The sequence below is a fragment of the Pleurodeles waltl genome, chromosome 8 (genome assembly GCF_031143425.1).
Source record: "Pleurodeles waltl isolate 20211129_DDA chromosome 8, aPleWal1.hap1.20221129, whole genome shotgun sequence".
Classification (NCBI taxonomy): Eukaryota; Metazoa; Chordata; class Amphibia; order Caudata; family Salamandridae; genus Pleurodeles; species Pleurodeles waltl.
In genome coordinates this window covers 1,513,473,549-1,513,617,727 of record NC_090447.1, presented here as the reverse complement: position 1 = coordinate 1,513,617,727, position 144,179 = coordinate 1,513,473,549, and the positions used below count along the sequence as shown (strand labels likewise).

At 45.9% G+C, this 144,179-nt stretch overlaps 1 protein-coding gene across 1 annotated transcript; it reads right to left on the bottom strand.

Moving 5' to 3' along the window:
* Window positions 1-36,358: 36,358 nt before the first annotated feature.
* Window positions 36,359-135,172, bottom strand: LOC138248852 (immunoglobulin superfamily member 3-like). Its single transcript, XM_069202805.1, has 10 exons — window positions 135,030-135,172; window positions 132,155-132,532; window positions 118,232-118,639; window positions 105,100-105,489; window positions 100,490-100,888; window positions 94,144-94,536; window positions 92,659-93,063; window positions 83,118-83,510; window positions 78,922-79,341; window positions 36,359-38,292 (listed from the first exon to the last, which is right to left on the bottom strand). Exons 1-10 carry the CDS (start codon window positions 135,070-135,072, stop codon window positions 38,030-38,032), a joined length of 3,492 nt encoding a protein of 1,163 aa, XP_069058906.1. The 5' UTR covers window positions 135,073-135,172; the 3' UTR covers window positions 36,359-38,029.
* Between the last annotated feature and the right edge of the window lie 9,007 nt (window positions 135,173-144,179).

The window sequence follows — 144,179 nt, the reverse complement described above, 5'->3', positions numbered from 1 at the left end:
TGAAGTGGTGCAATCTGTTCTCAACCTACCAGGTGTCCCAGATAAACCACTTTCCCCTGCCCTATCTGGCACTTTGAAGCCTTGATAGTGAGGCCTGCTTTTTGCAGGGCCTCCAAAACTTTCCATAGGTGGACCAGGTGATCATCCCAGCTGGAGCTAAAGACAGCTATATCATCTAGATATGCTGCACTAAAAGCCTCCAGCCCTTGCAGGACTGTATTCACCAACCTCTGAAAAGTGGCAGGTGCATTTTTCAAACCAAAGGGCATTACTGTGAATTGGTAGTGCCCTCCAATTGTAGAAAATGCAGTTTTTGCTTTAGCATCCTCTGATAATTTGATCTGCCAATACCCTGCAGTCAAATCAAAGGTGCTTAGATACTTGGCAGATGCCAGTGTATCTATTAGCTCATCTGCCCTGGGTATAGGGTGAGCATCAGTTTTAGTTACCTGGTTGAGACCTCTGTAGTCAACACAAAATCTAATTTCCCTTTTCCCATCTTTGGAATGAGGCTTTGGTACAAGTACCACAGGAGAGGCCCATGGACTTTCAGAGTGCTCAACCACTCCCAGTTCAAGCATTTTCTGAACTTCTTGTTTTATGCAGTCTCTGACATGGTCAGGCTGCCTATATATCTTACTTTTGACAGGCAAGCTGTCTCCAGTATCTATAGTGTGCTCACACCAAGAAGTGGTGCCTGGCACAGTAGAAAAGAGTTCAGAAAACTGACCCAGGAGATTTATGCAGTGGTCTTTCTGCTCAACAGTAAGACAATCTGCCAGAACTACACCTTCCACTAGAGCATCTTGTTCTGTGGAAGAGAAGAGATCAGGGAGAGGGTCACTCTCTTCTTCCTGTCCTTCATCTGTTGCCATGAGCAGGGTGAGATCAGCCCTGTCATAGTAGGGTTTCAGGCGATTGACATGGAGCACCCTAAGGGGACTCCTGGCAGTGCCCAAGTCAACTAAGTAGGTGACTTCTCCCTTTTTCTCAACAATAATGTGGGGACCACTCCATTTGTCTTGGAGTGCTCTTGGGGCCACAGGCTCCAAGACCCACACTTTCTGCCCTGGTTGGTACTGAATCAGAACAGCCTTCTGGTCATGCTATTGCTTTTGGAGCTCTTGGCTGGCCTGAAGGTTTTTACTGGCCTTTTTCATGTACTCAGCCATCCTAGATCTTAGGCCAAGTACATAGTCCACTATGTCTTGCTTAGGAGCTTTTAAAGGTTGTTCCCAACCCTCCTTCACAAGTGTTAGAGGACCTCTTACAGGGTGTCCAAATAGGAGTTCAAAGGGGCTGAAGCCCACTCCTTTTTGGGGTACCTCCCTGTAAGCAAAAAGGAGACAAGGTAACAGGACATCCCATCTCCTCCGGAGTTTTTCAGGGAGTCCCATTATCATTCCTTTGAGAGTTTTATTAAACCTCTCAACCAGTCCATTTGTTTGTGGATGATAGGGTGTGGTGAACTTTTATGTCACACCACATTCCTTCCACATGGCCTTTAAGTAAGCAGACATGAAATTGCTTCCCCTGTCTGATACCACCTCCTTTGGGAAGCCCACCCTGGAAAAGATTCCCAGGAGGGCCTTTGCCACTGCAGGAGCTGTAGTGGTCCTTAGAGGAATTGCTTCAGGATATCTGGTGGCATGGTCCACAACCACCAAGATAAACGTATTGCCTGAAGCAGTAGGAGGTTCAAGGGGGCCAACTATGTCAACCCCTACCATTTCAAAGGGAACCCCAACCACAGGCAGTGGAATAAGGGGTGCCTTTGGGGTGCCACCTGTTTTGCCACTGGCTTGACAGGTGACACAGGACTTACAAAATTCTTTTGTGTCCTCTGACATTCTTGCCCAATGAAACAAGGGAACAAGCCTGTCCCAAGTTTTCATTTGTCCCAAATGTCCAGCCAAGGGAATGTCGTGGGCTAGAGTTAGGATGAACTCTCTGTATTGCAAGGGAATGACCAATCTCCTGGCTGTTCCAGGTTTAGGGTCCCTTGCTTCAGTATACAAGAGGTTGTCCTCCCAGTAAACTCTGTGAGAGTCACTGACATCCCCATTTTGTTGTTTGACAGCTTGCTGTCTTAGACCCTCTAGTGTGGGACAGGTCTGCTGTGCCACACTCAGCTCCTCCCTGGCAGGCCCCCCTCCACCCAAAAGCTCAGCAGTGTCTGCTTCCAGCTCCTCTGGTTTAGGTTCTGCACAGGGTGGAAATTCTTCTTCCTCAGACGTTGAATCCACTGTAGAGGGAGGGATAGTAGGTAGTGTTTTACCTTTACTAACCCTAGCTTTAGGGAGCACTTGGTCCATTGTTCCAGGATCCAAGTCACCCTGTCCTTTTTTGCTTTTTGGCCTGAGCCCTTGTCAAAGCAAAAATATGCCCAGGAATGCCCAGCATTGGTGCATGAGCCTCCAACTCCACTTCTGCCCAAGCTGATGTCTCTAAATCGTTCCCTAGTAGATAGTCTACAGGTAAATCGGAGGCAACCACAACTTTCTTTGGACCAGTAACCCCCCCCCCAGTTGAGATTCACAACAGCCATGGGGTGGCTAAGAGTGTTGTTATGAGCATCAGTCACTTGGTACTGGTGACCAAGTAGGTGTTGTTCAGGGTGGACCAGTTTCTCTATTACCATGGTAACACAGGCACCTGTGTCCCTGTAGGCCTGAACCTCAACACCATTTATTAGGGGAAGTTGCTTGTACTTATCCATGTTAAGGGAGCAAGCAACCAAGGTGGCCAAATCAATGGCACCTTCAGAGACTAACACAGCCTCTATGGTCTCCCTAACAAGACCAACCCCAACTAAATTACCAAAAGTGAGCCCAGCCACTCCCTTGGATTGGCTATTAGTAGGTTTGCTCCCACCACCACTGCTTTTACTAGGGGCACTAGGTGTAGCAGCAGGGGTTGTAGTGGTAGGAGGCTTGGTGCTTTTCTTTGGACAACTGGGATCAGTTGCCCAATGGCCTTGTACTTTACATAAATAGCACCATGGTTTCTTTACTTGATTTGAAGAGGATTTGGGCCCACCACCCCCACCAGAGTATTTTTGTGGGCCTGATGAAGACTCATTTTTAGATTTGTCCCTACATTCTTGTCTGAAGACTTACCATCCTTCTTCTTGCCATCCTTGACACCCCCTGTATGAACTTTTCTGTTCACCCTTGTTCTGACCCATTTGTCTGCCTTCTTTCCCAATTCTTGGGGAGAGGTCAGATCTGAGTCCACTAGGTACTGGTGCAACAAATCAGACACACAATTATTAAGAATATGCTCTCTCAGGATTAAGTTATAGAGGCTTTCATAGTCAGAAACTTTACTGCCATGTAACCACCCCTCCAAGGCCTTCACTGAATGGTCAACAAAGTCTACCCAGTCTTGTGAAGACTCCTTTTTGGTTTCTTTGAACTTGATCCTGTCCTGTTCAGTGGTTAAGCCATAACCATCTAGGAGTGCATTCTTAAGAACTGTAAAATTATTGGCATCACTTTCCGTAACAGTAAGGAGCCTATCCCTACCCTTTCCACTGAAAGATAGGCCCACTGCCTTTGAGGGACCCCCTGTACAACATAGGCCCTCTCAAGTGCAGCAAACCACTTGTTAATGTCACCCCCCTCCTTGTAAGGGGGAACTATCTTACACAGATTCCTAGAATCATACTCTTTCACAGGATTACTATCTGTAATACTGCTGCTGCCACCATGGGGTCCAAACCCCAACCTCTGTCTTTCTTTTTCTAAGTCAAATGCTTCCCTGTCTAGATCCAGCTGTTGCTTTTTCAGCTTCAGCCTGGACTCTTCCACTCTCAATCTATTGAGTTCCCTTTCTAACATTTTGTCTTCAGGGAGGGTGGGTTGGGCATGCCTTGACACAGAAGAATGGTGTGAATGAACAGAGGGAGACCTGTCCCTAACAGATGGCACTCTAACAACCTGGCCTAAAGGAGTAACCTCTATACTATGATGAGAACTCACATCAGTACCAGCCCTGCTAGGTGGCCTGCTAAGGGGCAGGTTGGGAAGATTCCCTTCTAATCCTTTTACTGGGGGTGCCCCTGAATCAGAGTGTGAACCATCAGCTAATTTCTCACCAGATGTGCCAACTATGGTCTTGTCTTGTTCAATGAGCATATTAACTAATAATTCTCTTGAGGGATTCTTCCTTACCCCTAAACAACTTTTCAGTGCAGAGACTCCTTGCTCCTTTCCAGCTAAGGTGGTCATAAGCAGTTCTGGACAGATCCAGAGTTTGACCTGTACCAGACATGATAGAAAAGGTTTAAGGGACAGAAAAAGAAAGAAAACGTTTCAGAACTTTTTAAGGAACAGAAAAAAAACTTTTAAAACTTTTAAAGAACTTTTTGAAAGTTTTAGAGGTACTTTTCAGCACTTAGCAATAGAGTAAGAGAAGAAAAGCAAAACTTTTTGGTTAGGTGTACATACACTGAACTTGTTTTGTATATTTTTCTCTTATGAAAAGTACAAAATGACAAAGTGGTAAGTAGTTGCAAGTACTTATCCCACCGCTGCACAACCAATGTAGGAGGCTGGCCTGGTTTGTAGTGGGTACCAAGGGGTAATTACACTCTGCACCAGGTCCAGGTATCCCTTATTAGTGTAGAAGAGGTGTCTAGCAGCTTAGGGTGATAGAAAAGGTAGCTTAGCAGAGCAGCTTAGGCTCAACTAGGAGACGTGTGAAGCTCCTACTGTACCACTGGTGTCATATGCACAATATCATAAGAAAACACAATACACAGATATACTAAAGATAAAGGTACCTTTTTTTTATGACAATATGCCAAAAAGTATCTCAGTGAGTACCCTCAGTATGAGGATAGCAAATATACACAAGATATATGTACACAATTCCAAAATATGCAGTAATAGCAATAGAGAACAGTGCAAGCAATGTATAGTCACAATAGATTACAATGGGAGCACATAGGTATAGGGGCAACACAAACCATATACTCTAGAAGTGGAATGCGAACCACGAATGGACCCCAAACCTATGTGAGCTTGTAGAGGGTTGCTGGGACTGTAAGAAAACAGTGAGGGTTAGAGAAATAGCCGACCCCAAGACCCTGAAAAGTGGGTGCAAAGTGCACCTAAGTTCCCCAGAGAGCACAGAAGTCGTGATAGAGGAATTCTGCAAGGAAGACCAACACCAGCAATGCAACAACGATGGATTTCCTGACGAGAGTACCTGTGGAACAAGGGGACCAAGTCCAAGAGTCACGATCAAGTCGGGAGTGGGCAGATGCCCAGGAAATGCCAGCTGTTGGTGCAAAGAAGGTGCCACCGGATGGTAGAAGCTGTGGATTCTGCAAGAACGAAGAGGGCTAGAAACTTCCCCTTTGGAGGACGGATGTCCCACGTCGTGAAGAAGCTTGCAGAGGTGTTTCCGTGCAGAAAGACCAGAAACAAGCCTTGCTAGCTGCAAGGGTTGCAGTTAGGGTTTTTGGATGCTGCTGTGGCCCAGGAGGGACCAGGATGTCGCCAATTGTGTGAGGAGACAGAGGGGGTGTCCGGCAAGACAAAGAGCCCACTCAAAAGCAAGCAGCACCCGCAGAAGTGCCGGAATAGGCACTACGAAGAAGAGTGAACTGGAGCTCACCTGAAGTCACAAAGGAAGGTCCCACGACGCCGGAGGACAACTCAGGAGGTCGTGCACTGCAGGTTAGAGTGTCGGGGACCCAGGCTTGGCTGTGCACAAAGGAAATCCTGGAAGAGTGCACAGGAGCCGGAGCAGCTGCAAATCACGCGGTACCCAGCAATGCAGTCTAGCATGGGGAGGCAAGGACTTACCTCCACCAAACTTGGACTGAAGAGTAACTGGACTGTGGGAGTCACTTGGACAGAGTTGCTGAGTTCAAGGGACCTCGCTCGTCATGCTGAGAGGAGACCCAGAGGACCGGTGATGCAATCTTTTGGTGCCTGCGGTTGCAGGGGGAAGATTCCGTCGACCCACGGGAGATTTCTTTGGAGCTTCTAGTGCAGAGAGGAGGCAGACTACCCCCACAGCATGCACACCAGGAAAACAGTCGAGAAGGCGGCCGGATCAGCGTTACAAGGTCGCAGTAGTCGTCTTTGCTACTTTGTTGCAGTTTTGCAGGCTTTCAGAGCAGTCAGCGGTCGATTCCTTGGCAGACGGTGAAGAGAGAGATGCAGAGGAACTGAACTCTGATGAGCTCTTGCATTCGTTATCTAAAGAATTCCCCAAAGCAGAGACCCTAAATAGCCAGAAAAGGAGGTTTGGCTACTTAGGAAGGAGGATAGGCTAGCAACACAGGTAAGAGCCTATCAGAAGGAGTCTCTGACGTCACCTGCTGGCCCTGGCCACTCAGAGCAGTCCAGTGTGCCAGCAGCACCTCTGTTTCCAAGAGGGCAGAGGTCTGGAGCACACTGGAGGAGCTCTGGGCGTGCAGGTCAGGGGAGTGGTCACTCCCCTTTCCTTTGTCCAGTTTCGCACCAGAGCAGGGCTGGAGATCCCTGAACCAGTGTAGACTGGCTTATGCAGAGATGGGCGCCATCTGTGCCCATCAAAGCATTTCCAGAGGCTGGGGGAGGCTACTCCTCCCCAGCCCTGACACCTTTTTCCAAAGGGAGAGGGTGTAACACCCTCTCTCTGAGGAAGTCCTTTGTTCTGCCTTCCTGGGCCAAGCCTGGCTGGACCCCAGGAGGGCAGAAACCTGTCTGAAGGGTTGGCAGCAGCAGCAACTGCAGTGAAACCCCAGGAAAGGTAGTTTGGCAGTACCCAGGTCTGTGCTAGAGACTCGGGGGATCATGGAATTGTCTCCTCAATGCCAGAATGGCATTGGGGTGACAATTCCATGATCTTAGACATGTTACATGGCCATGTTCGGAGTTACCATCGTGACGCTATACATATGTCGTGACATATGTATAGTGCACGTGTGTAATGGTGTCCCCGCACTCACAAAGTCCGGGGAATTTGCCCTGAACAATGTGGGGACACCTTGGCTAGTGCCAGGGTGCCCACACACTAAGTAACTTAGCACCCAACCTTTACCAGGTAAAGGTTAGACAGATAGGTGACTTATAAGTTACTTAAGTGCAGTGGTAAATGGCTGTGAAATAACGTGGACGTTATTTCACTCAGGCTGCAATGACAGGCCTGTGTAAGAATTGTCAGAGCTCCCTATGGGTGGCAAAAGAAATGCTGCAGCCCATAGGGATCTCCTGGAACCCCAATACCCTGGGTACCTCAGTACCATATACTAGGGAATTATAAGGGTGTTCCAGTATGCCAATGTAAATTGGTGAAATTGGTCACTAGCCTGTTAGTAACAATTTGGAAAGAAATGAGAGAGCATAACCACTGAGGTTCTGGTTAGCAGAGCCTCAGTGAGACAGTTAGTCATAACACAGGTAACACATACAGGGCACACTTATGAGCACTGGCGCCCTGGCTGGCAGGGTCCCAGTGACACATACAACTAAACAACATATATACAGTGAAATATGGGGGTAACATGCCAGGCAAGATGGTACTTTCCTACAGTGGTTAACGAGGAAACTGTCCTGCTTAGTAACACCTGGCTCACCTGGGCAAATCTAGCATTTACCTGGCACACACCTCCAAAGCATCTTTCAGCTGTGCTGGTCGTCAGATGGGAATAGCTAGAAACTATTTAGTGGAAAGGGTCCCTGATTTTGATGGCTGGAATGAGGACACGGTAGCGGTTAAGTGATTCGGCTCCAAGAACATGGGTGTGAAAATAAGTTTTATTATTTTTGTAAATATTTGGGCCCTGGTCACCGAATGGTAAAAGGGCAGCTCAGGATTTGGAGAATAAAAGGTAGGAATGGTGTGCTTGCATGGTCTCAGACCCTCAAGTAATATCAGGACAGATAGTATTTCATGTGATCAGGGAAGATAACTAACATGAGGTTGATGGTACAGACAATGGAGTCTCCCAGTAAGTGAAGGAGCTTGAATTACAATAAAGACACAATCTCTGCTCCAATCATGAAATGATAATCAGAGGCCCTGGGATGCGCTCTTGGGGATATAAGGTGGGCATGAGGGTGAAAAAAGAAGGAACAAGTCTTAGGTCACCTTTGACAATCCATTTATTGTCCCTTCGCCTTACACTTGTAGAGGAGTCAAGACTTTACAAGTCAATGCTCAAACCTTACTATCCATGGAAGGAACTCTTCAGAGTTCATGAAGAAACCTGCAACTAGCAGCCACCTATTCAACAGCTCGGCCAGCAGAGCCTCCTTGAATCAACTCTGACCACCTTTTTTCACTTACAATGTAACTAAAATTAGGAGCAGAACCATACTCTTGCAGGAACCATCAGAGGTTTCTCTTTCTAGCTTCTTTCAGAAAACCACAATGACTCTTTTTCAATCCATGGTCTCTGCAATGGCACATTGATTATTTCCTTGCCCCTCAAAACCACCACAGATCTACTTCTGCTCTGAGCATACAGCACAGATCAACACCTCCTGACTGCTACCCCAAAAGCTACGGGTACACTCCTATGGAAAGATGGTTAGAGATCCTTCCAGCATTCACACTATTTGTGATCTCCATGGTACAAGAACATGCTAGAGAGAGGAGTCAACAGACACAGAGAACTCCTCTGAAGAACAGAACTTTCCAAACCACCTCTACACTGGGCTAAGGCTGGCCAGAGTCATGGATTCCCGCTGCTTCCATCCCGCTTGGTTTCTGATTTGAAATCAATGAAGATGACTTTGATGACTCTATGAAGTTGAGCGTGTTGCTGGCATCAACACGGTTGATCATGCTGTACATACGTGTTGAGCAGACGTAAGAGGTAATGTACTGGACTCAAGAGCATCCTTCTCAAATGGCTGAAGCCAAGCTAGTTGTCTCCTGCATGTCATTACCAGTTCTTTTGAATTGTAGGGTCTTGTAGGGTCCTTCTTGTCACCCATTAAGTTCAACACCAATCTCTGCAAGCCGACTGACTTATTCTAACCTTCAGCATCAGTTTCTGTACTGGTGCCGACAAGTCTGGAATGATGCTGACATTGCATGGAGATCAGAGGTCTGTGTCTATCAGATGAAGCACTTGCCTTATTGCAGTCAGCAGTTGGAGCTGCAAGAATGAGACAAAATCGAATATCAGAAAAAAGAGTTAATAGTAGTGGGAGGAGCGATGCACCTCAAGGCATCCAATTCATCGCCCACTGACTCGGTCACGCCCTCTTGAAGCAAAAGAAGGGCTTCCAGTTTATGACTGGTTCTGACCTTTCTAGAGCTCACCGGGCCAACAGAATGTTAATCATGTTCTGCGATTGGCACACCTCTTCTGTCCTATCCAGAAAAATTTATTATCTCTGAAGTAGTTGCTTTAAGGACAATCTATGGCAACATGGCTTCTTAGAAGGCTTCACCTCGGCCACCCACATACCATCTGGACTTCACAAGAAGGACCGCTCTCTCGTGTGGTAAGCAACTCCACGGGCTAAGTACTGAGAGGAGACAACAACTCATGGCTCGAGGCACTGGGCTCCAATCTCTGCATGGGATCTAACAAGCATTACTCATCTCCAGGATTCAGACCTACCCTCTCAACAGAATTTAAGATGGAAAACTCAGACACCCTGGTGGTCCTAAGATTGTATTAGGTATGCACTGAAGGCATAGGGGGAGGGATGGGTAGGGGCCACGCTCTGCCCCTAGAAGATACTGGAGAGATCGGTCTGGAGGGAGATGGAAGGACTGCATCAGCAGTGCTCAGGGCATGTCTAAAGGCCACTCCTGGGGCTAGCGTGCAATGGTGGTGGGATGACAGGGCACAGGGCATGGCTAAAGGCCACTCCTGTGGCTAGCGTGCAATGGTGGTGGGATGACAGGGTGCAGGGCATGGCTAAAGGCCACTCCTGTGGCTAGCGTGCAATGGTGGCGGGATGGCAGGATGCAGGGCATGGCTAAAGGCCACTTCTAGGGCTAGAGTGCAATGGTGGTGGGATGGCAGGATGCAGGGCATGGCTAAAGGCCACTCCTGTGGCTAGCGGGCAATGGTGGTGGGATGACAGGGTGCAGGGCATGACTAAAGGCCACTCCTAGGGCTAGTGAGCAATGGTGGTGGGATGACAGGATGCAGGGCATGGCTAAAGGCCACTCCTAGGGCTAGTGTGCAATGGTGGTGGGATGACAGGGTGCAGGGCATGGCTAAATGCCACTCCTGGGGCTATTGTGTAGTGGGAGTGGGGTGGTTGGGTTCAGGGCATGTCTAAAGGCCACTCCTGTGGCTAGCATGCAATGGTGGTGGGATGACAGGGTGCAGGGCATGCCTAAAAGCCTCTCCTGAGAATAGCGTGCAATGGTGGTGGGATGACAGGGGAAGTGCATGGCTAAGGGCCACTCATAGGGCTAGCGAGCAATGGTGGTGGGATGACAGGGCGCAGGGCATGACTAAAGGCCACTCCTAGGGCTAGCGTGCAATGGTGGTGGGATGACAGGATGCAGGGCATGGCTAAAGGCCACTCCTGTGGCTAGCTGCAATGGTGTTGGGATGACAGGGTGCAGGGCATGGCTAAATGCCACTCCTGGGGCTATTGTGTAGTGGGAGTGGGATGGTTGGGTTCAGGACATGTCTAAAGGCCACTCCTGTGGCTAGCGAGCAATGGTGGTGGGATGACAGGGTGCAGGGCATGACTAAAGGCCACTCCTAGGGCTAGCGTGCAATGGTGGTGGGATGACAGGGTGCAGGGCATGTCTAAAGGCCACTCATGGGGCTAGCGAGCAATGGTGGTGGGATGACAGGGTGCAGGGCATGACTAAAAGCCACTCCTGAGAATAGCGTGCAATGGTGGTGGGATGACAGGGAAAGGGCATGGCTAAGGGTCACTCATGGGGCTAGCATGCAATGGTGGTGGTATGACACAGTGCAGGGCACGGCTAGAAGACACTCCTTGGGTTGGCACGCAGTGGAGGTGGAGTGGTTGGGTGCAGGTCATGTCTAAAGGCCACTCCTGGGGCTTGAGTGCAGTGGGGGTGATGAATGGGTGCAGGTCATGGTAAGAAGCCTCACCCGGGGCTAGTGTGAAACAAGGGTGGAATGATTGGATATAGGTCATGGCTAAAGGCCACTGCGGGGCTAGCATACAGTAGGGGTCTCGATGATTGGGTGCAGGGCATGGCTAAAGACCACTCCGGAGCTAGCATACAGTACGGGTTTGGATGATTGGGGCAGGGCATGTCTGAAGGCCACTCCTGCAGCTAGTGCTCGGTGCAGGGCGTGGCCAAAGGGACTTAGGGCCTAATGTCCGAAGCATTTTTCCAGTTGCAAAAAGCCCATTGGGCCGTTTGCGACTGAAAAAGGCAATTTTCTATGTACCAAAGCAAAATTCCACTTGGTAACTTATTTACAGAATCAAATTTTGCTTTTGTGATTCGATATTAGGAATGGGTGTGATTAGGGCATCTCTTCCTAATACCGAATCGCACTGGCATGTAGGAATGTTTTGCAACCGTGAATGCTGTTGCAAAACATTCGCTGTTACCAGAAACTTCAAGTAGGTGGTAACCCATTTGCAAACGGCAAGGGGTCCACAGGTAGCATTTCCCCTTTGTGAATGGAAGTGTAAATATTTTTTCAGAGCAGGTAGTGGTCCCAGGGACCACTGCCTATTCTAAAACAAGCATTTGCAATGCAACGGGTCTCGCATTTGCTCGAGTTAGAACTATTAGAGTTGTAAACTCCTAACTGGACTTCTCTTTCCATATAAATTGAAAGAAAAAAACGAGCGTGATCACGCTATGTAAAACCCAGCGCGACCACGCTGAAATTGAAAACTAAAAAAACGAGCGCGATCGCGCTATGTAAAACCCAGGGAAATTGTGCTGCATGGAAAATAAAAAGATAAAGTAGTGCAGAAACCAGGCTGAAAACATGGAGCCTGGTACGTTTTCAGCAGTTGGCCGGTGCGCTCGAGGATGGCTAAACACCGGAAAAGGCAAGACGTATGCATGCCTTTCACTAATGAAATTAAGCAGATTTTAAAAGGCAAGCCCATGAACCAATGAAAGTGACAGGCATGACATGGGCGTGGTTAAAAGCCCTAAGAGAGATTACAACAGGGACAGAGCGCTTCTGCGCTCGTGCTAAAAATGAAAAGAAAACTTTTCATTTTTTTTATTTGAAAAAAAACTGCTTTATTTTTAAGCAGTCACAGACATGGTGGTCTGCTGTCCTCAGCAGGCCCCCATCCCTATGAGAGCGGCCATCCCCAATGGGGTCGGAAATTGCAACCTACCTCATGAATATTGATGAGGTAGGTCTTTGAAATCCCATTGTATCTGAGACACATTTGTACATTTCATTTTGCGAGTCTCTAATTGCGACTCGTAAAACTTCGCAATTAGAGACTCGCAAAATGAAATGGACATAAATCTGGCCCTCAGTGCTGCATTATTTTGCATGCAATACTTTATTCTCGTGTGTGTTAATGCTTTAGTTTGCTTAGTGAATGCAAAGCACTGCATGCAAGAAACATTGTTTAAAATCAACCCCTGATGTAAGTTTTTAGGCATCTCCAACTAGACAGCACAATCTGTTAGCAAAAAGGCCTCCAGTCTGCTTTCAGTGTACTTACACTACTTCCATTGCTTACCATTTGTCACTCTCATTTGCTTGCTTTTTATTTATTAGCTTGTGTTGACTTTTCTTCCTCTTTTTATGTTTGTCCCTTCCCCGGAGCATGGATTCATTACTTGTGTCATTCCACTGTTTGCTTTTCAAGCACCTCTTTCTTTTGGTTTAAGCATGGCATGAGAGTGCAGGTGTTTTCCAGCTGTCTCCTTCTTGTACTTCTTGCCCCGGCTCCACTATGTTTTGCTCTCTGTCACCCATGTGTTTCTCTCCCTCCCATCTACAGAGCTCTCTCTCGCTCTTTGCTTCTCCCTCCAACCCTTGGATTCTGTGTTCTTTCCAATCCCCCCTGTGTGTTCCTTTCCATCACTTGCACTATCTTTGTTGTTCCCCCTTCTGCATCTTTTGCAATGCTTTCCCCAACTGCAAGTAAAAAAAAAAGTGCTTTCATGCTTTTTTTTTATTTACCGATTCAACTCTGTAAATAAATAAAAATGCTGATGTCATTGTGTATATATGTGTATGCATGGTGTGCATGCTACAAAGTGACACACCTGATGCGTCATAGTGCTCTTTTTGTTTGTTTTATTTAGCCATGCTGTACATCTAGGATGCTGTACAGCTTAGCTAAAAACCAATGGCAAAGCCAGTAGGCTCCAAAGGCAGGACCTTTTGGCTTTGCCAATGCTTGTTATAATATTGTATTTGTACAGCAGTGGGCAGACTAACTTGTGGCACACAACCCTACGAAAGGTATACAAATAGGTTCTTGGGGCCTTGTTACTTTAGTTGTAGTTGGACTCTAAAACGTGGATAAATTAAAGAAAAAAATACCTCCTTAGCAATATTGTAATACATTTATGGAACAGTCGTATGAATCTAAAATATTTTTGGGATACACAAAGCAATCCTATATATTTTTTTCTTTTTGATCATTTATATGGTTTCAAAAACAGTATTTCAGTAGGGTGTTAATTACAAGTCATCAAATTGTGTTTAGCCATGTAAATGGAGGTGACCTGTCACCTGTGAGAAGACAGTGAGCACTCAGTGAGGTTAGCTAACAGCAGTGCTTAATTTGAGCCAGTGGTTTCCGCTGCTGGGCACCAACACTTAATTGTCAGCACTGGCACTTATGACAGTCCCCATATGGTGGCACTGTCTCTCTAATTTTGAAATGAGTACAACAATGGCTGTTTAATAATTCTATTATATAAAAAACGACTAATACCAATTTCTCAAGCCATTCTAATTTCTATGGGTGCCTGGAATAGTTGTCAAACTTGTAGAAGAGTGATGGCTAGTAGTTGCGTTGGTACAGTTATTAGCAGACCTGGCAGGGGCAATGGGTGGTACAAGTTGCAGCAGCCTCCTCACAAGAGCCCTGGCACTTCTATTTTTTTTACAAATTAAGCACTGGCTAATAGCATATTTGGATGTCTATAACACATCCTAAAAACATAATCGCATCCCAGAATTATGTGTGTTGTGTTGGATTCCAATAAGGGAACACAATTATTTACTTAAGTTATATTGTTCCAATAAGTTTTGATGGGTCCCTGTGGGTGAAAGAGAAGTCCTTGGGGACAGGGACAGGTCTTCCTAGATGTTGAATCTGCCCCACTGGGTTTATAGAGCATTTCCTGGACACCCGTGTGGAAGTGTCAACACGTTTCGACCCTTGTTGTTTCAAAGGCCTGCTTGGCGAGCCCTAAATGATGTTCATGGCTGGGCCCAAAACAAAGGCTGAATTTAAGGGGCCATCAGCCTTCCTTTGTTAAAGAATCCTTGCTGGGAGATAATAGGAGTGTCATATCTAGATGCAAATGCAGTGGGGGAGAAACAAAGGCACACAGCGTGTTCTCATTTCACAAGTACTTAAGAGAGGTATGCTTTTGATTTTATTCAGTTTCAGTAAATAATGTATATGCATGCACTGTAAGAATGTCGGATGTGTTGTTCTATCACAGTACTTACACAGATAACATTTTAAATACCACTATTTTATTTCTTTTATAGCACCACTCATCCCGATGCAGGGTGTCAGAGTGCTTTACATCACACATACACATAATAGATTCATAAAAAATTGTATAAGTGTCTAAATTAATGTACAGGATCTTTTACATAAAACAGGCAAAGTTTGTGTAGCAGCGTAAAGCGGAACTACACTGAGTCGAGAAAAAACTCTGTTGCACTACGCGGAGTTCCACTAGCGAGTGGAGTTTCTTGCCACACCTGTTCGCGTGACGTTTAACGTCACTGGCAACGCGAAGTTGTTCCTGCATTGGAATTCTCACATGAATGCCACCACACGGTTCGCATGGGTGCGACCATCTTGTTTTTTTTTGCTTGTGGTGCTGGGGCCTACTTTTCCATCCATCTATATCTCTCCCATCCCTCTGTTTTAAAACCTACTTTCCCCTAGTTTACTTTTATTATATTACCTTTTCTCTTTTTTTTTTATATTTTAACTTTTCTCCTAATTTTTTGTTTTTTGTTTTTTCCCCTTCCTTTTTCCTAATCCTTCCTTCCTTATCTCTTCTCCCCCACCCCCAAGTCCCCAGTGTCATGGCACAGCAGGGGAGTGGCAGCGCCAGGCCCCCATCCATCAGCCACCTTCCTTGCGGGCGGTGGCGACGACAAGTGATGCAGCCCCGCGCCATATTTTCTGAGGCAGAGGTGGCTGCCTTTGTGTTCTATGTGCAGCGCCATCTCTCCTCCACCTTGACAGGAGGCGGCAGGCCCAGGTCTGGGTAGTGCCTTCGGGAGAGGGAAATATAACGAGGCCACAAATGCAGGCCACCCACCAAATATAACGAGGCCACAAATGCAGGCCGCCCATCAAAATAAATCAAAAAATGTGAATAAAAGTACAGATAAATCCTGGGGCATGCCAGGATTTATCTGTACTTTTATTCAAATTACAGACAAACAAGTTGTACAACACCCTTATACAGGTGTGTTTTTTAACTTACTTTTGAAAACTCAAATACAACAGTCCTTTAATCCAATGATATATCCAGGAGACAAAAAAAAGTGATCCTTCCAAGTGAAAGTGACCAGGAGATGGACAAAGCAGCGGAGGAGCCTACTGGACAGGGACAGGATGTTGGAGCCTCTGGGGCACTTCCTGTTGTTTGGGGGGAAAAAAGTACTACTCTCACAACAATATCAATGCGAACGGTCAATTAGGGAAGACTTTTCACTAGAAGTTGTAGATTTTAGCTGATTCAGCTCCGCCAGGTTGCGGCAGCAGTCGATCACGCTCGCCTATGTCAAAAAAGACGCTCCGGAAGGCGCTGGCATGGCGCTATCTCTTGTGAGCTGGTAAAAAATCTTGTTTGTGATCGCGAGAGAGCAGAAGTCTTTCGTCTCACATCTCGCACCTGCGAAATGACAGAAAGCGCACACCAACAGGGGGAAAAACAGAAAAAAACACAGATACATTGCGGAGTCTATCGGTAACTCTGTGTTCTCTGTGGAGTGTGCAGTTGCCGAATTCTGCAAACTCTGCCAGCGAGTAGAGTTTTTCGCCCAGGCCCAGTGAGGGTAGGGTGTAGGAGGCACATGTAGAGGCAGACGAGCTACTGAACGTTTGAGCCACGTTTGAGCCTGAACTTAGGCTCTGTCTCAGCTCGAGGTCCTGTTGAAACCACGAGCCCATAACAAGCCAAGATTTCATGTGGCTTCTGTGTGCGCCCCTCCTTCTATACCGGTTGTAGCATTACCGATTAAGCTGCTGACTTTTGAACTGGAGAACCAGGTTAGAGTCTCCGCGTTGGCTCAACAGCCTGTGAATCTGGGCAAATCACATAGGGCCAGATGTAGGTAAGTCACAAATTGCGACTTGCAATTTGCGAGTCATAGCGACTCGCAAATTGCAACTTGCAATTCGCAATGCAGAAAGGTGACTCAGACACCTTCTGCGACTCACTATGGGGTCACAAAGACCCACCTCATAAATATTTATGAGGTGGGTCGCAGTTTGCGACCCCATAGCGAGTCTAGGCACTCACGGGGATGGTGGCCTGCTGAAGACAGCAGACCACCATGTCCGTGACTGCTTTTCAATAAAGCAGTTTTTTTTTTCTCTTTGCAGCCCGTTTTCCTTAAAGGGAAACGAGCTGCAAATAGAAAAAATACCGAAACCTTTTTGTTTCGTTTTTTTTCAGAGTAGGCAGTGGTCCATAGGACCACTGCCTGTTCTGAAAAAATATTTTTGTTTGCATTCACAAAAGGGAAGGGGTCCCATGGGGACCCCTTCCCGTTTGCGAATGAGTTACCATCCACTTCAAGTGGATGGTAACTGCGAGTTGATTTGTGACCGCTTTCGCGGTCACAAATCAACTCTACATCGCGCTGCGAATCGCAAATAGGAAGGGAACACCCCTTCATATCTGCGAGTCGGAAACACATTTTGCGAGTCGGTACCGACTCGCAAAATGTGTTTCTGCATCACGTGAGGCCTTTTGCACCTCGCAAACGGTGTTTTTCACCGTTTGCGAGGCACAAAAGGCTACCTACATCTGGCCCTTAATCCCCCGTGCCCATAAAAACGGAACCTGGCCGGGTGCTTGTGTAAAGTTCTCCAATAAGTTCAGGTCAAGTTTGCATTACATAAAAGCTGCAGAAAAACTCACAAAGAGGTAAAAATAAAGCTTTAACATAAAGAAAGACAACTAAATCCCCATTTAGTGGCTGATTTGTACAAAGTGAAACCAGAAAACCTAAATAAATCACAGCTTCTCTGCTTAAATTGTGTGACCTTAGGCAAATAGTTTATACCCATCCGCAAAATTCCATGTTCTTCTGTATCATGTATGAAAGCACTTTCAAATATGTGAATATTAATGTCAAAGCTTCTTCCACCTGATGAGTAAATACACTTTTTCAATTTTGAAGAGACTTTATAATATTTCACATGATTGTTGTTGTATAATTTACATAACAGACATTGTCTGGACTCGGTTCGTGAAAGCGCAGCCAGACCCCTGGCCGGCTCCGGCTCAGCCCTCCCTGTTAATTTGTTGGCTCGCCACCCCTAGTCACTTCCTTCATAGCTCACTGTGCTATATTAGAAGGAATATTTATGAACTGCAAGGACCAGAAAGATACCTGGGTTAGAAGCAGTGACACACCGAGCTATCCACATGAAATAAACATCTGTCATCTGCGTGTTACGTGATGTGCTTTGCAGGAGACATTTTAACCCTTTAGGTTACTTTGATTCAAATCTGGGACCAGACAAAACACAGATCTCTGCAGCAAGTGTGTTAACCACCAGAGCTATCTGACCATTATTGTTGTTCTGTGGCATTTACTGGGCACACAAAGATCTCTGCAGCAGGTGCCTTAACCCCATAAGGTATTTTAAAATGCAGACTCTGCAATTAAGGTGAACAGATTCACTTGCAGGTGTCTCCTTGTTGCCAATTTCCTTGTGACAGAGTTTAAGAAACATAAATGTATAGATTGAGGCCCACATTGTGCATCAGGGTCTTGTTAGGTTTTTTTGCAACATCCCAGACACAAAATCTTGTTAAATATTGTAATGCGCTCAAATGTACTCATGACAGAGCTGCTAAACATGTGCGTGAGGTCTTAGACTGTGATGTCACTTCCTGTAAGGTGATAGGCTGTGATGTCACTTCCTGTGAGGTGATAGACTGTGATGTCATTTCCTGTGATACCGCGTGCCATGATTTCACTTAAAATCAGTTCTCTTTTTTAGGGGCTGGGCACGTGGGTAAGGCAGGGGTGTCCAACGCTGGTACATGACAGCTGGGTCCATGCCACATGCTAAGCCTGTACAGATGCGTTAATTTGCATTGCATAGATTGGGGATCCCCGCCCTCGTTTCAGCGCACCCCCATCTGCGGATTCTTTCAATCACAGCGTAAGACATTTAGCCGGGGGAAGCGCCTTGATTAATGCCGCTTTGATGAGCTGTTTCCAGATATGATCACGGCGCGAGGAGATGTGATTGAATGCCAGGACTGCGCGTTCCGCCAGAGCCCGGGGCGACCGAGGGGCTGCTTCTGTCAGGGACGGGGGTGCTGGGAATGTACCGAATAAATGAGCATGTGTCTGTCTATCGAAACCACTGCAGCGAGGCGCTGGACGGGGAGATGTCTGTAATGCACGGAGCCTGCAGTCCCTTTATTACAAGATGCCGGGGACTCTCTTATTACAGCCGAAATGTGACGCCACTTCTTGTCTGGAACAAGGTCACATGGCTACTCCACTGTAATGACTTATTACAGTGGAGTGATGACATCACAATACCTGCGGCCACACTCAACAGAGAGAATTCCTAGCTGCCACTTAAACAATTACATGTAAAAATAGATTATTTGTATGTTCTGCTATGAACAAGCACAGTTAGCGGTTAAAGCACAAATATGAATTTCTTGCACTGCCGGGGTTCAATACAACAGGAATCTGTAGGGGTGTCACCCACACATTCCAAAGCACACAAGTAACCTTCATATTCGATTCATTAAACTGATTAAAAGCAAGAGCTTGTTTATTTTAAGGGTGCAGAATCCACAATTATGACACAATATCTACACCCAGAGAATCTCTTTGATTAGAAAGAGCTCTGGACCAATAATTTAAAGGGCTCGTGTGTGAGGGTAATGCCTTGACCACAAGCACCCCCAACCCTACCCATGGTACTTAAAACGAGTACTGCAAAGCACTTTGGAGTTCTGTGATGTATTCAAAACTCATATTTCAGCCTGGTTTCTTTATTTGGTCCCAGGACTCTGCTGATTTGTAATTTTCTTACAAAGATGCGGTAATCAGAGTATGGTTTTGCATCCATTTTGTATCTTAAATATTGCTTTAAAAAATACTGCTCCTACTGGAGTTAATATTAAAAAAATGTACACCCAATGTGACGATATTTTTAAACTAATGTATAGAGCATAACATTTATATCAGCCGATACTCTGACATACAACCCTTAAAGATAGAATAGAAGGCCCTTTACTCGTTTACAGTGTCCTAAAGAGGCAAAGGGATGGGTCCAGGATGACACATCTGGTCAAGTGTCCGAGCTGGGAATCGATCCGACAGATTTTCACCCTGAAGTAGCACATCTTGCCCTCTGTGGTGTATGAATTTCTTTGGGAGTACACAGAATTGACCGCCTCCGCCCCTGATTTGAGCATCCATCAGCGCTTAGGGCCTGAATCACACCGCCCACTGTTTAAAAGTTGGAAACTTGGGCCTGTGTGAGCCATCCTATGGCTGATGAACATGTTTCACTTTTGAGTCACAAAGGACGGGATGAATGAAATCTGCAGCTGTGATCGGTGACCTGAGTTGTCCAGCTCAGAACAATATACTTCTGCAGATTTTTTGCCAGTATAACATTTCACTGCACAAATGTGACGTAAATGTCCAGTTACGTATGTTTGTTTAACTCGTAATGGTGAAACTGATTCCCATACACCCCTAATGCACAGAAGAATTCCATCATCATTGCTGTACATGGTTAAACATCAGTTTTCAGTGCTCTCAGGTTACCTGTGACAGGGTCGTAACACAGGTAGGGGTGGGCAGAACCTGCGGAGTTTTGCTGGAGAGTTTCGCAGAGTTACATTAAAACTCTGCGAGATTCCACGAGCGGGTGGAAATCGGCACATAGCGCTAGCCATGCTGATTTTTAGCACCGGGAGCTTGTTCTGCACTGAGATATCAGCCCAAACGGCACCACTTGGCGAGCTGAGGGCCCAGCTGCTCAAGTTGGTTTTGTGCGACTCAAGTACGTTTTCTATTTGAGCTGCAGCTTTCTCAACATGAACGGTCGCGACCACCCGCAATGGGAAAATCTCACTGGATGCCCTCCTAGCACCTGAAAATTGCGCTAGGGGATGCCAATTATATCTCACACACGCCAACTTACTGTTGAGAGTCGCAGGTGAGAAAAAACTCTGCCAAGCAGCAGTCAGTGGATTTTGCCAGTAACGCGGGGTGGCCAAAACTCTGCGAAGTCCGCCAGAGTAAAAGTTATCACCAACCTCTAATCACACGCCTCTACAGCCTCCACAGGGGCAGGGGAGATGCGAAGGCCTCTGAATTCTGTAAGATATGACAGTCTCAGGGGCCCTCCTCACCACATTCAGGGCCCCCATTATTGACTTACAACATGGCGGAGGCCTGAGAGGGAAACCACTGGTCCCCACTGACCACTTAGTATTCACATTTTATGTTTTTGTCACTTTCATACTTGCAGTTATTACTCAAACACTACTCACTAAGGGCCAGATGTAGGAACAGAACATTTTGCGAGTTGCGAAATTGCGAGTCATACCGACTCGCAATTTGCAACTCGCAAAATTGTATGCAGAAAGGTGTCTCAGACACCTTCTGCGACTCGCTATGGGGTCGCAAAGACCCACCTATGAATATTAATGAGGTGGGTCGCAAATTGCTACCCCCATAGCGAGTCCCTGCACTCACAGAGATGGTGGCCTGCTGGAGACAGCAGACCTCCATGTCTGTGACTGCTTTTTGAATAAAGAAGTTTTTTGTTTTTTTGAATTGCAGCCCGTTTTCCTTAAAGGAAAACGAGTTGCAATTCAAAAAAATAATGAAACCATTTGGTTTCATTTTTTCAGAGTAGGCAGTGGCCATTGGTCCCTAAGTTGTCTGTATGTGATGCTCTTAGGAAGAGAGAGGAGAGCATAGGGTAACGCCTGAAGAGAGAAAGGGGATTGAGACAGAGAGAAGTTAGGGAAACTGCAAGGGGGAAAGGTCAAGCATGTTGGGTAAGGGCATCCTTTGGGATAAAAAAAGAGGGTTGCTCCATCAGAAACGATAGGTGACCCTGTAAGAAGAGGGAGTGGTATCCTGCCCTGCCCTTTTTCTCTGCTTCCCACAAACCCGCCCATTTCCCGCCTCACCTGCCCCGCTGCCCGCTCTCCTGATCTCTGCTTCTGTAAGGGCAGTAATCCAAGGCTCTCGGCCACGGCAGGCCCAGCCTCTCTCTTGTTCCTTTGCCCTCTCCAAAGTCATCTATTGCCATTGTTTCCCCCTGCATCCCACCCACACTCTGCCACAGAGCATCAGTGGTGCATGTGACTATCTCACGTGCCACGAAGGGCATCCTTTGTTTACACAGGCCCTATGCTCGGATCCTGTTTCTTCCTCAAAGAACAGACTGCTGTATAACTGTATGGCCAGGAGCTTGAGCCACTGGTCAACTTGCAGGAGCTGTAGTGTGCCTGGAAGCCCAGACAACAGCGCTGAAATAATTTTCAAGGGAGCAGGGGTGGGGAAGGGGGTTTGCTGCCATCAGTGCAGCCCTACCAAGTTTCCTAGGTCCATGCGTGATGTGCTGCACCAGTCTAGGTTTTTCCTTTGAATTCTGGGACTTGTAGTTTTACTTATTCCATTATAAACCAGATTCCAGCAAAATTATGAAGGCCTTACTATCCCAACCTGGTCTGCTCAATTCCCTCCCTTCACAAGGGCCTATCCACAACATGTTACTTGCCACGTTTCTTGTAATGGACAGCTGTGAGCTAGAGATGTAAAACTCTCCTCCCGGCTAGAACACACTTTTTAGGAGAAGGGGTAGCCTGGAATAATAAAGTCACGATGGATGTTAATTTAAACTTTCTGTGCTTGGGTCACCTTCTCTAACAGTAAGTATGGCCTGGCTTACTGATTTGTAATCCCCCCAGCCCCAAATGTCAGATATAATTTATTCACTAATTAACAGGCAAATGTTTAACATCTAAGCACTTTATAGACCTCCCACATCTTTTCTCCCTGAAGGAATACAATTAATTAACATCCTAGTAGCCATATTCTGTGTTTATCTTGTGTAATGTATAGAAAGGAATCATGTATTTCTGCACCCAGGCTTCTTCTGGATGCAAACGTCACGAGCTTAGGAAGTTCCCCCACAGAGGTTGATTATTGCTAAGGTGGCCCTGGGAGGCACCAGGAAGTTATCAATTTGTAGTAATTGTCTCTGCACATCTTGGGACTGAGTTCCACATGAAGCGCTCTCTAGCTTGGAATGTTTTTTATCTTCTGCGCAGTGCTTGATGAAACCAAGATCTCTTACTGCAATTTCAGTCCTCATCTCCATCCTACCCCAGCCAGGGCAGGTAAGCAAGTTTCAGTCAATCTGGGATTTTCAGCTGCAAACTCCCATCATCTCCTGCTTGTAGCAGGGGATTTAATGTAACAGTGGCACCACCTGCACCCTCAAAATGGAAAAATTATTTTATTTCTTTTATGGATCAGAAATTACACTAGGAAGGTTTGTAAGCAGGGCTTACGCTATATTTCTTTGCCTGATTACCTAATTTACCATGCGTATTTCCCAGCTGCAGCTTCACGCAGATGATAGGCGTAGGCCGCATGTTACAAGCTGACAGGGACGGCTCCTCCATTAGAGTCATTTTATTACCATTTTATTTTTCATCAACCCATCCGGAACAGTGGCAGAACGGGACGGGGCATGCTGACTGGCAGCAGCAGGGAGAAGGGTGGGCTGCCTGTGCACTTAAGTTTAAAGTGCGCATGTCCCTTTGGCCGGCCGTCTTGCGACGGCCTGTCAGGCGTGCACTTTAAACCTCTCAACCCAGCTCCTTTAGCCAGCAGGGTTGAGAGCAAGCAGAGAACTCCAGTGCCCTCGGAGCGCTGAGAGAGGCCGCTCCCTCCAATCCTGGTGCTGCTCTCATTCTGCTTAACAGCGTGGAAGCAGCACCAGGATTGGATCAATGGAGTTCGATTGGGCCTACCCTGGCGGTTGGAGAGAAGAAAACCAGAGTGAGGAGGACGTGTCGGTCAGCAACTTCCAAGTTAAGTTATTTTTTATTTGATTTATTTTATGTATCCTTTACATGGAGAGTGCGCGTGTGCATGTTCCCACTCTCTACCCATTCTCTTGCCCCACCACTCTCTGTAGTCGCCAGCCGCCCCTACAGGCTGACACATCTAAATTCGAGGATTGAACCCCTTTATTCTCCTCTTAACCATCTGCTCCTGTGGAGAAGGGAAGGCGGCCCCTTGAAAATGCAACAATACGTGTTCGCGTTGTCCATTTTCACAGCAGCTGAAAAGGCTGCCAGCATGAACGTCAATCCACCGGAAGGCCAGGGGTGGTGGAAGTGACGTCACACGTCATTTGAACTTTACGTTCAATCACACGCACATGCTTGCACATACACACAATCACACACACCCTATCCATCACATAAACATACTCACCAGCACACATCTACACAAAATACATTGAAGAGCACTTGTTTACTTACCTGTTAGGGAGGCGCATATTTCAACTAGTTGTACTCCATTTGTATTACACTGATAGTGAATACTCGGTTATTACTCACTATCAGTGTAATAAAAATGTAACTCAGTGAATGATGTGTTATTATTGACTATTAGTGTAATATTAATCGAATTAATAGTTACTATTACGTTATTATTCACTGCTAGTGTAATCAAATGAATACAAAACAAGGAGGTTGGGGCCCCAACCGATGTCGATTAGGACGAGCTGCCTCTGTGTACCAGGCACAGATGTTACCACCTCTGAGGCCAGGGGTCGCCGCTGCGACCCCTGGTGCTGATGACGCAGAAAAGAGGGTCCAACATATATTCATATATGTCACGTAATCAAAATCGTATAATGTAGTGTGATTTTAGTAAAGAAAATAATGTACGAGGGAAATTGTGCCCTCGGGGTAGTTCGCCATCATTATAAACGAGCTTTATTAATCATGAAGAATTGAAAATTGTGGTAATCCGTCATAATTGCAAATGTATGCCATGATTTCTTAGTTGAAACTGTTTTTGCTTTGCTTAAATTTAGTAGAGGCTTTGGCCTAGTTGCCTGGTCTCAAATTCTAACTGCGTGGCTTTTCCTTGAACTAATGAAACATATATTCTTGCTTGAAGTTGTATTTTTCCAGTAGAGATGACTAATACACTTATCTCCAAGGTTTCGTACTAGGCCGGTTTCATCCCCTTTGATACAAGGTCAGTCTCTGCAGGTGCGAACAATGAAGGTACAGATAGTAAAATAATTGGCAAACCGTGTTTCAACTTGTGTTCCAAGGCTCCAAGGACAGTGTATGCATAAATGAGCGCTAGTAAAAAGAAAATTTTCATTGGACAATTTGAAGCCAACCTATGAACCCTCCAATGGAAGACCCTGCAGAATTTGGAATGTTTCTTACTTAAACCCACTGGAAAAAGAGAAGTCAGACATTTTCCTTGATGCCAATTGGAAGCCAGATGCCAGACTCCATTTTGGACGACACCCTGATGCCCTTTTCTCTATTCGAGAGAAAGAGACTTTAAGAATTCTCACCCTAGAGACTTTAACTTTAATTTGCCCCGTCCTTGCCCATGTAGTAATTTTGCCCCATTCTCCTTGCTGCTGCAAGGAAACTTGCCCTTAACTCTGCCCCTTTGAAATCTGCCCCATGCTGATCGAACCGGTACCTGAAGGACGAAGACTTTCTTGAATGCTGATTGTATTTGGTAAATATGAAAGGATAATTGTATTATGCATTGTATTTTTCCTCTTAGGTACCAACTGCTATTTTGATATGGTCCTAGCTAGAAGTTTTCCAAATTTGTGTTGACTAAATTCGTTTTGCATGAAGCCCCACATGCCAATGCTAATTAGAGGTTAGTCGAGGTATGAACTTGATGCCCCATGTTGAATTGAAATCTTGTCATGCTGACCGATGTATGAAATTAGTCAAATTCAGTTGCTTATATTAGTGATTTGTATTGCCATAACTGAATGTACTATCATTCAGATATTTTGTAGATTGCGTTTCTTCCGCCGCTATGGACAGCTAGCAATGTTCGTATACATATATAATTTGGTTTTGAGACTTATATACATTGTATTAGCTTTGTTAATATAGAGAAATAAATTCACTAACTTTGAATAAACCAGTGTGGTTATTCATGACTGAAAGGTCATGGTACGTCGAAATATCAACTGTCATTGATCCCTGATGTGTTATTTTGATCCACTAATCGAGTATTGGCTATCACGTACAACAGTTATTGATTATTGATTTAAATAACCCGACTATTCAAGGATGAGGAGAGCCCAACTTGGCTAAAAGGTTCACCAACCTCCAACGTGTCCAGGTACAGGTAATTTATAAGGGCTGGACGCGTTATCAGTAGATGGTAGCAGAGATTGATGGTTTTGCCCTTTGGGACCCCATCCGAGCAATAGACGGAGTTAGGTTCGAATTTTCTTTGATAAAACAAGTTGGAGAGATGATGATGCCCTAAGTCCCCAGTGACTTTCCCGGGATCTCGGAGCTTGCAAATGGAGGACATGGAGGTGTGAGAATATTTTTGGCGTATCTAGTGACGGTATAAGTGAAGTTAGGGTTTTTGCGCTTGCATAGCTTATTGCCGCAGATGAATTGAGAAGTTTGTGAGGATTTTAGCGGGGTTACGAACTCCAGTTGAAGTATTAGAGGAGTGTGACTCCAAAGTGTGAGAGTAGGGAAGTCGTCAAACTTCATATGTGTGTAGCGCTTTGTGCAGGAAAATTGCCCACGTGGTTGTTGTTGTTGAGACGGGCCCTGCGAGGTCAAGAGACTCCGGAGTATGTTGAAAAGTATATGAGACACTTGATTGATGTTGTAATCTGTTCGGTTTAGTAGGTTGATCGGGCGTGGTCAACAAGTCGGTATGAATATTGCGGCATGAGAGAAAGTTTTCAACTTTGAGATTTGACGAATTCTAAAGCGCGCTAGAATGGTTCATTGATCAGTTGAGGGTAAAGTTTGCGGGTCAAATTTTACTTGCGAAAGTGGGAGACTGAGAAAGATGGAATAACTGGCGAGGCTAGTAAAAAATCCCTAAGGTTTCTGAAGCGATTGTGTTACCCTTCCTGTAGTAAACCGACAGATTTGTCTTCTTCTTTTGGTTAGTGCTCGCGATATTGCGGAAATTAGTTTTGAGTGAAGCTGAATGAAAGAGGACAAGCCGCGGGACTTTGTCAGCCGCAGTGTGTGAGTGTGACGCCACTAGGAGCCGCGCTGGGATAGGTTGGTTGGTGAGAAGGGTCGCGCACGGATTGGACGCAGTCCGTGAAAGCACAATTGGAGGGGAAGGGCAAGCGAAGAGTATTCCGGGAATTAAAGTCACTTATTGATTACATATTTTTGAAAAATAAAAGACTGAAAAATGAAATTTTTCAAAGCATTTAAGAGTGCCATGAGGGGAGACGTTTATATTAAAGCAAATGTAGGAGAAGAAACACCGCCTGAGGGCACACCAGCTTACATCGTGATTGAGGAAAGGGGTGTAGCACCATGTCTTTGGCTAAAACAATGGTGCAAATTAACAGAGAAGCATGGAAGTGTAGCGTTCCCTATCCATGGGTCGTTTAACCTAAGGGTTTTGGAGAATTTAAGATTTGCGCTATACGACATGAAAGTACCTCCAAGACCAGCACAGTTTGAGGCACTAGCAATTTGGGAGTTGATAGCTAGAAACCAACAAGAAAAGAAATTTGAGACAAGAATAAGAAAAGTAGAAAAGACACTAGCGGATGCTAGATGGGATAGCACACAAAAGGTTTGGAGATCAGATGTATTGCAGGGGATTAAATTGTTTCCAGCGATTACTGATGAAGCGGAGACGGAAGGAAGGAAAGCCACCCATAAGACAAACAGGAGTCAGTCCAGAGATAGAGAGAACAATAGAGACTCGAAAAGGGCAGACGAGTCAGACGATGAGGAATTCATTATACAATTGCTGAATGATCGCCCGCCACCATATGTGGAAAGCAAAAAAGGCTCAAGCATTAGTACTGCCCCTCCAGAACCAACACAGGGTAATGTATCACCGAATTTGAGAATATCACAAAGGCAGACCGGTTCCGATATGCCTTTTTCACCACAAATACCACAAGTTCAGAGAATATATCCTGACGTGCCTTTATTGAAACCTGTCGATAATCATCAGTCGCAGATTCAAAGACACTGCTGCGATGAGCATAACTTGGGAACAACTTCTGGCTTAGGGGCTCAGGGAGGACAGAGTTACCAAAGACCGACATTGATCCAAGCCGAATCAACACAATTCTTGATGCCTCAAAAGCAGGCACAAGAAGTGCCGAGGCACACTCGAGTAATAGAGGGTCAGTTAGGTTTGCCAGCAATGATGAATCATAATGTGGGGATTAACATGCCACAGAATTCAGGGAACAGAAAGAATACAGATGCAATATCTCTGCCTATTACTGTGGGTCCGCCAGTACTACTGTATATACAGGCAAACTCAAACACATGTGACCAAGGGATAATGACACAAAGTGAGACGGGGAGAAGATGCATAGAAATTACTCCAGAAACCACTCCGATAGCAACACTGCCAAATGGATCTGGGTCGTTGTCGGAATTTAGTCCAATTCCAATTTGTGCTCCGTCGACAGTGGTACGGTCAAATCCACCACTATTAATACCGTTAACCTCAAAGACTGAAACGTTACCGCAACCATCAGTAGCAGTTGATGTAAGTGCTACATTGATGGGACTGAACGCGCAACAGCTAGCACAATGGTTCAACAGTCTGAACTCCCCACAGAGTACATCCAGTGGGAAGGGAGAAGAATACCTGAATGGGATAAGATTGGGCATGGAAGCAGATGAACTAGTAGAGGGAACAATGGGTCTGAACAGGTTAGAGTCATACACAGAAGAAGAGCTGAGATACATGTGCCCTAGGATTACAAGAGAAGTGAGCAACATACATAAGAAGTTACAAGAAATTGCAGACAGAAACGAGATCGATATATGTAAAACTAAACACTTGAGCAGAAGTTACAGGCTAGACTTTGAGACAAAAGATTTTGAACACATGAGATCGGCAGGGATGAAAACGCACCTCAAGGAGATACTGCAGAGCGCGCAGGCCTGGAGATGCCTAGATAAGTGGGAAAGCAGATGGGTTAAGAAAAAGGACAAAAAGAAGGAGAGTACCCCAGATCGGAATGAAAAGGCACAACAGAATGACGATCTGATAACCATGTTGCCAATGAGAGAGACAGCAGGGGGAAAACTTGTACATGTACCATGGCACAGGTGCGATATTCAATCCTTTACAGATGATTTCCCCAAATTGAGGGAGAAACCGATTGAATGGTATCAACAGACAGATAGATTTGTGAAACTCGCGAAATGTCTCTGGGAAGACCTGAATACCTTGTTTGAAATAGTGGTTCCGGCAGATTTATGGGAAGACTGTAAAAGAGCTGTAGGTTGGCCGATGAGTGAACCAGAGAGAGATAGGGATACAGGTGCACCATCACCTACGGTAATGAGCTTCTACCATAAGGTGATTGAGCACTTGAAAACCAAGGTTGCGTCGAAAAATGTGGATTGGCAGAGGATCGACAGAACAGCACAAGAGGCTAAAGAATCGATACATGCGTACCATGAGAGATTCTTGAAAGCGTTTAAAAATTACAGTGGCACGGAGACGATTGAGGCAAAGGACATGCTCCATTTCGTGTTCAGATTTGTGGAAGGGTTGAGACCCGAGGTCAATCAGATGTTTAAAATGCATTTGATTTGTTGGCAGTCAAAGTCAATCGATGAAGTGTTGAACTATGCAAAGTACTGCAGTGATGAGATTGAGACAAAACAGAAGAAGTTGAAAGAAAAGGTGATGCAGCTTAGAGCAGCTCAGACAGGTTTGCAAGGTTTGCAAGGGTTTCAACAACAGATGCCGCAGCAGCAACAGCAGGGAAATGCTATGTTTCAGCCGCAGATGAGAGGCAGAGGTCGAGGAGGTTTTGTGAATAATGGTCCTGACATAAATACTGTTATGATTCCAAATGGTATACAGGCAATGAAGAAGGTGATGCCATGTCACACATGCGGAATCGTCGAGCATTGGAAACGGGATTGCCCAATGATGGTGCAGGAAGGTGTAGGTCAGCAAAACAATGATGTCAATGCATTTCAGAATATGAGAGGACCGAAATTGAGGGGTCCAAACCCAAATTTTCAGAACAATATGAATCAGATGCAGGGTTTACAACCCATACAACCGCAACAGGTGCAAATGCCCCGTGCGCAGATGGCGCAGTTGCAGCCAATGCAACAGCAGTTTCCCATGGTACCTAATCAGCAAATGCAAACACCCTTAGCACCGATGAATCAGCAACAGGTAATGCTTCCTCAACAGGTCACGGGTCAAGTGATGAACCAAAATGACACGGTACACCAATTCCCTTTACACAGTGAGGATGGAATAAACGATGTGTGGGAGAGTGAAAGCTCAGATGAAGAGGGAAATTGTATGCTTGCAGCATCTTTGGAAGTTGATCAAAAGGGTCCGTATGTGGAAGGAAGAGTTATGGGTCATCGAGTTTCATTTTTGGTTGACACGGGAGCTACCCGCTCTACTGTTAGGAGTATCGAAGTACCAAATTTGCCACTTTCAGGGAGAACGGTTCAAGTAGTGGGAGTAGCAAATAGGTACCTGACAAACCCAATCACTGACCCAGTGCAAGTCAGAATTGGTAACTATCAAGGGTCACATAAATTTGTGGTGTGTGACTCAAGCCCGATATCACTGTTAGGGAGAGACCTATTGTGCAAATTGGGATGTTCGATTATGTGTTCAAATGATGGAATTAAAATCCAGACAAACAGTGATCGGGAAGAAGAGGACAGTGTAGGAGGGGACGAAGTGGAAACTGTCGATGAAGAGTATCCCCTGATTACTCTTTACCCAATGCTCACTGAAGCAGACATTCCTGCTGAGTTACAGGAAACAGTCGGAAAGGAAGTGTGGGATATGACAGGGAAGGAAGTAGGATTGGTCAAAGGAGTAGAACCAGTGAAAGTGACTGTAAAACCCAATGTAACTTTCCCTCAGACCCCACAATACCATATGGCACAAGACACTCTCATGAAAGTCGCCCAACTCATTGATGAGTTCGTAAAACAGGGAGTACTAAAGGAAGTGTTAAGCAGTCCATGTAATTCACCAATTATGGGACTAATAAAACCGAGTGGAAAGGTCCGGATTGTTCAGGATTTGAGGAAGATAAATGACATAATAGTCAAATGCTGTCCCATAGTACCAAATCCAGCTGTGATAATGTTTCAAGTTCCCTGTGATGCTGAGTGGTTCTCAGTCATCGACTTGTCACAAGCATTCTTTTCTGTGCCTCTTCATGAGGACAGCCAATTTCTCTTTTGTTTCAAATTCCTAGACAGGGTCTACAGTTGGTGTCGAATTCCTCAATTGTTTTCGGAATCACCATCAATTTTCAATCAGATTCTAAAGAAAGATTTGGAATCGTTGGAGTTACCATTTGAATCAACATTGGTGCAGTACATTGACGACTTGCTAATCGCATCTAAGACAGAAAGTGACTGTACAGCAGATACCATTGCCCTATTGAACTATTTGGGAAGGAACGGACACAAAGTGTCCCCTTCAAAATTACAATTCTGCCAGAAGAAAGTGAAATATTTGGGCCACCAAATAGACAAAGGGTCACGAAGAATTATGAAAGAAAGGATAACAAGTGTACTTCAGATGAGTTCACCGAAGACGAGAAGAGAAGTGAGAAAGTTTTTGGGGATGGTGAGCTACTGTCGCCAATGGATTCCCAATTTCTCAACTCTAGCAAAACCTTTACTGAAACTGACCCAGAAGGATGCATTGGATGAAATAGAGTCGAAAGGAGATGAGATGAATGCTTTTATTGAATTAAAGGAATGCATGTGCAGGGCTCCAGCTTTAGGTATGCCTGATTACACAAAGCCTTTCACATTGTTTTGTCATGAACGTGATGCATGTTCCTTGTCTGTCTTGACCCAAGCCCATGGCGGCGTAAACAGACCAGTAGCATATTTTTCAGCTACTTTGGATCCGGTCGCAGCAGCACTGCCAGGGTGCTTGCGCGCCATAGCAGCAGTTGGTATCAGCCTCACTCAGAGTGAAGGAATAGTGATGGGACACCCTTTAACAGTCATGGTCCCTCACTCAGTCGAGATACTGTTGACACGTTCTCGAACACAACACATGACTGGTGCTAGACTCACAAGGTTTGAAACAATAATTCTGGGATCACCTAATGTGCAGCTGAAAAGGTGCACTACGTTGAATCCAGCAACCTTGTTTCCCAGTGAAAATGTCTAAATTGAGAACGCTGAAGACGTCGAGCACGACTGTCTCCAGGTGACTGAATTTTGTACAAAACCAAGACCTGACATCAAGGACACCCGATTGGAAGACAACGATCAAGCCCTTTTTGTTGATGGTTCATGTTTAAGAGATGCGCTGGGAATATTGAAAGCAGGATATGCTGTATGTACGATAACAGATGTTCTGGAAGCATCCTGGCTTCAGGGAGTTTACTCTGCACAAGTAGCGGAATTGGTAGCACTTACCAGAGCTTGCCAACTTTCCGAAATTGATGAAAGTTACTATTTATACTGACAGTCAGTACGGATTTGGAATAGTGCATGACTTTGGACAGTTGTGGTCACAAAGAGGCTTCATGACTTCTTCAGGATCACCAGTGAAAAATGGTGAAAGAATAAGAGAGTTGTTACATGCCATTCAGTTGCCAGGAGAAGTTGCGGTGGTAAAGTGCAGTGCACACTCAAAGTCACAAGACTAAGTTTCTTTGGGAAATGGATATGTGGATCAAGTCGCAAGGTTTTGCGCATTGAACTGTATATTGCTCAGAGATGAATGGAACTTGATAAAGGAACCAGAACTTGAACCAAGCGAAGCCTTTGCTCTAAAAGTCGTAGATACAATAGATGAATTGAAGTCCTTACAGAACGATGTTAGTGAGGATGAGAAACTCTCATGGAGTAAATTGCAATGTGAAAAGAAACCAGATGATTTGTGGGTCTCAAGTGAAGGGAAATTGGTTCTACCTAACAGCCTGTTGACACAATTGGCCAGGTTCTACCATGGACAGGCTCATCTTGGAAGGGACGCCATGGTCAGACTATTCAAAACTGATTGGTTTAACCCCAAATTCCGCCAAGTTGCTGAAGCAGTTTGCCATTGTTGCGTCATTAGTCAACAAATGAACGCAGGGAAAGGAACAGTAGTAAATTTGAGCCACATTGGGAGAGCTGGTGGTCCATTCAGCAGGATGCAAATGGATTTTATTGAAATGCCTGTGCATGGAGGCTTGAAGTATGTGCTGGTGACTGTGTGGATTTTTAGTCACTGGATTGAAGCATACCCCACACGTAGAAATGACAGTCTCACAGTTGCCAAATTACTCTTGAGGGAACTAATACCACGTTTCGGATTCCTGATCTCTTTAGAATCAGATAGGAGAAGTCACTTCAATAACGAAGTAATAAAATTACTGTGTGCAGCGCTGAACATTGAGCAAAAATTGCATTGTAGCTACTGCCCTGAAGCCTCAGGTCTAGTGGAGCAAATGAACGGCACATTGAAGTCAAGGATGGCGAAAATATGTGCATCAACAAACTTGAAATGGCCTGATGCACTGCCTTTGGTGTTAATGTCTATGAGACTTCCAGCAGTCCCTGCAAATGCTCTTTTGAATATTACAGATGATATGGTATTGGACTACTGCAAAGGTCTAGCTGATGTGGTACGCTCTTTTTCTCACCAGGTGGAGGCAACCACCTTGCCACCGATCCAATGTCCAGGACACGCCCTGAAAGCAGGCGGCTGGGTCATGATAAAGAAGCACGTGAGGAAGTCGTGTCTGGAACCTCGTTGGAAAGGGCCTTTCCAAGTGATTCTGATGACTACTACCGCTGTAAAGTGTGCGGGAGTTCCCAACTGGGTTCACGCCAGTCACACGAAAAGGGTGACGTGCCCCACAGAAGAGGAAGTTGAAGCACTGAAATCACCAGTGACTAACAAGAAAGTACCAGGCACCGAGACAAAGCAACGAGAACCTGGAGCTGAACAAGCAGAATTAGAGGAGGGAGAAATACTCTCTGAGGAAGAAACAGCCGATCCATTTGAAGAGAACTGAGGATAGACATCGGAAAGTGACGGAGACCCCGAGGGTGACAAAGAGCCTGCAACAAGTGAAGAAGCAGGAGAGCCTGAACAGAGGAGGGCTTTCTCAGAAACAGACGATACAGAAAAGGAAAAGGAAAACCTGATTGATCTCCTAGAGAGAGGAGACAAGACAGGACAGAGTCAAAGTGTCCAAACCCTTCCAGAAGTGGTTGCAGGTCCCTCAGGTGAAAACAGTGCGAAACGGAGGCAAAGTATATCACCAGTGAAACTAAGGATTAAAGAAATACCAAATGAGAACGAAGATTTTATGGTCAGCAGTACATTCATTATTTTTACTCTAATTATAATGTTACATTTGCATATGTCCCCATAATCGAGTACCTGAGCAAAGTGGCCAGAGATTATTATATAAAATTGATGAGGGACTTCTTTGAGCCGTTGTCACCTTTTCACACAGCTCACGCACATAGAGAGAACCTTACATGCTTGCTTTCACCAGTGGAGATAAACTTCTTAGACCGCACTGACGATAGGAGGAAGGAAATGAAGGAGGAGTTAGAAAGGGAATTACACAAAAGGACATCTGTAGATAACTATGCTTTTGCCGCAATAAAGACACAAGCAAAAATAGCTTTAGATACATTGCACGTAGGGAGATTTTGTATACATAGACATAAATCATATTATGACACAGTTTTTGTGGGAACGAGTGAATGCAAACATATGTTTTTGTTTCAACCTAAGTGGACGTTCATGCTGAATGGACAAGACCCAGTTATTCCTGGGATATATTATATTTGTGGACTTAACACCTATTATCGTCTTCCTAAAGGATGGTATGGGAGATGTTATTTGGGAATAGTGTTCCCAAAGATTTATCAACTAGACGACTTAAAGAAATGTCCAAAGCTGTCTGAATCACATCGTGTTCAGAAAAGGGAGACTGCTTCTGGTGTGGTAGGAGATATATCTGGAGCTTTGATTCCTTCAGTGGGAGTCATATTGAATTCAAACAAAATACGAAAGTTGTCTACTATTGTGGATAACATGCTGACAAAGTTTTCAGGAGCTATAATCAGTCTCTGCAGGTGCGGACAATGAAGGTACAGATAGTCAAATAATTGGCAACCCATGTTGCAACTTGTGTTCCAAGGCCCCAAGGACAATGTATGCATAAATGAGCGCTAGTAAAAAGACAATTTTCATTGGACAATTTGAAGCCAACCTATGAACCCTCCAATGGAAAACCCTGCAGAATTTGGAATGTTTCTTACTTAAACCCACTGGACAAAGAGAAGTCAGCCATTTTCCTTGATGACAGTTTGAAGCCTGATGCCAGACTCCATTTTGGACGACACCCTGATGCCCTCTTCTCTATCTGAGAGAAAGAGACTTTAAGAATTCTCACCCTAGAGACTTTAACTTTAATTTGCCCTGTCTTGCCCATGCAGTAATTTTGCCCTACTTACCTTGCTGCCCTCAACTTTGCCCTTTTGAAACTCTGCCCCATGCTGATCAAACCGGTACCTGAAGGACGAAGACTTTTCTTGAATGCTGATTGTATTTGGTAAATATGAAAGGATAATTGTATTATGCATTGTGTTTTTCCTTTTAGGTACCAACTGCTATTTTGATAGGGCCCAAGCTAGAAGTTTTCCAAATTTGTGTTGACTAAATTCGTTTTGCATGAAGCCCCACATGCCAATGCTAATTAGAGGTTAGTCGAGGTATGAACTTGATGCCCCATGTTGAATTGAAATCTTGTCATGCTGACCGATGTATGAAATTAGTCAAATTCAGTTGCTTATATTAGTGATTTGTATTGCCATACCTGAATGTACTATCATTCAGATATTTCGTAGATTGCGTTTCTTCCGCCGCTATGGACAGCTAGTAATGTTCGTATACATATATCATTTGGTTTTGAGACTTATATACATTGTATTAGCTTTGTTAATATAGAGAAATAAATTTACTAACTTTGAATAAACCGGTGTGGTTATTCTTGACTGAAAGGTCATGGTACGTCGAAATATCAACTGTCATTGATCCCTGAAGTGTTATTTTGATCCACTAATCGAGTATTGGCTATCGCGTACAACAGTTATTGATTATTGATTTAAATAACCCGACTATTCAAGGATGAGGAGAGCCCAACTTGGCTAAAAGGTTCACCGACCTCCAACGTGTCCAGGTACAGGTAATTTATAAGGGCTGGACGCGTTATCAGTGCCCCCTAAATGACGTCCATGCCGCACAAGCGCTCTGGTTGGGTCTGACAAAGTGAGTTTTAACACTTTATGAGATTCCAAAAGATGGAGGTAGTAAACACTGAACAGGGGACAGGCATTCCACAAACCAGGATCTGCTTGGGATTATGTCCACCCGGAAGGAGTATTGGAAGACAGCCTAGAGTTACCCCACGTTGTCCTGATGCCACCAGCAGTCCAGTGTCTCTGAGCTATCATCTGGCCTACTCAGGGCTAGCGGGAGGAAAACAAACCCTGAACAGGAGCATTTAAGAGAAGCCAGTGGAGAGATTAGAGACCTTTCAGTACCCATCACCAAAGAAACTGTGGCATGAAATAAACATTTTAAAGCCGTAAGACTAAGATCTGGAATATCCGGGAGACTGACAAAAACTGTTTTTCCATTGTCCACCCTCGAAAAGAGAAGAACTTGGAAGTTAAAATGAGTATCAATTATAGAATTGAAAGATAGTTAATTTGACAAAGTGAATGTATCTAAGAGAAGTAATACTTTATTTGTTAACAAATGGTACCCCTTAATCCCGTTCTCCCTCCTGTATTCCTTTACATAATTCTAAACTGCTTCCTGTCCCAGGTAGTTCACCTCCCATTGTGAGAAAAAGTGCTGCAGGATCTGGGGGTAATAGCTACACCAGAAGCTATCCCTCCTAGGTACTTCCGGGGTCTGTGATCAGGTTTGGACATAACTATTCGTTGTTTCCTACTGACTCCAGTCTTCTTCCTAGCCAATCATCTGAGTTTCTTACAGGTGGATCAGCACAGGATATCACCATTAAAGCCACAGGAGATGTCTGTGCTGGGGTCTCGGATCATATAGTAGGGACCTAAAACATATCAGAACATTTACAGACATGAACCACCAAGAAATCCGACGTGGTCTGGCATTTAAAACAGTGCCCTGTAGGGAAAATCACATGCAGAACTGGCTTTTGTTTCTTGGAACATTCAGGAATATTCTTAAGAAACTGAAAAGTGACATTATGAATCCAAGAATACAAACTGGTGTTGACTAAAAAGCTAGTACTGGCTGAAGGAGTCACACGTGACAAGGGCACCTGTAAGTAGGTTCCAATACATATCAGGCCTGGGTGTATTAGCTTGTGAAGACTCCAGTGTCAGGAGTTGGGTTCACTGGCAGAGGTATTCAGCCTTGGTGTTGCCAAAACTCATATATCAGACTTCATTCACCTCCATATTTACCTACTCAGAGTTTAAAACCTAAAACTAATGCTTGCCAAAATGTTTATTTGAGAGAAAAGAATATAGTGCAAATTAATTAAGCTAAACTATTCAGTCCTGAAAATGTAATATTTCTGGTTTTGCTTCTGAATTATCTTGCTTAAGTATGCACTTTGTGGTGAAAAATATCTAATGGATACCAGAACTGTGGGAACAACAAATTAAAAGGAGGAATTTTATTACTTTAACAATATTTTTCTTTTTTCAAATTTGGAATAGTTTGGCTGTGTGTTTGGCTTTGGCAGATCACTTAGCCAACTATGGGCCTGATTTAGATTTTGGCGACGAGTTACTCTGTCACAACGGAGACGGATATCCTGTCTGCGGGGTAATAAATCCCATACGATACATAGTTACCGGGAACCAGATAGATCCAAAAATGAGATTGGTACACACATTTTATGTTAATAAAACTTGTGCTCTCCTGGACACAGTTAAGTGAGTGGGCACTACCGTGGACTCCAGTTGTGTACACCAACATGACCAATATGTGCCATAACGTGCAGGAGCCCAGTGCCCTTGTGGGTCTGTTTGTACCCAGGCACCCTCCCATCTCATATTCTCCCTTACACCTTGTCGTATTAAGCATCCCTAAAAGCCGATACATGTCTAGGCCAGGGGCTGTGTCGAAAAAGAACCAGAACAAAGATGGGTTTGTCATTAAAAGAGCCAACAGACTTGAGGTAGATAGGACACATACTTTTCTAACTGTGAGTGCATCCCACATGAACCACTGGACTCAGTACTGCCAACATTTTGAAAATGCATCTATAGCAAGTGTAACATGGGAAAGTGTCCCTGGCTAAGGTCTTGCTTTGGCTCTGAACAGGCTCCACAGTGGATTCCTCTGGTGTGCCCACTACTAAAAGTTTTCAAACAAGCTGCCAACACATGAGGTTGATCAGAAGACACTTTTTCCTTCTTCTTCTTCTCCTCCATCATCGTCACTCTTCGACCGGACACCGATGGACCGGACCGGCTCACCCGGAGCCATCCACAGATTCTTTCCTTTCAGATTAAAACGCTGATGGTCAGATCGCCTTAATTTCATCCACAGGACCACGGTGATGATGACCAGAAGGACCACTATGATGATGGCGAAGATCAGGATGTAGGTGACTGGGAAGGCTGAGGAGCAGACTGAGGAGGAGGAGATGGTCGTCTCTGTAGGAACAAAAAGGAAATTGAATTGCATGAAAATTCTGATCTGATCAACTCTGTACTTTTCAAAAACAGTCTGACAATACCCTAACTGATAATTCCTAAAATCTAACACTGACCATGTGGTTCATGAATTATCCTTATGGAGCTGTCGCTGCTACAATTAGCATCTGGACAGAGTCTTAAACCTGGTCTGGTTGTAATATGTTGTCAGCATTATATCTGAGGGAGCAGCTACTTAGAGGAGGGGTGCCGCCCGGACTCCAGGAGTCACAATGAAGTGTGCGTATGGACAGGTACCAGGGAACTGGCACGTTGAATTAGTGCACAGAATATTGATGGAGTCAACGGAAGGGCGTCAGCTGCAGTTCAACATAATGGGGTCTATTCAAAAAGGTAAATTTACATGTGTAAATGTACTCATGCTTATATCTACTCCTGCACCTGGGTGTAAATCTACACTTTTTCACTAATTGTCATGTCCAAGCACAGGTTTACACTAAGGGCCTGATTTAGAGTTTGGCGGATGGAGTTACTCTGTCACAAACGCGACGGATATATCCGTCCGCCGTATTGCGATTCCATCATATCCTATGGGAATCGTAATACGGTGGACGGGATATCCATCACGTTTGTGACAGGATAACCCGTCCGACAAACTCTAAATCAGGCCCCAAGTGTAGACTTACATGTCTCCACTACCTCGGTTCCGATGGCAACATCTAGGGATTGATTCACAAAATGCATTTTGTGGTACATAAAGTAATACTAGAGTAGTACTACTTAACTACTACAAAGTGCAATTCATAAATCCATGGGAGCCATTCACAAACTGACTTTAATAGTATGTTACTGAAGACCTGCCCAAGAGAGTAGCAGAGAACATCTCTTTAGAGGAGATCTTCAAGAGGTCCAGATCTCTTTAGTTGGGGGCCAGGACGGTACAGGAGATATTTAGGTGGCTCATATCAGTCTACTCAGTGGCAAAGGAGCTTTAAGAGGTCCATATCTGTTCGCAGTGCTGCTAGGAGAGTAGTGGGGAGCGTTAAGAGGTTCCCATCTATTCACAGTACTGCTAGGAGAGTGGTGGGGAGCTTTAAGAGGCCCCCATCTGTGTGCAGTTCTGCTAGGAGAGTGGTGGAGAGCTTTAAGAGGTCACCATATGTTCAAAGTACTGCTAGGAGGGAGGTGGAGAGCTTTAATAGCTCCCTATCTATTCACAGTACTGCTAGGAGGGACGTGGAAAGCTTTAAGAGGTCCTCTTCTATGTGCAGTGCTGCTAGGAGAGTGGTGGGGAGGTTTAAGAGGTCCCCATTTGTTCGCAGTACTGATAGGAGAGAGGTTGGGACCTTTAGGAGTTCCCCATATATCCACAGTAGTGCTAGGAGAGTGGTGAAGAAGTTTAGGGGGCCCCTATCTGTTCACAGTGATGCTAGGAGAGTGATGGGAAGAATTAAGAGGTCCCCATTTCTTCACTCACAGTGCTGCTATGAGAGAGGTGGGAAACTTTAACAGGTCCACATCTGTTCACAGTGCTGCTAGGAGAGTGGTGGGGAGCTTTAAGAGGCCCCACCTGTTTGCAATTCTGCTAGGAGAGTGTTGGGGAGCCTTAAGAGGTCCCCATCTGCTTGCAGTCCTGCTGTGAGAGTGATGCAGAGCTTTCAAAGGTTCCCATCTCTTGACCGTACTGCTAGGAGAGTGTTGGAGAGGTTTAGGAACCCACATAAACGAGAGAATTCTGCAGCTAAGGAGGTCTGCAGAGACAGTACAGAGAGCTTCCAGACGCTACATTAGTGATATGCAGCTGACTTGCTTTCACCACAGAACAGAGACAACACATCACCTAATCATGCAATCCTTGGACCTGCAGACAAATAATGGAGAACCAGGGTCGGCCGGAGCAGTTTCACTCGCACAGTCTGGTAACATTGCGTGGTGAAGTCTGGTGGAGCACAGTAGGGCTTGCACATGCGCTGTTCGGTCGTGAGCTGATTGACAGCAGTGCGTGGCCCTACAACGGAGGCCTGTGGGAGCGGGGCTTGATGCATAAGAAGGGATTCCCACCTCTTGCAGCACTGAGCTCCCCAACATTATTGTGGGTCTTTTACTTAAAATAACTCTGCTCTCCAACAATACGGCATTTAGCAGCTGGTTCCCTTTTGATGGCCCTCTGACAGGAAGGACTTCAAATGTTCCTTGTGTTTCTTCGTCTATCAAGTGGTGGTGTTATTAAGGGATCTCTTTTGATGTACTCTATGTCAAGAAAGACCTCAATAGTTACTGTGTGTCTTTGCCACTCACAAGGTGGTGTCACTAACGGATCACTTTTGAGGTACCCAATGCCAGGAGACACCCAATTGTTGCTTGTGAGTCTTCAGCTCTCACGTGGTGGTGTCACAAATGGATCTCTTCTGATGTGCTCCATAACTGGCAGCATCCAAACGTTACTTCAATGACTTCATCTCTCAGGTTGTGATGTCATGGATCTCTTTTGATGTTCCATATGCCACGAAGGACCGCAAGTCTTCTTTGTATTACTTCGACCCGTACGTGGTGGCGTGACTAATGGATCTCGTTTCACATGGCGTATGCCAAGAAGGAGCTCAAACTTTGTTTGTGTGTCTTCGTCCTTCTCAAGGCAGTTCTCTACCTTGGCTAGGTACACACTGTAGAAATACCATATACCATGTGCATACTGTGACGTTTCCACTGGATCTCTTTTCAGGTGGCCCATGCCTGGAGAGATCTCAAGATTTCCCTGTGTTTCTTCGTCTCCCATGGGGTGGTGTCACTAATGGATCTCTTTTCACAAGCCCTATGCCAGGAAGCACCTCAAGCTTTGCTTGTGTTTCTTTGTCTCCCTCATGGTGGTGTCACCAGTGGATTTCTTTTGATGTGCTCTATGCTGTGAAGATTCACACTTTACTTGGGTGTCGTCCTTTTATGTGGTGGCTTCACTAGTGGAGCACTTATCATGTGTACATTCAACAAACGAGATGCACAGTTTGGAAAGATGAGGTTCCACGCTACCTACTAGGGCAGGAGTCTCATGGTCCCTGCAAGCATTTGATTACTAGGAACAGTAGCCCTCACTCACCATCAGGTGACATGCTTCATAACTGGGCAATGCTTCGCGTCAGGCCAGCGCTGCAATGCCTGACAGGCCCTGCTAGAGGGCTATTTTCCAGAGATCTTTTTGATAAATTTGCTGGGAGTGAGTTCAAGAGTGAGGGATTGGACAAAAAGGTGCATTAAAATTGACACCGTATTATGATCCTATTATATCCAATGCGGATCGTAATACGTCGGGCGGGATATTCGTCATGTTTGTGATGCAGTATTCCCTCTGCCGAGATCTAAATCAGGCCCTTTATCTGAACCCAGATCTCTGGGCCCAATGAGACTTTATATGACAGGAGAGCACCAGGAAGAACACTGAGACTGGAAACCCTCTGTCCTCATAGACTGACGTGTGTCGTGGCTCTGGGGAGGATTCAAGGGAGCGCTAGGAAGAACGACGATACCAAGAGCCCTTGTTTCCTCATAGACAGATACTCAGCTGGCAGTCTCCTCTGGCATATGTGCCAGAGCCTCAGAACCGATTCAAGGGTGCATGGCTTTCTAGAGACCCCATGAGTTTGCTGTCTCTCAGGTAGGTGCTGGGCCAAGTGAAGGGAATTTACAAGCTACGGAGCCTCACTTGGCGCTTCTAGTTAGGCACCAGAATATCTAGGTGCTGTTGCTATCTGGAAAATAAGTACATGACTGGAGGTTGTGGAAAACACCTTGAGACAAACAAGGAGAGAACGAGATTCTTTTGTCACTTAGGACAAAACAAAGATTTGCCCACACTATTGATCTATGTCTATCTACGTGTCATTTGTAGAGCGCATAGCTACCTGTAGTCATCCAAGCTCTAGTGGTGCGACACAGGCTGGCCGACGAGCTCTAGATAGGGAAACTGTCAAAAAGCTAAGTTTTTTGTCGTTTTTGGAATGGAAGTTCCAAGTTGGCTGTTGGCAAAGTGAAAGGGAGGGAATTCCAGAGTTTGGCCACGTTGTATCTGAAGGACCAACATCCACTTATCACTCTTAATGTAGGAAACCACAGCCCAAAGGGTGTTGGTAGATCACAAGGTTATATTTGGGGATCTAAGCTCAACAAGTGGATCTCAAAGGGTCCATAAAACAAAGTACAAAATGGGAACTGTGTGGCTGTGGTCCAAGGAAGAGTGCTACCTTTGTGAAAAACTCTTAAATTCAGTAGAACAGGAGTCGTGGTTGGTTGTTTTAAGTGAAGGACAAAGGGACAGAAACAGAATTTCTCTCTAGAAACTGTGACTGGAGATCCCACGCCATGCTCTTGCAAGTTTACGAGTAATTATTTTATCCAACCAAAATCTTGAAAGAGTGACGACTAATTATCATGAGTCATGACCAGGAGCCGATGGGCAGATGAGCCTGCCTTCTCATGGCAGCCGGTAGCTGTAGGAGGCTGGCCTGGCTTGTAGTGGGTACCAAGGGGTACTTACACTCTGTACCAGGTCCAGTTATCCCTTATTAGTGTAGAAGAGGTGTTTCTAGCAGCTTAGGCTGATAGAAGGTAGCTATAGCAGAGCACCTTAGGCTGAACTAGGAGACATGCAAAGCTCCTACTATACCACTGGTGTCATATGCACAATATCATAAGAAAACACAATACACAGATATACTAAAAATAAAGGTACTTTATTTTTATGACAATATGCCAAAAGTATCTCAGTGAGTACCCTCAGTATGAGGATGCCAAATATACACAAGATATATGTACACAATACCAAAATATGCAGTAATAGCAAAAGGAAGTAATGCAAGCAATGTAAAGTTACAGTAGATTGCAATAGGAGCACATAGGTATAGAGGCAACACAAACCATATACTCCAAAAGTGGAATGCGAATAACGTATGGACCCCAAACCTATGTGAGCTTGTAGAGGGTCGCTGGGACTGTAAGAAAACAGTGAGGGTTAGAAAAATAGCCCACCCCAAGACCCTGAAAAGTAGGTGTAAAGTGCACCTATATTCCCCAGAGAGCACAGAAGTTGTGATAGGGGAATTCTGCAAGGAAGACCAACACCAGCAAAGCAACCAAAGTGGATTTCCGGATGAGAGTACCTGTGGAACACGGGGACCAAGTCCAAGAGTTGCGATAAAGTCGAGATTGGGCAGATGCCCAGGAAATGCCAGCTGAGGGTGCAAAAAAGCTGCCACTGGATGGTAGAAGCTGTGGATTCTGCAAGAACGAAGAGGACTAGGAACTTCCCCTTTGGAGGATGGATGTCACACGCCGTGAAAAAGCTTACAGAGGTGTTCCCACGCAGAAAGACCACAAACAAGCCTTGCTAGCTGCAAGGGTGGCGAGTAGGGTTTTTGGATACTGCTGTGGCCCAGGAGGGACCAGAATGTCGCCACATGGAAGAGGAGACAGAGGGGGCGCCCAGCAAGTCAGGGAGCTCTCATAGAAGCAGGCAGCACCCGCAGAAGTACTGGAACAGACACTTAAAAGAGGAGTGAACCAGAGTCCACCCGAAGTCAGAAAAGGGAGTCCCACGACGCTGGAGGACAACTCAGAAGGTTGTGCAATGCCGGTTAGAGTGTTGGGGACCCAGGCTTGGTTGTGCACAAAGGAAATCCTGGAAGAGTGCACAGGAGCCGGAGTAGCTGCAAATCACGCGGTACCCAACAATGCAGTCTAGTGTGGGGAGGCAAGGACTTCCCTCCACCAAACTTGGACTGAAGAGTCACTGGACTGTGGGAGTCACTTGGACAGAGTTGCTGAGTTCCAGGGACCACGCTCGTCGTGCTGAGAGGGGACCCAGAGGACTGGTGATGCAGTCTTTTGTTGCCTGCGGTTACAGGGGGAAGATTCCGTCGACCCACGGGAGATTTCTTCAGAGCTCCTGGTGCAAGAAGGAGGCAGGCTGCCCCCAGAGCATGCACCACCAGGAAACAGGTGAGAAAGCCGGCAGGATGAAGCAATACAAGGTTGCAGTAGTCGTCTTTGCTACTTTATTGCGGTTTTGAAGGTGTCCAGAGCAGTCAGTGGTCGATCCTTTGGCAGAAGATGAAGAGGGAAATGCAGAGGAACTCTGGTGAACTCTTGCATTCGGTATCTGAAGAATTCCCCAAAGCAGAGACCCTAAATAGCCAGAAAAGGAGGTTTGGCTACCTAGGAAGGAGGATAGGCTAGTAAGAAAGGTAAGAGCCTGTCAGAAGGAGTCTCTGACGTCACCTGCTTGCCCTGGCCACTCAGAGCAGTCCAGTGTGCCAGCACACCTCTGAATTCAAGATGGCAGAGGTCTGGGGCATGGTGGAGGAGCTCTGGGCACCTCCCCTGGGAGGTGCAGGTCAGGGGAGTGGTCACTCCCCTTTCCTTTGTCCAGTTTCGCGCCAGAGCAGGGCTGGGGGATCCTGAACTGGTGTAGACTGGCTTATGCAGAAATGGGCACCATCCATGCCTATGAAAGCATTTCCAGAGGCTGGGGGAGGCTACTCCTCCCCAGCCCTGACACCTATTTCCAAAGGGAGAGGGTGTAACACCCTCTCTCAGAGGAAATCCTTTGTTCTGCCTTCCGGGGCCAGGCCTGGCGGGACCCCAGGAGGGCAGAAACCTGTCTGAGGGGTTGGCAGCAGCAGCAGCTGCAGTGAAACCCCGGGAAAGGCAGTTTGGCAGTACCCGGGTTCTGTGCTAGAGACCCGGGGGATCATGGAATTGTCCCCGAATGCCAGAATGGCATTGGGGGAACAATTCCATGATCTTAGACATGTTACATGGCCATGTTCGGAGTTACCATTGTGACGCTACACATAGGTAGTGACCTATGTATAGTGCACGCGTGTAATGGTGTCCCCGCACTCACAAAGTCCGGGTAATTTGCCCTGAACGATGTGGGGACACCTTGGCAAGTGCCAGGGTGCCCACACACTAAGTAACTTTGCACCCAACCTTCACCAGGTGAAGGCTAGACATATAGGTGACTTATAAGTTACTTAAGTGCAGTGGTAAATGGCTGAGAAATAATGCAGGCGTTATTTCACGCAGGCTGCACTGGCAGGACTGTGTAAGAATTGTCAGAGCTCCCTATGGGTGGCAAAAGAAATGCTGCAGCCCATAGGGATCTCCTGGAACCCCAATATCCTGAGTACCTCAGTACCATATACTAGGGAATTATATGGGTGTACCAGTGTGCCAATGTGAATTGGTAAATTTAGTCACTAGCCTGTTAGTGACAAATTTTAAAGTAAAGAGAGAACATAACCACTGAGGTTCTGGTTAGCAGAGCCTCAGTGAGACAGTTACGCATCACATAGGGAACACATGCAGGGCACATACTTATGAGCACTGGGGCCCTGCCTGGCAGGGTCCCAGTGACACATAGACTAAAACAACATATATACAGTGAAATATGGGGGTAACATGCCAGGCAAGATGGTACTTTCCTACAACTGTGCTTTGCTGGGTTGGCCTGCAGTAGCTGCTTCTGCCTGAGAGAGGACAAAGACTGACTTTTGTGTGACTTCCCACTGGTGAAGAATCTCCAAGGGCTTGAAATGAGCTTGCCTCCTGTTGTTGAAGTCTCAGGGATAACAAAGACTTCTCTCTGCCAGCACTTGGGCTTTCTGCTGAGAGTTCTGCCTGCCAAGTGATGCCCTAGCCTGTCTCTGGGCCCTTGAAAGGTGCAACTAGACAAAAAAGGACAGAATCCACGCAGAGACCGCCGTGTGGGGGAACTTTCGACGCACCACCCGCATTGCGGCTGAAAAATGACGCGCCGCCGGCCTCACGTCTAAAATTGATGCTTCACCTGCAACGGGGCTGGGAGATCGACGCAACGTGGCTGGAGAAACGACGTGCAATACCTGCAGCAGCTGCTAACGACGCAAGCCCCCACGCAGTGCGGTTTCTTGACACTGTGCAACCGGATTTTGACACAACATCTCTGGGCGCAGAAAATCAACACAAAGCCTGCCCGGACCCGAGGTGCCCATCCGGATTGATACATCGCTCTCTTGAGGGAGAGAAGAAATGACGCACGCCAACCTGACCGGAGGAGGAACGACTCACGCTCTTGCTTGCGAGTGAGATATCGACGCATCACTGGCCTCTGCCAACGCACACTCACCTGTGCTGCTTTATTTTGACGATACCCAGGTACTTTTGCACGCTAACAATGTTTTCTAAAGGATTTAAGACTCTTTTGCTTTTTAAATTCATAACTTGACTTGTGTATGTTGGATTTTTGTCATTTTGGTCTTGTTTTGTTGAGATAAAATATCTATTTTTCTAAACCTGCGTTGTGTCATTTTCTAGTGTTTTCACTGAGTTACTGTGTGTGTTGGTACAAATACTTTACACCTTGCTTCTGAAGTTAAGCCTGCCTGCTCATACAAAGCTACCAAGGGGGTGGGTGGAGGTTAACTGAGGGTGATTCTCCGTTACCCTGACTAGAATGAGGGTCCTTGCTTGGACAGGGGGTAACCTGACTGCCAACCAAAGACCTCATTTCTAACGCTGAGTTTGCTGATTTTGTGCCATAGCTTTTAAAGGTAAGCTCGGATATTCTGTTTGAAAATAAATTTACCTAGCAAGGCACTGGATTATTATGATGGTGGGAGCCTCTCTTCTTAAGAACTTATCTGATTTCTTAAAGGGACTAAGGCGGTCATTCTGACCTTGGCGGACGGCGGAGGCCGTCCGCCAAGGTACCGCCGTCAGAACACCGCACCGCGGTCGAAAGACCGCGGCGGTGATTCTGACATTTGCCCTGGGCTGGCGGGTGGCCGCCAAAAGACCGCCCGCCAGCCCAGGGCAAATCAACCTTCCCACTAGGATGCCGGCTCAGAATTGAGCCGGCGGAGTGGGAAGGTGCGACGGGTGCAGTTGCACCCGTCGCGTATTTCAGTGTCTGCTAGGCAGACACTGAAATACTTTTTGGGGCCCTTTTACGGGGGCCCCTGCCGTGCCCATGCCATAGGCATGGGCACGGCAGGGGCCCCCAGGGGCCCCGCGGCACCCCCTACCGCCATCCTGTTCATGGCGGGCGAACCGCCATGAACAGGATGGCGGTAGGGGGTGTCAGAATCCCCATGGCGGCGGAGCGCGCTCCGCCGCCATGGAGGACTCTGACGGGCAGCGGAAAGTCGGCGGTACACTGCCGACTTTCCACTTCTGACCGCGGCTGAACCGCCGCGGTCAGAATGCCCAGCGGTGCACCGCCAGCCTGTTGGCGGTGCAACCGCGGTCAGTCGCCCTGGCGGTTTTTACCGCCAGGGTTAGAATGACCACCTAAGTGTGAATGCACCTACAGGTGACCATGAGCAAGAAGGGGTTAACAGAGAACCAGAGCAGTGTTTACCAAAGAGACAAACAATGATACCTCAGGCTACACATGAATGGTGTTGTACTTTTAAATCAGGGATGAAGAGCCTGCAACGTGCTTGAGGTAGAGAACAGTGATCTGAGCTGATCTATGTTAAGAGAGGTAGCATGTTAAGAGCTGCATCTGGGTGCATTCTGTACAAGGCGAGAATCAGTCCTGACAGATCTACAGGGACAGTGAAACTGGACATCTTGTGATTACCAACTACAGGACAGGAAAGTCTCCTTCCACCAGGAACATGAAAATGGACATCTGGCACCAGAGTTATGAAGGCCTTCTTCTAAGACAGAGAATAATATGTCCCTTTTACACATTTACTAACCAAGCATCTCCTCACATGGTAGATGCAGCACTGGATCCTCAAATAGAGACAGCTAGCACCTGATGCTCACACAGAACACCTGCACTTGATCTCTGGTCCTCAAATAGAGAGCGCTTGCACCTGATGCTCACACACTTGATCTCTGATCCTCAAATAGAGAGCGCTAGCACCTGATGCTCACGGAACACTTGCACTTGATCTCTGGTCCTCAAATGGAGAGCGCTAGCACCTGATGCTCACACGGAACATTTGCACTTGATCTCTTGTCCTCAAATAGAGAGTGCTAGCACCTGATGCTCACACAGAACACATGCACTTGATCTCTGGTCCTCAAATAGAGAGCGCAAGCACCTGATTCTCACACACTTGATATCTGATCCTCAAATAGAGAGCGCTAGCACCTGATGCTCACGGAACACTTGCACTTGATCTCTGGTCCTCAAATGGAGAGCGCTAGCACCTGATGCTCACACAGAACACTTGCACTTGATCTCTGGTCCTCAAATAGAGAGCGCTAGCACCTGATGCTCACACACTTGATCTCTGATCCTCAAATAGAGATCGCTAGCGCCTGATGCTCAGACAGACCACTTGCAATTGATCTCTGGTCCTCAAATAGAGCGCTAGCACCTGATGCTCACACAGAACACTTGCACTTGATCTCTGGTCCTCAAATAGAGACAGCTAGAGCCTGATGCTCAAGGAACACTTGCACTTGATCTTTGGTCCTCAAATAGAGAGCGCTAGCACCTGATGCTCACAGAACACATGCACTTGATCTCTGATCCTCAAATATAGACCGCTAGTACCAGATGCTCAAAAGAAAACTTGCATTTCATCTCTGGTCCTCAAATAGAGAGCGCTAGCACCTGATGCTTACACAGAACACTTGCACTTGACCTCTGATCCTCAAATAGAGACCGCTCGCACCTGATGCTCACACGGAAAACACTTGCACTTGATCTCTGGTCCTCAAATAGAGAGTGCTAGCACCTGATGCTCACACAGAACACTTGCATTTGATCTCTGGTCCTCAAATAGAGAGCGCTAGCACCTGATGCTCACATGGAACACTTGCACTTGATCTCTGGTCCTCAAATAGAGAGCGCTAGCACCTGATGCTCACACAGATCACTTGCACTTGATCTCTGGTCCTCAAATAGAGAGCGCTAGTACCTGACGCTCACGGAACACTTGGACTTGATCTCTGGTGCTCAAATAGAGAGCGCTAGCACCTGATTCTCACACAGAACACTTGCACTTGATCTCTGGTCCTCAAATAGAGAGCGCTAGCACCTGATGCTCACATGGAACACTTGCACTTGATCTCTGGTCCTCAAATAGAGAGCGCTAGCACCTGATGCTCACACAGATCACTTGCACTTGATCTCTGGTCCTCAAATAGAGAGCGCTAGTACCTGATGCTCACGGAACACTTGCACATGATCTCTGGTCCTCAAATAGAGACCACTAGCACCTGATGCTCCCGGAACACTTGCACTTGATCTCTGGTCCTCAAATAGAGAGCGCTAGCACCTGATGCTCATATGGAACACTTGCACTTGATCTCTGGTCCTCAAATAGAGAGCACTAGCACCTGATGCTCACACAGATCACTTGCACTTGATCTCTGGTCCTCAAATAGAGAGCGCTAGTACCTGATGCTCACGGAACACTTGGACTTGATCTCTGGTGCTCAAATAGAGAGCGCTAGCACCTGATGCTCACACAGAACACTTGCACTTGATCTCTGGTCCTCAAATAGAGAGCGCTAGCACCTGATGCTCACAGAACACTTGCACTTGATCTCTGGTCCTCAAAAGAGACCGCTAGCACCTGATGCTCACGGAACACGTACACTTGATCTCTGATCCTCAAATAGAGATCGCTAGCACCTGATGCTCACACGGAACATTTGCACTTGATCTCTGGTCCTCAAATAGAGAGTGCTAGCACCTGATGCTCACACAGAACACTTGCACTTGATCTCTGGTCCTCAAATAGAGAGCGCTAGCACCTGATGCTCACACACTTGATCTCTGATCCTCTAATAGAGAGCGCTAGCACCTGATGCTCACGGAACACTTGCACTTGATCTCTGGTCCTCAAATGGAGAGCGCTAGCACCTGATGCTCACACAGAACACTTGCACTTGATCTCTGGTCCTCAAATAGAGAGTGCTAGCACCTGATGCTGACACACTTGATCTCTGATCCGCAAATAGAGATCGCTAGCGCCTGATGCTCACACGGACCACTTGCACTTGATCTCTGTCCCTCAAATAGAGCGCTAGCACCTGATGCTCACACAGAACACTTGCACTTGATCTCTGGTCCTCAAATAGAGAGCGCTAGCACCTGATGCTCACACACTTGATCTCTGATCCTCAAATAGAGATTGCTAGCCCCTGATGCTCACACGGACCACTTGCACTTGATCTCTGGTCCTCAAATAGAGTGCTAGCACCTGATGCTCACACAGAACACTTGCACTTGATCTCTGGTCCTCAAATAGAGAGTGCTAGCCCCTGATTCTCACACAGAACACTTGCACTTGATCTCTGGTCCTCAAATAGAGAGCGCTAGCACCTGATGCTCACATGGAACACTTGCACTTGATCTCTGGTCCTCAAATAGAGAGCGCTAGCACCTGATGCTTACACGGATCACTTTCACTTGAACTCTGGTCCTCAAATAGAGAGCGCTAGTACCTGACGCTCACGGAACACTTGGACTTGATCTCTGGTCCTCAAATAGAGAGCGCTAGCACCTGATGCTCACATGGAACACTTGCACTTGATCCCTGGTCCTCAAATAGAGAGCGCTAGCACCTGATGCTCACACAGATCACTTGCACTTGATCTCTGGTCCTCAAATAGAGAGCGCTAGTACCTGATGCTCACGGAACACTTGGACTTGATCTCTGGTGCTCAAATAGAGAGCGCTAGCACCTGATGCTCACACAGAACACTTGCACTTGATCTCTGGTCCTCAAATAGAGAGCGCTAGCACCTGATGCTCACAGAACACTTGCACTTGATCTCTGGTCCTCAAAAAGAGACCGCTAGCACCTGATGCTCACGGAACACGTACACTTGATCTCTGATCCTCAAATAGAGACCACTAGCACCTGATGCTCACGGAACACTTGCACTTGATCTCTGATCCTCAAATAGAGAGCGCTAGTACCTGATGCTCACGGAACACTTGGACTTGATCTCTGGTGCTCAAATAGAGAGCGCTAGCACCTGATGCTCACACAGAACACTTGCACTTGATCTCTGGTCCTCAAATAGAGAGCGCTAGCACCTGATGCTCACAGAACACTTGCACTTGATCTCTGGTCCTCAAAAAGAAACCGCTAGCACCTGATGCTCACGGAACACGTACACTTGATCTCTGATCCTCAAATAGAGATCGCTAGCACCTGATGCTCACACGGAACATTTGCACTTGATCTCTGGTCCTCAAATAGAGAGTGCTAGCACCTGATGCTCATACAGAACACTTGCACTTGATCTCTGGTCCTCAAATAGAGAGCGCTAGCACCTGATGCTCACACACTTGATCTCTGATCCTCAAATAGAGAGCGCTAGCACCTGATGCTCACGGAACACTTGCACTTGATCTCTGGTCCTCAAATGGAGAGCGCTAGCACCTGATGCTCACACAGAACACTTGCACTTGATCTCTGGTCCTCAAATAGAGAGTGCTAGCACCTGATGCTCACACACTTGATCTCTGATCCGCAAATAGAGATCGCTAGCGCCTGATGCTCACACGGACCACTTGCACTTGATCTCTGGCCCTCAAATAGAGCGCTAGCACCTGATGCTCACACAGAACACTTGCACTTGATCTCTGGTCCTCAAATAGAGAGCGCTAGCACCTGATGCTCACCCACTTGATCTCTGATCCTCAAATAGAGATCGCTAGCGCCTGATGCTCACACGGACCACTTGCACTTGATCTCTGGTCCTCAAATAGAGTGCTAGCACCTGATGCTCACACAGAACACTTGCACTTGATCTCTGGTCCTCAAATAGAGACACCTAGAGCCTGATGCTCAAGGAACACTTGCACTTGATCTCTGGTCCTCAAATAGAGAGCGCTAGCACCTGATGCTCACAGAACACTTACACTTGATCTCTGCTCCTCAAATATAGACCGCTAGCACCTGATGCTTAACAGAAAACTTGCATTTGATCTCTGGTCCTCAAATAGAAAGCGCTAGCACCTGATGCTCACACAGAACACTTGCACTTGACCTCTGGTCCTCAAATAGAGACCACTCGCACCTGATGCTCACACGGAAAACACTTGCACTTGATCTCTGGTCCTCAAATAGAGAGCGCTAGCACCTGATGCTCACAGAACACTTGCACTTGATCTCTGGTCCTCAAAAAGAGACCGCTAGCACCTGATGCTCACGGAACACGTACACTTGATCTCTGATCCTCAAATAGAGACCACTAGCACCTGATGCTCACGGAACACTTGCACTTGATCTCTGGTCCTCAAATAGAGAGCGCTAGTACCTGATGCTCACGGAACACTTGGACTTGATCTCTGGTCCTCAAATAGAGAGCGCTAGCACCTGATGCTCACACAGAACACTTGCACTTGATCTCTGGTCCTCAAATAGAGAGTGCTAGCACCTGATGCTCACACACTTGATCTCTGATCCGCAAATAGAGATCGCTAGCGCCTGATGCTCACACGGACCACTTGCACTTGATCTCTGGCCATCAAATAGAGCGCTAGCACCTGATGCTCACACAGAACACTTGCACTTGATCTCTGGTCCTCAAATAGAGAGCGCTAGCACCTGATGCTCACACACTTGATCTCTGATCCTCAAATAGAGATCGCTAGCGCCTGATGCTCACACGGACCACTTGCACTTGATCTCTGGTCCTCAAATAGAGTGCTAGCACCTGATGCTCACGGAACACTTGCACTTGATCTCTGGTCCTCAAATGGAGAGCGCTAGCACCTGATGCTCACACAGAACACTTGCACTTGATCTCTGGTCCTCAAATAGAGAGTGCTAGCACCTGATGCTCACACACTTGATCTCTGATCCTCAAATAGAGATCGCTAGCGCCTGATGCTCACACGGACCACTTGCACTTGATCTCTGGCCCTCAAATAGAGCGCTAGCACCTGATGCTCACACAGAACACTTGCACTTGATCTCTGGTCCTCAAATAGAGAGCGCTAGCACCTGATGCTCACACACTTGATCTCTGATCCTCAAATAGAGATCGCTAGCGCCTGATGCTCACACGGACCACTTGCACTTGATCTTTGGTCCTCAAATAGAGCGCTAGCACCTGATGCTCACACAGAACACTTGCACTTGATCTCTAGTCCTCAAATAGAGACAGCTAGAGCCTGATGCTCAAGGAACACTTGCACTTGATCTCTGGTCCTCAAATAGAGAGCGCTAGCACCTGATGCTCACAGAACACTTGCACTTGATCTCTGGTCCTCAAAAAGAGACCGCTAGCACCTGATGCTCACGGAACACGTACACTTGATCTCTGATCCTCAAATAGAGATCGCTAGCACCTGATGCTCACACGGAACATTTGCACTTGATCTCTGGTCCTCAAATAGAGAGCGCTAGCACCTGATGCTCACAGAACACTTGCACTTGATCTCTGGTCCTCAAAAAGAGACCGCTAGCACCTGATGCTCACGGAACACGTACACTTGATCTCTGATCCTCAAATAGAGATCGCTAGCACCTGATGCTCACACGGAACATTTGCACTTGATCTCTGGTCCTCAAATAGAGAGTGCTAGCACCTGATGCTCACACAGAACACTTGCACTTGATCTCTGGTCCTCAAATAGAGAGCGCTAGCACCTGATGCTCACACACTTGATCTCTGATCCTCAAATAGAGAGCGCTAGCACCTGATGCTCACGGAACACTTGCACTTGATCTCTGGTCCTCAAATGGAGAGCGCTAGCACCTGATGCTCACACAGAACACTTGCACTTGATCTCTGGTCCTCAAATAGAGAGTGCTAGCACCTGATGCTCACACACTTGATCTCTGATCCGCAAATAGAGATCGCTAGCGCCTGATGCTCACACGGACCACTTGCACTTGATCTCTGGCCCTCAAATAGAGCGCTAGCACCTGATGCTCACACAGAACACTTGCACTTGATCTCTGGTCCTCAAATAGAGAGCGCTAGCACCTGATGCTCACCCACTTGATCTCTGATCCTCAAATAGAGATCGCTAGCGCCTGATGCTCACACGGACCACTTGCACTTGATCTCTGGTCCTCAAATAGAGTGCTAGCACCTGATGCTCACACAGAACACTTGCACTTGATCTCTGGTCATCAAATAGAGACACCTAGAGCCTGATGCTCAAGGAACACTTGCACTTGATCTCTGGTCCTCAAATAGAGAGCGCTAGCACCTGATGCTCACAGAACACTTGCACTTGATCTCTGCTCCTCAAATATAGACCGCTAGCACCTGATGCTCAACAGAAAACTTGCATTTGATCTCTGGTCCTCAAATAGAAAGCGCTAGCACCTGATGCTCACACAGAACACATGCACTTGACCTCTGGTCCTCAAATAGAGACCGCTCGCACCTGATGCTCACACGGAAAACACTTACACTTGATCTCTGGTCCTCAAATAGAGAGTGCTAGCCCCTGATGCTCACACAGAACACTTGCACTTGATCTCTGGTCCTCAAATAGAGAGCGCTAGCACCTGATGCTCACATGGAACACTTGCACTTGATCTCTGGTCCTCAAATAGAGAGCGCTAGCACCTGATGCTTACACAGATCACTTGCACTTGATCTCTGGTCCTCAAATAGAGAGCGCTAGTACCTGACGCTCACGGAACACTTGGACTTGATCTCTGGTGCTCAATAGAAAGCGCTAGCACCTGATTCTCACACAGAACACTTGCACTTGATCTCTGGTCCTCAAATAGAGAGCGCTAGCACCTGATGCTCACATGGAACACTTGCACTTGATCTCTGGTCCTCAAATAGAGAGCGCTAGCACCTGATGCTCACACAGATCACTTGCACTTGATCTCTGGTCCTCAAATAGAGAGCGCTAGTACCTGATGCTCACGGAACACTTGGACTTGATCTCTGGTGCTCAAATAGAGAGCGCTAGCACCTGATGCTCACACAGAACACTTGCATTTGATCTCTGGTCCTCAAATAGAGAGCGCTAGCACCTGATGCTCACAGAACACTTGCACTTGATCTCTGGTCCTCAAAAAGAGACCGCTAGCACCTGATGCTCACGGAACACGTACACTTGATCTCTGATCCTCAAATAGAGACCACTAGCACCTGATGCTCACGGAACACTTGCACTTGATCTCTGGTCCTCAAATAGAGAGCGCTAGTACCTGATGCTCACGGAACACTTGGACTTGATCTCTGGTGCTCAAATGGAGAGCCCTAGCACCTGATGCTCACACAGAACACTTGCACTTGATCTCTGGTCCTCAAATAGAGAGCGCTTGCACCTGATGCTCACACACTTGATCTCTGATCCTCAAATAGAGAGCGCTAGCACCTGATGCTCACGGAACACTTGCACTTGATCTCTGGTCCTCAAATGGAGAGCGCTAGCACCTGATGCTCTCACGGAACATTTGCACTTGATCTCTGGTCCTCAAATAGAGAGTGCTAGCACCTGATGCTCACACAGATCACATGCACTTGATCTCTGGTCCTCAAATAGAGAGCGCAAGCACCTGATTCTCACACACTTGATATCTGATCCTCAAATAGAGAGCGCTAGCACCTGATGCTCACGGAACACTTGCACTTGATCTCTGGTCCTCAAATGGAGAGCGCTAGCACCTGATGCTCACACAGAACACTTGCACTTGATCTCTGGTCCTCAAATAGAGAGCGCTAGCACCTGATGCTCACACACTTGATCTCTGATCCTCAAATAGAGATCGCTAGCGCCTGATGCTCAGACAGACCACTTGCAATTGATCTCTGGTCCTCAAATAGAGCGCTAGCACCTGATGCTCACACAGAACACTTGCACTTGATCTCTGGTCCTCAAATAGAGACAGCTAGAGCCTGATGCTCAAGGAACACTTGCACTTGATCTTTGGTCCTCAAATAGAGAGCGCTAGCACCTGATGCTCACAGAACACATGCACTTGATCTCTGATCCTCAAATATAGACCGCTAGTACCAGATGCTCAAAAGAAAACTTGCATTTCATCTCTGGTCCTCAAATAGAGAGCGCTAGCACCTGATGCTTACACAGAACACTTGCACTTGACCTCTGATCCTCAAATAGAGACCGCTCGCACCTGATGCTCACACGGAAAACACTTGCACTTGATCTCTGGTCCTCAAATAGAGAGTGCTAGCACCTGATGCTCACACAGAACACTTGCACTTGATCTCTGGTCCTCAAATAGAGAGCGCTAGCACCTGATGCTCACATGGAACACTTGCACTTGATCTCTGGTCCTCAAATAGAGAGCGCTAGCACCTGATGCTCACACAGATCACTTGCACTTGATCTCTGGTCCTCAAATAGAGAGCGCTAGTACCTGACGCTCACGGAACACTTGGACTTGATCTCTGGTGCTCAAATAGAGAGCGCTAGCACCTGATTCTCACACAGAACACTTGCACTTGATCTCTGGTCCTCAAATAGAGAGCGCTAGCACCTGATGCTCACATGGAACACTTGCACTTGATCTCTGGTCCTCAAATAGAGAGCGCTAGTACCTGATGCTCACGGAACACTTGCACATGATCTCTGGTCCTCAAATAGAGACCACTAGCACCTGATGCTCCCGGAACACTTGCACTTGATCTCTGGTCCTCAAATAGAGAGCGCTAGCACCTGATGCTCATATGGAACACTTGCACTTGATCTCTGGTCCTCAAATAGAGAGCACTAGCACCTGATGCTCACACAGATCACTTGCACTTGATCTCTGGTCCTCAAATAGAGAGCGCTAGTACCTGATGCTCACGGAACACTTGGACTTGATCTCTGGTGCTCAAATAGAGAGCGCTAGCACCTGATGCTCACACAGAACACTTGCACTTGATCTCTGGTCCTCAAATAGAGAGCGCTAGCACCTGATGCTCACAGAACACTTGCACTTGATCTCTGGTCCTCAAAAAGAGACCGCTAGCACCTGATGCTCACGGAACACGTACACTTGATCTCTGATCCTCAAATAGAGATCGCTAGCACCTGATGCTCACACGGAACATTTGCACTTGATCTCTGGTCCTCAAATAGAGAGTGCTAGCACCTGATGCTCACACAGAACACTTGCACTTGATCTCTGGTCCTCAAATAGAGAGCGCTAGCACCTGATGCTCACACACTTGATCTGTGATCCTCTAATAGAGAGCGCTAGCACCTGATGCTCACGGAACACTTGCACTTGATCTCTGGTCCTCAAATGGAGAGCGCTAGCACCTGATGCTCACACAGAACACTTGCACTTGATCTCTGGTCCTCAAATAGAGAGTGCTAGCACCTGATGCTCACACACTTGATCTCTGATCCGCAAATAGAGATCGCTAGCGCCTGATGCTCACACGGACCACTTGCACTTGATCTCTGTCCCTCAAATAGAGCGCTAGCACCTGATGCTCACACAGAACACTTGCACTTGATCTCTGGTCCTCAAATAGAGAGCGCTAGCACCTGATGCTCACACACTTGATCTCTGATCCTCAAATAGAGATCGCTAGCCCCTGATGCTCACACGGACCACTTGCACTTGATCTCTGGTCCTCAAATAGAGTGCTAGCACCTGATGCTCACACAGAACACTTGCACTTGATCTCTGGTCCTCAAATAGAGACACCTAGAGCCTGATGCTCAAGGAACACTTGCACTTGATCTCTGGTCCTCAAATAGAGAGCGCTAGCACCTGATGCTCACAGAACACTTGCACTTGATCTCTGCTCCTCAAATATAGACCGCTAGCACCTGATGCTCAACAGAAAACTTGCATTTGATCTCTGGTCCTCAAATAGAAAGCGCTAGCACCTGATGCTCACACAGAACACTTGCACTTGACCTCTGGTCCTCAAATAGAGACCGCTCGCACCTGATGCTCACACGGAAAACACTTGCACTTGATCTCTGGTCCTCAAATAGAGAGTGCTAGCCCCTGATGCTCACACAGAACACTTGCACTTGATAAATGGACTGGAAGTGTGCCGCGGTCATTGACCGCGCTAGCCTCGGCCATCGCGGAGGGGGCTTGCCTTGTGCGATTACGCCAATAACGAGCGCCTCACCCACCGTGGGCCATTCACGACCAATTCCGGGTCTTGGCACCTTCGAAGGGACCACAAGCCAGTCCGGTGCAAAAAAACGTTCACAGCTCGTATTACTTCCGGCCCCCGGGCCGCGACGGTGATTACTTACAGCTGCAGGCAATTTATCCCCATTACGAGTACTATATAAACTAACCACTTTCAGGTCACTTTACCCAAGCGGTCCTGACAGAGAGGTCGGTATAGGTGCACAGCGAGCGCCCACCTTTGATGCAGTGAGTCTACCATCGATGGATACACAGATAAGAATTCCTTCTCTTTTCTTCTTTTCTGTTCTTCTGCCTCTTTGCCCTCCTTTCTTTGTCAAAAACTATCTCCCCTTGTCTTCTTTCTTCTTCCTTTTTCTTCCTTTTTCTTTTTCTTTTTTCTTTTTCTCTTTCTTTCTCTTTATTTTCCTTTCCACGGTTGCTTTACAGCCCTCTTATTCTTTTGCCCACTACCCCCTGTTGCTCCCTCCCTCTCTTTCCCTCCCCGTTTTTTTTTCCCTTTTGTTCCCCCTTCTCTTTCTTTCCCTTTTTTCCTTTATTCTTCTTTTGCTTCATCTTGTTCTTCTTCTTCTTCTTTCTTTTTCTTTTTCTTTTTCTTTTCTTTTCTCTCTTTGTCTCCCCTTTTTCCCTTTTTTCCCTTTTTTCCCTTTTTTTCCCTTTCTTATCCCTATTCTCTCATATATAATTTCTCTTCTTTACTCCTCTTCTGCTCTCTCCCTTTATAACTCTAGAGTCTGACTATAAGGGGACGCTCCCTCTCCAGGATACCAGAGGCTAGTAGCCTTTTTTGTTAGGGTAAGGAATACTTGGAATTGATCTCTGGTCCTCAAATAGAGAGCGCTAGCACCTGATGCTCACACACTTGATCTCTGATCCTCAAATAGAGAGCGCTAGCACCTGATGCTCACGGAACACTTGCACTTGATCTCTGGTCCTCAAATGGAGAGCGCTAGCACCTGATGCTCACACAGAACACTTGCACTTGATCTCTGGTCCTCAAATAGAGAGTGCTAGCACCTGATGCTCACACACTTAATCTCTGATCCGCAAATAGAGATCGCTAGCGCCTGATGCTCACACGGACCACTTGCACTTGATCTCTGGCCCTCAAATAGAGCGCTAGCACCTGATGCTCACACAGAACACTTGCACTTGATCTCTGGTCCTCAAATAGAGAGCGCTAGCACCTGATGCTCACACACTTGATCTCTGATCCTCAAATAGAGATCGCTAGCGCCTGATGCTCACACGGACCACTTGCACTTGATCTCTGGTCCTCAAATAGAGTGCTAGCACCTGATGCTCACGGAACACTTGCACTTGATCTCTGGTCCTCAAATGGAGAGCGCTAGCACCTGATGCTCACACAGAACACTTGCACTTGATCTCTGGTCCTCAAATAGAGAGTGCTAGCACCTGATGCTCACACACTTGATCTCTGATCCTCAAATAGAGATCGCTAGCGCCTGATGCTCACACGGACCACTTGCACTTGATCTCTGGCCCTCAAATAGAGCGCTAGCACCTGATGCTCACACAGAACACTTGCACTTGATCTCTGGTCCTCAAATAGAGAGCGCTAGCACCTGATGCTCACACACTTGATCTCTGATCCTCAAATAGAGATCGCTAGCGCCTGATGCTCACACGGACCACTTGCACTTGATCTTTGGTCCTCAAATAGAGCGCTAGCACCTGATGCTCACACAGAACACTTGCACTTGATCTCTAGTCCTCAAATAGAGACAGCTAGAGCCTGATGCTCAAGGAACACTTGCACTTGATCTCTGGTCCTCAAATAGAGAGCGCTAGCACCTGATGCTCACAGAACACTTGCACTTGATCTCTGGTCCTCAAAAAGAGACCGCTAGCACCTGATGCTCACGGAACACGTACACTTGATCTCTGATCCTCAAATAGAGATCGCTAGCACCTGATGCTCACACGGAACATTTGCACTTGATCTCTGGTCCTCAAATAGAGAGCGCTAGCACCTGATGCTCACAGAACACTTGCACTTGATCTCTGGTCCTCAAAAAGAGACCGCTAGCACCTGATGCTCACGGAACACGTACACTTGATCTCTGATCCTCAAATAGAGATCGCTAGCACCTGATGCTCTCACGGAACATTTGCACTTGATCTCTGGTCCTCAAATAGAGAGTGCTAGCACCTGATGCTCACACAGAACACTTGCACTTGATCTCTGGTCCTCAAATAGAGAGCGCTAGCACCTGATGCTCACACACTTGATCTCTGATCCTCAAATAGAGAGCGCTAGCACCTGATGCTCACGGAACACTTGCACTTGATCTCTGGTCCTCAAATGGAGAGCGCTAGCACCTGATGCTCACACAGAACACTTGCACTTGATCTCTGGTCCTCAAATAGAGAGTGCTAGCACCTGATGCTCACACACTTGATCTCTGATCCGCAAATAGAGATCGCTAGCGCCTGATGCTCACACGGACCACTTGCACTTGATCTCTGGCCCTCAAATAGAGCGCTAGCACCTGATGCTCACACAGAACACTTGCACTTGATCTCTGGTCCTCAAATAGAGAGCGCTAGCACCTGATGCTCACACACTTGATCTCTGATCCTCAAATAGAGATCGCTAGCGCCTGATGCTCACACGGACCACTTGCACTTGATCTCTGGTCCTCAAATAGAGTGCTAGCACCTGATGCTCACACAGAACACTTGCACTTGATCTCTGGTCATCAAATAGAGACACCTAGAGCCTGATGCTCAAGGAACACTTGCACTTGATCTCTGGTCCTCAAATAGAGAGCGCTAGCACCTGATGCTCACAGAACACTTGCACTTGATCTCTGCTCCTCAAATATAGACCGCTAGCACTTGATGCTCAACAGAAAACTTGCATTTGATCTCTGGTCCTCAAATAGAAAGCGCTAGCACCTGATGCTCACACAGAACACTTGCACTTGACCTCTGGTCCTCAAATAGAGACCGCTCGCACCTGATGCTCACACGGAAAACACTTACACTTGATCTCTGGTCCTCAAATAGAGAGTGCTGGCCCCTGATGCTCACACAGAACACTTGCACTTGATCTCTGGTCCTCAAATAGAGAGCGCTAGCACCTGATGCTCACATGGAACACTTGCACTTGATCTCTGGTCCTCAAATAGAGAGCGCTAGCACCTGATGCTTACACAGATCACTTGCACTTGATCTCTGGTCCTCAAATAGAGAGCGCTAGTACCTGACGCTCACGGAACACTTGGACTTGATCTCTGGTGCTCAAATAGAGAGCGCTAGCACCTGATTCTCACACAGAACACTTGCACTTGATCTCTGGTCCTCAAATAGAGAGCGCTAGCACCTGATGCTCACATGGAACACTTGCACTTGATCTCTGGTCCTCAAATAGAGAGCGCTAGCACCTGATGCTCACACAGATCACTTGCACTTGATCTCTGGTCCTCAAATAGAGAGCACTAGTACCTGATGCTCACGGAACACTTGGACTTGATCTCTGGTGCTCAAATAGAGAGCGCTAGCACCTGATGCTCACACAGAACACTTGCATTTGATCTCTGGTCCTCAAATAGAGAGCGCTAGCACCTGATGCTCACAGAACACTTGCACTTGATCTCTGGTCCTCAAAAAGAGACCGCTAGCACCTGATGCTCACGGAACACGTACACTTGATCTCTGATCCTCAAATAGAGACCACTAGCACCTGATGCTCACGGAACACTTGCACTTGATCTCTGGTCCTCAAATAGAGAGCGCTAGTACCTGATGCTCACGGAACACTTGGACTTGATCTCTGGTGCTCAAATGGAGAGCGCTAGCACCTGATGCTCACACAGAACACTTGCACTTGATCTCTGGTCCTCAAATAGAGAGCGCTAGCACCTGATGCTCACAGAACACTTGCACTTGATCTCTGGTCCTCAAAAAGAGACCGCTAGCACCTGATGCTCACGGAACACGTACACTAGATGTCTGATCCTCAAATAGAGATCGCTAGCACCTGATGCTCACACAGAACATTTGCACTTGATCTCTGGTCCTCAAATAGAGAGTGCTAGCACCTGATGCTCACACAGAACACTTGCACTTGATCTCTGGTCCTCAAATAGAGAGCGCTAGCACCTGATGCTCACACACTTGATCTCTGATCCTCAAATAGAGAGCGCTAGCACCTGATGCTCACGGAACACTTGCACTTGATCTCTGGTCCTCAAATGGAGAGCGCTAGCACCTGATGCTCACACAGAACACTTGCACTTGATCTCTGGTCCTCAAGTAGAGAGAACTAGCACCTGATGCTCACACACTTGATCTCTGATCCGCAAATAGAGATAGCTAGCGCCTGATGCTCACACGGACCACTTGCACTTGATCTCTGGCCCTCAAATAGAGCGCTAGCACCTGATGCTCACACAGAACACTTGCACTTGATCTCTGGTCCTCAAATAGAGAGCGCTAGCACCTGATGCTCACACACTTGATCTCTGATCCTCAAATAGAGATCGCTAGCGCCTGATGCTCACACGGACCACTTGCACTTGATCTCTGGTCCTCAAATAGAGTGCTAGCACCTGATGCTCACACAGAACACTTGCACTTGATCTCTGGTCCTTAAATAGAGACACCTAGAGCCTGATGCTCAAGGAACACTTGCACTTGATCTCTGGTCCTCAAATAGAGAGTGCTAGCACCTGATGCTCACAGAACCCTTGCACTTGATCTCTGCTCCTCAAATATAGACTGCTAGCACCTGATGCTCAACAGAAAACTTGCATTTGATCTCTGGTCCTCAAATAGAAAGCGCTAGCACCTGATGCTCACACAGAACACTTGCACTTGACCTCTGGTCCTCAAATAGAGACCGCTCGCACCTGATGCTCACACGGAAAACACTTGCACTTGATCTCTGGTCCTCAAATAGAGAGTGCTAGCCCCTGATGCTCACACAGAACACTTGCACTTTATCTCTGGTCCTCAAATAGAGAGCGCTAGCACCTGATGCTCACATGGAACACTTGCACTTGATCTCTGGTCCTCAAATAGAGAGCGCTAGCACCTGATGCTTACACAGATCACTTGCACTTGATCTCTGGTCCTCAAATAGAGAGCGCTAGTACCTGACGCTCACGGAACACTTGGACTTGATCTCTGGTGCTCAAATAGAGAGCGCTAGCACCTGATTCTCACACAGAACACTTGCACTTGATCTCTGGTCCTCAAATAGAGAGCGATAGCACCTGATGCTCACATGGAACACTTGCACTTGATCTCTGGTCCTCAAATAGAGAGCGCTAGCACCTGATGCTCACACAGATCACTTGCACTTGATCTCTGGTCCTCAAATAGAGAGCGCTAGTACCTGATGCTCACGGAACACTTGGACTTGATCTCTGGTGCTCAAATAGAGAGCGCTAGCACCTGATGCTCACACAGAACACTTGCACTTGATCTCTTGTCTTCAAATAGAGAGCGCTAGCACCTGATGCTCACAGAACACTTGCACTTGATCTCTGGTCCTCAAAAAGAGACCGCTAGCACCTGATGCTCACGGAACACGTACACTTGATCTCTGATCCTCAAATAGAGACCACTAGCACCTGATGCTCACGGAACACTTGCACTTGATCTCTGGTCCTCAAATAGAGAGCGCTAGCACCTGATGCTCACATGGAACACTTGCACTTGATCTCTGGTCCTCAAATAGAGAGCACTAGCACCTGATGCTCACACAGATCACTTGCACTTGATCTCTGGTCCTCAAATAGAGAGCGCTAGTACCTGATGCTCACGGAACACTTGGACTTGATCTCTGGTCCTCAAATAGAGAGCGCTAGCACCTGATGCTCACAGAACACTTGCACTTGATCTCTGGTCCTCAAAAAGAGACCGCAAGCACCTGATGCTCACGGAACACGTACACTTGATCTCTGATCCTCAAATAGAGATCGCTAGCACCTGATGCTCACACGGAACATTTGCACTTGATCTCTGGTCCTCAAATAGAGAGCGCTAGCACCTGATGCTCACAGAACACTTGCACTTGATCTCTGGTCCTCAAAAAGAGACCGCTAGCACCTGATGCTCACGGAACACGTACACTTGATCTCTGATCCTCAAATAGAGATCGCTAGCACCTGATGCTCACACGGAACATTTGCACTTGATCTCTGGTCCTCAAATAGAGAGCGCTAGCACCTGATGCTCACAGAACACTTGCACTTGATCTCTGGTCCTCAAAAAGAGACCGCTAGCACCTGATGCTCACGGAACACGTACACTTGATCTCTGATCCTCAAATAGAGATCGCTAGCACCTGATGCTCACACGGAACATTTGCACTTGATCTCTGGTCCTCAAATAGAGAGTGCTAGCACCTGATGCTCACACAGAACACTTGCACTTGATCTCTGGTCCTCAAATAGAGAGCGCTAGCACCTGATGCTCACACACTTGATCTCTGATCCTCAAATAGAGAGCGCTAGCACCTGATGCTCACGGAACACTTGCACTTGATCTCTGGTCCTCAAATGGAGAGCGCTAGCACCTGATGCTCACACAGAACACTTGCACTTGATCTCTGGTCCTCAAATAGAGAGTGCTAGCACCTGATGCTCACACACTTGATCTCTGATCCGCAAATAGAGATCGCTAGCGCCTGATGCTCACACGGACCACTTGCACTTGATCTCTGGCCCTCAAATAGAGCGCTAGCACCTGATGCTCACACAGAACACTTGCACTTGATCTCTGGTCCTCAAATAGAGAGCGCTAGCACCTGATGCTCACACACTTGATCTCTGATCCTCAAATAGAGATCGCTAGCGCCTGATGCTCACACGGACCACTTGCACTTGATCTCTGGTCCTCAAATAGAGTGCTAGCACCTGATGCTCACACAGAACACTTGCACTTGATCTCTGGTCATCAAATAGAGACACCTAGAGCCTGATGCTCAAGGAACACTTGCACTTGATCTCTGGTCCTCAAATAGAGAGCGCTAGCACCTGATGCTCACAGAACACTTGCACTTGATCTCTGCTCCTCAAATATAGACCGCTAGCACCTGATGCTCAACAGAAAACTTGCATTTGATCTCTGGTCCTCAAATAGAAAGCGCTAGCACCTGATGCTCACACAGAACACTTGCACTTGACCTCTGGTCCTCAAATAGAGACCGCTCGCACCTGATGCTCACACGGAAAACACTTACACTTGATCTCTGGTCCTCAAATAGAGAGTGCTAGCCCCTGATGCTCACACAGAACACTTGCACTTGATCTCTGGTCCTCAAATAGAGAGCGCTAGCACCTGATGCTCACATGGAACACTTGCACTTGATCTCTGGTCCTCAAATAGAGAGCGCTAGCACCTGATGCTTACACAGATCACTTGCACTTGATCTCTGGTCCTCAAATAGAGAGCGCTAGTACCTGACGCTCACGGAACACTTGGACTTGATCTCTGGTGCTCAAATAGAGAGCGCTAGCACCTGATTCTCACACAGAACACTTGCACTTGATCTCTGGTCCTCAAATAGAGAGCGCTAGCACCTGATGCTCACATGGAACACTTGCACTTGATCTCTGGTCCTCAAATAGAGAGCGCTAGCACCTGATGCTCACACAGATCACTTGCACTTGATCTCTGGTCCTCAAATGGAGAGCGCTAGCACCTGATGCTCACACAGAACACTTGCACTTGATCTCTGGTCCTCAAATAGAGAGAACTAGCACCTGATGCTCACACACTTGATCTCTGATCCGCAAATAGAGATCGCTAGCGCCTGATGCTCACACGGACCACTTGCACTTGATCTCTGGCCCTCAAATAGAGCGCTAGCACCTGATGCTCACACAGAACACTTGCACTTGATCTCTGGTCCTCAAATAGAGAGCGCTAGCACCTGATGCTCACACACTTGATCTCTGATCCTCAAATAGAGATCGCTAGCGCCTGATGCTCACACGGACCACTTGCACTTGATCTCTGGTCCTCAAATAGAGTGCTAGCACCTGATGCTCACACAGAACACTTGCACTTGATCTCTGGTCCTCAAATAGAGACACCTAGAGCCTGATGCTCAAGGAACACTTGCACTTGATCTCTGGTCCTCAAATAGAGAGTGCTAGCACCTGATGCTCACAGAACACTTGCACTTGATCTCTGCTCCTCAAATATAGACTGCTAGCACCTGATGCTCAACAGAAAACTTGCATTTGATCTCTGGTCCTCAAATAGAAAGCGCTAGCACCTGATGCTCACACAGAACACTTGCACTTGACCTCTGGTCCTCAAATAGAGACCGCTCGCACCTGATGCTCACACGGAAAACACTTGCACTTGATCTCTGGTCCTCAAATAGAGAGTGCTAGCCCCTGATGCTCACACAGAACACTTGCACTTTATCTCTGGTCCTCAAATAGAGAGCGCTAGCACCTGATGCTCACATGGAACACTTGCACTTGATCTCTGGTCCTCAAATAGAGAGCGCTAGCACCTGATGCTTACACAGATCACTTGCACTTGATCTCTGGTCCTCAAATAGAGAGCGCTAGTACCTGACGCTCACGGAACACTTGGACTTGATCTCTGGTGCTCAAATAGAGAGCGCTAGCACCTGATTCTCACACAGAACACTTGCACTTGATCTCTGGTCCTCAAATAGAGAGCGATAGCACCTGATGCTCACATGGAACACTTGCACTTGATCTCTGGTCCTCAAATAGAGAGCGCTAGCACCTGATGCTCACACAGATCACTTGCACTTGATCTCTGGTCCTCAAATAGAGAGCGCTAGTACCTGATGCTCACGGAACACTTGGACTTGATCTCTGGAGCTCAAATAGAGAGCGCTAGCACCTGATGCTCACACAGAACACTTGCACTTGATCTCTTGTCTTCAAATAGAGAGCGCTAGCACCTGATGCTCACAGAACACTTGCACTTGATCTCTGGTCCTCAAAAAGAGACCGCTAGCACCTGATGCTCACGGAACACGTACACTTGATCTCTGATCCTCAAATAGAGACCACTAGCACCTGATGCTCACGGAACACTTGCACTTGATCTCTGGTCCTCAAATAGAGAGCGCTAGCACCTGATGCTCACATGGAACACTTGCACTTGATCTCTGGTCCTCAAATAGAGAGCACTAGCACCTGATGCTCACACAGATCACTTGCACTTGATCTCTGGTCCTCAAATAGAGAGCGCTAGTACCTGATGCTCACGGAACACTTGGACTTGATCTCTGGTCCTCAAATAGAGAGCGCTAGCACCTGATGCTCACAGAACACTTGCACTTGATCTCTGGTCCTCAAAAAGAGACCGCAAGCACCTGATGCTCACGGAACACGTACACTTGATCTCTGATCCTCAAATAGAGATCGCTAGCACCTGATGCTCACACGGAACATTTGCACTTGATCTCTGGTCCTCAAATAGAGAGCGCTAGCACCTGATGCTCACAGAACACTTACACTTGATCTCTGGTCCTCAAAAAGAGACCGCAAGCACCTGATGCTCACGGAACACGTACACTTGATCTCTGATCCTCAAATAGAGATCGCTAGCACCTGATGCTCACACGGAACATTTGCACTTGATCTCTGGTCCTCAAATAGAGAGCGCTAGCACCTGATGCTCACAGAACACTTGCACTTGATCTCTGGTCCTCAAAAAGAGACCGCTAGCACCTGATGCTCACACGGAACATTTGCACTTGATCTCTGGTCCTCAAATAGAGAGTGCTAGCACCTGATGCTCACACAGAACACTTGCACTTGATCTCTGGTCCTCAAATAGAGAGCGCTAGCACCTGATGCTCACACACTTGATCTCTGATCCTCAAATAGAGAGCGCTAGCACCTGATGCTCACGGAACACTTGCACTTGATCTCTGGTCCTCAAATGGAGAGCGCTAGCACCTGATGCTCACACAGAACACTTGCACTTGATCTCTGGTCCTCAAATAGAGAGTGCTAGCACCTGATGCTCACACACTTGATCTCTGATCCGCAAATAGAGATCGCTAGCGCCTGATGCTCACACGGACCACTTGCACTTGATCTCTGGCCCTCAAATAGAGCGCTAGCACCTGATGCTCACACAGAACACTTGCACTTGATCTCTGGTCCTCAAATAGAGAGCGCTAGCACCTGATGCTCACACACTTGATCTCTGATCCTCAAATAGAGATCGCTAGCGCCTGATGCTCACACGGACCACTTGCACTTGATCTCTGGTCCTCAAATAGAGTGCTAGCACCTGATGCTCACACAGAACACTTGCACTTGATCTCTGGTCATCAAATAGAGACACCTAGAGCCTGATGCTCAAGGAACACTTGCACTTGATCTCTGGTCCTCAAATAGAGAGCGCTAGCACCTGATGCTCACAGAACACTTGCACTTGATCTCTGCTCCTCAAATATAGACCGCTAGCACCTGATGCTCAACAGAAAACTTGCATTTGATCTCTGGTCCTCAAATAGAAAGCGCTAGCACCTGATGCTCACACAGAACACTTGCACTTGACCTCTGGTCCTCAAATAGAGACCGCTCGCACCTGATGCTCACACGGAAAACACTTACACTTGATCTCTGGTCCTCAAATAGAGAGTGCTAGCCCCTGATGCTCACACAGAACACTTGCACTTGATCTCTGGTCCTCAAATAGAGAGCGCTAGCACCTCATGCTCACATGGAACACTTGCACTTGATCTCTGGTCCTCAAATAGAAAGCGCTAGCACCTGATGCTTACACAGATCACTTGCACTTGATCTCTGGTCCTCAAATAGAGAGCGCTAGTACTTGACGCTCACGGAACACTTGGACTTGATCTCTGGTGCTCAAATAGAGAGCGCTAGCACCTGATTCTCACACAGAACACTTGCACTTGATCTCTGGTCCTCAAATAGAGAGCGCTAGCACCTGATGCTCACATGGAACACTTGCACTTGATCTCTGGTCCTCAAATAGAGAGCGCTAGCACCTGATGCTCACACAGATCACTTGCACTTGATCTCTGGTCCTCAAATAGAGAGCGCTAGTACCTGATGCTCACGGAACACTTGGACTTGATCTCTGGTGCTCAAATAGAGAGCGCTAGCACCTGATGCTCACACAGAACACTTGCATTTGATCTCTGGTCCTCAAATAGAGAGCGCTAGCACCTGATGCTCACATGGAACACTTGCACTTGATCTCTGGTCCTCAAAAAGAGACCGCTAGCACCTGATGCTCACGGAACACGTACACTTGATCTCTGATCCTCAAATAGAGACCACTAGCACCTGATGCTCACGGAACACTTGCACTTGATCTCTGGTCCTCAAATAGAGAGCGCTAGTACCTGATGCTCACGGAACACTTGGACTTGATCTCTGGTGCTCAAATGGAGAGCGCTAGCACCTGATGCTCACACAGAACACTTGCACTTGATCTCTGGTCCTCAAATAGAGAGCGCTAGCACCTGATGCTCACAGAACACTTGCACTTGATCTCTGGTCCTCAAAAAGAGACCGCTAGCACCTGATGCTCACGGAACACGTACACTTGATCTCTGATCCTCAAATAGAGATCGCTAGCACCTGATGCTCACACAGAACATTTGCACTTGATCTCTGGTCCTCAAATAGAGAGTGCTAGCACCTGATGCTCACACAGAACACTTGCACTTGATCTCTGGTCCTCAAATAGAGAGCGCTAGCACCTGATGCTCACACACTTGATCTCTGATCCTCAAATAGAGAGCGCTAGCACCTGATGCTCACGGAACACTTGCACTTGATCTCTGGTCCTCAAATGGAGAGCGCTAGCACCTGATGCTCACACAGAACACTTGCACTTGATCTCTGGTCCTCAAATAGAGAGAACTAGCACCTGATGCTCACACACTTGATCTCTGATCCGCAAATAGAGATCGCTAGCGCCTGATGCTCACACGGACCACTTGCACTTGATCTCTGGTCCTCAAATAGAGTGCTAGCACCTGATGCTCACACAGAACACTTGCACTTGATCTCTGGTCCTCAAATAGAGACACCTAGAGCCTGATGCTCAAGGAACACTTGCACTTGATCTCTGGTCCTCAAATAGAGAGTGCTAGCACCTGATGCTCACAGAACACTTGCACTTGATCTCTGCTCCTCAAATATAGACTGCTAGCACCTGATGCTCAACAGAAAACTTGCATTTGATCTCTGGTCCTCAAATAGAAAGCGCTAGCACCTGTTGCTCACACAGAACACTTGCACTTGACCTCTGGTCCTCAAATAGAGACCGCTCGCACCTGATGCTCACACGGAAAACACTTGCACTTGATCTCTGTTCCTCAAATAGAGAGTGCTAGCCCCTGATGCTCACACAGAACACTTGCACTTTATCTCTGGTCCTCAAATAGAGAGCGCTAGCACCTGATGCTCACATGGAACACTTGCACTTGATCTCTGGTCCTCAAATAGAGAGCGCTAGCACCTGATGCTTACACAGATCACTTGCACTTGATCTCTGGTCCTCAAATAGAGAGCGCTAGTACCTGACGCTCACGGAACACTTGGACTTGATCTCTGGTGCTCAAATAGAGAGCGCTAGCACCTGATTCTCACACAGAACACTTGCACTTGATCTCTGGTCCTCAAATAGAGAGCGATAGCACCTGATGCTCACATGGAACACTTGCACTTGATCTCTGGTCCTCAAATAGAGAGCGCTAGCACCTGATGCTCACACAGATCACTTGCACTTGATCTCTGGTCCTCAAATAGAGAGCGCTAGTACCTGATGCTCACGGAACACTTGTACTTGATCTCTGGTGCTCAAATAGAGAGCGCTAGCACCTGATGCTCACACAGAACACTTGCACTTGATCTCTTGTCTTCAAATAGAGAGCGCTAGCACCTGATGCTCACAGAACACTTGCACTTGATCTCTGGTCCTCAAAAAGAGACCGCTAGCACCTGATGCTCACGGAACACGTACACTTGATCTCTGATCCTCAAATAGAGACCACTAGCACCTGATGCTCACGGAACACTTGCACTTGATCTCTGGTCCTCAAATAGAGAGCGCTAGCACCTGATGCTCACATGGAACACTTGCACTTGATCTCTGGTCCTCAAATAGAGAGCACTAGCACCTGATGCTCACACAGATCACTTGCACTTGATCTCTGGTCCTCAAATAGAGAGCGCTAGCACCTGATGCTCACACAGAACACTTGCACTTGATCTCTTGTCTTCAAATAGAGAGCGCTAGCACCTGATGCTCACAGAACACTTGCACTTGATCTCTGGTCCTCAAAAAGAGACCGCTAGCACCTGATGCTCACGGAACACGTACACTTGATCTCTGATCCTCAAATAGAGACCACTAGCACCTGATGCTCACGGAACACTTGCACTTGATCTCTGGTCCTCAAATAGAGAGCGCTAGCACCTGATGCTCACATGGAACACTTGCACTTGATCTCTGGTCCTCAAATAGAGAGCACTAGCACCTGATGCTCACACAGATCACTTGCACTTTATCTCTGGTCCTCAAATAGAGAGCGCTAGTACCTGATGCTCACGGAACACTTGGACTTGATCTCTGGTCCTCAAATAGAGAGCGCTAGCACCTGATGCTCACAGAACACTTGCACTTGATCTCTGGTCCTCAAAAAGAGACCGCAAGCACCTGATGCTCACGGAACACGTACACTTGATCTCTGATCCTCAAATAGAGATCGCTAGCACCTGATGCTCACACGGAACATTTGCACTTGATCTCTGGTCCTCAAATAGAGAGTGCTAGCACCTGATGCTCACACAGAACACTTGCACTTGATCTCTGGTCCTCAAATAGAGAGCGCTAGCACCTGATGCTCACACACTTGATCTCTGATCCTCAAATAGAGAGCGCTAGCACCTGATGCTCACGGAACACTTGCACTTGATCTCTGGTCCTCAAATGGAGAGCGCTAGCACCTGATGCTCACACAGAACACTTGCACTTGATCTCTGGTCCTCAAATAGAGAGTGCTAGCACCTGATCCTCACACACTTGATCTCTGATCCTCAAATAGAGATCGCTAGCGCCTGATGCTCACACGGACCACTTGCACTTGATCTCTGGCCCTCAAATAGAGCGCTAGCACCTGATGCTCACACAGAACACTTGCACTTGATCTCTGGTCCTCAAATAGAGAGCGCTAGCACCTGATGCTCACACACTTGATCTCTGATCCTCAAATAGAGATCGCTAGCGCCTGATGCTCACACGGACCACTTGCACTTGATCTTTGGTCCTCAAATAGAGCGCTAGCACCTGATGCTCACACAGAACACTTGCACTTGATCTCTAGTCCTCAAATAGAGACAGCTAGAGCCTGATGCTCAAGGAACACTTGCACTTGATCTCTGGTCCTCAAATAGAGAGCGCTAGCACCTGATGCTCACAGAACACTTGCACTTGATCTCTGGTCCTCAAAAGAGACCTCTAGCACCTGATGCTCACGGAACACGTACACTTGATCTCTGATCCTCAAATAGAGATCGCTAGCACCTGATGCTCACACGGAAAATTTGCACTTGATCTCTGGTCCTCAAATAGAGAGTGCTAGCACCTGATGCTCACACAGAACACTTGCACTTGATCTCTGGTCCTCAAATAGAGAGCGCTAGCACCTGATGCTCACACACTTGATCTCTGATCCTCAAATAGAGAGCGCTAGCACCTGATGCTCACGGAACACTTGCACTTGATCTCTGGTCCTCAAATGGAGAGCGCTAGCACCTGATGCTCACACAGAACACTTGCACTTGATCTCTGGTCCTCAAATAGAGAGTGCTAGCACCTGATGCTCACACACTTGATCTCTGATCCGCAAATAGAGATCGCTAGCGCCTGATGCTCACACGGACCACTTGCACTTGATCTCTGGCCCTCAAATAGAGCGCTAGCACCTGATGCTCACACAGAACACTTGCACTTGATCTCTGGTCCTCAAATAGAGAGCGCTAGCACCTGATGCTCACACACTTGATCTCTGATCCTCAAATAGAGATCGCTAGCGCCTGATGCTCACACGGACCACTTGCACTTGATCTCTGGTCCTCAAATAGAGTGCTAGCACCTGATGCTCACACAGAACACTTGCACTTGATCTCTGGTCCTCAAATAGAGACACCTAGAGCCTGATGCTCAAGGAACACTTGCACTTGATCTCTGGTCCTCAAATAGAGAGCGCTAGCACCTGATGCTCACAGAACACTTGCACTTGATCTCTGCTCCTCAAATATAGACCGCTAGCACCTGATGCTCAACAGAAAACTTGCATTTGATCTCTGGTCCTCAAATAGAAAGCGCTAGCACCTGATGCTCACACAGAACACTTGCACTTGACCTCTGGTCCTCAAATAGAGACCGCTCGCACCTGATGCTCACACGGAAAACACTTTCACTTGATCTCTGGTCCTCAAATAGAGAGTGCTAGCCCCTGATGCTCACACAGAACACTTGCACTTGATCTCTGGTCCTCAAATAGAGAGCGCTAGCACCTGATGCTCACATGGAACACTTGCACTTGATCTCTGGTCCTCAAATAGAGAGCGCTAGCACCTGATGCTTACACAGATCACTTGCACTTGATCTCTGGTCCTCAAATAGAGAGCGCTAGTACCTGACGCTCACGGAACACTTGGACTTGATCTCTGGTGCTCAAATAGAGAGCGCAAGCACCTGATTCTCACACAGAACACTTGCACTTGATCTCTGGTCCTCAAATAGAGAGCGCTAGCACCTGATGCTCACTTGGAACACTTGCACTTGATCTCTGGTCCTCAAATAGAGAGCGCTAGCACCTGATGCTCACACAGATCACTTGCACTTGATCTCTGGTCCTCAAATAGAGAGCGCTAGTACCTGATGCTCACGGAACACTTGGACTTGATCTCTGGTGCTCAAATAGAGAGCGCTAGCACCTGATGCTCACACAGAACACTTGCACTTGATCTCTGGTCCTCAAGTAGAGAGCGCTAGCACCTGATGCTCACAGAACACTTGCACTTGATCTCTGGTCCTCAAAAAGAGACCGCTAGCACCTGATGCTCACGGAACACGTACACTTGATCTCTGATCCTCAAATAGAGACCACTAGCACCTGATGCTCACGGAACACTTGGACTTGATCTCTGGTGCTCAAATAGAGACCGCTCGCACCTGATGCTCACACAGAACACTTGCACTTGATCTCTGGTCCTCAAATAGAGAGTGCTAGCCCCTGATGCTCACACAGAACACTTGCACTTGATCTCTGGTCCTCAAATAGAGAGCTCTAGCACCTGATGCTCACATGGAACACTTGCACTTGATCTCTGGTCCTCAAATAGAGAGCGCTAGCACCTGATGCTTACACAGATCACTTGCACTTGATCTCTGGTCCTCAAATAGAGAGCGCTAGTACCTGACGCTCACGGAACACTTGGACTTGATCTCTGGTGCTCAAATAGAGAGCGCAAGCACCTGATTCTCACACAGAACACTTGCACTTGATCTCTGGTCCTCAAATAGAGAGCGCTAGCACCTGATGCTCACTTGGAACTCTTGCACTTGATCTCTGGTCCTCAAATAGATAGCGCTAGCACCTGATGCTCACACAGATCACTTGCACTTGATCTCTGGTCCTCAAATAGAGAGCGCTAGTACCTGATGCTCACGGAACACTTGGACTTGATCTCTGGTGCTCAAATAGAGAGCGCTAGCACCTGATGCTCACACAGAACACTTGCACTTGATCTCTGGTCCTCAAGTAGAGAGCGCTAGCACCTGATGCTCACAGAACACTTGCACTTGATCTCTGGTCCTCAAAAAGAGACCGCTAGCACCTGATGCTCACGGAACACGTACACTTGATCTCTGATCCTCAAATAGAGACCACTAGTACCTGATGCTCACGGAACACTTGGACTTGATCTCTGGTGCTCAAATAGAGAGCGCTAGCACCTGATGCTCACACAGAACACTTGCACTTGATCTCTGGTCCTCAAATAGAGAGCGCTAGCACCTGATGCTCACAGAACACTTGCACTTGATCTCTGGTCCTCAAAAAGAGACCGCTAGCACCTGATGCTCACGGAACACGTACACTTGATCTCTGATCCTCAAATAGAGATCGCTAGCACCTGATGCTCACACGGAACATTTGCACTTGATCTCTGGTCCTCAAATAGAGAGTGCTAGCACCTGATGCTCACACAGAACACTTGCACTTGATCTCTGGTCCTCAAATAGAGAGCGCTAGCACCTGATGCTCACACACTTGATCTCTGATCCTCAAATAGAGAGCGCTAGCACCTGATGCTCACGGAACACTTGCACTTGATCTCTGGTCCTCAAATGGAGAGCGCTAGCACCTGATGCTCACACAGAACACTTGCACTTGATCTCTGGTCCTCAAATAGAGAGTGCTAGCACCTGATGCTCACACACTTGATCTCTGATCCGCAAATAGAGATCGCTAGCGCCTGATGCTCACACGGACCACTTGCACTTGATCTCTGGCCCTCAAATAGAGCGCTAGCACCTGATGCTCACACAGAACACTTGCACTTGATCTCTGGTCCTCAAATAGAGAGCGCTAGCACCTGATGCTCACACACTTGATCTCTGATCCTCAAATAGAGATCGCTAGCGCCTGATGCTCACACGGACCACTTGCACTTGATCTCTGGTCCTCAAATAGAGTGCTAGCACCTGATGCTCACACAGAACACTTGCACTTGATCTCTGGTCCTCAAATAGAGACACCTAGAGCCTGATGCTCAAGGAACACTTGCACTTGATCTCTGGTCCTCAAATAGAGAGCGCTAGCACCTGATGCTCACAGAACACTTGCACTTGATCTCTGCTCCTCAAATATAGACCGCTAGCACCTGATGCTCAACAGAAAACTTGCATTTGATCTCTGGTCCTCAAATAGAAAGCGCTAGCACCTGATGCTCACACAGAACACTTGCACTTGACCTCTGGTCCTCAAATAGAGACCGCTCGCACCTGATGCTCACACGGAAAACACTTGCACTTGATCTCTGGTCCTCAAATAGAGAGTGCTAGCCCCTGATGCTCACACAGAGCACTTGCACTTGATCTCTGGTCCTCAAATAGAGAGCGCTAGCACCTGATGCTCACATGGAACACTTGCACTTGATCTCTGGTCCTCAAATAGAGAGCGCTAGCACCTGATGCTTACACAGATCACTTGCACTTGATCTCTGGTCCTCAAATAGAGAGGGCTAGTACCTGACGCTCACGGAACACTTGGACTTGATCTCTGGTGCTCAAATAGAGAGCGCTAGCACCTGATTCTCACACAGAACACTTGCACTTGATCTCTGGTCCTCAAATAGAGAGCGCTAGCACCTGATGCTCACATGGAACACTTGCACTTGATCTCTGGTCCTCAAATAGAGAGCGCTAGCACCTGATGCTCACACAGATCACTTGCACTTGATCTCTGGTCCTCAAATAGAGAGCGCTAGTACCTGATGCTCACGGAACACTTGGACTTGATCTCTGGTGCTCAAATAGACAGCGCTAGCACCTGATGCCCACACAGAACACTTGCACTTGATCTCTGGTCCTCAAATAGAGAGCGCTAGCACCTGATGCTCACAGAACACTTGCACTTGATCTCTGGTCCTCAAAAAAAGACCGCTAGCACCTGATGCTCACGGAACACGTACACTTGATCTCTGATCCTCAAATAGAGACCACTAGCACCTGATGCTCACGGAACACTTGCACTTGATCTCTGGTCCTCAAATAGAGAGCCCTAGCACCTGATGCTCACATGGAACACTTGCACTTGATCTCTGGTCCTCAAATAGAGAGCACTAGCACCTGATGCTCACACAGATCACTTGCACTTGATCTCTGGTCCTCAAATACAGAGCGCTAGTACCTGATGCTCATGGAACACTTGGACTTGATCTCTGGTCCTCAAATAGAGAGCGCTAGCACCTGATGCTCACAGAACACTTGCACTTGATCTCTGGTCCTCAAAAAGAGACCGCAAGCACCTGATGCTCACGGAACACGTACACTTGATCTCTGATCCTCAAATAGAGATCGCTAGCACCTGATGCTCACACGGAACATTTGCACTTGATCTCTGGTCCTCAAATAGAGAGTGCTAGCACCTGATGCTCACACAGAACACTTGCACTTGATCTCTGGTCCTCAAATAGAGAGCGCTAGCACCTGATGCTCACACACTTGATCTCTGATCCTCAAATAGAGAGCGCTAGCACCTGATGCTCACGGAACACTTGCACTTGATCTCTGGTCCTCAAATGGAGAGCGCTAGCACCTGATGCTCACACAGAACACTTGCACTTGATCTCTGGTCCTCAAATAGAGAGTGCTAGCACCTGATGCTCACACACTTGATCTCTGATCCTCAAATAGAGATCGCTAGCGCCTGATGCTCACACGGACCACTTGCACTTGATCTCTGGCCCTCAAATAGAGCGCTAGCACCTGATGCTCACACAGAACACTTGCACTTGATCTCTGGTCCTCAAATAGAGAGCGCTAGCACCTGATGCTCACACACTTGATCTCTGATCCTCAAATAGAGATCGCTAGCGCCTAATGCTCACACGGACCACTTGCACTTGATCTCTGGTCCTCAAATAGAGCACTAGCACCTGATGCTCACACAGAACACTTGCACTTGATCTCTAGTCCTCAAATGGAGACAGCTAGCGCCTGATGCTCAAGGAACACTTGCACTTGATCTCTGGTCCTCAGATAGAGAGCGCTAGCACCTGATGCTCACAGAACACTTGCACTTGATCTCTGATCCTTAAATATAGACCGCTAGCACCTGATGCTCAACAGAAAACTTGCATTTGATCTCTGGTCCTCAAATAGAGAGCGCTAGCACCTGATGCTCACACAGAACACTTGCACTTGACCTCTGGTCCTCAAATAGAGACCGCTCGCACCTGATGCTCACACGGAACACTTGCACTTGATCTCTGGTCCTCAAATAGAGAGCGCTAGCACCTGATGCTCACATGGAAGACTTGCACTTGATCTCTGGTCCTCAAATAGAGAGCACTAGCACCTGATGCTCACACAGATCACTTGCACTTGATCTCTGGTCCTCAAATAGAGAGCGCTAGTACCTGATGCTCACGGAACACTTGGACTTGATCTCTGGTGCTCAAATAGAGAGCGCTAGCACCTGATGCTCACACAGAACACTTGCACTTGATCTCTGGTCCTCAAATAGAGAGCGCTAGCACCTGATGCTCACAGAACACTTGCACTTGATCTCTGGTCCTCAAAAAGAGACCGCTAGCACCTGATGCTCACGGAACACGTACACTTGCACTTGATCTCTGATCCTCAAATAGAGACCACTAGCACCTGATGCTCACGGAACACTTGCACTTGATCTCTGGTCCTCAAATAGAGACCGCTAGTACCTGATGCTCATGTAACACTTGATCTCTTCAACAGAGATAAATAAGAAAGACCAACATTGACCCAATTTTTATATATTTACCTGTGGGTTGTTGAATAGTAATGTTGAAGTTCCCGGACCTCTTTTCGCTTATTTTGTACAGAGTTTGTGCAGGGCTCCACAACCACTCCTCCACCCGACAGAAGTATATGCCACTTTCAGATGCCTCTGGCCTCATCACAGTGAGGTGATAAAACATCTCAGATGGCCTCTCAAACCTCAGCTTGCTATCCATTTTCTTATCACTCCCATGGTTACTTATGTTGCCGAACTGGAAGAGCAAATCCTGCCCAACTTTGAAGACCAGCTGCTCCCCTTTATCAGAGACTTTCCACCAGGCCACGGAAAAGACAGAAGAGGGGCTGGATCTAGAGGTGATCTCACATGGTAAGATGAGGCTGCTGTGGTCTTCTTCTAGCACGATAAGGTCCATCTCCGTGGTGTTCATCCGCAGGTTATTGGCTAAACAGAAAGGGAAAACCTGTCATGAGTTTATTGCCTGACAATAAGTTTTACAATAACAACTCACTCAGTTATCTATCAAAGAACCACAGTAATGTGGACAAAAACACTACATGGATGAAATAAAGGGATTATGATTTAGAATGTTACAATTAAATCCCTGTGATTGGAAGAAAACGTGCGAAAGAAAAATGCAATGGTGAACTATGAAGTCACACAGTGACTGCTAAATATGTCAGATCAGGGGCTCTTTTTCACATTTTGCGCGTTAAAAAAAAGAGGTGCGTCATGCGCAAACCTAGAAAATGTGCCCTATTACATTGAATACGCAGCAGTGAACTCGCGCTGCCCCAGGGCAGTGCATTCCCATGAAAACTGAGTGGCTGCTTCAAAGCCGCTCCATGTTTCACTGTGCAGGCAGCAACCCACCTGCACTTTTAAGGAGGATTAGGGATCGCCTAGCAGTAAGTTACTGCACTCGCCTGCAAGGGGATGTCTGGGGGGCCTATATGACCTCCTTTTTCTCCTCGAGAGGGCAGTCATTAGAGGGTGCACCTACAGTGCTCTATCTTTTAAGTGGCACACTGACAGTGCACCTCATGACAGCTTCTTTGCCTCTGTGACAGTGTCTATAATACGGCGCGGGTGCAAAAGCAAGGGGATTCCCCCATTTGCATGAGGCCAGGCCCCCATGCAAATGAGGGAACACCCTCTGGTGACCAGTTTCATGGTATGAAAGAGTCACCCACTGTACATCAGAGAGGTCAGAGCAATGCCAGATCTCAAATTAGGAATTGTAACATTCCACGTACTCAACCTCACTGATGCTGGGGACCACCCAGTCCCATGGGATTTAACGAATGCTCATGACAATGCTCAAGCAGGTTTGAGCTACAGAGGCCCTGATTTATACTTTTTTTGCATCGCACTTGTGAAATTTTTTGACGCAAAAGCGGTGCAAACTTACAAAATATAATTGTATTTTGTAAGATTATGCCACTTCAACAAATCAGGCAAATGTGGTGCAAATTCCCCTCCTATCTGAGGGAGTCCCTTGCCTTAGCCATAGATGTCTTTGGGATTATATTCAGAAGTGAGCAGAGGGTGGGAATTGAACCACCCAGTCATCACTGTAATAATGATGAACAGCACATAAAGACCCTGTGCTTTTATGAGACTGGGCGGCTATGCTAAGTAAAGATAGACATGAAGGGGCACAAGAAGTTGTAAGTTTCTTTCGACATAGGTGGTAAGAGTGATCCATATGGAGAGCAAGAGGAGGAACAAGGCATGCCTTCTGACATACCCATGCAATAATGTACAGCAGCTGAACGTTTGAAGAAGGCAAAGAGTGTACTAGGGAGTATCATTCAAGCTTATTTTGATGAAATATTAGTAATGTATTAATGGATAATGCACAGAACTGTAAACATGATACATTGAGCAATATAAAGCCGGTGAAGGCTGAAAGATGCATTTCAAGAAAGTCATATGTCTCTCTATTCAGGAAGGTCCTAGTAACAGCATTCTTGATGAACCAGAGGTTATTGATAACTTTATTTGTGAGCACAAAGTGTACTCCAAATGCCATCTGACTTAAGAAAGTAGATTTACTGGCATCTCTGCCCTAATACCAGTCCATATATTGCAAAATTGCTAATCCTCCCCTTTGCGTTAACACACCCCGGTACATTTTATTACTGAATTGCTATGTGGTTTTGCACCAGCCTGCAGACCCCTAACATCCTATTAGACCTGCCAAGTTACATGCAACCACACCGCCCCAACTGATGTAGAGCAGAGGCTGTGGTCCATTGAGACAGCAATGGTCTTTCATTACGTTGCTTGCACAGTGGCTATTTTTCATTAAACACGTTAGACTTTAGAGGCTACAAATGAAGACAGGAACCACAGTTAGCGCAACCTTCCTGGACCAACGCAGAAAGACTAGGGGCCTGATTACGACTCTGACAGAGGGGATTACTCTGTCCCAAATGTGACGGATATTCCGCCTACCATATTACGAGCTCTATAGGATATAATGGACTCGTAATTCGGTGGGCGGGATATCCGTCACATTTGGGACGGGGTAATCCCCTCCACCAAAGTCGTCATCAGGCCCTATGTCACACCCAACGGCGACAAAATCAAGAGTACCATCTACTTGAGGCAGAAGAGCTGAGTCAAAACAGAAACCCAGGTTGTGGACAAAATGACCTTCGGAGGGCAATCCCACATCCTGTCGGACAATATTGCAGAGGACCAAAGATGTCTATCCTGTCAAAGCACATATATCTCAGTTTTCTCAGGTTTAAATTTTAGTCGATTTCAACTCGTCTACTTGACAAATTTCAAGCAAACAGTTTTTAAAGAAAGACCCATATTTCACTGCAGTTGAAGGATGAACTGGTGTGCCTTTCGAAGGCTTGACTGGAGCACAACGCAGATGGGTGAAACAGGAACCTTCAGCGTCCTTATAGGTTATCTCCTCTGACTTAGATGAAAACGGAGGAACAGCCACCACCTGAAGTTGCAAAACAGGTTAAGATCTGATTCACTCCAGGACACTCCAGGACAAGATGAGGAAGACCAGAGTCCTCCAGCTGTTGAATCAGGACATCATGGGTGATGAGTTCAAATGGGCACCTGCTTTGAGGCTCATTCTGTAGTTTATAGAGCCTTCTTCATTGCAGATTATGACTTTATCTAATAGAAGTTCATTAAATACATCCCTCATTGCATGCTCGGGGCATAGGCCTCAGACAGGTTACGGTTCCCACATTCTGTTGCAAGTAGGTTTATAATTGTACTTCTAATTTAGTTTATATACTGCTTACTACCCTTCACGAGGCGTTGAAGTGCTTTACGGCCAAGCTTAGTGGTCAATCGAGTGCTTAAATGTTGCTTATTGCCATTAGTCATGTGATTTCCAGAAAAAAAAATAGCATGAGTTGACTTCTATTTAATTAATTTCTGATAGGTTTTATTAATACCAGTTAGGTGCGATCATTAGTGGGGGCTACGTTTGTGATACAAGCTATCTTACTTTGTAACTCTATCACAATTACCCTCCCATTATAAACCACAAGTTATGCTACAGACCAAAGTCCTCACTCTTTGATCAATGAGGTACAGGTCCTGACTCTTTCAACAAAGAGGTACAGGTCCTCTCTCTTTAAACAATGGAGTGCAGGTCCTCACCCTTTGACCAATGAGGTACAAGTCCTCACTCTTTCAACAGTTACGTACATGCCAAATAAAAGATGTCACCTCAACAGAGCAATTAACTCCTTCCAGTGTAAAAGAATGCATGATAAAAGCCCTCCACTAAAGACGAGCACTTTAACCAATACATTGCTGTGTCTCACTTACATGCACTTGGGAGAAGTGTGCGAGTGGGGTTTTGTGTCGATATTGAGTCGTCGAGCTGCCAGGGGTAGAATGAGTGGCATTAGGCACCTTTTGACCCTTGATGACACCACAGTATAGTCATCTGGGCCCAGCCTATTTACAGCTGATTCCCTGGTTGAACAGCAGGGGGCGTGACCTACAGAGAAGTGGATCATACCATCTGACTTACGGCCTAATTTAGATCTTGGCAGACAGGGTTACTCCGTCACAAATGTCCACCATTTTAAGATCCCATTATATCCTATGGAAATTGTGTTATGGAGGACGAAACAACGTCATGTTTTTGACACTGTAACCCTTCTGGCAAGAAATAACTAAACCAGGCTCACAGAAGGCGCCCACTCATGCCTGGTCTATAGCATTACCTGGTCGGCGCACTATGAGGTGTGTGAATCCTGAAAGATCCGCCCCTTCTTTTATCCATGAGCCTGTGGGGTTTAATAGCCACTCCTCCACCTGGCAGTAGTACAGGCCGCCATCTTCCTCCTCCAGCGCCTGCAGAGTCAGACTGTAGTTCCCCGCTGAGGGTGTGTCAAACCGTATTCTCTGTCGCTTCTCCTTGTCGGGATAGTCTACAAGTATATTGGGGCCCATTTTAAGCAGGGTCCTGGGTCGGGCAGGCCCTCTCTTGTAGAACCAGGTGACGGATAAGCGTGAGTCAGGCCTTGTGGAACCCTCCAGTCCACAGTTCATAGTCACCTCTTCGCTTTCAGTTGTCACAAGAGTGTTGTTGGCCTTCATGAGCTGCAGGTTACTTTCTGTTTAGAAGGAGAAGGCAAAAATCACATTGGGTGACAAATTAAAATCTCTTCTCTCTGAGTTAATGGTAAATCTTTCATCATTTAGAAAACAACATTATTGAAATATATATCTCATGCAGACCACTCGAAAATGGGCAAACTGGAATTGCTGACATTAAAATGCAAAACTAAAATACTTTTTAAGTATGTCCCATGAGATCTGCCCTTAAGCAAGATTTGTGATTTTGTTTTTACATAAATGCGTGGTTGTCTAGATTGTTGCCATTTACTGTGTTGTTTTATGTTGTAATGTGTAGTTAATGTTCAGCATTGTGTTTCTTTACTTTCCTGTCTATTTTATCTTGTGGTGTGATATTTTATGCTTGGTTGTGTTTTGTCTTGTGTTGTAATTCATGCGCTGTTGTACTTTGTGTTGTGTCGTGAGTTGTATTTTATTTTGCAATGTGATTTATTGTGTGTGTATCTTAAGTTGTGTTCTGATGTTTTTTTGTAGATGTGTGTGATTACCTTCAGTGCACTACATTAGATGTGTCACCACCCCTTGTAAATCTCTACAGCCAGCTCTGAGGCTATGATCTTGTTTCCACTGAATCACCATAATGTGTAATAAGAAATATGGTTGCGTAATATTACACCCTGGACTAGTGTAATAGAAGGGATGGATGCTTACTATCACCCTCTCAGACTACTGTAATAAGAGAGACTGGTGCATAATATTACTCCTACTGGTAAGCATAATAAAAGTGATGGATGCTTGATATTACCTCCTCAGATTAGTGTAATATGAGGGCTGAATGTTTAATTTTATTTCCTACGATTACAGGGATGGTTGGCTAATAACACCTTGCATTAGAGTAATAGGAGGGTTGGATGCCTACTATCCCCCTTCAGATTAGTATAACACAGGGGATTGGTGCTTAATACTCACTCAGATATGTATAATAAAAGGGATGGATGCTTGATAATAACTCCTCAGACTAGTGTAATAAGAGGGATAGATGTCTAATTTTACTTCCTAAGATTACAATAATAATGGGATGAATGGATAACAACACCTGGGATTAGAGAATAGGAGGGCTGGATGCTTATTACCCGCCCTTTAGATTAGTGTAACACGAGGGATTAGTGCTTAATACTCTCTCAGATAGGTGTAATAAAAGGGATGGATGCTTGATATTACCTCCAAAGATCAGTGTAATAAGAGGGTTGGGTGTTTAATTTTACTTTCTATGATTACAGTAATAATGGATGAATTGATAAGAACACCTGGGATTAGAGAATAGGAGGGTTGGATGCTTACTACCCACCCTTCAGATTAGTGTAACACGAGGGATTAGTGTTTAATACGCTCTCAGATATGTGTAATAAAAGGAATGGTTGCTTGTTATCATCTCCTCATATTAGTGTAATAAGATAGCTGAATGTTTAATATTACTTTCAAAAATTACAGTAATATTGGGATGGATGCCTAATAGCACCTTGGATTAGAGTAACAGGGTAGCTGGATGCTTGTTATTACTGCCTCAGATTTGTGTAATGAGAGTGGTGTATGTTTAATCTTACTTTCTAAAATTACATAGTAAGGGGATATGGGTGCCCATTAACTACTTTGATGAGTGTAATAGAGGGGTGGATGCTTGCTAGTACCCCCTCAGAGCGATCAATGCTTATTATTTCCTCATTATATAAGTGCACTACAAGGGGGATGCCTAACATATCCCCTCAGATTAGTGTACTAAGAGGGTGGATGCTCACTATTATCCTCTCAGACAAGAATATTAAAAAGAACAGGTGCATATTATTAAGTCCTCAATAAAAGTAAAGAGGGGTTAGGATGCCCATTGGTAAACTGCCTTAAAGTTTTACCAGAAATAATTCTTGTTATTACCCACTCACTTAGTGTACTAGGAGGAATGTATGCTTATTATCACTTCATAAAATTAGAATAAGATAAACATAATAATAATAGAGATGAAAGGTTTTATTACCCTCTCGGATCAGAGTAAAATGGGCTGGCTTTTAATACCTTTGATTAGAGCAAGAGAAAGGTGGATGCTTTTTATTACCTCTTAGATTAGTGTGATGAAAGGGATGGATTATCATTATCAACCCCTCAGTTTAGTGTGATAAGAGAAATAAGAAGGATGGATTCTTATTATTACCTCTTAGATTAGTCTAATACAAGGGATGGATTATTATTATTACCCCATCAGATTAGATTAGTGTGCTAAAATGGATGGATTCTTATATTACCCCCTTAGATTAGTCTAATACAAGGGATCTATTATTACCCCATCAGATTAGTGTGATAAGAGGGGTGGATTATTATTATAACTCCCTTAGATTAGTCTAATACAAGGGATGGATTATTATTATTAACCCACCAGATTAGTGTGATAAAACGGATGGATTCTTATTAGTGCCCGCTAAGATTAGTGGAATACAAGGGATGGATTATTATTATTATCCCATCAGATTAGTATGATAGTAGGTATGGATTATTATTATTACCCCATTAGATTAGTGTCATAAAAGGGAAGCATTCTTATTATTACCCTCTTAGATTAGTGTAATACAAGGGATGGATTATTATTATTAACCCATCAGATTAGTGTGATAAGAGGGATCGAGTCTTATTATTACCCACTTTGATTAGTGTAACACAAGAGGTGGTCTCTTATTATTACCCTCTTAGATTAGTGTAATACAAGGGGTGGATTATTATTATTATTACCCCATCAGATTAGTGTGATATGAGGGATGGGTTCTTATTATTAACCTCTTAGATTAGTGTAATACAAGGGATGGATTATTATTATTACCCCATCAGATTAGTATGATAAGAGGGATGGATTCTTATTATGTCCCCCTTAGATTACTTTAGTAAGGGATGGATTCTTATTATTACCCCATCAGATTAATGTGATAAAAGGGATGGATTATTATTATTACCCCTTAGATTTGTCTGATACAAGGGATGGATTATTAGTATTCACCCATCAGATAAGTGTGATAAAAGGGATGAGTTCTTAATCTTACCCGCTTAGATTAGTGTCATACAAGAGATGGATTGTTATTATTATCCCATCAATTTAGTGTGATGTGAGTAATGGGGTCTTGTTATTACCCACTTAGATTAGTGTAATACAAGAGATGGATTATTATTACCCCATCAGAATAGTGTAATAAAAGGGATGGTTTCTTATTATTACTCTCTTAGATTTGTATGATACAAGGGATGGATTATTTTTATTATTACCCCATCAGATTAGTGTGATAAAAGGGATGGAGTTGTATTATTACCCCCTTAGATTAGTGTGATACAAGAGATTAATTCCTATTATTGCCCCATCAGATTAGTGTGATAAAATAGATGGAGTCTTATTATTAACCCCTTAGATTAGTGTAATAGAAGAGATGGATTCTAAGTAGTACCCTCCAGATTAGTGTAAAAAAAGGGATGGAGTTTTATTATTACCCCCTTAAATGAGTGTAATGCAAGGGATGGATTATTATTATTACCCTATCAGATTAGTGTGAAAAGAGGGATGGAGTTTTAGTATTACCCCCTTAGATTAGTGTAATACAAGGGATGGATTATCATTACTGTTATTATTATCATTATCATTATTATCATCATCATTATTGTTGTGGTGGTTGTTGTTATTATTACTCCTTCAGATTAGTGTGATAAAAGGGAGGGATCCTCATTATTTCCCCCTTAGATTAGTATAATACAAGAGATGTATTATTACTACCCCATAAAATTAGTGAGATAGGAGGGATGGATTCTTAATATTACCCCCTCAGATTAGTCTAATACAAGGGATGGATTATTAATATTACCCCATCAGATTAGTGTGATAAAAGGGATGGATTCTTATTATTACCCTCTTAGATTAGTGTGATATAAGGGATGGATTCTTATTAATACTGCCTCAGATTAGTCTAATACAATGGATGGATCACTATTATTACCCCCATCAGATTAGTGTGATAAAAAGGATGGATCCTTATTATTACCTGCTCATATTAGTGTAGTACAAGGGACAGATTATTATTATTACCCCATCAGATTAGTGTTATAAGAGGGATGGATTCTTATTGGTACCCCCTTACATTAGTGCAATACAAGGGATGTCTTGTTATTATTACCCCATCAGATTAGTGTGATGAGAGGAATGAATGTTTATGAGAACCATCCTGGATTAGTGTAATACTAGTGATGGATTATTATTATTATCCCATCAGATTAGTGTGATAAGGGAAATGGGATAAGCGGGATGATTTCTTATTATTACCGCTTAGATTAGTGTAATACTAGGGATGGATTATTATTATTATACCATCAGATTAGTGTAATACTAGGGATGGATTATTATTATTATCCCATCAGATTAGTGTAATACTAGGGATGGATTATTATTATTATTGTCCCATCAGATTAGTGTGATAAGGGGAATGGGATAAACAGGATGGTTTCTTATTATTACCCCTTAGATTAGTGTAATACTAGAGATAGATTATTATTATTATCCCATCTGATTAGTGTGATACTAGGGGTGAATAATTATTATTATTATCCCATCAGATTAGTGTGATAATGGGGATGGGATAAGAGGGGTGGTTTCTTATTGTTACCCCTTAGATTAGTGTGATAAAAGGGATAGATTCGTATTATTACCCCCTTAGATTAGTGTGATATAAGGAATGGATTCTTATTATTACCCCCTCAGATTAGTCTAATACAATGGATGGATTATTAATATTACGCCATCAGATTAGTGTGGTAAAAGGGATGGATTATTATTATTACCTGTAGGAAAATGGCTCCTTGTTGCAGTTACCCCCCACTCTTTACCTGATATTGATGCTGACTTGACTAAGAAGTGTGCTGGGATCCTGCTAACCAGGCCCCAGCATCAGTGTTTTTCGCTAAAAATGTACCATTGTTTCCACAATTGGCAGACCCCTGGCACACAGATAAGTCCCTTGTAAAGGTACCAGTGGTACCAAGGGTCCTGTGACCAGGAAAGTTCCCTAAGGGCTGCAGCATGTGTTGTGCCACCCTAAGGGACCCCTCACCTAACACATGCACACTGCCATTGGAGATTGTGTGTGCTGGTGGGGAGAAAAAGGCAAAGTCGACATGGCATCCCCCTCAGGATGCCATGCGCACAAAATACTGCCTGTGGCATAGGTAAGTCACCCCTCTAGCAGGCCTTAAAGCCTTAAGGCACGGTGCACTATACCACAGGTGAGGGCATAGCTGCATGAGCAATATGCACCTACAGTGTCTACGTCCATTCTTAGACATTGTAAGTACAGTGGGGCCATATTAAGTATGTGGTCTGGGAGTTTGTCAAAATTAACTCCACCGTTCCATGATGGCTACACTGAATACTGGGAAGTTTGGTATCAAGCTTCTCAGAATAATAAACCCACACTGATGCCAATGCTGGATTAATTACAAAATGCACACAGAGGGCATCTTACAGATGCCCCCTGTATTTTACCCAGTCCTTCAGTGCAGGAACTATAACACCTAGCAGTGAGCCTCAAAGGCTAAGGCTTCGTATTATCTTGCCCCAGGGCACTCCAGCTAGTGGAGATGCCTGTCCCCCGGACACAGCCCCCACTTTTGGCGGCAAGTCCGGAGGAGACAATGAGAAAAACAAGCAGGAGTCACCCCCCAGCCAAGACAGCCTCTAAGGTGTCCTGAGCTGAGGTGACCCCTGCCTTAGATAATCCTCCATCTTGCCATGCAGGATTTACCCCAATAGGATTAGGGATGTGCCCTCCTCCCTTCAGGGAGGAGGCACAAGGAGGGTGTAGCCACCCTCAGGGACAGTAGCCCTCCAGCCCTAAACACCCCCTAAATTGAGTATTTAGGGGCGACCCTGAACCCAGGAAAACAGATTCCTGATGACCTGAAACAAGGAGAAGGACTGCTGACCTGAAAGCCCCACAGAGACGACTAAGACAACAACTGACTTGGCCTCAGCCCTACCAGCCTGTCTCGAGACTGAAAGAACCTGCAACAGCGATGCATCCAGTGGGACCAGCAACCTCTGTCAACTCAGAGGACTGCCCTGCAACCAAAAGGACGATGAAACTCCAGAGGACAGTGGCTCTGTTCAACCAAAAAAGAAACAACCATCTTTAAAGGGACTCCAGCCTCACTCCGGAAGTGTGAGTTCCCAACACTTTGCACCCGACGTCCCCGGCTCGTGTCCAGAAGAACCAACACTGCAGATAGGACCCCCAGGCGACTCCAACCACATGGACACCCTGAGACAACCTCCCTGCACCCCCACAGTGACGCCTGCAGAGAGAATCCAGAGGCTCCCCCTGACCGCGACTGCCCGGTAACAAAGAACCCGACGCCTGGGAGAAGCACTGCACCCCCAGCCACCAGGCCAGAGAGAAACTAATTACCAGTGCAAGAGTGACCGGAAGGCAGCCGTCATCGTTGCCCAGTTGGTGGCTGGCCCGAGAAGCCCCCCTGTGCCCTGCCTGCATCGCCAGAGTGACCCCCGGGTCTCTCCATTGATTTCAACCTAAAACCTGACACCTACTTTGCACACTGCACCCGGCCGCCCCTGTGCCGCTGATTTTGTGTGCCTGTTTGTGACCCCCCCACCCCCAGTGCTCTACAAAACCCCCCTGCTCTGCTCCCCGAGGACGCAGTTGCTTACCAGCTAGCAAACTGGACCCGGAGCACCCCTGCTCTCCATAGGCGCCTATGCTATTTGGGCCCTACTTTGACCTCTGCACCTGACCGGCCCTGTGTTGCTGGTGCTGGGTGTTTGGGGTTGACTTGAACCCCCAACGATGGGCTGCCTATGCCCTGGAGACTGAACGTGTAAGTGCTTTACTTACCTGCTAAACTAACTTGTACTTACCTCCCCCAGGAACTGTTGATTTTTGCAATGTCCACTTTTAAAATAGCTTATTGCCATTTTTGCCAAAACTGTGTACATTACTGTTTTAATTCAAAGTTCCATATTTACCTATGCCAAGTACCTCAAACCTTATGTATTTACTTGAATTCTGAATCTTGTGGTTCTAAAATAAATTAAGAAAAGAATATGTTTCTATATAAAAACCTATTGGCCTGGAGTAAGTCTTTGAGTGTGTGCTCTCATTTATTGCCTGTGTGTGTACAACAAATGCTTAACACTACCCTCTGATAAGCCTACTGCTCTACCACACAACCACAAAATAGAGCATTAGTATTATCTAATTTTGCCACTGTCAACCTCTAAGGGGAACCCTTGGACTCTGTGCACACTATCTCTCACTTTGAGATAGTATATACAGAGCCAACTTCCTAGATTCGTGTGATAAAAGGGATGGATTCATATTGTTACCCCCTTAGATTAGTGCAATACAAGGGATTTGTTGTTATTATTACCCCATCAGATTAGTGTGATAAGAGGGATGAATTATTATTATTACCCCTTAGATTAGTATAATATTAGGAATAGATTATTATTATTATCCCATCAGATTAGTGTGATTAGAGGGATGGATTATTATTATTACCCCTATCAGATTAGTGTGATAAAAGGGATGAATTCTTATTGTTACCCCCTTAGATTAGTGTAATACTAGGGATGGATTAATATTATTATCGCATCAGATTAGTGTGATAAGAGGGATGAATTTTTATGATTACCCCATAGATTAGTGTAATATTAGGAATGGATTAATATTATTGTCCCATCAGATTAGTGTGATAAAAGGGATGGATTATTATTATTACCCCATCAGATTAGTGTGATAAAAGGGATGAATTTTTATTATTACCCCCTTAGATTAGTGTAATATTAGGAATGGATTATTATTATTATCCCATCAGATTAGTGTGATAAAAGGGATGGATTATTATTATTACCCCATCAGATTAGTGTGATAAAAGGGATGAATTCTTATTATTACCCCCTTAGATTAGTGTAATACTAGGGATGGATTAATATTATTATCCCATCAGATTAGTGTGATAAAAGGGATGGATTATTATTATTATCCCAACAGATTAGTGTGATAATTGGGAAGGGATAAGAGGGATGGTTTCTTATTATTACCCCTTAGATTAGTCCAATACAAGGGATGGGCTATTATTACTCCTTCAGATTAGTTAAAAAAGAGGGATGGATTCTTATCATTATCCCCTGAGAGAAGTGTAACACAAGAGATGGATTATTATTACTACCCCATCGGAATAGTGTGATGTATCAAAATGCAATTTTGCATTTCCTAAATAGCAACCCCATAGAAATGGCTATTTAGTAAAGGCAACGTTACACGCATGTAATTAGTGATCCCTATAAATTAGAAATGCTATTAAGAAATCACATTTAGGAAATCCAATTACATTTGTTGAGCACATGTAGAGCACACATATGTTGTAGGAGCATGTGTGTGCTCTATTGCACTTTAAAAAGAGCATCTTCTGGTGTTTTTTTTAATTTAATTGCACATGGTTACCATCGACTTGGGAGTTGATGGTAATTGCATTTCCTAAATGACCATTTTGCATTTAGAAAATGCCTTGTACATGTGCTTTGGAAATCGCAAATAGGAAATCCCTATTTGCAAATTCCTATTTGGGAATTGCAAAATACGATTTCTACAGTGTAGAAATCACATTCCCTAAAGGGCTTTGTACATCTCAGAAGCCCATTTAGCATTTCTTAATCCTCCGAAATAGCGATTCCGACCATTAAGTAATGCTAAATGGCTTTGTATATCTGGCCCACGGAGTCCTATTAACTCCTCGGATTAGCTTTTAACAAGGGCAATGACCTGTCTAGTCACCCCTCAGACTAGAGTTTTAAGAGGAGGAGATGCCTCTTAACCCCTCATAGTACTGTAATCAGAGGAATGAATAGCTGTAACTGCCGCAGATTAGGATACTAAGGGTCACAGAAAATGAATGATTTCTCCGATTGTTTTAGTATATTTATGAATGCTTGTTAACCACTTAGATAGCAATAGTGGAGGTCACAGTGTCTAGGAGCCCACAGAATGTTCCAACAACTGAATATTAAACCTTCAGATTAGTGTGCATGTAGAGAGCACCTTTACTTGATAGGTTTCAGAGCTAGAAGAGACTCCCACCTCATTTTAGTGCCTTTACCTGAGTGTTGAAACTCCACTGTGGTCTTCCCTGATTCACACCTTCCTAAGGAGATCCAGCCATCATCAGCAGGCCATGACCATTCCTCCACGCCACAGTAGTATGCACCTTGGTCACTGTGGTCCACCCTCCGGACATGCAGTTTGTACATGGTCTTAGAGACTCGCTCAGTGTGATGTTTCCTCTCCAGCGAGTCAACCTCCAAGCTGTATTGCACCACCCCATCCAAGTCGGTACTCAGGAGTCTGGTGGGCTGCACCTTGTTCGATGGTGGGAGTTGGTACCACGTCACATAGTATCGAGAGCCATCCTGCACTTGAGTGAGCCCGCATTCAACCTCAAACGTGTCCGTGGTGGGACCTATCTTGATGTGCCTGTTGGTGGTATCAAGTTCCAACAGGCTTTCTGATGGTGCAAAAACAGATAAACAGAGAAATTCAGTAAGTTCCTGTTACATGAGTTCCAGTAGAATTTGCTTTCATAATTGTATTTGAACATTTGTAAATGCATTTGATTGTACACCCAGACCATAAGAACATTAAGGGATGCAAAAATAAATTAAAGGGTTTACCTGAGCCAACATTCATGACCCACTGGGAATTCCTCTGGGTAACATTCCCTTCCATCATTTTACCTCATTTGTGCTATTATTATATAAATAGACATTACCGATATAGGAGTTTTCATTGGTCTTCCTCAAAACTGCAGTTCTACAACTGCAGACCTCTACAAGTGCACACCCCGATCTTAGTGAGAGAAGCCCACCAGCTTTAGTATGTCCCTTGGTCACAGTAGTCAACTGTTCTCTGGTCTCAGTGAGAGCTGCCCATCGGTCTTCTGTGGACATTACTGTATATCCTAATCTCTGTGAGATAAGTTTACAAAACCACTAGGAAACAGACATTCCTGCTCTGCCCTCTTTCTTGGCAGAAACATTTGTGGAGTCCTGTATTAACCCCTGATTTTACTGAGACTAAAGCATCAGTTTTCCATAAAAGAGATTTCCCTCCATCCCTGCCACCCCTCATCTCTGTGAGAGCTGCTCGCCCCTCTTCTATGATCCAGTCATTACTAGGTACTCTGATCTGAGTGAGAGAGGCCAACCAGCCCCCAGTAAACCAGACATCAATGTGCACCCTGGTCTGAGTGAGAGATGCCCACCAGTCCCCTGTAAACCAGACATTGCGAGGTACCCTGAGGTGAGTGAGAGATGCCCACCATTTCCCTGTAAACTAGACATTGCTAGGTACACTGATGTGAGTGAGAGATGCCCATCAGTCCCCTGTAAACCAGACATAACTAAGTACCCTGGTGTGAGTGGGATGCCAACCAGACCTCTGTGAACCAGACATTAATGTGCACCCTAATCTGAGTGAGAGAAGCCCACACACTCTCTAAGAAAGACACATTTCTTCCCCCCTCAACTCAGTGCCAGCAGCCCCCCAACCCTCTATGAAACAAATATACAGCTGTCTGCTTCCTTACTCTTTGGGGTCACTTCTATGGTCAAACGGTTGGATCTGCTCATCGCGGCAGGGACCCAGGTCTTCTCCGGACTCCTCTTCAGGGCCTCCACCTTGCATCGGTAGCTTGTGGCATCCTTCCAGCTCACCCTCCGTAGGGTCAACTTAGAGGTTGTGGCTGTCCCAGTGACCGTGCCCTTCTCCTGGAAGTATTGTCCCAGCCACTCAACGCCACCACCATGCAGAACCCTAACCATGGGACGGAAGGAGTCATCCGTGGCACCAGGGGGCAGCACCTGCCAGGTGATGGACAGGGGGCTCTCTACAGGCGCAGAGATCAGACACATGAGGACAATGGTGTCCCCAAGCTGGACAGTGTGTGTGCGGCTTTGTAAGGTCGCCCCCAGGCCAGTACCTGTAGAAATAGAAAACAGACTTACACACTGCAAGGGATGAGGTCTGAAAGGAATATCTAACAGATTGACTGCAAAATGTGCAACATATGTACACAGCAACCTAAACCACAGCAACAGAAACAGGGGAATTAAAAGCTACATAGCGCATGGTTCATAGGTAAAGATTCTAGGAGCTACTCACTCTACACACAGTGAGGGCAGTAATGCTTGGTGAGGTGATGGGTCCTGATATCACATTGCACACATTGTCAAGGACAAAGAGAGACACACAGAGCATGGATGTCCATTCATCACAATATCAGTATTTAGGTAAGTGACATCATGCGCCCTCTGACCACAAATTACATCACTGGGGTGACCACTTGTCACACTCGGATCCTCAGTAGCCTCCTATTTGTGTCTGATAGGTTTAAGTAAGACAATAAGTGAAAAGTGCAGATAATACACAGGCTTTTGGAGACCTCTGGACTTTTTTGTTCATCTTTCGGCCTTCATAGCCCCTGAAACCAGAGAAAGCAAGGGCAGTGCCGGGGGTACCCAGGGGTAAGCCAGAGACAGTATCTGCCTCCTTTCAGCCTTCTGAGGGTATCTCGCCATCTGACCTGTAATAGACTCAAAAGTCCTTGACAGGGATGGGTTTCTATAAACAGTAATTCTCTACACTAGTATAGTTCAGCTCTCTCGTTCTGTCAGAAATTGTTTAATAAGCATTCTAGTCTCTCCCCCAAATCATCATTAAGTGGAAAGTGTGTGCCAAGCTTTAGCCTTTACAGTAAACTTCACAAGGGACTTTTTATGCTTATTAACATTGGTCATTACAGATACTTGAAAAGCAAACTCTTGGCCAACATTAGACTGTCCTGTGATGATGGGGACTCTTGGACGTTGTAGGGTTGCATGGCCTTGGACGCAGCAAAGGTTTTCGGTAGAGCTTAGAGGAAGTCATTAAGTGACCTGAACCCCAGTTCACATTATTCAAATCCAGTGGAAAGCATCCTTGTAAAATGTGGTCCTCTCTAAGTTCCTCTTGCTTAGAAGCTTGTGACAAGGTGTTCTCCATCACACCTGCTGTCTACCATGTTGTCAAAATACACCCACCAACCACAACACCAGGCAGGAAACTAAGGAGATTATTCAGGTACCAGCCTTCCCGAAGTAGATGGGCAACATTCAGCCCACCTCACCGATTGTTGTGCCAAGCGTTACACTGGTCAGCAAATTATACAAGAGGAACCAACTCTGGTGAGCAGCATCCTAAGTAACGACAAACCTCACCAGTAACAATGGTACTTGTGAACGCGTTCACACTGCTAAATGTTTCGCACACGAAGAGGAGAAAGGGCATGATGAAAAAAATCCATAGCAACCTATTTCTATGTTCCCACAACTATTAACATGGCCTTATCCTATACTCTGGAATAAACTGTGGTAGAGGATCCTGAACTTAGGAGAACAGACCTCCAATAGGACACTTGCTAACAGGCAACGTTCTGGCCCTATGTACTGACTTGACCAGATTCACGCCTGCTCCTGCGTGCTCATCAAATACCTACCTATAAGGCGCCAACCTTCTGGAGAATTAAAGACCATATAGTTTGCCATGAGGACAAGCTAAGGGATGATCCATGCAGGCCATCATATTATTTCCATAGGATTATTGATAACAAACTTTATAAGGCCTTATTTGGCCAGTTCTGCTTTGGGAAAAGGCACCTGATTGGTCCATAAAAGGAACTAGACAAAAGTTCCTGGGAGGGCTCACCTTCCCTGTTTTTACATCTAGATTGGCAGTGCCACTGTCTATGCAGTTCTTTAAAATATGAACAGGGAGGTCCTTAGATGCATCCAGGGGAGCAATTCTCTCTCAGCTCATCCTGCTGGCTTTTGGGTGTATTATCCTGCCTGCTGTGGAGTGCTTGCTCGTCCACGAATGACAAGTTGTTTTATTTCTTTAAACTGCACTGAGTCATCACACAATAAATTCTTAATTGAACTGACTAGCAATTGTTTACTTCAAGAATGATATAACGGTCCAACTCTGAGAAGGACATCATTGGTCAGTTCTGAGAATAATGCCATTGGTCAACTCAAAGGATAATCCAATTGGTCAACGCCTAGAATGATGTAGCCAGTGGCCAACTAGAGACCTAGGCCATTTCCGCTCCCACTGTTTTTGCCATTTCTTCTCCTCATTTCACTTGTCGGAATGTTTTTTCTATTTTTCTTCTCCAATCTGTAACCCCCTTTTGTCCCATCTTTCCTCTTCCTTGACACTTTACTCTTCACTTCCTTAGTTTGTAATTTGATTATTATCAACAGAATTGTCACTTTCTTCCACACACTATAGCCAGACACTATCATTTACACACTCATCCAATTACCAACCGCAGAATGTGTACCCAATGCCCAATAGCTGTTGTCACTCCCTCCATCACACCACGATCACTAGAAGCATTGGCAATAAGGCAACGTGGACCATTTTAGATTTCACTTGTGACCCTCAGAGGGTTTCCAGTGTCCAATGCTTATATAGTGCATGGCTACCCAACGGGCATCCCGGCGCTGGCAATATCAAACTGAGGACTGAAAAATGATCTCTGGAACAAGACCACATTCTAGACCAGTGGCTCCCAACCTGTGGTCCAGGGACCCTGGGTGGGGTGGTCCGTGAAGACTCCTCAGAGGGTCCGCAACTGCTAAGAAAATTAAATAATCCCCAGATTCCAATAATGATTCAGCGGGGGTCCCCAGGTTCCACAGAAGTCAAAAGGTTGGGAACCACAGTTCTACACACTAAATGATAGTCTCTAAAACAAGTGGGTTTTTAATAGTTTCCTAAAAGAGTTTTCTGGTTGCTCTTGTCTAATATGTTGAGGAAAACCATTCCAAGGTTTGGGGGCTAGGAATCTGAGGGACCTGCCTCCTTTCCTTACTTTCCTGATTCTGGGGACCCAAAGAAGGCTTTGACCTTCTGACTGCAGCGACCTTTTAGGGACTTAGGGGGTAATTAGACATTGAATTGGCTTAGGTCCTTTCGTGTGTGCTGCTTTGTGAACCATACAGAGGGCCTTGAATTGATATCTTTTTCAAACTGACAGCCATTGAAGAGCTGCCAGTGCATGCACAGCTGAGGAATATTTAGGGATTTTGAAAAACATCCAAGCTGCACCATTCTGTATTATCTGAAGTCTATTAATAATAGGGCTACCTAAATAAATTGAGGTCTTCTAGTCCAGGCGCTAGTTAATAAGCCCCTGATCTACTCTTCTGCGTAGATTGATAGGGAGCCAGGTCAGGAATTTTCCTAGCGCACGGAGAATTCCAAAGCAGCTTGCTGCCAATTTATGTGCCTGGGTTTCCATGGTGAGCTTTTCGTGGATCCAAAAGCCCAAGCTTTTCACTGAAGAGGTGGGTACATGGAGTTACCTAACTCACTTGGCCAGTTGAGTTTGTTCCACAAAGATGGGAAGTTTCCTGCCACCAACACATGAGTTTAGTCTCTATTTAGCTTTAAATGATTGTTAGACATCCAACCGGTCACATGTTTGAGACAGGCATGTCACTGCTGAGATATTTTCTTAACAGCTGTAGTGAGCGAGACGACAATTTGAGTGTCGTCTGCATATAAGACCAGCGCAAATCCATAGGTTTGCAAAATTTCTGCCAAGGAGCACACATAAAGATCAAAAACAGGGGGAGTCAAAGAGGAACCCTCAGGTACTCAAAAATTTAATGTAAAAGAAGGAGATGAAAAGGATTCAATCTGAACTTGAAAACAGCAAGCTTTTAGGAAATCCGTCAGCCAACGGAGGGCACTTCCTTTTATTCCTGCTTCCCCTATTGGCTGAATCAGGAGAGGGTGTGACACTGTATCAAAGGCGGAGCTTAAATCTAATAGAGTCAGAGCTGCACAGCCCCCTAGGTCCAATGTTGGTTCTTCAGTTGCGAAGAGTAGGGTGGTTTCCGTGGTGTATCCTGGTATGAACCCTCTCTGGGTAGGACGTAAGATTGCATGGGTTTCTAGACAATCAGAAAGGAGTTTGTTCACATGTTTTTCAAGAATCTTACTTACCCCGGGAAGGAGAGATATCGGCCAATAATTATCCACTAGCAAAGGACTCGCTGTGGGCTTTTTCAGAATAGGTTTTACTATTGCATGTTTCCATGCAGATGGAACAATGAACAGTTAAGAATGTCTGACAGTTCTTCTTATTGACACATTTCCTCCTTTTCTTAATTTATCAATGGTGGTAACATCTACTGGAGAACCTGATTTAGCTGTATTGCGGATGCCCTTTGTTGCCTTGACATGATGCTTAGCCTCTTTAATGGCATACTGATTTTTTTTTGCCCCTCTGTAGACTGTTTTACATTGTTCATCATAATGTTTTCTCCATTGTCTGTGATTTTTTAGCTTCATTTGTTAGCTCCCCACAATTGTTATAGTACCAAGGTGCGCAAAGTCTAGTACCTTCTGCTTTTGTCATTTTCATAGGACATTCAGTTTCTAAGGAGTCTGTAAGCCAGCCTTCAAAGAGATAATGGCCCTCATTATGACTTTGGCGGTTTTTTACCAAGACCACCAAAGCCGCGGGCACCAGAAGACCGCAGTGCTGGCGGTCTTCCGCCCACCATACTAAGAGTGCTGCTGGATTTCTGCCACATGTTTGGTGGAAATCCAGCAGTAGTCGTGCTGGCGGGTGGAGGCGCTCTGGGGGTCCACCTGCAGCGCCCCGCCAGTAGGACACCGCCCGCCACATTATGTACAATAATACAGCCTGACGTTGTCCTGCTGGCGGGGCGCTGCCGGTGGTGGAAGCGCCCCTACCCGTTCCCTGCCTGACATCCTTCTCCCTTGACCAGATAAGTTGATCGTTCGACAGGGGAGAGGGTTGGGAGGGTGAGGGGGTGTTGTGTGTGCGTGTGCAAATGTGCGGTCTCTGCGTGTGTGCATGAATGTGTGTATGCGTGGTTGTATGCATGTCTGAATGTTGAAGTGAGTGCGTGTATGCATGTAAGTGTGTATGCGTGTGTTTGCGAGTGTGAGTGTTGTGGTGAATGCATATTTTTCTGCGTGTTTGGATGAATGTATGAGTGCTGAGGTGAATGTGAGTATGGCTGCGTGTGACTGAATGTGTGTATGAATGTTGAAGTGAATGCGTGTATGGATGTTGAAGGGAAAGCATGTATGGATGCATGTGAGTGAATGCGTGTATGTAAGTGTAGGTGAATGAGTGTATGCGTGGTGCGTGTGGGTGACTGTGTGCCTGTGCATGTATGCTGGGAGGGGGGGTGCTGTGTATGGAGGGGAGTTGAGGAGGGTATTGTGCTTCCTTGGGCGGGGTGGGGAGCACTCCACTAGAAGGGGGTGTGGGGGAAGGGGAGTGCTGTTCTGGTGGGGGATGAGAAGTTCCGGTATGGGGGGTTGGTGGGGGAATTGTGCTTGCTTGGGGGGGCGGGAGTCATCTGCCAGTGACAGTGAAAAATTACCTATCACTGGTCGCCTTTCCGACATGGTTTTCATGGCGGTTCTACCGCCGCGGAAACCCTGGTGGAAAGGCGGCTCCTAATACTACGGGCGGTCTTCTGTGGAATGCTGGGTCAGAGATGATCGGTTCTGACCACCATGGCGGTATGAGTGGAGATGTGGAGGGATGGCAGCTGCCAAGCCGCCACACTCATAATGTGGCGGTCTTCACCGACAGCCTGTTTGCGGTGGGACCGCCACCATTCAGGGTCATAATGACCCCCTAAGTCTCTCTTCCACTCCGCCAATTCTAATCTGTGTTTTTTTTAATTAGAACATTCTCCCCTCAATCCCTCCTCTTCCTACATTAGTGCCTCCATCCGGAAAAACCTATCTTCATTGGTTCTTCTGAATTGGACAACATTGCAACCCAACTGGCCTTATGGAAACAAAGTGTTGCGATGGTCACGACCATTTACACATACCTAGCGAAGTGACATTCAGAGATACTTCCTGGTGCTTCTCGCCCAGTGCCTCCCACCTTCCATCAGCTGCTTGGGACCACTCCTTCACTTGGCACCCATAGAGTCCGCTGTCGTTCATCAGGGCATAGTCCAGTCCCAGCTCGAATGAGGCGGGCCCCGTCTTCTCCAGCCTGAGGGTTCCATGGGTCCGACGCCCCTGGTAGGAGGGTCCCACCCTCAGCGAGCCGTCCCGCTCCAGTCTTGCTATCTGCTTTGTGTGTTCCTGTTCTCGGATATGATACCAAGTCACTGACACAGGGTTGGTGGTCCCACTTGTGTTGCAGTGAAATACAACGGATTGGCCTTCCATTACAAGCGACTTGTTGCTTTTGATAGATACTTCCAAGTTGTTCTCTGTGCCTAAAGTAAAATGGAAAGTTTATTGATAACATACATGGTATTACAAAAATCCTCCTTAGGTAGAGAATTTTCCAAAGAGGTGGCTGATGCCCAGAATAATCATATCCCTGTGGGCAAAAGAGCCTTACAGATTCACAAACGTAAAATTTACACCTATGTGTAAGTGTGCAATTGTTTGCAACTCACAAATACATTTTATAAGTAGTATCTTTAGGACGGCCACCATTAGGTGACGGAGTTAGTCTCTGCCACAAGTACCTGGGTTAGTCTCTGCTACAAGTGTAGAAACTCTGCAGTCGGAAAGCTACTACTCATAAAATGTATTTGTGAATTGCAAAAATTGTAAACTTACGCAAAGGTGTAAGTTTACCTTTGTGATTAAGGGCCTCAGAGTTTATCATTATCTGCACCTTAGCATTACCATTCCAAGCCACCAAGCAAAATGTATTCTCTGCTCCTTGGCGAGAACCATTTCTCATTGGTAAATTTACCTATAGAGCAGAAGACTTCAAACTGGGTTTCAGGTCCCACTAGTGGGGCCTCAAGTGATCCTGGGAGGGGGGGGACAACTCTGCTCAAAAGAACCGTTATACACGTAACAGTACTTTGTTTTAAGCAGAAACATGTTATTGCATTTTTAAAAAGGTAACAGTACTTAACTATAATGTAACTATAATGTTTAAATAAGTCTAGACATATTTAAACATTGCCATCTTTATAAAATAATTTGGAAAAATTCTGAAGGGGGGCAATGATTTTTATTTTTCAACTGGGGGGGCGTGGCATTAAGAAGTTTGAAGACCACTGCTATAGAGACCTCTTGATGTTGGTGAGGAACAGAGTGAGGGACCCTCTGTCATGCCATGCACAGCCCCAAGGGTATCCTTGCATTTGGACATATAGATCTAAATGACACAACATTTTTATTCCCCTCATCCTAGTCCCTACGCCTTCTTCCCTAGGACACCGTTAGTAGTTTCAGCTTTCCAATATTTTGTTGACCTATCTAGTATTATTGTGTGTGTAAGGGAACAATCTATTTGAAGTTGGGAAGTTTTCCCTTTGAAACAAAATCTTAAACACTGCATTATAAATACAAAACATCTAGGACTAGCAGCCTTTCACTATGTGTTTAGCAAGGGCGCGCAAAACTATATGCTTTCACCAGCAATATTTTGCTGGTGGAATTGTAATTTCCTGCCAAAAAAGGCGTTGTAAAGATGGATTTGCGGTTTCTGTACACGAGGTGACTACAAAAAGCAGGTTTCTCAATTTTTGTTCTTCTAAAACGCTTACATTTTTGTGATTTTTGGTGACACCAAAAAGAAACTTGTTGAAGTCCATTATTACTGACTTCACAAGTAGTTTGCTGAGATCTAATGGTGCAAATTGTCATTTTGCATCAGTCAGTTACTGCAAAAACACTGTTGCTACACACAAATGTCACCAGTGCATTAGATAAGCCTTGAAAATGTCCTTGAATTAGTCTACAGATATAAAGTACGTATGGATTAAATGGGAACCTGAATTTGCTAACCTATAAACAATATTTGGCAGTTATCGTGGCAAGGAAATGGGCAAAGTAGATTTACGACACCTTTTCTTCACAATTTGCTCAGTAATATTTGCCACACTGATGAGTGATCTTTAGTAGGTTGTAATTCTTGCAAGTAAGGCTTTTTGGAACAAGTACAATTTAGTTATTGTATTGTATGACAAGGTCTAATTCAGACTTTATTTCTCCAGGCGATGTGGGAGGAGTAGAGCAGATACTCAGCATCTAGTTTGTAGGTTTCCTGCACCTCACTTGAAGTAGACGGTGTTCATTCACTGCTATTTACTATTTTCGAGTGTATAGTTACGCGTAATTATGCGTAGGTGTAGTTACATATTCCACCCTTCCAATCGATATTATTAAAGTTTAGTATACTTTAAATAATATATTAAGCATATTTCAATGTAAATTATAAATGTAAATTCATTTTAAATATTAATTTTTAGTCTAGAACTAATAAAATGTTACACCATAATAACTCACGAAATGCGTATTAAATAATTGAGTTAAATAGATTAATTTAATTTAGAAATAATAATGTGCAAAGAATAATTTTTTAAACTTTCTAACTTCAATAACTTTTTTTATTTCTAGTTATCAGGTAGTAGCTTTTGTTAAAAATATTCAAGTTTAATTAATTTAAACTACCTTTTTTTACTATTGTGATATTCTGGCTGTTCAGCTCGAACACTACTTGGGTCTAACTCTCATAATGTAGTCTGACTGTGGGACCTAGAGTGACTAACTACTGGTGATGTTTTATGTCCCACACCCGGCACCTGCTAAGAGAGTTTTAGGGAAGGACTCTTTCGCAGTGTTTTAATGTTGCGGTTTCATTCATACTTTTAGCAGTTTGGTTGTGACAATATTGTAATGTGATTTTACTTTCAATGCAACGTTTTTCATTAAAATGGCATTAAATGCATTGTTAGTAGCCCAACTGCTTAACTGCCCTGCACCAGTGCGGATTTATGGCATCTGGGACTTTACTGGTGCCTACAGCATCTTAATTCTGCATATAGTGGCAGAATTAAGATGCTACATATTAGGACATCTGAGTCAGTACCAGTGATTATCACAGACCCAACGCCTGGACGTGGGTCATTTCAAAGCATGAATAAATGAACAATATTTGCAGTTTACCTACAAGCCAGGACAGCAGAGATGTCTCCCCCTCTTGTCTTCCATCTTATAAACTTGTGCTGGAAAATTATCACTCCTAACGCTTTCTAGCTTTTGCATTCCCAGGCCTTCCCTTTCACCCCTAATGCAATTACATACATATGGCATATTCCAAGTTACATGACGTCATTTATTACTATTTTTGCATTGTTTGTATTTTATCCCTTACTCATCACCTATCATGCATCATCTAAGAAAAAGAATGTATCCCTTTCCACCAAAGCTATGCACCATCTTTGTACCAGGGGTCTGTTGTGCAAACCGATCGACTTCGTGAAATAATTAGCCTACATGGAGAATAATACTTTGACCATCAATTAATCACCGAATGTGAGCTTTTCATGGCTAGTGCTTGGATACAGAGATACCAATTAAAAAATGTACATTCCACACCACCTGTACCACGAAACACCACCACTCACTGACTGCCAGTCAGATTTTGGGATACAGACCATGGCTCATTGTGAGCCATCATAGACCCATCTGAAGGTGAGAGCCAAGTGGTGGTTGAGGAAATGTTAGTGGTCTTTTGGTCAGTGGTACTCCCATTAGTGTAGAGGGTCTTACACCCAAGGACCCCTCTGAAGACGAGAGCCAAGTGGTGGTTGGCTACAATGCGGAAGTGCCAGTTGTCTTTGGGTCAGTGGTACCCGCATTAGTGTTGAGGGTCTTACACCCAAGGACCCCTCTGAAGGCAAGAGCCAAATGGTGGTTGGGTACAAGGCGGAGGTGTTAGTTGTCTTTGGGTCAGTGGTACCTGTGCTAGCGTAGAGCATCTTAAGCCTCAGCTACAGGGATTTTGTTAAAAGCATTGAGGACAAGTGAGGGGGCAATGAGGGAAGATGTCCGATTTGTTATAGCACATGTCAATATTCCAATCTTTTGCACTAGTTGAGACTGGCTGCCGCTCAGTTCTGCATCATTCAACCATTAATATATTTGTGATTAATAAAATAAAAGGGTAAATCTATCATTCTTTGGAGTATGCCTCAGTTATTTGTGGATCCATTTTTTTTTTTTTTTGCAGTGTACCAAAACCCTACGGCGTACCAGCAGAAGTCGACGACAATCATACATTTCTAGCCAAGAAATTTCTACTTTCTCACCCATATTTTTGGAATTCAGTTTACTTCTGCCCTGTACTTAGGGAGGGAAATTGTACTTAGAATGTTTGTGAACACCCACAAAGTTTAGACTGTTCCAGGTGGCTATCCCGCGAGCCTCCACGAAACTCTCATTTTCCCATTTCTTCTCTAAGGTTACGTCAATGGAAAATTGATTGCCTGGTGGACGATCTGCCTTTGTAAGTTACACTTACAGTCGTAGAATACTGTAAATCCTGATTTTGTGAATTATTATTCGTGAATTACGAACAAAAATTAAACTTATGTCCGTTCGATAGGGAAAAATGTTTTGTGAGCTAGTGTTGAACAACATCATGGTAGACTTTCAGAGATGTCTCAGACAGACCCACCTGCTGGTGCTACCTGAACAGAGATATCTGCAGATCTCTTGCTCTGAATGAACATCAGGGATCCAGAAGTGTCTCTTTCCACCTCAGAGACCTCACAGCTGTAGGTGCCTCCATCGTCTGGTGTCGCGTGCAACAGCCACAAGTTGTAGTCCTCCAAACTTTTCCTGACCAACTGAAGCTGCCCCAGGCTTGCTCTACCACCGTACTCTTTCTGAAGGGTGGTCACACCATGAGGATCCATGACCGCGACCTCTGTGCCTTCCAGGAGCCACGACACGTGAAACAACCGGCCAGGAAGGTTCTGAGCTTGCACAGAGCAGGTGACATCGAGAGAGTCACCCATCACCAGGGGATTTTTGCCAGTTTTGATGCTTGTTGTGAAATTTCGACCTGGAAAGAAAACACTAATTAGCAGAAAGACCATGAATTTTTGGGAAAAATCCTAAATGATTAATAGGGCCGGTGGGAAAAATATGACGTTGGCAGCGCCACCAGAGGTTAAGGACTTACTTCCAGAAAGCTTTATTGAGCACAAAGGTTATATGATTGCCCCACTCCCTACTCCCTCACAGCATACCTTAAAGAATGATATACAATAGTTATATGATCTTCTAAAAATGATTTTAAAGTCATTATCATTTTTGGAAACCTTCCCTTACTTTAAAGACCAGACAAAGATGTTTTCCCAGAAGTTTGGAGGGAACGTAGTCTCCCGGCAAATTGCAGAATTTCGCCATCTGATTTGAAACCAGAATTTAGCATAAGACCAAGCGATTGTGTGAGCAACGGCAAATTTCTGTATTTACCTGTGCCTCAAATTGCAAATATGCAGAGTGTGAGAACCAGTTGTGCAGTGGAGTGTCCCAATAATGTATACGTCTCACCACTTCTCCATCAGGTCCTGGTTTCAATAACCCAGCCAGTCAGACCAGACAACCACACCATACCGTTCTATGGACAGCAACCGATCCTAAACATGGCCCAGCAGCAAGAAAGTTACGTCTTAGAAAATAGTTCTCCCCGCCTCACTAACAGTGTAAGCTTACCTCACGCACACGTGTCATAGGGCAGGGTGAGAGGGCGGCGGTGCATCTGTGGAACGGAGTCCAATGATTGGTGCGGGCTCTAGGTCACGAGTTAGGATTGGTGAAGGGAGGTGACTGTAGCGCCCCTTGTAGGGGCGGAGGGGCATTCCCAGAGATGCTTCAAGGAGTGTCCAAAGTGAGCATTTGCCAAGGGCCCCAGCATTCCAATAACCCCCTTGGGAAGGTGATCCTTCTCTCCCCTCCATGTCTGTATCTCAATCTCTCCTCCTCGCTCTGCCTCTCTCCTCTCACTCTCTCTATCGGGTGCCATCCTGAGGATTGGGACAGCGGCCAGGACTTATTTCAGCTGTTTTTGTGTGACTCCATTCCTGAAAGCTTCAGTTTATTTCATTATTGTCTGGCATAATGTGGACTTGAATTAGCAGTATATATATATATATATATATATATATATATATATATATATATATATATCAGATTCTATATCAGAAATTAAATCGGGGGGAGTTGCAAGACACTTCTCATCTTGTGACTCCACACAAAGCGCGGTCCCAGTGGTGCACTTCGTGCTCAGAACATCTTGTGTAAGAACGGTGCAGTGATTCAGTGGGATGTAAGTGACATGTCTTATAGTGAATGGTGGGTCTAATTGCCATGTCCCAGGTTTCTGGATAGAACATATCCTGCTTCCCCTCTGACTGCAAACCTCTGGGATACATGGGCCCCCATGACACTGACCTCTGCCAATGAACAGGGGAGTGTCTTCATGGGTGCTGTGTGGGGAGTTACATCTCCTGAATATGTGCGTACTAACAGCGTCGGCTATTCCTAGTCAGGTATACCAGGGTGCCTCTTGGGTATCCCAACATCACAACCACTCGAGGTGGGAACACGGTCTGGGGCCGCAAACAAGGCTAGAATATCTATTTGAAGAACAGTGATGGACAGCACAGCTGAGCTAGGATCACCCCTTTAACTGTAGAAGTTATTACTTCCCTTCCAGGTCCGGGTACAAGGCTCTCCCCAATTGCTCTCTCGCCCAGGGACATCTTAAGGATTTTGGGGGCACTGGGCCAAGCGTATTTTGTATATATAGATATACTGACTTGTGACGAGGTGTACTTGGTTAATAAACATTCTTCGTAATACATAGTCTCAGAAGGGCACTGATGTACCTGAGATTAGAAGATTCGAACGTTGGCAGCTTCATTGAAAACAATGGAGTGCTGCGGGCTTTTACTGGCCGGTAAAAGCCCGCAGCGCCAACATTCCAATGTTCGCTTTGTTCACAGCAACAGCTGTCAACAAAGCCTCACGGAGCCCGAGGGGATTTCAATCCCCTTGGGCTCCGTGAGCAATTTGTTTTTTTTAATAGAACATTCTGCCCTGAGTACATTCGCCTTCGGCTCGGGCATTTAACGTGGGAGCGGGCCTTTAATAGCCGGTAGAGCCCGCTACGGCGGGTTCTAAGGCTATAATATGCTTTCACTGCAGGCCTTCTCGTGCCTCCATAGCAGCGGGACCAGAGGATGGGTTACTGCACCTGTTCAAACTCACCCCGCCATCAACTAGCGTTTGCACTAAACAAGACAGACCTTCGGACCAATCCCGCTTGCAGCTGTGCCTCCTTGAACCAGTTACTGCACCCTCACGAGAGCCCATTACTAGTGCGAAACCGGTCCAGGATTTCTTGTGTTCCGTTTCAGGAAGAACCTTGCCTGGCAGTTTGGACTGGAGTGTTGTGATTGGAGCAGAGTCAAGACTGATTTGCATATGGCTGGATTCAAACTAGAATGACATGGTGTGCAAAATAACAATGGACCGGGATGCGGCTCGATTATTTACCAGTGGCTGAGATTAATTCAAGCATTCCACCCATCACTTTTTGTATATTTTAGTGTGTTGTCTTAAGTAGGACAGGCCTACCCAGATGTAGGTCCAGTGCACACTGTGTGACTGGAACCACAAGTTGGGCAAAAACGGGTCTGAATTTCTGTTTTGCCAGTTCAGGGAGGGCCTGGCCTGGCAGTTCGGGTTCAACTGTTCCGATTGGAGCAGGGTCAAGACCGATTTGCATATGCCTGGGATGACATGGTGTGCAAAATAACGATGGACTGGGATGCAGCCCGAATAATTATCAGTGGCTGATATTAATTCAAGCATTTCATTCATCACTTTTTTGTATACTTCACGAGAGCGAAGGCTTCTCAACACTGGAAAGAAACATCTGTGCCCACATTTCATGCAGCCTGTGGGATGTAAGAGCGGAGTGGAGTAGGGCTTTGATTCACGGTTCTGCTAGAGCTAAATGCTTTCTTTATGAAGCAGCGTCATGGGACATCCTTTCTAAATATCTCTTTTGTACCTGGCGAAGCACGTGAAACTCAGACTGGCATTTGCTTCACCCACAGTGGAAAAACTGCACAAGCTTTTAACCTTGTGTCTAATCCACGATACCTAGGAATAATATAATGAATGTGCCTTGTGCAGCTGTAAAATAGTTCCCTACCAAACTGCTTCAAAGTGCTCCCAACCTTAGCAGCAGTGATCGATGATCATGGCAATGCACTGGGAGAGGAAGTGGTTTGCTCAAGATCACACCTTTTGGTCAGTTTGTGCTGTGAACATAATGGCCTTAAACAACTAATCTGACAATGGTGCTTTACATAAATTGATACTGGGGCAACGTGGACATTAGTCTGGCTATGGGTCCTCAAGTTTTTGGCATACCGGCACACCTCAGTGAGCTTGGAAGTCCTGATGAAGACTCCATGTGATTTATCTTGAGGGGGTTGAAACGTCAACTGATCACCCTTTGAATTCTTCGAAATGATACTTTGAATACAGAGCATCAATCGTCATTTACGTTGATTATCTTTTTCATTTGTGATCATTTCAGGCATGTTCAAATAATGATTGAATGATTCCTAGGGGAACATAGTTTTATATGTGGTACATCTTGGGGCATCGTGGAAATTAGTCTACTTACAGTGTTTTATTGAACGGTGCTGTGAGAAGCGCTCGGCTATGATGTACATACTGGGGAACTACGAAGCCTGTGCTGACCATAGTGGTCCCAACACTTGGGCAATGTGGGTACTAGCTTGGCTACGATTGTTCACATACTTGGCCAGTGTGCCTTCTGGCCTGGCAATATTTCTTTTCATATGGGGTGCTGAGAAAACTGGCAACATTGTGCGATTTGTGACCGGATGCAAAAGTCTTCAATGGCCCACTTGAATGTGTGAGATGTGTGATCTAAGTAGGAGATCACTCCTGGTTGACCAGGTTGACAGGTTGACCGGTTGACCAGGACCAACCGTAGAACAGCTCTGGCGCACTGACGCTGCCACGAAGCTTGGCACAGTGATCTGACCCCTAACACAATGAGCAGCGTTGACCTATGTGAGCATCAGTGATCACCCCTGGCAGGCTGGCAGAGTGAGCAGATACCAGGAATACTAGAGCAGTGCTCTAATGCAAATGGTCAAAGTCTTGAGTATTTGACAAATATGTTGCAAGTATCCTGGCGTATCGCTCGGGAAAGAGGCACAAATAGCAGATTGCACTGTTGATTGTTACGGCGCCTAAATACCCCGAATGATTTTTGACATATGTCTTCTTTGGAAGTTCTTCTTCTGATTATGGCCGGTTTCCGTAGTTTTGTGCTAATATACACAGAACTGTAGTGAGTAAAAATGTTTATCCTTTTTTGTTTTGTATATACTTATTATTGAATGAACAGATTGCATTCACGTGCTTGATGTTCTGGAGAAAGATTTTTGTTTGAGTCCTGATGAAGCAGCAGTGATCCTTTTTGGACAATTTTAGGCGTGAAACATGTTGACTTTTTGTAGTGGTTAAAGTCATTGGCCCTCATTCTTACCTTGGCGGGCGGCAGAGGCCGCCCGCCAAAGTCCCGCCGTCAGGTTACCGTTCCGCGGTCGAAAGACCGCAGCGGTAATTCTGACTTTCCCGCTGGGCTGGCGGGCGGTCGCCTTCAGACCGCCCGCCAGCCCAGCGGGAAAGAGGCTTCCACGATGAAGCCGGCTCGGAATCGAGCCAGCGGAGTGGAAGCTGTGCGACGGGTGCAGTTGCACCCGTCGCGTATTTCACTGTCTGCGCAGCAGACAGTGAAATACATGTAGGGGCCCTCTTACGGGGGCCCCTGCAATGCCCATGCCAGTGGCATGGGCACTGCAGGGGCCCCCAGGGGCCCCACGACCCCCCCTACCGCCATCCGGATCCCGGCGGTCGGACCGCCGGGATCTGGATGGCGGTAGGGGGGGTCAGAATCCCCGCGGCGGTGCAGCAAGCTGCGCCGCCGTGGAGGATTCAATGGGGCGGCGGTACACTGGCGGGAGCCCGCCAGTGGTGCCGATCTGACCGCGGCTTTACCGCCGCGGTCGGAATCCCCATTGGAGCACCGCCGGCCTGTCGGCGGTGCTCCCGCGGTCCTCCGCCCTGGCGGTCTTTGACCGCCAGGGTCAGAATGACCACCATTGTGCTTTAACCTGTGACTATGTAAAGTGTGGGATCATTATTTCCCCGTCACTTTTATTGTGTTTTTAACCTTGACCGGGTCCTCGTTCGTTTATTAAAAATTCTCTTATATTGAGGAGGTGCCCGAGCCAATTTTATTTTGTATCTCTCCAGTTGTTTTTTAGAAACCTAGGATATTTTTTGGTACTGAGATCCATACAATTTTTATGGCAAGATGGTCCCCTGCATGACCCGTCAGGCATTGCAGTGCCAGCCTGACGTGGAGCATAGCCCGATGATGATGAATGAGGGCCTCTGCTTCAGCATTATTGTATGCCTGGGAGAGGTGCTTGAATGCCCTCCAAATTTGCAACAGTGCACTCATTATTCTTTTGTCATATGGTAATGCCAGCCCTGCTGGACCCGTACCAGGAGAACCATGGCAACCAGGAAATGGAACACTAGGCACACTGGGGCCAGGAATTGCTGAACCAGGAGGAGGAACAGGAATGCCCTCTGCCTTGGGAATTAGAGCCAGTGTACTAAGGACAACATAGGTACCACCAGGTCAAGGAGGACTTGAATCAGGAGGCCTAGGAGGACCAGGAGGTAGGAGACCAGGTAGTGGTGAGGGCGGAAGACGATGAGGACAATGATGACGTGTGATTGTGGTCCACGTATATTAGAACACGCCTTTAGTTTAAGAGGCCATTCTGCTTATTAACACTTCGCAGTTATGTTTTCGGGCCACGCCCACTTTAAATTCCACGCCCCCTTTATCTGCTCACTTATTAAAGCTTTCGATAAAGTGGATTTTTTTTGCTGAGTGGAAAGTTCCGGAAACATTTGCACTCATTCCCTCCTTGGAACCTGCAGACCGAGGGCCCACTCCTGGTTTCAGTGTGCTGTGTGTTTGCAGGCAGACCAGTCTCTTTGTCCATGAGATTGTAAATACTCGAAATGTGTAAAAAAACGTATAACTGCAGACCGTAGAGGGGGCTGCATTCTAGTAATTTCCCTTGACCTTGTTGCAGCCCCGTCTCCACATCAGGTTCAGGGTAAGATAACCAATGCACGTTATACTGTTCTAAGCTCAGCACATCAAGAGATGGCCCTCAGGGCATAAACATCTCTGCAAAGCCCCTGCCTGCTTCTTGGGCTCAATCCCAGACCATGTGACATACTTATCATAAAATGAACACAATCCTTGGGCTTCCGGAACGTGCACAGACACTCTCTCTCTGCAGCAAGTGCAGTGAAACATTAAGCTGCCAGCAGTCTGCACCCAGATCACAGCAGCAGCCACATCACCCACTGAGCAGCTGCTCTGCTATGTCTAAGTTAATGACGTGCGCCCATCTCGCCACTCCCTCTGTCATCAGGTTGCTCTACTCGAGCTATTTTTAAATAGAACACACCGACCCCAATTCTTGGATTTGTAGAGCTTCAAGAATGTTGTGTATTGTTTATTTCCAGAATATTGCCGCCCCCCCCCCCCCCCCCCCCCCCCCCCCCCCGTGGCATCATTTCCCCAACACCCTGTACTGGACAGACACCACCTCCCCCAATGTCCTTCCACCATCTTTTCAGTGTTCGTACACAGCAGTGACTGCTGGGAACTCTCAGACTCCTGCAAGTCATGGAGGAAGAGCTGCCCCTATGACCCCTGTACTACCCAGGCCCTGGGTGGGCACTCCCCCCATAAGGCTTGGTTTACCATGCAGCACGCCTCACTTCCTGGTTGTGGCAGCGTGGCGCCCAGCCTAGCGTGGGGTGTGGTGGTACCTTGATGAGGTGTGTGGCCAGCACTGAGTGAGCACACGGTCCCTCACTCAAATGTTTGAGAATATATACACCCTGGCGGGTACTGGTAACTCCTGGCACACTCAAAGCCCCCGGGGTAGGCAGCGCCCCCTTTCCACAAGTTCAGGAAGTGGCAGGGAGCGGGTGAGAGACTGAGACAGGTGCCCAGGTAGGTGCCCACACTGAGTCCTCCAGGACTGGCGCGCATGCGCACACACATCCCTCTCTTGCCCGGCACCTGCTGTCGCCCCCTGGCGGTGCTGCTTATCACCACCTGACCTGGGCAAACCATGGCCCCTTTCTGCTCCCTTGCCTTCTTTTCTGCTACCAGCCCAGTAGTTTTATTAGGGGGACCAGAAGTTTAAAGTAAAAAAACAGAGACATTTCATAAAATAGAATGACTACAATTTTACTTCAACCGAGCGCCCAGACTGACAGCGCTCATCAGCAGAGAATTACAGCAGAGGCGCTAAGAACATAAATAAAATGCAATATTTAAAGCCAGTATTATGCCCTTTAATTGAATTGCTTTCTCTTAACAGTTGCTAACTATCTCTGCTTTGGAAAACATAAAAAGGCTCCTCCCACTGTTTTCAGTGACCTGCTCTAAAGGCATGAGCTACGTTTCCCAAATCCTGCCTGGACAACTGATGAAAACCGGGACTGTCCCGGCAAAATCGGGACGTCTGATCACCCTAAGTTTTATTCCTATTGGTCCTCATGCCCCACCCAGCATATCCTGCTACTGCTTGAAGCCTCACCTTCAAACCCAGTCGTGGCTTGCGATGTTAAAGGGGGCGGGGTGGGACGCGCGGGCGGGGGAGGGAGGAAAGCAAGAGGGGGAGAAAATATTAATACAAATAAAAATTAAACAAAAATAAACTTATCTGATGCTGCGTCGCGCCGCACCCCACTCCTCTACACGCTGCACGAAGGCACAGGCTCCTGCGGCAAATCCTGACGCTGCTCAGAGCGGCGTTGGGATTGGCTGGGAGCGCCTAGCCAGGGCGCTCCCAGGCAGACTGGGAGCCTGTGCAGGCTCCCTCCAGCCAGGCAATTGTGTTGCTGGGCTGGAGAGAGCCCTGTGCGCATGTGCGTTAGGCTGGCCCAAGATGGCCGGCCAAACACACACGTGCTCTGAGGGGAGTGCTGTTCACTCCCCTCGCTGCTCGTCACCCTGTGGCCCCCCCTTTACAAGGAAAAGATCATAAACACCGCTGCTGGCGGGGTGACGCTGCTCCGCCCTCATGGAAGAGCCACCCCTGTTCAAACACCTCCTAAGTAATACCTTAAGTGATACCTTATTTCATGGATAGGCACCATCAGAGGCCCATAAGCTGTGTGATGGGCTCGGTTCTTTAGGGGTTGTTGGCACATGAGCACTTTATTTTAGTTTTTTTCTTTTATCCACTGCACTGATTAACTTGTCTTTTATGTTTTTTATCAACTGAGCTGAAATAAAGGCAGATAATAACTTGAATAATGTGTCTTTTGTCAACGTGAGCCCCATAAGAGCAGATGTCAGAGGTAAGGATGAAATGTACAAACACACCCCAAGAATAAGTCACTGACAGGCAAATGAAGTGGAACCACAACCTGTCTGCCTGCCTTTCACAACACAGAGGAAGGTCTGACAGGAAGGGGATCGTGTAACAGAATCTAGACTCCGCCAGGGCTTCCGGGGAGCCCAGATCTGCAGACCGGCGCCAGTTCAGAGACAGACAAGAACAGGATGGATCCTTTTAGGCTTCTCTTCCATGCTCTGTAATTTAGTCTTTCCTCCCCTCTTCTCTTTAATTTCCTCTTTCTCTAGATTATTTTCCTACCCCTCTCTTTCTTTTGTCCTTTTCCTATATATTATGATTTTTTATTATTGGTGCCTGTATCACAATCAACATTTGTACCTCAATATAGGTTCACGCGGGGCTTACATGCCACTGGATTTCCTGTTATTTTTTAGTACTTAATTTATGCCAATAAAAATAATTGCTGCTCAATTCTTTCAGCCATTAGAATTACCTGATTTACACCAAAGAAAGGCTAAAGGTCATGGTTAGACCCGGCAGAAGAAGGGGGGTGGAGGGGTCATTACTCTACAGTCTCACAACTTTTCAGGGCTCAGCCCCTGCAGCAAGAATTATTTTCAGTTGTGGAAGCAAGCCTGCCCTGTTTGTTGATGGCATGCATCTTGCAGAGCTAATACCACTAAGGAGTGCCATCTGGTGGACCTGCCATGTCTCCTCCTTTCCTGCACCGCATTCTTTTACATTTTGAAAAAAAGTCATAGTTTGGGGTGGGCACTTGAGCTTGTTGACTAAGGCCCTTCAACAACTCTGGCATGCCTAGCTGTGGTGCAAACAAGCACATGCCTGAATGCAAGGGACACAGGCCCATGGCCTTCACCACCCTGTATAAGAATACTCTTGGAGGCCAGGTAGGAGTCTGGGGAATTTAAAAGAGGGGCACTATCAAGAAATACAAGAAATATGTTTCCCAGAGAGGGCAGAGAATGCATTGGCAAGAATAGTAGCAGAAGCTGTGAAAATAGAATCAGACACTGAACTCAAAAACCCTCAGGTATAGGAAGGTCTTTTGGACTGAGGCCTATATTTATGGGGGATTGGCGTAGGGCGCGCTACCAGTCTTCTTGGGGCACTGCCCGGTGCCAGTGTGAAAGGCCAGGAATGCACCGCACTTCTCAAATACGGTGCATTTCTGTCCTTTCCTTCTGCGCTGACGCCCAATTGGCTCCTAGCTCCAACGCAGCCACCCTTGCACCATGGTGGAACGGTGTCTGCATTGCAGGCAGGATTGCTTTTTCTGCAGGAAGGCACACCTTCTTGCACAAAAATAATCAAGCAAGGCAATTTCTTCTTTTAAGTGTGCTGCAGAATGCAGCACACATGGAAAGGGGAACAAACGAGGAAAAAGAAAAATATGTCTCCTCATTTACGTCATTAAGTAAATCTGTGGCAGAAACAAAATCCCTGGGTGCTGCGTGGAAAAATTCACAGCAATGCCCATGGCGCGCCTCCCTGGTGCAGAGTAAGGCAACGCAAGCAACTCGAGATGCTCTGTCTTACTCCATTTCTATGAGGCCATTAAAAGCCCAGCAAAGTGGCTCTGCGTCACCTCATAGAGATGGTTGAGAGGCTTGCACAGCCGAGCATCAAAAAAATTGATGCTCCTGCGGCGCCAGCCTCTCGTAAATATGCCCGCAAGTACAAAACATAAAATAGTCAAAAGCTGGAGCCCAGCTGGCTTTGAGATTCAAATGCCTGTTGTTCTATTGTAAGTCACATTTGCCTCAAATAAACATTGTTTTTAATTCATAAAACTTGAATTATCACTTGTAAGTCAATGCTATCGCACTCCAGTATATTGTAATATTAAGTTAATTTGACCCCAGTATAGACTGGGCACTCAAGGGTGGGGAATCCCCTCTAAAGTTTCTGCACACCTTCAAATACTCAAAGTCTGGTGGTACTGACAAACTTTTGTTCCACACCACTCCCAGCCTGGGAAAGGTTGGACACCTTGTTTTGTTCTGGGCAGGAACAATTCTGTTTCTAAGGGGAAATGGAACAAACTTAAAATGAGTACAGGTGGCTGGTCAGGGTACAACACAGTTCCATGCGTGGAAATTACGCATGTGGAACCAATCATGCATTTGGATCCAGTTCCAGATTTCCAGGAATAATCCTGGCATTCACTGACAATAAAAAAAATACAGAATACATCTATACCCATAAATAGGTGTAAGACCACAGTTGTAGATGTACATGCTTTTGTTTAACATGGTCAGATGAGTATAAAACCATCAGAGTTATAGTGTAGCTTTCAAGTACAGTGCATGATCTAAACCAAATGTACAATACCTCTTTTAGGAACTAGTAAATAACATTTGTTAAGAAAGGTAAGGAAGTATGTTATGTGTGTAAAAAAAAAGTAAAATGTATTTACATAATTGGTTACAAAGTGCAAAGGGCAAAAGACTAAGAAATGGGAAAAAAGAGTTTAAAATAATGTTTCCATTGCGATGAATGGTAAAGAAGCAGCACAGAAATATAAATGCAGAAACTTTAAGATTTGTAGTTCAGCAGGTATGTTCAATAAGACTTGGATTAATCTTTTACATTGTTTCCATCTAGTACACTAGTGTCAAGTTCAGCAATCCAGCCCACGCTCTGGTCTTATTCCTCACCTTGAGAACCTCAAACCCCACCTTGAGAGCCTCAAACCCACCTTGAGAACCTCAAACCCCACCTTGAGAGCCTCAAACCCCACCTTGAGAACCTCAAACCCCACCTTGAGAGCCTCAAACCCACCTTGAGAACCTCAAACCCCACCTTGAGAGCCTCAAACCCCACCTTGAGAGCCTCAAACCCACCTTGAAAGCCTCATACCCACCTTGAAAGCCTCAACCTCCACCTTGAGGGCCTCAAATCCACCTTGAGAGCTTCAAACCCACCTTGAAAGCCTCAAGCCCCACTTTGAAAGCCTCAAACCCTGCCTTGACAGCCGCAAACCCACCTTGAAAGCCTCAAACCCCACCTTGAGGGCCTCAAATCCACCTTGAGAGCCTCAAACCCACCTTGAAAGCCTCAAACCCCACATTGAGAGCCTCAAACCCCACATTGAGAGCCTCAAGCCCCACCTTGAAAGCCTCAAACCCCACCTTGAAAGCCTCAAACCCCACCTTGAGAGACTCAAACCCCACCTTGACAAACTCAAACTGAGTCCAGAGACCCTCAAGCCCCGCCGAAAGAAACAAGGAAGATTCAACGCATCACATTTTTGGTTTTTCACTCTAGCTCTGGTGGAACAGTGGCTGCAACACTTCCCATCCTTTTCCCCGCTGCTACCAAAGCAGCAAACCCAATACTCCGCATGCATCCGATTCAATTCTGATAACACAGGTGCATTACCATTTTCCATCAGTGTGGCCCACTTGCATGGCCTTCTCAACAATTTCCAGACTTCAAATTCACTGTTATCAAATCAGCAGTTGCCATGGTTGGATTACATGACACCATCTGAAGCAGCCAATCAGTGTAGGCAACTCATCACTTCCAATGGGTCTGCCTGGTGCCATGAAACAGATCAACGCATCCCAACCTTCCAATCTGCTGCTACCAAGACAGTCAATTCAACCTTTTCTTAGACTCCAATTATTCCAGCCAACCCATCACACTCCCATACTTCCAATCTTTGTTCTATCAGAGCAGCCAACTCAACATTCCTGGGTTTCTGTTCCACTTCTATCAAAGCAGCCAACTTAACATTTCCTGTACTCCAATCTGATAGTTCTAAAATAGTGAATTAGATGGTTCTCATTCTTTCTATCTGCTCACACCCAGTAGGCATTGCCAGGGGCATGCCTTTGGTAATGTTGGAAAGCTAGTACTGTTTGACATTCAGATGCAAAACATCTTGACCTGTTAGGTAAAGCAGTGCGTATACAAGGATAAGGATCGTGCTGCTCATAAAAGACGCTTAGTAGTTTTGGGAATGTTAGGTTGTAAGTGTTGTTGCTGACTGCAGTTGATCTTGTGATCATTACATTTGCATTTTATGGAGCGTCAAGATGGAATTGTTAAGTAGCAAATGTTACACAACCACAGATGGGATTGTTGATTTTGCATTGTCGGAGGTGTCTATGCGCTGTGTTGAGTTGATAACAACAGGGTGTCAGTATTGGAGAAGCCCAGCCAGGTTAGTGGTGCCGATTGAGTACTGCTGTAATGAGATGTTTATGAACCTTTAGTATCTGCAAATCATGCTAAGATCTCACAACTTACCCAAACTTTCCACAGTTAAGAGAGTAACCTCTGATTTCTTCTTTGTGATATCTTTCCAGCTCCCATCCGGATCCTGGATCCATTCGATGGCCTCGCAGTAAATGGCTCCCTGGTCTGAGAGCTGCAGTTTGGTGATGGTCATCTTGTAGATGGTGGTCCCAGTCTTATCCATTCGAAGATCTCCTGACGCAAACCTATGTCTGTATGAAGACCCTGATGATAAGACAAAGTCCTTGGACAGGGATAGGAGCTCCGTGCTGTCACCTCCTGAGCTCAGGTGCCAGGTGACCGAAAGGTGGGTGTGCTGGGATGTGGATTTAGACACTGTGCAGATTAGCTCTAGTCGGTCCCCTTCAACTTTCTTCAGAGTTTGAGGTATCATGATGACATTCAGTGTGTCTGGTATCACTAAAATCAGAAAAAAACTGTATCAGTTAATGGAGCTAGCATACAGCACTATGGGCAGATGGTTGCCAGTGAACGAGAGATCTATTGCATAAAGTGGAAAGCAGTGGAAGAAAGTCGGTACAGTACAGCATGCCTTATAGGGATTAGTGAACGGACGATTGACACCTATCCCGCAAATTAGGTGATTCATTTAGCAGAGAACCAAGAGTAGCTCACAGGTAGAACATTTTGTGAAATAATCTTATCATGTACATTGAATGTACTGGGAATTACTGGGCAACTGTAAAACTGGTGCAATTTAGAGAGCCACATCACAGCAGATTTTTGAAAATAAAGAAAGATTTTCATGCAACCTGTGGTGTCGGGACCCTTTCTGCGAAGTGGCGGGAGAATTTAGTGAATGCTAATAGGAGTGGGCTGACTCCTACAGCTACTGATACCCCATTTTGATTTGGAGCGAAGCGTGGTCAGCTACAATTGAAATAAGAGAATATATATATATATATATATATATATATATATATATATATATATATATATATATATTAGGGGTGGGTGAAAAAGTTTGTGGCGTTTTGTTCACTCTCAGCTCCGCATGGAGCTCCGGCACAAATCTGCCAACCGCAGCGTGGCAGAGTTTTTTCTCACACACAGCTCACCAAAGTTAATTTGGCGGGCAAGAATTTGCATCCCCTAGTGCGAATTACGGGCTCCAGAACACCTACCAGTGAGATTTCTCAATGCGGGCAGTTGTGGTAGTTCGTGACCGTTCGTGTTGAGAAAGCTGACGCTTGAGTAGAAAATCTGCTGGAGCAGCAGAAAGACGCAGCTCCCTCTGGCGTACCGCATGGTGCTATTCACACTCATTTCACAGCGCGGAACAAGCTCCCAGAGCTAAAAATCAGCATGAGCAACGCGGCATGCCCGAATTCTGCCCGCTTGTGGAACTCTGCGAGGTCCAGCCAGACCTTATATCCATATATATATATATATTACCTAGTGGTGGGCGGTCACCTCTAGGTAGTTATACAGTAGTAAGGACCTACTTTCCATAGGAAAAGCGTTTTTTGACTTGCCTATATCTTTGGCACTGTCTGACGAATCTCAACAAATTTTTCCAAAAAAAGTGTCACAGTGATTCTTGTTGCGCATGATTTCAGGGTGATCCGTCAAGCGGGGGCTGAGAAAAAGGGGGCTGAAAAAAGGTTGCATGTGCCATGTTAATTTCCATGGGATTTTTAAGACACAACTACAGGCCGAACCACTGGATGGAATTACACCACATTTTACAGAAAGCTAGCTGTCGGTACGCAGGTCACACTTTTGGTTATTTGGAGTAAATCCGTTCAGTATTTTTTGAGAAATTTAGGGAAATTCTAATTTGTATATCTTTGGCCGCGAATAAAGATGAACTTGTGCAGGGAAATGCACATCTCTGATTGTCTACCAACACTTCAAACCAGGAGGTGTTAATAGCCATCTTGGGACTTGGCTCAAGCTCAAAAAAGTAAAAATAAACTATAAGGGGCAGGTTAGAGACACCCTAACCCCTTAGCACGGGTGAGGGGGTCCTTGAGGGACACCCCCAGAGCAAAAAAAAATATTTTTTTAATTATTTTTTTGCCACGAGTTCGTGAGATTTGTGGCAAAAAAATGAACAAAAAACATTTTTTATAGGGCCCCTGGTGGGCCAGGTCCCGGGAGCATTCAAAATGTAATGTGGTGGGCCTCCGGGCCCCCCAACAGCTCCGGGGACCACAACTTCCTCCGGAGCTTTTCTTTATTTATATGTGGGGGGCTCGCAGCCTACCCGCTGCACTGGGGACCGCCACCTCCCCAGGGCTTTCAATTTAATATATATGGGGGGGCTGTGGACACCTGCACCCTGGGTAGCACCACCAACCAGGGGCATACATTTTTATCTATGCAGGGGGCCTGTGACCCCCCCGCTGCCCTGGAGACCACCACCTCCCCAGGGCTTACAATTTAATAAATACGGGGGCCAGTGGACCCCCACACCCCAGCGACCACCAGCCCCAGGGAAAAGTGTAAAAAAAAGAAAGGGGGTTCCCTTTGGGACCTCGCACCCCAGGGACCACCACATCCCTGGGGCTATGTCCTGTTTGAGGGGGGCCATGTGGCCCCCCTCATGGAGCCTCTGATGGCCCTGGGGACCGCCACCCCCCAGGGCCAGCTCGTGCTATGTCCTGGGGTGCCCAGCCCCTGTACATAGCTGTTTGCTGTGGCTTGGTTGCATCGCTGCAGCCATGCCACAACAAACACTTTGGGTTTTGACAGCGGGACCTGTAATGTCACACTGAGCTAAGGGGGTTTGAGTCCAGCCGGCCTTATTTCCATTTTTTTTATTTTTATAAAAAATATCTTTTTAATATTTTTTTTAAAAACAAATACTTTTTTTATTTTAAATTGGAGACAAATAACTCATTCTAAGTATATCAGACATCGAAGCCTTAAAAACTCTCTCTCTCTTTAAATAAATTTTCCCACTGACACACCCACTCAGACACTCACACACCCACTCACAGACCCACTCAGACACTCACGTAGACACTCACAGGCCCACTTAGACCCTCATGCACTCACTCACAGCCCCAGTCAGACCCTCATGCACCCACTCAGACCCACTCAGTTACGCACTGACACTCACCCACTCAGACACTCACGTAGACAATCACAGACCCACTTAGACCCTCATGCACTCACTCACAGCTCCAGTCAGACCCTCATGCACTCACACAGACCCACTCAGACAATTACGCATCTCTCACACACCCACTTAGGCCATCACACACCCCACTAACACCCAGATGCACCCACTCACAGACCCGCGCACATACCAACGCACCCACTAAAACACTGATGTATGTACTCTCACACTGAGATAGACACTCTGACAGCCCCTCTCACCCCAGATACAGCCTCTCACGCCTATTTTCACACCCACAGAGGCCGCGGCTAACTTCTGCAGTGCGTGTGCAAAGGGCCATGCACAACATTGGGTTGCTAGGGGGGTTGGCCGCAGGCCCTGGCTGCAGGACAGCCCTTGCAGGCAACCCCTACTGCGCACGGGAGAAGGCAGTGTACGGTGGAAGGTTGGGTGCTTCCAGGGGGTTGGCATCAGGGCCTGGCCAGGCCCTTTGGTGAACCGCTGCCGTGCATGGCCAGATGCCGTGCGGGGTGGTCGTTTGATTACAGCATAGTAATTAAAATTACTATACGTTAAAAGAGCATAGAAATTCACTGAAAAAGCCAAGGGTTACAGGGACATTATAGTTAGGAAATACAATAAAAAAAAACTTAGAAATTCAATTAAAAAAACAAAGTTTACAGGGAAGTTATTGTTAGGAAATAGAATTTAAAAACACCTTAGAAATTCACTGAACAAAAAACAAAGGTTACATCAGTGATGTCATCAGTGATGCCACTGACCATGTCATGAGAGATGTAATATATGAGGTCATAAGCAGTGTATTACGGGAGCGCCAGTTATAGTTAGTTCAGGTAACTATACCAGCTGAATTTCTACGGTTTTGTAATGAGTAAATTCAGACCCTAACTATGATGTGCCTGTAACCTTTGTTTTTTTTAGTGAATTTCTAATGTACTTTTTATTCTATTTCCTAACTATACTGTCCCTTTTTTTTTTTCAGTGCATTTCTAAGGTTTTTTTTAACATAAAGTAATTTTACACACACACTGATTGCTGTGGGGTGCTTCGCTTACTTCAAGGCTGGGCTGGATAGGGCTGTATAAATATAGATGTTCCTTTTGTGGTTACTATTGTCATGTCCCTCCCTACAACAATTCCTTACTCTTCCTTTACTGCCACCTGTTTTTTAAGCAACTTTTCCCCTCCAATAGTTACTACAGAAGTGTGCACACAGAACAGACTGGAGAGCTGGGGCAGAAAGTCCACACCCCATGGGTTTATGAACTGCATTCGGACCAGTAGAGCTGGTACCCAGGGACACCTGGTTTACTCAATCCAAGGTGCAGTTTGTGACTCCGGCCTTTCAAGTCTTCTCAGTTGGAAAGGGGGCAGCAGGGGGCTTTTGGACTTCAGGTCCCACAGCTGAAGACCTTTCCCACCACGATAAGAGAGAGACAGAGAAGAGGTTAATTTGGGAGCGCGGTTGTTCTCGCCCCATACCACCCCAAGGCATGGCGTGTGTCTGCGGACTCCTGCTTCAGGATGTTTCCAGGGCAGAGACGTTTTAAGGCATGGGCAAAGTGGGCTCTGGCCCCGGCCCCCAGTCTGTCAGGGGCCCCTGGTAGAGCCAGCTCTGTTCTGCAGAGAGTCTTGCCCTGATTAGTTCCTTGAATTCATTCCTTGCCTTGAATAATTCTTAAACAGATTGTTTTAAATACCTTTTTCATTTAATTTATTTTAAAGTGGCTGATGTATGAAAGTCAATTACAGAGATTTTGCAGGGAAATGTTCTGTTTAAGTTTCATGCAGCCAGGGCCAGCTCAAGCGCTGGTGGCACCTGGTGCAGCAATCTTTTTTGGTGCCCCCCACCCCATGACCACCTCCTCGGACTCCCTCATTACCAGTCGGCAAAAGTGCTCCTCATCTCACCATAGCCCCTCTCTCACATGCATTTAGAATTTGTTTTAAAGCGCTTCTAAAGGCCGTCTTCACTAATCCACTCAGCTATCCACATTAAAAACAGATCTGTTCTTTGCAGCAGGCACTTTCACCCTCTGTGCTATTTTATGGCGAGTCACAGCTGCTGCTAGACAAAACTCCCATCTCTCTCTAGCAGAAACATCAATCACAAGAGGTATCTTGACATTTTAATTGCTTCCTGAAGGCTGAACCACAAGGAACTTTTTAGCAGGTGTTTTTAAATCGCAAATTTCGTACTCTATTGCTAAACACAGCGCCCCCCTGAGGTCATCCATAAAAATAATTTCTTTTAGATAAAAACAAAACCTCATATATGAGAAATCGGAGAGAATCACGAGATTACTTGCAGTAATGTTAGTGAGATGCTGCTGTGTTACAATATTAAAAAACACACAGCATTATCCCTGAATATTAGATGTAAACAAATTTAGGATTTGGACCAGTGTCTGTGCACTGTCAGTGACCCGCCCACAGAGGGCGTGAAAGAGCTGAAACTGGATCATAAATTCAAAGGTGTTCTGTACAGAGGACCCCAAAATACGCTTGGCCCCAGGTCCCCAAAATCCTTAAGATGTCCCTGCCAGGGGGCGTTTGCTTTGGAGGGGCGCCTATGTGTACTCTTAACGCTAGGAAGGGCAGGGTGTGAGGTGATGTGAATCAATGGGCAATACATGAACTGCCCCCTGCACCTGTATTGTAAATTACAAATTACCTGTTTTTTTCTTGTTAGAAACAGAGTTTAAGGAGAGAACATCTGTCTCTCATGCAGAGGGCTATGTCATTCACTTCATGTGCGTATTTCAGGAAAACGTGAAATTGAAATGCTGTCTTTCAAGGTTATGCTCCTAATCATGGCAGAGTGTAATGCTATTAAAATTCATTGGCGCCGTCCTCTCCAGGGCTGCAGGCAGGGACATCTTAAGGATTTGGGGGGCCCTGGGCCAAACTATTTTAGGGGCTCCTGTTCGGAGCAGCTTTGAATTTATGATTTAATTTCAACTTTCATGCAACATTTGGATGAGACACCGACAGACCACATGCACTCATCCAAATTCTAAATGTGTTTACATTTAATATTCAGGGATAGTGACGTGTGTTTCAGTATTGTAACACAGCAGCAGCTCACTAATGTTACTGCAAATAACCTCTGTTGACACCCTCCAGTTCCTCATATGTGAGGTCACGTTTTGATCTATAAGGCACTTGTTTTATGGATGTTGCATGAAACAACATTTCTCTTTAAAGTGTCTGCAAGAGACTCTCCCACATCACCCACAATAAAAATTAAATTAAACGAAAACGCTATTTACAACAATCTGTTTAAGGATTACACTTGGTCATCAGGACAAGACACCCTGAAGGGCAGAGCTGGCTCTATCAGGGGCCCTTGAAAGCCACAGTCCACTTTGCCCTGCCTTTAACCTTCTCTGGCCTCAGATGAATCTAAACTCAGGAGTAAAGCCACAAGTGTGTCTGTTCACCCTTTGGGCCGGGTGGCAGGAGCACTCATTGATGGGGGTTCATGCCTCCACTCCTGAGGGGACAGGCCGCACTGGGAGGAGTGTGCCCCAAGGAGTGTGACTCAGCGCCCACTCTCTTCAGTAAAGCACTTTGTATCTCACCACCTTCTGGTCTTACTTTCTTCCCACTTTAGGGCGGTGCGACCGGTGCAGCTGCACCTGGCGCTGACTTGGGGGGAACGGGGGGGGGGGTGCTGGGTTTAAAAATAGCTTGTAGATTTATTTAAAAGCAAAATTACTTCATTGTGCATCCAGCAGTTTCAGGCAACAATAAAAATGTCAAGATAACTCTTGTGATTAATGTTACTGCTGGTGGGAGATGGAATTTTGTCTAGTAACATTGTTGACTCATCATAAAGTAGCGCAGAGGGTTAATGCGCCTGTTGCAAAGGACATGTACCATGCAGATCACAAAAATGAGTGTGTGAGCTATGAGTAGCGCTGTAAAACAATGAAATGTTTGTCGGAGAGGGCTATGGAGAGAGGAGGGGCACTGCTGGAGAGTGGTAGTGTGGAGGAGATCAGGATTGGGGCGTGAGAGGGTGTCAAAAAAGACTGTTGCACCAGGCGCCAGCAGCGCTAAAGCCAACCCTGTTCCCCATCACCACACCCCCATAACTACCCCCCAGCACCGACCTGCACAGCTGCTCAGTGCAGTCTGTTTAAGCTCACCACAGGCCCTTGCAGCACGCCCACACCTCTTGCAAACACTTCCTGTGCCCCCTTCCCCCTCCCTCCCTCCCTCCCAGGCCTGTGCTGCTGACGTCATCAAGATTCATAGATCGGAAACTCCAAAGACATAACTAGTGTGACCAGCAGTCGCGGCTCGTGCTTATTGAAAGGGGCGGGGCAGCCCGTGCGGTGGGTGGGCAATGAAATTAAATAAAAAATAATAATTTAAAAAAAAGTTACCTCCACTCACGCGCTGCTTCTCTGCCTCCTCCCGTCTCGCTGCAGGCAGGAACAGGCTCCCAGCCTGCCCTGCACCAATTCTGATGTGTCTTAGAGAAGCCTTAGGATTGGCTGGAAGCGCCCAGCCAGGGCGCTCCCAGGCAGACTGGGAGCCTGTACAGGCTCTCTCCAGCCCAGCAACTGTGTTGCTGGGCAGGAGAGAGCCCTGTGCGCATGTGAGTTTGGCCAGCCCTAGACGGCCGGCCAAACACACATGTGCTGTGGGGGGGAGTGCTGAGCACTTCTCTTCACCCCGTGGACCCGCCCCTTTTCTCAAAAAACGGTCATAAACACAGTTTATGAACTTTTTTTGTGAAAAAGGTTTGCAGCTGCCGCTAATGCTGCTGGCGGGGGGGGGATGCTCCTTTGCCCCTGGTGACCACCCATCCCTAATTTTCGCGTGCTGTCTGTAATTTTGCCCCAGTGTCCTTAATTCTAGCCTTTTCGTTGCATGACAAGATAAATGAGAATTCCCCAATTGAACTCTCCTGTGCTGTGTTCCCGAGAGAGGGACAGACAGAAAAACAAGAAGCATGGCTTCTCGCCACGAAGCCTCCTTCTTAAAAGAAATGCAAATGCTTTAATCTGCAATTGTAAAGGCTGCTCTGCAGCCAGTATAGGAGTTAGTTGATGGAGTCACATGGGGGCATATCTATAAGCCCCTAGCGCCACCTTGTGCAGCCTAGCGTAATTTGTTTTACGTTAAGGAGGCCTTTCTCCCACCCTGTATTGACGAAGTGTTGCAATGCTTGCATCGCGCCACTTTGTAAACCCTTGCGTCACATTATGCCTGCACCAGGCACAATGTATGCGGGGGGGGGGGGCTTTCTGATGCAGGGAGGACCGTAAAGATGGTGCAGTGAAATTTACAGTATTTCACTGCAATATTTTTCCTGTCATTTTTAACGCCTGATCAGAGCAAGCGTTTTAAATGACGCATCCATTCTAACGACCTCCAGGGTGCGCCGTACTGTAAATACGGCGCAACCATGGTGTCGTTAGGTGGGGTAGGGACGCGCCAAGAAAAGTGGCACATCGAGACTGATGCACCACTTTCTTCGAAATATGCCCCTTGATGCTTCCTGTGACAAAGATAAATATATATATATATATATATATATATATTTTAGAGGTACAGTAAGTGTGTTTTTCGAGCTGTCGAATGCATGCTTTTAATAGACAATTATAAAAAATGTCTGCACTAGGTTTAATCTCTATGTTACTGAAATATATACTGTAAAACCACGTTTTATCTTTATCCTAAATTTAGATGCACATCCAGTGGCAGCCTAAATTATACTGTGTGTAATGCATATTTAAAACAATGGCTTACACATTCACAGTGCTTTCAGGGACCTCGTAGCACTAAGAATACAGGTCACTTGCCCCTGCTACACCAAGCAGGGTTCAATTCTATGGACCTCTGCTTACACATACAGGCATCTGTAGTTATCACATTAACCAATAGAGGTTTCATGACATAAAATAGTGCATTTCCCACTGATCAGTTTAACTTTCATTTAAGGTATGAGTTATTTGATATATATAATTACTTGATGGTGAAAGATCAACAAAATAGTTACAGAATATTTTGTTCTTTATAGTAACGTCTTTGATTTCGCCTCCGCGTTCATTCAGCCTGTCCCTATTGCAGTAGTCATTGTTTTTTAACGCACTTCGACTGTTGCTTTGCGCAGTTCTGTAGGCCCAGATTTAACATTTTTTTAAGCAACGCAGCAAGACAACTTGTGCTGCGTGAAAGGGCAGGAATGCACCATATCTTTGAAGATATGGCACATTCCTGTCCTCTGCCTGCGCTGGTGCACAATCTGAAGCCTGGCACCGATGCAGACGCCCTTATGCCATGGTGCAAGGGTGCCTGCGTTACAGGCAGGATTGTTTTTTTGCAGAACGGGACACCTTCTTGCCCAAAAACAATTCTCTTTCCTCTTTCTGCGTGTGCTGCAGAAGAGACAACAAGGAGAAATAGAGATATTTCTCCTAGCTGAAGGTATAAAATTCGAACGCATTCCCAGGTCTACCAGTGTTGGTTAATCTGGGACTCCGTAGAATACATGGGTGGTTGCTTGGCAATACCCAAAGCTCCACTCCTTTAATGCCTTCACATCGTAGTGTAACACAAGACAGCGATTTGTGCTGCCTTGCGTGAGAACAGAATTACCAAACCACAGAAGATGCCTCTGTGTGACACAGTAAATCTCACCTTAGGTTTTCCATCATCCTATGTATCTTTTTCTTTTTTAGATTTTGGGCCTGATTACAACTTTGGAGGAGGTGTTAATCCGTCCCAAATGTGACGGATATACCACCAGCCGTATTACGAGTGCCATAGGATATAATGGACTCGTAATACGGCTGGTGGTATATCCGTCACTTTACCGTCACATTTGGGACGGATTAACACCTCCTCCAAAGTTGTAATCAGGCCCATTGTGTCAGATTAACCTGTGATCTGTATTTTTTTAACAAAGTGTACTACTTATCGTCAAGAATTGTACAAAAACACTGTCTTCTGCTTTTATAGGGGATTGAGAAAAATAAATTCATTTAGCAAGTGGCTTAAGTGCAATATGTGTGAAGCCTGGGTTCAAATCCTGGATTTCCCGCATGACTAAATTGTGTGCTTAAAGTCAAATCAATCTACTTCATGTGTCTAATTTATTTTTATATGTAGTGACATTTGAGAGCACTTCCTAGTGATTCACTTTAAGAAGGACTGTGTGCAAAAAAACTCTCTTGCATGTTTTATTAGCCTGTAATGTTCCACCATCGATAACAATAATATTGGCCATAATGTAAACGACACAAGACAATTGGTTCCGTTTGTTCACTCCTGGTGTTGTTAAGAAGGGTTAATGAATGTTTTAAAGTTCATGTTTAGAAACTTTCACTTCAAATAAATGTCAATGCAATGTTCTGATCTAATGTACTAAATTGAGAGATGGGTCTGACGACAAGAAAGGTCGATACCAGACAAGGAGAGGGGGACGGCATCCCTATAGAAGGGGGAAATACTGCCCCCTTATGCGTGGAATCCACAATTCCAGTATCCATTCTATCCCTCTCAATATGGCCTCCCCCAGCAATCAAACCTTCCTTTTTTAGGACGGGGCCAGAATTATGGAAGAGGAAGAAAGAGAGAAATGAAAGTGCATTGGGCAGATCAGCACCAGCGGGAACAAGATCTGGACCCCTAACCGGGATCCAGCAAAATAAATCTGGAGTGATACATTTAAGTGACAAGGTTTTTACGGATATCCAAAAACAAGTCCTTGAGAAAGGTCTGGGGTTTGTCCCAACCCCAAAACCAGATATCTTCGGACCACAACAGGAAATAGCAAAATTCTTTCGTAAGATTAGGCTGGCAGGTTTTTTTTTAAAGACCAACAGTCCAATAATACGGAAGACACAAGCAATACGGGTCTTAGGAAGAAATCTACTCTCTTCCCTCCTACACACACCATGCCCCCCGAAGTGTTGACCTTTGAAAGAGCAGTGACACTTGATTTGGACAACCTCAGATTAAGTACGGTCCACATCTTTCTGAATTTATTCAAGGCAGAATCACTGGCTTTAAGAGAAATTTGTGCTATGGATTTAGTGGTCATAAAACCAGCAGATAAAGAGGGTGCAACGGTTGTACTCCCAAAGGAGATATATAGACAGGAATGTCTGAGACTCCACCAAGACTCCCGGAATTAAAAAGTTCTGAATCAGGACCCCACCAAGGACATTCAAGAAAACATTGGATTGATGATAAAGATGGCAGAGGAAAAGGGATGGCTCACTTGTCAAGAAGCAGATTTTTTTAGTGGAGAAATACCCCAAAGTCCCTTACTTTTACATCCTACCCAAAATACATAAGGGTAGTGGGGTATGGCCTCTTCTTGGATGTGTCTGTACAATTGACCTTTTGTCCTGAGTTTTTACCCTTTGCCCTGAATTTTTGTCCTGAATTTTGACCCTGTGTCCTGACTTTTTTGCAGTCCTGTGCAGAATTTGCCTCCGTACCAGGTGGTCACCCTAGACATAAAAGCATTGACTTTACCAGCAGATGCGGCCCACTTGTCTAGTCCTACTCATGGCACATTGGTTCTGGCTTTACCATAGGAGCAACAGCATCACGCCTACCCATGGACGTCAATTCACTGAAATGCCAGGGCTAGTGGAAGTGACATCACATGCCCTTTGACCTCCACTTTCACTCACACACACATACCCACACATACACACAAATTCACACTTACATACACTCTCTCTCACATAAACACTCTCTCACCCGCAGGCACACAGAACATACATTTAAAAGCATTTTTTACTAACGTCAGCTGCCATGAAAGGGCATATTACAGCTAATTGTATTCCACTTTTATTATGCTGATAATGACGAATAGGTTATTATTCACTATTAGTGTAATAAACAATTGACAGGTAACAAAGAGATTGCAACGCCAGCTGATGTCCATAAGGATGTTCCTGACACTGATTCTGCCCCCTCTGAGGCCAGGGGTTGCAAAGGTAGTGCCAGGGGTCACAAAAAGCAAGGTATGGGACACAGCTGCAACCCCTGGTGACCCCTAAATGACGTCCATACTGCTACCTGGTGTCGATAGTTACCAACATTAGCAATCAGGTTTTGAAGTTGTCCCGGTGGCAGAGGAAACTCCACCAGTGAAATCTCCTCTGGATGTAGCACTTTACTCACAAAACAACTCCAAATGCATTGAGGAGTACCCAGTCATGGCTCACAGGGATTAAAAGGGGCGGGGTGGCGCGTGGCGGGGGGAGAGTGGGGGAAATGATAATAAAATTTAAAAATACAGGAAAAATAAAACTCACCTGCTCCGTTCCCGCGCCGCTCCTCTCTCCCTCATCGCTCCAGGCAGGCATTGCTCAGAGCAGTGTAAGGATTGGCTGGGAACACCCAGCCAGGACGCTCCCAGGCAGACTGGGAGCCTTTGCAGGCTCTCTCCAGCCCGGCAACTGTGTTGCCAGGCTGGAGAGAGCCATGTGCGCATGTGTGTTTGGCCGGCCAAACACACGTGCGCACTGAGGGGAGTACACAGTGGACCCCCCTCATCCTCTCCACCCCCTGGCCCGCCCCTTTAACAACCAAACTATAATAAACAGTTTATTATTGTTTGGTTGTTTAAGGTGTGCAGCAGCTGCTGCTGGCGGGGGGCAACGCTCCTCCACCCTAATGGAGGAGCCACCCCTGGGAGTACATACATCAGTTGGTAATAAAAGAATATTATCTATAAATTGACTAGATGAAAATGAAACTTAAAGCAGAATTTATACTCAAAACGTCTTCTCTGACTTATTCAAGATGTACAAACTAACACAAACCCACACGGGTACCTGAAGTGGTGCCCTGTCCCGGTACCCAGGGAGAGGGTGAAAGCATAGGGTGGACACCCTGTGATGACCCTATGTGGGTGATAGTGAATGTTTTGTCCTTCTCTTGCAGACCCCATTGTTCCCTTTAGTAATCTTCTGTGTCCCCAGACTACCTCACGTCACACACTAACCTTTAAGTATTATTTTGATGAAATTTACTGGGGTACTCTTTGGAGTTCCACCCTCTCCAACAAAAAGTAACTCCTGCCCAGAGACGTTTTAGTGCATGAGTAAAGTGGGTTCTGGTCCAGGGCCCCAGCCTTTCGGGGGGGTCCTGATTGAGCCAGCTCTGTCCTGCAGAGAGCCAAAGCCCCGATGACCTTGGATAATTCTTAAACAGATTGTTTTAAATGCCATTTTCCTTTCATTTTTTTAATGTGGGTGATGTGTGAGAGTCTTTTACAGACATTTTGCAGAGAAATGTTGTGTTTATGTTTCATGCAACATCCATTAAAAACGTTTTCTTACATCACAACAGGACCTCACATATGAGAAAAGAGAGGGGGGTCAAAGAGATTATTGCAGTAATATTTGCAAGCTACTGTGTTACAATATTGAAAACACATTTCACTATCCCTGAATATTACATGTAAACACATTTAGAATTTAGTCAGAGTGTCTGTGCACTGTCAGTGACCTGGCCAAAGAGGGCATGAAAGAGCTGAAAATGGGTCATAAATTCAAAGCTGTTCCAAACAGGGGCCCCCAAAATACGTTTGTCCCAGGACACCAAAATCGTTAAGATGTTCCTGCACATACCTACTATTTTAAGGACTTCACTTTACTTCCCAGAGATGCTGTCGTGAGGGTTCTCCTTCTACCACAAGGCATGTGCAACTTTCAGAGGCACTTTTTTAGAGCCAACTCCTCCCCTGCCTCAGACTACACATTCAATCTCATCCACTCACTGTGACAACGTAATTTTCATAGCAGACTTTTTCACACCACCTCCTAAGACGGGGCAATTCTTACCCAGTAAATCAACCTTGGCGCTGTAGTTTCCCAAGTAACTCGGATCAGTGTTGGGCGTGTGGCACTCATAATCGCCCGCATCGTTGGCCTGCAGGTCAGTGATGTGCAGAAGGACATGGTCTCCCGTGATCCGCTCCACAAAGATGCCTCCACTCTTGACGCGTTGTTCGTATACGTAGTAGGCGAAGCCCGGTCCTTCTGTGCTGACTATCTGGACCTCTTTCTGAGGAGCAGAGGGAAAGTACATGGACCAGTGGAAGGTCTGAATGGAAGGACCTTGGTAGCCGCTCACCTTGCACCAGATGCTGATGTTGTATCCCTTTGCCCTAATCAGAGGACCTCTTGGAACCATTACATTCCTCTGGCCAGCAGAGAGCCCTGTGGACAAAGGCAACAGAACAGGGAGAGTCAGTGCACACTAGACATTTGAAAGGATTTTCTAAATATGAGCAATTTAATTTTCTAAAGAAATTGAAGTGGAGTTACTCCCTAAAAGGCACCTGGGTTGAGTCAAAATATATTTAAGAGGCATCAGTCTGTGTAAAATATCTAGGATCAATCATTCAGTCACACAGGAGGAAACATTTAACCACCCAGTGAATTTTAGGAGTTGTACACTATCTAGGAAACATTTCCCATGTGATCTGCCTTAATTTCAAGGTAGATCTGCCGGGAGAGGTCACTACGGGAAGATGCAAAGAAGAGAAACTAAACTTTACACTGAAGTCAGAATCTTGTAAATAGGGGCTCACCTCAAAATGCAGGGACTGAAAATTAAAGGGAGACCAACATTATATTTAGAAAGGACCCTACAAACTCCCGGATCCTTTCAACTACTGTATTTCCACCTCTCACCGGGCCAGTAGTGAGTTGCTGATACATTCTGTAGACAGAAATGTACCGTACCACTCCCACCATATAGCATCTGTGGAAGAAAAAGCTTGAGATTGAGTACTCTAGAGTGGCTGGAAGATGACATAGTCGCGCTCCACGAAACCTTTAAATAAATAATTTAAAAGAAATATTTAGGAAGGATCGTTCGGCGTTCGAGAGGAATTTGAGCAAGTCTATGAATCTCTAAGAGATAACTGAAAGCAATCGTCCAATCTCACAGAGAGATTTAGGAGAAGTTATTCAGTCTCCCTGGGTGCACTCAGAAGAGAAGTTGTTGCAATTCCTGGAAGAGTTAAGCAAGAATCATTAATTCACCAAGAGGCACACAGAAGGTGAAACTCATCTTTCATGAAACATCAAGGAAGATTTGTGGAACACGTGTCAGGAATTTAGGACTCAGTGACTTGTTGTAAGGAATGTATGGAGAGTTGAGTAGACTTCTAGTAGATGTATAGGCGTGGCCATTCACTTTCAAAGGGTGGTCTAACAGAGAGAGACTTAAATGTAGATTATTTGGGGTTAGCACAATTGCAAATACTGTGTGCCCATTAAAATGTATTCATTGCAATAATAATTCCCTAATTTAAACTAATTGATTCACTGAGGCTGGAAAGGTGCTTATGGTATCCTTGCTATGCCTTTCCAGGAGCTCTCTAACAAGGGACGTAAGTCAGGCAACAAGGAGACATGATGTCAATTTACAGGGAAATCTATGACATCTGTCCAGATCCATGGACGATAGGAAGTGGAAAACATGTAAAATAGGGCACACAGAAGACAGGACTGGTGCCTGAAGAAGGAAGGGGACCTACTGTGCAGACCACATGGGGGAGACGGTGAATCACCCTGCCGGAACGCAATACCGCATGTGGTACCACTACAAATGACTCAAGGGACACATGCACCACTCAAACATGCAAGAACTTGTGCCCTCAAGAGGTCCAGAATTCAGGAATTATCATGTGGAACTTGATGAAGCAAAGTTATTCTGCATTCTATAAGGGTCTATATGGAATACAGGATAGTAATGTATTCCAGAATTCCCGACACACATCTGTAGTATGGGTAATAGCACGCACACTGTTACAGTACCACAATTACTGCAGTGACTGATCCCTGAGCCTTGGTGTTTAATTCCATGACTCTGAGAAAACTGTCAACATGTTTTGTGCATTCCTACGTCTGATAAACCTTTAGAAATGACACTGTCTATAATATTTAATCATAATAAAAATAGCCACATATACAATTATGCATTACAAAGATATGCATTTATTAGTTTTATACATCAGATATTGAGTTGTGATCAATCTGCAAACTGAAAGATGAAATTCTATTTTATTTTCCATTTTTTTTACAAATACAGATCTTACATATAACTGTTGTCCACAGTCTATATTATGTATTAAATAGCTTAAACTACAAACTGTTTTCAAAATGAAGCCATACTTTCGAATTACACATGTTCAGCCATTCCTAATCTCTCAGTTTAGTTACAGCCAGATGTTCACGAGTCTTGGCTCCCAGGCCTTCTAACCTGGCAGAGTCTTCCATTTTCAGAAAACCTTCTGTTGTGGAGTTGATGTCAATACTCCAAAGTTAAGGAGGGTGATCACCGACATTTTATTCATCTGGCTTCCGTAACATCACATTGCATACCACACTCGGTCTGTTTTCTATTGTTAGGTTGGTGTAACTACTCAATCCCGCCCAAATGTTTATTCTCCAGGGTTCATCTTCTCTATTCGGAATCATGAGTTGTATCTCATGGCCATGTTGGTTCGCACTCCCTTGCCCCGCAGTAGAGTTGCGCTAACAAGTGCGTACATAAACAAGTGTTGTTTGGTCTATGGGTCTGGCTGATGTTGGTTCATCGCCCAATGGTGCATTGGCTGGATAGGCATTGTGCAGACCTTTAAAACTAAATGTTCCTGGGAAAGATTAAGGTGGCAAACTAGATCCTGTGAGAAGTAAAACTCACCAAGAGCCAACAGCGAGGCGGCGATGTGCAGGACGGAGGCCATGGAAGTCAGAGAGGATCCGCTGGTCCTCACCAAGCGCCGGCAAGTCACTCACAGCAGTGCTTCAGCGAGACTGCCGGGCACACACCGTCGCCTGCAGACACTGGTGTCTCAATGTGGTCTTCTCTGTGGTTTCCTGTTTCAAGATCATTGAGACACAAGTTATGGAAATGAAAAAAGAATGCAGCTTGTAGGCTGCTGAAACCAACTCTGCACAGGAAATGATGTCAGACTGAGAAAAAAAGCACAGCTTGCAAGGCCTGCTAGGTGCCTTTTTAAGAAGTGTAGGTACTCACGACAGCTGTGGCAGGTTTGAGGCCTAGGTGCAGTGGTTTCTGTGGCTCAGGAGGTGGCCAGCTATAGAACTTTAGTGCAGGATTTGGGGAGCAGTAGAACAGGGGGCTCTTGAGTGATCACATCTTTACTGACACTGTTGTGACACCTAGGAGCTAGAACCTTTATTTAACACTTCAAGCAAATTGTGAGATTTTACCATACACAGACAGGCCATGCATCATAGGAGCATCATAAAAAATCTTTTCACATCTCTTGTAATCACACCTCTCACATTATCCGAAATGTATTTTAATTAATGTTTGTATAAAGCAAATATATATTAAAGTTTACACTAACACTGTCAGCACATTGTATAGTTCTTACACAAGGAACACTAACCTTGTGTAGGTGCAGACAGTGGCAGTTTGAAAGCGGTAGTGTGTAATACTGGCCAGGTGCTCACCCCACTTTTTTCTAAATTTGCCTCATTCATACTCACTCCCTCTTTCCCCTCACTCACTTTGACTTTTTTTAACTTGTTCATTCTCACTCATACAAACTCCCACTTATTTCACTCACACACAAGCATACTCGTACTCACTAGCCCTCATTCCCCCTCAGTAACACACTTACACATACTCACAGACTCTGTGCCCTGGTGCAACTGCACCTATTGCACCATGTGCAGCTACCACTCTTGAGTCACTTTCACTACCTCTCACAGCCTCCAATCATTCATTCTAAAACACTCATACTTCTTCATTCACTCCCTCATACTCACTTTCACTTATCCATACCTCTCTAATTCAAATTCTTACTCTCTTTCACTCTCACTGACACTCTCAAACACACATTGACTCACAAACACACGCAGTCATGGATAGAGAAAAAAAAACATATGTTTGGTACTTACCTTGCTTCCTATGCTGGCATCTCAGAGTCTCCATGGCATCAGCAGAGCAGAATTCTAGTTCTGGGCATTGATCCCAGCAAGCCATAAGCCCCAACGAGATGAAGCAGCAAGTGCAGGATTGAAAGGGGACGAGCCACCTCAAGCCCTCTCCCAGCTTCTTGACTGGACTGGAAGCACAACGCAATCAGAGGCAGAGATAGTGCTGGGGATCCTGTCCCTGCTGCTCTTTGTGACTTTTCATTGGCCTCAGGGATGCACTGATGTGTCATCTGACAACCACATTTTAGCAGATATACTGTTCTGACTGAGGCATGTGCAGTGTGTTTGTAAATAAAATGGATTGTGCCTGTTTGAGAGGATGGTAGTTGAGCTATGTGTGAGTCTCGGCATCGGCTCGACACCCTGTGATTCTGGGCAAATCCAGTGCTTCATTCGAGCTGGTGGTTTCCGGTGAGGGGCACCGGCACCTATATTTGAGGGCGGGCACTTATTTTTCTACATCAAACAATTAGGGCGAGCTAAAGGCACCTCTGGGAAAGACGAGGAAGAGAAAAACTAAAAAGCGTCACAAATGGAGGAAGCTGCAAGAGTGATCTGAAGGGGCAGGGGGTGGCTGTAAATGGATTAAAGAGGCCTGCAGTGGCTTCAGGATCACCCTGCCTCAGTATCCTCTGCTTTCAGATTTAAATACCACAGCCGCATGTTTCTGAGGAGGGCATTGGGCACAACACGTTATTATTTACAAATTAACCACTGGGAAAATGTCTTAATCTCCCCGTGAGCCCACCAAAAATGAATGTGTCCTTGTGTAATGTAACTGGTCCTCATGTAAATCGCTCCAATACCTTCAGGTGGTGTTTGTGTTATAAAAAATACAAAACGTTTTTTAAAAACTCATCCCTCACATCTTGCAATCCAAACATCCTGCCAGTGTTTTATTTTGAAACAACCCTCAGTTAACCCCTTGTCTTCCTGTCATAAGGAAGAGAAGAGGAAGGGAGGCCTTCACACTGGCAGTGCTCATGAAAAACAAACTTTTATGATCATGAACACTGCTAAATTGAAAAATGCACAGGGGCCTCAGAGGAGGCAGGGGCTGTCCACCCCCCATAAGGGGCCAGCAGCCACTGAAAGTGATCAGACTTGTCACAGAGAGCATCAAGAGGATTTTATATTTTACAAACTGGTTTCCAAAGGTAGCATCCGCCTACTTGAGATTATATAGCAGGCTGGCACAAGAGGACACACACTGGGCAAGGAATGACATGATGCCGAAGCAAGTGTAGGCCAGCAAACTCCTTCTTCACTCAGGATCAACACTTCCTACCATTTGGAAACAAGGCCAGTGGCAGCCTGGATGTCCTAAACAGAATGTCCATCATCCAGCATTGAAGGAATTATAGATTGGACAACTATTTTAAAGCATTTATGGGGATGACTTTCAATAGTGTTATACACACTGGGATATAAAAAGAAAGTAGAATGCTGAAAAATAGGTGATTTGAAAAGAAAAGGTAAGTGCCTGATAATAGGAAAAACAACTTTTGTTTTTACAGCTCACCCACTTTAGTCCTTAGCTTGGCCTGAAGCTGCAGAGAACATTCTCAGCCCTTTTGGGCCTCAAACACCACAACATTATGTTGGAGGCTGGCCCAGAGTGTGGTGGACACCTATGGTGTTACACCTTATAGTGGGTCCAGACACCCTTATTAGATAGTGTTACAATGACTAGGTAGCCAGGGCTCTCTAGTGGTAGCTTTGGTGAGCAGCCACGACTTACCCAGGAGGAGTGTGAAGCACTTGAAATACCACAGTAGTCACCCAGGAACATATCACACAAGAAAGGAACCACACAGCGAGTCAAAAATAAAGGTACTTTATTACAGAAATACCAAACTAGATTATTATAGGCAAACCCCCTTCTGGAGGGAAGTACACACAAAATATACACAGATAAGTATTGGGAAATAGCACAAAATAGCAAGGACCCTACAGGGGGCTAAACCATAGATTACAAAAGTGGAACGTGAGAATGTTTCCCCCACCAGAGGGTATAGAGTTATTAGCCAAGGGCTGGGAGATAGAGGAACTCCAAGAGGTAAGTACTTAGCAGACTCCCAGCGACCAGGAGAGGAGAGGTAAGTTACCTGGTCATCCCATAAGCAAAAGGGGAATCGTAAATGGAATATTGCAAAAGCAGGACCAGGCTGGTGGAACCAAATGGTATATTCTGGATGGAGGAGACCTGCAAAAGAAGGGGACAGAGTCCATTCCACGCAGGAGTGTCCAGGTGAGAATTAAGTAAAAGTTCCTCAACATTGAATAAAAACACATCCCAGTTCTGGGACTAACTGCAGTGTGTTTTGAAGTGCACAGAACAAATTGGGAGGATGGAATTCACTTGTTGCACGTTGTGGTACCCAACAAAGTGACATCATTTGATACAAAGGATGGCAAAGGATGCCTTGTTGAATGTTGTAGTGGATGTGTGCCAAGGGAAAGCAGATTGGACCAAATTTCATTCTGCAAACAGAGGAAGGGACAGTCAGCAGTGGAGTATCGAGGAATAATTCAGGATGTGTTAGAAAGGTATTCGGGTATTGCTCGTCTGACGCAGATGACTCAGGAAACTGTGCAGGTATAGTTACCGGGGCCCATATTTATACTTTTTTTGCGCTGCATTTGCGCTATTTTTTTACGCAAAAGCGGTGCAAACTTACAAAATGCAATTGTATTTTGTACGTTTGTGCCGTTTTTGCGTCAAAAAGTGGCGCAAATGCGGCGCTAAAAAAGTATAAATATGGACCCGAATGTGAAAAGTCAGTGACGTACTGCATGGCAAATTAAGAAATTAGAAGAATTTATGGCCATCTCAAATCACTGTATGGCTTCACAGGAAAAAACACAACGCTGCATCTAAAGTGATGCCTTTGCAAATGCAAAACATGCAGCAAAGTGTGAAAGGGAGGGGGTGGGGAGCCCTCAATAGATGGTGGAAGGAGGTCAGGTGAGATCAGAACAGGGAGAGGGCGAGCAGGAAAGGACAACGGAAGGGGCACATGAGAAGCCCTGGGTGTGGCAGGATCACGCTTTGCATGTGGTTAACCAGGGCACAGGAAAAGAGATTCCCCAAATGCGGTTTCAAATGCACCCAGTTAGTACCATATCCTGCTGGTTGGTCTCCTTGATTCTCAATACAGAATATAGGGCCAGATGTAGCAAAGGTTGTTACCCATTCTGTGTCTGTGGGAAAAAGTGTTCGTACATATGGCCCCTGGTTCTCTACAACTTTTGCATGCAAATGATGACTTTAGGAGTCGTGCTCCTAAGATCCATGGTTTGAGGTTCACATGTGCGGTAGCCCCATGTCACAGGCACCCCCATCTGATCCACTCTGCAGCTTTATGTGAGGCAGTGGACACCTCCACCAGTAGAGAATACCAGGGGCGTGTAGCAGATGAGGGGCCCATTGAGTCATTGTCAAGGACAGTTTGTAAATCTCCCTGATTGGCATAATTTATCTATTGTTGAAAGAAGATTCGAGTGCCTCGAGTCATGTTATTAACCAAGCACTACTCATGGGCCGTATTGTGGCTAATGCAGAGTCAGGACAGCTTTTGCTGCCAATGCATCAGCTGCGGGGCCCCAGACTGTGGAAACTCTCCTGCAGCGTGTGATGCGAATGTAGCACATAGTAGGAATATCGTGACCAAGGCTGGGAACCAGCATCGCCCTGCGCTCGCTTCCTGCCTTGAGTCTTGTGCTGTGGTGCACAGTCAGCCTGCCACCGCACTCTCGCCCACATGCCTGGCTCGCTTTCAGCATCCTCCGCTTTGCTAGGGCCAAATGAGCTTCTCTAAACAGTCCAGATGTCATTCCCCCTGTGTAATGTGTATAGTGTTACCTGGGTCTGCGTCACCTCTCAGGGGCGCCCTGAGCCCCGCGTTAGCAGCTGCAGCGGGGGTGTGGTTCACTGTGGGCCTTTCCTGTCTGCAGCTCGGCAGAGCAACACAAGGAAGGAATACACCGTCAGCAGAAGGGGAAGCAGGAGACAGAGAATGAAAGGTGGGTGAACGAAAAGGGAAAGAATTAAGGGATATTAAATAGAAGGAAATATGGATGAATGAATGAGTGGGCGAATGAATAAGTGGGTGGATGAATGAGTGGGTGGATGAATGAGTGGGTGAATGAATGAGTGGGTAAATGAATGTGTGGGCGAATAAATGAGTGGGTGAGTGAATGGATGAGTGTGTGGGTGAATGAATGATGTATAGGTGGTTGAACAGTTGAAAGGATGGGGGAATAAAGGAATGGATGAGCAGGTGAAAACATGAATCAATGGATGGCAAAGTGGGTAGATCAGTAAAGGATGGCAGCGTGGATGAATGGAGAGGTGGATGAATGGATGCATGGATGGCAGAGTGGACGAATGGATGACAGAGTGAATCGATGGATAGTAGAGTGGATGGATCGATGTAGATGGAATAATGAGTGAAAGAATGAATGAATGAATGAATGAATGACAGAACGCAAATGTGAATGGTGGATGTTAGCGGGTGAATGGATGGATGCTTGCATGGAAGAGACCAAGGAGCTCTTCTAGGGAAAGTCAGGGCTCACTTTCTTGGTGCCATCAGAGCCTTAGTTCAAAGTGGGGGAGGGGCATTTTCATTTTCTGGCTACTCCCTGGTCACCTCTGATAGTTACCTTTGGTTCTCAGCCACTGACTGGCCTGCCATTTGGTGGTGTGGACTGCAAACTACCGCCTTGGTGTAACTGGCTGCTGTAGACAATGTTTCTTGCTCGCACTAACCATGCCTAAAAGAGATGCCCATCCATGACGTTTTGAGGCTCCCTTTCACATGATGGATGAGATGAGAACATGTTGATTGGCTTGCTCGGCCGAAAACGTTTGCATCCTTCTTCCATTTGTAGATGTTCCTTCCTCATGATCTCAGATCCAGAGCTGTCTAGTCCCTTTGTTTGCTTACAGAGCTCAGTTCAACTACGGTTTGATGGGTGGCCTCCCTTCCACAAATCAGCCAACTCTGTAATTCACAGATTATTTTTTAATACACACTTTCAGTCTTTGATTGTTGAGGGTACATATTTTCTTTGCCAGTTCAGGTGCATTGACCCGGAAGTGCACGTATCTGATCAGATGTAGGAAGCCGAGCTGGACCAAACTCCACATAACTTCTCCTGAGGTCAGAAAGTAAGATGGAGGATTCTTTGGGGGAACTTGGAGGGAGAATGGCCAAGAGGTTGACTCATCTATCAGGTCAGTGCTAAAGGACTACCAATTTTTTGTAATGCGAAGTCTGACCTATAAAGCTTAGTAGTGAAATCTACGTTTTGGTCGGGGCAGGGATAAACCTATTTTGGGTAGGTTGGGGAGTCCCAGGACAAACTTGTTTTTGGTAGGATGAGAAGTCCAGGATAAACCTGTTTTTGGTAGGTTGGGGAGTCCCAGATAAACCTATTTTTGGTAGGTTGGGGAGTCCAGACCAAACCTGTCTTTGTTCAGTCGGGGAGTACAGGATAAACCTGTTTTTGGTAGGTTGGGGAGTCCCAGATAAACCTGTTTTTGGTAGGTTGGGGATTCCCAGGATAAACCTGTTTTTGGTAGGTTGGGGATTCCCAGGATAAATCTGTTTTTGGTAGGTTGGGTTGTCCCAGGACAAATCTGTTTTTGTTAGATTTTGTGAGGAGTCTGGTCAGTGTCCGATAGAAAACTTCAATAAGTGGATTTCCACTTCCTGGGACACCATACTACCAACTAAGACTGTTGTCAGAAGGATTAATCGTAAGGTCAAACCTTGGTTTACACCTCAATTGCTTCAACAACAAAAAAAAGTGCAAGCAACTTGAAAGAAGGTGGAGGAAGGACTATGACAACTCCTCTAAGACACAATATAGGGAGGCGATTAGAGCATTCCACGCGGAAATTAAACTAGCTCAAGCAGCATTCTATACATCTAGAATTGAAAACTTTGCAAACCCCACTGAAGAGATCTTTACGATCTTTAAAGAAATGACCCTAGTCACCTAGATAGATAATCCTATAGGGGCCACCACAATCAATAGTAATGATCTGGCAGGCTATTTCCAAAAGAAAATTATAGACATCTATTCAACCTTCCCGTCCAACTACCCTCAAGAGATAAATTGGCATCTACATGATAACCTACAATCTCCGAGAGCCTCACTCCCTTCTCTCCAACCTGTAACAGAAGCTCTAATTACTAAATATCTGCACACTATAAAATCCGGATTCCCCCTAGATCCCGCCCCCCCCCCCATGTCTTAGCTCTGGGCTCGAATATAATCTCACCTATACTAAAAGATATTGTGAATCAATCCCTAACATCTGGTCTTGTACTCCAGCTTTTGAAGCATGCAGTTGTTAAGCCTCTATTAAAAAAAACTAAACTTGATCCAACTGTTCTGAGCAACTATAGACCTATTGCTCTACTTCCTATTGTGTCAAAGATAACTGAAAAACATGTTAATAATCAACTAACGAGCTTCCTTGAAGACCACAAACTTCTACATCCCTCACAAATGGGTTTCAGACCACAGCACAGAGTCAGCTCTATTAACCGTTATGGAAGAAACTCGCCAACTACTGGATTTAGGTGGACATGGAGCTATCATCTTATTAGACCTTAGTGCTGCATTTGATACGGTAGACTGCAATATACTACTTCAAAGACTTTGAGCTATTGGAATTGAACGTACCACACTAAGGTGGTTCTCCTCCTTCTTGAAAGATAGAACCTTCCAAGTCCTCGACCGCTCTTTCCTTTCCAACACTTTCCCCCTCACTTGCGGGGTCCCTCAGGGCTCCTCGTTGAATCACACTCTCTTTAAAATTAATATGTCCCCCATAGCTAAAATTATTGAACCCTACGGCCTCTCTGATATCATATGCCGACGATACCCAGCTGCAAGTTTCCTTTTCGAGTCTTAGAAACATCACCCAACCTAATTTATCCTCTTGTCTTGCGGATGTAGCTACATGGATGACCATTTCTAAACTTAAACTTAATGATGAACAATCGGAAGTAATGGTAGTTGGAAACCATGCTCTCCTTAAGTCTCCAGCCTTGGCATTGGAAGATCTTAAAAATCTCCCTCCTCCCAAAGAAAATATAAAGAGCCTAGGCTTCCGGTTAGATTCCCGCCTCACGATGGACTACCAAGCTAAAAAGCTGGCTGCATCCTGTTTTGGCTTACTAAGAACCATGAGGAAAAATTTCAGAATCTTACCGTTTTCGGCCAGAAGACTCATCATTCAGGCCCTGATACTGTCCCGCTTACACTATGGCAACTCTCTTTTTCTTAGCTCTCCGGGCCATGTTATAAAGAGATTGCAGGTTGTGCAAAACGCCACCGCACGTTTGCTTATGAGCACGCCTAGACATTTGTTTGCTAAACCTGCATTGGCCTCACTTCATTGGCTTCCTATAAAACAACGGATCTACCTCGGGGCCATTTGCATGACACATAAAGCCCTCCACAATAAGGGGCCGCGGTTTCTCAGGCAATGTATTTCATCTTATGTCCCTCAGAGGGCACTTAGATCCTCCACTGCCTCGTTGGTCAACATACCCCGTTTCAGGAAAGCAACACGGGGAGCCAGCTCTTTAGCTGCATACCTCTGGAACTCACTTCCATTGGAACTTCAACAAGAACAGCTGGAATCCCTCTTTCGTAAGAAACTGAAGACATTTTTATTCTCAGCATAGGCTCTGCTGAGCTTATGATCCACCTTCAGTGCTGAGAAGCCCCCGGGTAGCCATGCGCTCTAATAATTCATTAAACTAAACTAGGTTGGGTAGTCCATGAAAAAACCTGTTCTTGGTAGGTTGGGAGTCCAGGATAAACCTGTTTTTGGAAGGTTGGGTGGGGGGGGGGG

Bases quoted from the DNA above. Each gene is read 5' to 3' on its own strand.
- LOC138248852 (XM_069202805.1), bottom strand. From the start codon at position 135,072: ATGGCCTCCGTCCTGCACATCGCCGCCTCGCTGTTGGCTCTTG. The intron at 79,342-83,117 runs GTAATGCTATAG...CTTTCTGTTTAG, and splicing joins CCTCATAGTGCGCCGACCAG to CCAATAACCTGCGGATGAAC. The intron at 38,293-78,921 runs GTAAATATATAA...TTGTTCCTACAG, and splicing joins TACTATTCAACAACCCACAG to AGACGACCATCTCCTCCTCC.